This window comes from Uloborus diversus, chromosome 2, assembly GCF_026930045.1.
Source record: "Uloborus diversus isolate 005 chromosome 2, Udiv.v.3.1, whole genome shotgun sequence".
In the NCBI taxonomy this organism is placed as follows: domain Eukaryota; kingdom Metazoa; phylum Arthropoda; class Arachnida; order Araneae; family Uloboridae; genus Uloborus; species Uloborus diversus.
In genome coordinates this window covers 17,648,567-17,761,201 of record NC_072732.1, presented here as the reverse complement: position 1 = coordinate 17,761,201, position 112,635 = coordinate 17,648,567, and the positions used below count along the sequence as shown (strand labels likewise).

Genomic DNA, 112,635 nt, shown 5'->3' with positions numbered 1-112,635 from the left:
ATAACCGCAATATAACTTTCTCATATAACCGCAATATAACTTTGTCATTGGTGTTTGGCTAATCCGCTGTTTTTATCTTTTAAGCTGCATGCTTATCTGCTCTTGGCTTTTGTCGGATGTCTTTTCATCCATAAGCTCAATATTTTTTGCATTGAAAAAGGCGTTCCCTGTAACGCCAAAACACGTGTCTGCTGTAATTTGCAAATTTGTGCTTCTTCTAACGTTGTTTTGTCTTACTTTACTGTTCAGCACAAAGGTATTTATTTATCTTAAGCACTTTCATGTTGAATGGGTAAAGCATAATTTTCACCTTTTTTGTAGATTCTGATCCCTTTGCTTGGAAGGATTCAATGTAATTCCCAAACGTTTTTGGTTCGCGGCATCTTTCAAAGAAATAGACTTTTCTCAAGGCTCCCTACCCCCTATTTCCGTAATATTGATAGTCCTCTGTTGAAATTATAGTTAGATTTTTAAAAATGAAGAAGAATTTTTTTTTAAATCTTATTCTTCAGTATAACAGACATGACAAAATTGCAAGAAAGTTCAACATTGAAATATTTTTTGAATGAGATTTCTTTTAAAAGTGTGTAATTCTCACAACCTTGCGCTTTGTCGGGAACATTTTTGTGGGGGAACTTGGAGCAAAGTGGAAAACAAGGATGGATACAAGGGAAGGTCAATGGGGGCAATCACCCCATCCTTGAGCCGAAGTACAAGAACTCTCCCTTGGCATATTTTTCATACTGAAGTTCGAAAAACGTAACTTCAATAATGTTAGGCAAAAGAGGGCTCTCCCTCGGATTTTTTTTTTTTTTCAGAATTGTAGGCTTGAAAATGCAATTGTAGCATATCTCTTAACACATCAGAACTTTGTACATGAAGTTTTTCGCAGTTTCAAAAATTCAATTTTTTTTATCTTAGATGATATTAGATTAGATTTGGGGGCTCTCCCTGAAAAGGTTTTTACATTGATTGAAGACCGAAAAATGAGCAATAACAGGGTTGCCGACTGCTCCGCAAAAATGGCGAAACTCCGCAGCTCAGCAAAGAAGTTCTTTTGCTCTCATTTCCCGGCCGAAAGCTTTCAAGCTTAAATTTTGCTTTCTTATCATAACAAACATATAAATGTGGGAAATTAAAGATGCTTATACTCAAAGATTGAAATAGTGTTTAAAGCTGTTTTATTAATTTAAGAGTATTTATTTCTGGACTTGTGTTTTTAATGATTATTAAAGCTCTAAAATAATTTTAGATAAGTGGTTTTAGTTATTTTCATTTATATTTATACAAAATTTCGAACTGCTTCGCAAAATTTTGAATTGCTCCTCAAAATTAGCACAGATGCTCTTCAAATTGTTTCTCCAAAGTTGGCAACCCTGGCAATAATATGACACATTTGATGACTTAAAACTAAAAAATGGGGTTCCATACACTCCTCTGGAATTTTTTGGAAGGAGGAGTTCCAAAAAAAAAAAAAATCTCATTTGAGACGATCTTTCATGATGTTTGGAGGGGGAGATTTGGAAATTTATAAAAGGGTATATATCTGAGAAATCGATCGCTCCCTCCTTGAATACTTTCTGGATCCGCCCTTGGTGGAAAAAAGCCAAAAAAAAATTTTCAAAGTTAACAATTGGGTTCTTCATTTCAGTTTTCATTTCTTTTGAACTTCTTTTTATCCTTCTAGCACAGTTATTTGAGTTGATCAGAAAATAAAGGCTACTTTAAATAATTTTTAGCCAAATTTTAAAGCCTCTCAAAGATTATCTGGCAATGAATTTTTAGAATGTCAGCTAAAACGGAAAGTAGCCAATCGACTAGATTTCACTGAATCATGCAACACCGTGTGCATTAAGAAGCACTATTGTAAATAGATTATCTCCCTCCATACAAGCTGATAAGTTAAAAAACGCATTTCAGGAAAATTCTTTTTTTTTTTTTTTTTTTGGCTGCATTTTTAGGCATAAAATGAACTCAAAACTTTCGTAAAGATCAAATACCGCATCTAAAAATATCAGTGTTTTGGTTTTGTGATTCAAGTTGAATTTCTAAGCTTAGTTCCTCATACATAAATTTGTAGTTAAGCTAGCAAAAATAAACTCATTCTAACAATTATTTGAATCAAGGTTCTGAAAAATTCAGTGTTTTTATAGTTTTCCTCTATAAATTCTAAATCTAATTTTTCTTTTTATATTGTAGTGTTGGGTCTCAACGTTCATGGTCTATTTCCAACCCATCAAAATGAATTTTTTTGTCAAGTCTTCAGTTGTTTCGTTCAAATTGATAAATTGTGTGTCTCGTTTTTTACAAAATACATTTGTTCTTTCATCCTGTTTATAACTTCCTATCTTACGGTACAACTGTGTTTGTGAATATTACTAGATTTCTAATTTATACATCAACTCCTTAAAAATCTCACTGTACAGTTCCCAAGCAGTTTAGATTTTGTTAGCGCTCTATAAATTCAACTGTCGGGATCATGAGGCAATCATTTTTTCGACATTGCAAATATTACTTATAAAATCCGTCCCAACTATAGATGTATCTATGTCTGCCTAAAGGTCGCTTCTGATTGGCTGTTGAATGAATCTCAGATGTCACTTGACCTTGATGGTTTCATGACCGTATTGATGCACAAGTTTCGAAAAGTTATCAAACTTAATTATTATTCACCAAATTTGGTTTCAAAAATGATGCGAACTTGGTGATATATCTCTTCCATTTTTCTCCTAGCCCATAGACTCCCAGCAGTTATGACTGCATCACTACTTGAGATGCCGAATCTTGCTGCCATATTGAATTGTATGCAAAATATGTTTGCTTTTTTTCTTTTGATTAATCAATGTATGTTTCCATCTACACATTATATAAGGGAGAGCAGGGCACATTGAGACTTGGGGGGTATAGTGAAACAATGCTATGATTTGAATTTTTTAATTAAAATCGGTAAATGATTCTAGGTACCTATGAATCTGCAGCAATTAGACGGGTGGATTCTTTGACATGAAGTTGTTGCTTACGTTTGCCATTGAATGATCGTTATTTTTTTGATTTAAGGTTACGCAAGCAATGTAGTTTTTTTTGACTTGCATGCATCGATTGATAACATTTTCTTTTATGAATAAAAATTAGCCATTTGATCACTTTCATTGTTCTACTGATGTAGCTATTATCATTCAAAACATTATAGGCTTTAAATAGACTCCTTAACCCTAGAGAAGTCGCTCTTCGGTCGATTCCCCGTCCATTGTCAGATATTTCGCTCTATCCCACTACCCCTTATTCTAATAATGGAGCCCATCTGTGTAACTGAAGGTCAGACTCTCCCCAGCCCACACACTTAGTTGTGAGAATTTTCTTCGGTATTTCAAGGTTGCATACCTTTTGGAAATGTATGTTGGTCATTTAGACCAATAGCGCGCCATCCTAGTCAGGTGTCATTTTCTTCTTTTCTTCTGCTTTCGTCTCACAGATCGCTACGGCGGGGAAAAGACCGAAGAGCGAGCACTAGCATAACAAAAGGAAACGCGACTTCTCTACGGTTAAAATGTTGAATTAGAAGAAAAAGGTGGAGTGGGGGTACAGTGGGACAGTTGTAGTTGGGTCAGGATGAGACTGTCCCACTGTGCCCCATCTTGAATTTTGATTTGAGAGAGATGTTTTTTAAATTTATCTTGTGATCCAAGAGTTTTCAACTTGCTGTTACTTTGCAGGTATTTTTGCCTTGCCAAAATGTGAATTAAAGCATGTAAGGCGAAAATAGGGACATTTTCTAACGATTCCATGAGAAATTCATTTATAGTTAACCTTCAGATTCTAAGGGACATTTCAATAAAGTAGATCATAATACTCTGTATATTATAGAAAAAACTGATACAAAAGAGCCTTTTTGCTCTAGTGTTTCAGTGAGCGTTTTCTTAGGTTCTTAGAATATTAGAGGATATCCAAAGATCGAATAGAGAAAAGGTTGAGTAATGAAGAAAGAGCATAAAAAGGATAAAAGTATCATTGCTAAATATAGAAGAAGAAAACGCAAAAACTGAAGAATTAAAAAGAAACGTCTAAAATATAGAAAAAATGTTTTAATAATTTGACACATTTGTTGAGAATGAAGAAATTAAATGAGGGCTCTCTGATATTTTATCAGACCATCATACATGTGGGAGAATCTACCTTCTGGGTTTGTAGAGTTAGATCATGACTTACTTAAAAAAGACTGTTCTCACAGAATTTGGCACCAAGCAAAATATTTTTATGTTGTAAATGCTCTAAAGGCAGCTAAAAAAGATGGAGACTTGTACATTAGTTTTTTGCTCAAAAGCAATCCCATTTTGATTATTTTTGTTTGACCATCTGCACCAGATGTTGCATCTGTTCCGAATAAACTCATTAAATTGTTAACAGCTCCTACGAAAAGAAATGTTGCAAAGCTGAGTCAATCTTTTTTGTCATTTGAAAATTTAATGAACGATGAAACTTGAATCTTTTTTTTTTCATTATGATTTAGTTTTGATTTTAAACATTGAACATACAGTAGAATACCTTTATAATGCCGACCTGCATAACGCAATTCTCTATAAACCACACAACTTTTCAGAAGTAAACAATAAGTTTTGAAGTTTAAAAAATCCCTCTGTTTTGCCTTGCTAACATAAAAATTGTTAGGAAAATTAAATTTTGAATCAGTTTTTCATCTTTTCATCTTAATTCAAAGATGCTAATTTAAATGAAAATTAGCATTCACAGTGAAATGAAAATACCAGATGGTTCTTGAAGACACATCTGTTATGCAAACCATGAAGCCAGCAGAAGTGCAGGATATTTCACTTTCTTGCAATAAAAAACATATTTATTTTTGAATGATTCATTGTATAATTAGTGCTTTAATACTCACTACAGATAAAACTCATTCTTAAGTGTTAATATATAGATATATTTTGAATATTAGTTTAAAAATTTGTGAAATGACCTATATAACGCCAAAACCTGTATAACGCAAAAACTCTGGTCCTTAGGTGTGCGTTATAATGGTCTTCTACTGTATTATGCCTCACTGTGCCCCGCATGTTGTCTCACTATGAGACAAAATGGTTTCCTTTTTTATATTACAGTAGACCCTCGTTATACACGGGGGTTACATTCCATGGAAATGCCGCATAAATCGTAACCGTGTAAATTGGAACCCAATACTAGTGTTAAAATAGCGGTTTGGTTCCGCAGATAACAAAATACTTCATTCTAGTGATGACAAATTGTATAATTAGTTTAATGTGTACTTATATCGACTTTTATGCACAACATGCATAAAGAATACTAATTTCGTGTTCTGTTTATAAAGAGGAGCTGACTATGATTGTCTTTTAGCAGTCATTAAGAATTTTTTTTCTGTAATTCTTTTCAGAGCATAAACGCATCCATGATCACTTACGTCATTTCCATGATAGAATCTTCCTTCACTAACAAATCAGGAAAATAATTTCTATTGTCTAACAGGGGTGATTGTGTTCCGGTATTTTACCGAATTTCCGGTCTTTTCGGACGTATTTCCAGTATTTTTATGTCCGAAAATACCGCAATTATGTTTCTTTTCTCGTTATGCTTTTATCTCCCTACCTCCGCAATTTTTTTTTAAATATATATTATACTCATCAAATACACCTGCAAGAGCCTTAAGATGGACAAATGTCAAGATAATTTGTATAACACCAGCTCATAAGTACTTTTGTAACCCATTAAAAATTTAACTAAATGTCCACACAATATTTTGACTCAGAACTATTTAATACTATGGCAAAGGTGCACTTAAGTAATAGGGGCCAAAGATTACACCCCCTCCCCCCGTTTTCGCTTTGAAACTTTCAGGTATTTTTTGATGAACTCCCCTGGTCTAAGAATGGCTCAAAATTTTCAATGTGAACGTTTTTGGTTGTGCGTTACTGACATCGGTATCCTCCTTGATTTTGGCCTCCTTTGTCACTCCTAAAAGCTCTTCTTCCAGTGAGTTCTGAACTGTGTGAGTTTAATAATTTTACTTCTGGAAAGAGCTCTGAAAACAATCGCACAAAATGTATCCAGTGGCCCAAGCTCGATTATTAGCACGCCAAAATGCAGTTGATTACGCGTAATCTGCAATCTTTAGGAGTTTGGATTTTGAAAGAGGGGAGAATTTTATCTGTTTGCATTGCCGCATCCCCGTAAAACTGAAACTCATTCGCGTAAAATAAAATAAAGGTGTCAAATCTTAAACCACATATAATCAAAACCGCATAAAATAAACCCGCGTAAAATAAGAGTCTACTGTATTTCAAAAACTTTAAATAATAATGAAAATTTTTGTGTCTCAAATGATTGTATACTTAAGCTGCATTACTAATCCGCCTTAAAAAATTTCTAAAAGAATTGAAGTTTCAAAATTTCTTGAATTTTTTTTTTTTTTTTCTGTCTCTCTGTGCCCCCTCCCCTGTTTGAGTTGATAGCTAATCTGTATGCTATAAATATAGCCTTTCACTCAAAAGCTATTGAAGAAAATGGGAAACGTTTTAGTTACATTAAATTTTTTCACATTCACAGAGATGCTTAGAATTACAAGCATATACTCATTAAAAAAATACTTTACATGTGCATTGAGTACTCAATGCACAATGAAATATTTTATTCAATTTTTTTTATTTATAAAAAAAGTCTTCTACAAAATATTTTGCTTGTGTCTCAGGCTATGTTCGGAAATATCTCCCCGGTTGGTCAGGTTGCGGTTATGACGTCACTGGAATCTGGTGAGCCCGGTAGAACTGAGGTGTTTCCGAACAATAAGGAAGTTTTCGATTTTTCAATTTTATTTTTATATGATAGAGTAACATGTATGAACATCATAGGTGAAAAAATTTTTGCGATACGATAAGTAGTTTTTTTTTAAATTAATTTTTAAAGTTCAAGCGCCTGTGACGTCAGATGGCATAGGAAGTGACGTCCGATAGGAGAGAAACGCTAGCGAACCGGTTCCCATGTCATGGGAGAAATCGAAGTACGTGCATTCGACTTCGAAGATGAAACGTAAAAGGCTTATCTCCTCGCGTTTCTGGAACATTAAACCTCTCATCCTCTCGGAAATATTCGAATATCACCATTAATATTATTTGAGGAAGATTATTTAGATTGTGCTTTAACGAATCCGGCCTCCATAGTGTGTTCAAAAGGATTATTGAATTTCTAAAAAATAAAAATATCTATGCGCTCAAAATGTCCCTAGCGAAAACAAGGGATCTTCGGCGGAAGGCTGCCCATTCGCGCCCTGTGACGTAGGCTCGGGACGTTTCAGAAGAGCGCACTTTTGCGCGTGGATTTTTAAAAATTCATTAAAAATCAACCACGGTGTTTTAAAATTCGGCGATGGTGAATTTTTTAGTTTTGAGAGTCAATTAACAATATGCAATAGCCAAAATATGAACATTTAATAGGTTGCAACTTCCCTATTGTGGTTCTACCACGGTAGTTCTAGTTCAGCAGCAGACGACACTCCAACCACAGAGTGTAAAACTTGAAACACGATCGTATTGGCCAAAAAATACCACGTGATCTGGTTAACCACGTCTAGTCTGCAGTGGGAGCGGTTGCAACCGGGTCGGCCACTAGAGAGAAACCGTACGCATTTCCAAACTCTGGTTGGTAGCACCAAAAATCGGCTGATTGCGACGCTTGCGGTGGCACCGGTGCAACCACGGCTTGTTTCCGAATGTAGCCTTAAAGATGAATTTTCTTTTTCTCTCTTTTTAAGCCCTTGGATTTTTGCAGTTTAGCCTGAGTCTTTAAAACATCAAATCGTGTTGTTTAGATAAAGTAAAACAAAAGGCATTTTACAAAACAAAAGGTACATTTTATTGCAGCACATTATTAGTCACAACTTACAAAAAATATTCACTCATTTTAGGAACCTTCATCGTAACATATGTACAGAGGCCGTGGATAAAAGTCTGCAAAAACTTGGAATGCACGACGATGTGTTTATTATGTTAACGTGCATGAGGAGTTTTGCATCAATAACTACCTAAACTATTATCACTGCAATAACATCGATGATTGGATGAAATACGCTCCAGATTCTATCACGTGAACAATGTATCATCGATTTTGATTGGTCTTGGGTTCACCATTTCTATAATTCGAATGTTTTCTGTGGTGTTAAAGTTCCTGGACTAAAAAAAATGCCTGCGACTAAAATTTAGCTAAATTAGATTGATCACAGCATCAGCTACATGTTTGTTTGATGATCTTATTTCAGTATTTAGGATACCTGACAAGATACATCTGCAAAAATTTTTACTTTTACTAGCAAAAAAGTGCATGCTTTCGATAAAATATCAAGAGAAAAATGAAGTGTAGTAGTGTAAAAGCACATTTTGGTTTTATGTCCCCAATAAATAATTCAATTGAGAAACGACTGCTGTCTAGTAATGTTTTTGTACTAAAAGTAATGTGTAAAATGAATGTTTTTGTACAAAACGTAAGTTTTTCAGTATTTAAATTACATTCAATAAATAATTTTGAAGTTTATATGCTTGAACGTAATAACTACAAAAAGTTAGTAATCATTAAATGAATTGTTTATGTATGTATAAAACTGCTAATGAGAAATGTTTTATGGTACAAATAATTTACCAATGAAATAGTTATGCAAAGGGTATAACCATTTACTTACAAAATAATTTTTGGCTATATCTTGCTTGAGATCTTGTTTGCGGTATTATATTAAGCATACCTTACACACTCTGATAAATTATTCATTGAGAATATATTTTCTCTTCCTAGTGCATTTTATGTTCAATTTAAAGAATTTGAAAAAAATGTAAATGAAGAAATATTGCTTTGAGTGCGCGCATTTAAATCATTGACGCTTTAAATTTTTTGGTTATTAAAATAAATTTATATTGAAGTGTACCAATTTAAAAATTATTCAGAAAGCTCAAAAAAAAATTTAAGTTGTGATTGTTTTTAATTTGTCTTTGGAAGAATCATTTTTAGAATTCAGTGAGTAACGTTTGAAGAGCCATCGGTTTTTGAATCTCAAGAATCACTTGTGTCCATTTTATGGTGGAGCCGCCATTCTTAAAGTGAACCACGGTTCTTTGCATTGAACTTACAAAGTTGGAGCGAACATATCGTCATACTAACAATAATGTCAACACATATTTTCATCTGATTATCACGTGAAAATATATCTTAACTTATTGCGTTTGTGTATTTGATTAGTCTTTTTTTTTAAATCTATTTTCAGTCAAGTATTTTTTTTTAAGCTGCATTTTAGGAACAAATAATTAAGGTTTCATTTACGGCCTTATTCATCAGCCGATTCAACCCTTCTTCAGACACTCCCCCGAACCGATGATTGAAGTCTTCTACCAACAACGATCCTATTCACCAGCAAAGTTAAATCGTCGATGAAAGCCTTTTTCATCCAATCAAAAGACCTCGAACGATTGAGCGTATGACTGAAGTTCAACTCGGCTGGTAAATGAGGGTATAAGAAGCTGAATTTGGCGGTTCAGGTGGCTAATGGAGGCTTGATTTGACTGGTCAATACGACCGTTTCTCAGTCATTAACAGATTGCATGACTATAGTGAAGAATTATCTAAATCAGATCTTATTTAAGAATTATCTAAATCAGGCTTTCAGCAGTGAAATCCCGTTACAACGAACTTCAAGGGACCGCAAATTTTGTTCGTTGTAACGGGAATTTCGTTATAATGGAATTCAAACAACGTACTGGGATTTAAATCGGGACTGAAATTTTATTTCGTTGAAACGGAAATTTCGTTGTATTGGTATTCGTTGTAACGGGATTTCACTGTATTTGCTCAAAATGATTTGTTCTGTGTATGTTCGTCTGCCAAGAGTGGACGCAACTTCTGGTTTGAGAGTGGAGGGAGTGTCATTATTGGAAAGAGAAGGGCAAAGACAATTTTTGAGCACAAATAGGTGGTCTGGGACGAATTGGTTAGAATAAAATATCCAAAATTCAGCTCTAGACTATATCTGATTGGTTAAGAAAGAGGGAGTCGTGTCCCCTATGTCACTCCCTTCTCTATTCGCCCTCGTCGTCAGCATAAATATATCATCGAAAACTAAATGGCCTATTTATGGCCATTTAGTTTTCGATGACTTTTTTTTTTTTTTTTGTTATTGAAGCATGGATTTATTATCAGGTGAAAATTACGTGGTTTAACTTTGCATGTTCTTGACATGGGGGGCTAAGTCTTCAGGAATGGTGACGCAATGCTCGCTCCAGTTTGTGTTCGAACGTCATGATTCGACATCACACCACCTTACTTCTTCTTAAAGGCGTAGAAATCTCCTGTGGGGTCTTCGATCCATGGATAGTTTTGGGGGCATTCTATGCAGGTATGGAGTCGAATGGTTTCTCCTGGAAGCTCTCTGGTGGTGAGAGGACAAGCATTTGGCAGGGAACAGAAGGGTTGTCCCTTGACATCGCACTTTTCTTTCCAGGGAGCGAAGTCCCGGATAGATGACAGCTCAGTGGGGGGACTGCATCCACTGCAACACTTGCGTCATGGTGACGAAGTATACGTCATTCTTACCCAGTACTTCGTCCATCCACTGTACCAGGGCTGCCAAGTAGTCGGGGTTGAGTCTAAGCCATCCAGCGTGGAAGTATAGACCTGAAATGAAATTAGTTTATCTTTTAAGCAGGTGTCAATTTAGACAATACAATTTCAATGTTAGATATATCAGAGGTTCCCAAACTTCAGACCTCCGCGGACCCCCTCCGAAAAAATTACGAACTTCGCGGACCTCCCCTCCCCCTCCGGCGCGCGAGATTTTTTTTTTTTTAACACAGTTATTTTTTTTTCCTAATATTTTTAACGCTGTTTTTTTCCTTTAAATTTATTTATTCATTATTCTGTAATCTTTCTGTATTCTTTTCAGAGCTCTTGTCTGGTTTCTCATTTCTTACATTACTATTGTGAGTTATGGAAGTGAAATTCGATTTGAAATTTAAAAATAAAAATGTTATCATCAAATTTCGACAAGTTTACTAATAAAAATGAACTTTTTAAGTTAGTGAACAAAACACTGTTAGCCTAGTTTAAGTGTGTTAAGTCATGCACACAAAATGAATTAATGTGTAGTGCGTTGAGTTCCGGGGGGGGGGGGCTGCTGCGTCCTGCATGTATTTAAGCAGGAAGTTTTTTATTCCTCATAAATGTGCCTTCGTTTTGAATTAAAATATCATTACTCGTCCTTCAATCTCAATTATATTTAACGCTTTAGCTGGATATCACGCGGACCCCCGGGGTCCGTGGACCACAGTTTGGGAAACTCTGAGATATATGATACAAAAATGAATTCTTTTCCGTGAACCTTGAAGCCTGTATTATTCATTTATTGGGGCAGTTGTATTTGTGAGGTTTGATAAAATTATTTATGTAAGATGGATAGAATTGTTTCTTGAGGGTCGATAGAATTGTTTCTTAATGGATACAGAAGTGTTTCTTGATAGATAATAAAACTTTCTTGAGGGCCAATAAAATCGTTTCTTGAGGGTTGATATAATTAGTCCTTTAAAGATGCAGTGTAAGAATTTGACAACGGAGTAGTAATTCCTAATAAGTGGCAGATGGCGATAAATCATCCAGCAAAATAATTATGAAATGTTCTTTAAATGGATTAACTATGTATTTGAATTCATCCTCAAACAACTGATGCAATATTTAAAAAATACTAAAAATATTCGTGAAAGTTATGACAGAAATCCTGCTGTTTGTGACACAGTCAAAGGTTAGATGAACCTTAAGAACGATATCGTATTTGGACTTAACGTTCATTGATGATTCATCCAGAAAAAGTTACATAATGTCATGGGGCACACCACCTTCGCAATTGAGGAATGGTAAATCCTCCACTGACGTCAACAAACGTTAACATTTTTTTTTTTTTTTTGAGCAATCACGATTGCTTATTGTTCTCACTTGACTGTTTTTGGCGTTCCTATGATTTTATTTTCCCACCGCCACCCTCCACACCATCACCGTCGACCGGCTCCTCACGATGCTGCACCTCTAGCGAAAACTGTCTCCAGGTTTCGTCAATATCCTACACTTACACGCATACATACACGCACCTACACACATATACATATATACACCTACACACACATACATACACCTACACACATACACAAAAACATACACACACAAACACACACACACCTACACACTCACATACACACAACTACCCACACACTCATGCCTGCACACAGACACAAACACACATGCCTACACACATACACAAACACATAAACACACACACACCTACACACATTCATACAAGCAACTAGCCACACACTTATGTCAGCACACAGACACAAACACACATGCCTACACACATACACATACCCCCACACACAAACATACACGTCTACATACACACACACACACACTCGTGATTGCGAAAAACATAATTTGAATTCAAGATGACAAAATTCAAATTAATTTTTTTTGTCCGATTTTGGAGGCGTATAAAACAAGGCCACAAGTTAAATAATGTTCTACGCCTTACCAAGAGGAGCACGATTAGTCTTGTAGTGTCTGTCGAAGTTGTGGTTGAGGAAGTTGTAGAATTGCTCTCCAGAGATGATGTTGGAGCAACTGTCCACCATGGCGCATCCTGCAAGCTCCTCGTCGAAGTTAGGATCGTCTCTCCTGTCCAACTCGTTCATCACCATTTCCCATACAGCGTGTGACCTTCAAGAAATTAAATTAAGAGAGTTAGGTGGTTAACCAGGTGCTGCTGGAACATTGGGCTACTTCATTTTTTTTAGCTACTCATTCAATCGTTTAAACAAAAAAATGTTCAAATCAATCGTGGTTTTCCTAAAAATAAAGGAAGATTTCAATTGAAAGGGGGGAAAAAAGTCTTTAAAAACTTGATATGGTTATCCAGATACTGTCCAACCACGGATTGTATGGAATTTTCAAACGTCCAGATGAGACGAACCTATCTGCATGAGAGGGAAAAATAAAAATTTGAGGAGTGTATTCCGCTCATTTGGATGAGACTCTGCTTCTGCAAAAGCTGACATCGCTAAAAGTAATACATTTGTCCATTTCCGGCTGTAAAACGGATGTTTGTCTTTCCATACAATCCGTGGTCAGACAGTAGTGTGAAAATATTGGACCACATTTCACTTTTTTAACTTTAATTCATTCACATTTAATCTTTTGAGTAAACGTTTCGTTAAAATCAATCGTGGTTTGCTTCAAAATAAAGAGAGATTTCAGTTGAAAGAAAAAAGTCTTTTTAAAGTTTATAAAAACTTAGATTTGGGAATTTAAAAATTGTTACAGGACATGCATCTCACCTAGTGGGACAGTTCTGTCCATTTCCATGGCACTTGTGTGGCATTCTGAAGTAGAGGGTGTATGGCCACAGTGGGGGGTTGGAGAGTGGTGCAGTGAGGGTGGAGTCGTACAGGAAGGCCTGTTCTTCCATCATGGAGAACTGCGCATTGCCACCGACCCTTAAGTATGGTGACCTTACGCCTACGATGGAGTTGTCAGTGATGTTTCCAAAGCGTTCCAGGATCAGTCTTACTCCGGCCATCTCTTTGGCCCAAGTGTCCAGGCTGGCATCTGTCCAATATTTCTCGATGTTTCGATGCCTGTAATGATAAAAAAACAGTCCGTTAATGAACAAATCTTCATTACACGCCTTCTGACTTAAAAAAAACCCCAGCAAAATAGTAATTTAGGTTTATCTGCGCCTGACATTCAGGCACAGGCATATTTTCTTATCTATCATAATTTTTGCTAGATAGTCCAGTCAATGAAGGCCAAAAATTACCTATTGTCGGAACAAATAGAGACAAGCTGAATTTTTGCCAGTTGCTAGTACCTAATGAAGGGAGTATTTTCCTAAAAGTTCCCGTCCCTCCCCCTTGAGCTTTCCCCCTATAGCCTCCCTTAAGTATAAAATTATAAGTTATCGAATAAAAGCTTGTGTATTCGTTAAATTTTATTCAAATCTTGTAAACATGACTATTTTATATCCTTATAATATAATACACGATAATTAACTTTTACATTTTTTATAAATTCACTAATATTTTTGTAATTTGATCAATTACATCATTTTACTTAATTTTTGCGTTTTTAATGATGTAATCTTGTACTCTTCTCATATCTGAATTCATTATTCGAAAAAAAAAGCAATGTAATTTTTAGAGCAATTTCTAAATTTTCCAAAGATATACACTTAAACGCAAAATGACTATAATGCGAGTTTTTCATGAGAAATGAATTTTAGAGCTTACGCGAATTCCTCGCCCGCGAATTTACGAAAAAGAAAATTTTCGCAAAGGAGTCGCAAGGCTTAAGTATCGCCTTCGTTATTAGCTATTAAATATTAGTTTCGTAAATGGACTTTCCCATTTGCATCACTGAAAATGAAAGTTCCACCCACCGTACTAATCTAAAGTTCGCTTTATTAGTGTTAATAAATAACCACTCCACATCGTTCATTTATATTTTTAAATTCTAAAAATGAAGTTAATGAAATATAATTTCACCAAAACACGCTCTTTATCAAAAGTATGAAAATGGAAAGAAAAAGAGAAAGTTTCAGACAAGTAAAGAAAAGAAAAATTTTTTCGATATGCTTGAACAACTAAAGAGTGCGTCGAATATAATTACTGTATCTACTGTACAGCACTATTACAGTGCTGCATTTTATTATTGCATGCTATACGTACGGTACTGTTTCATTTTATGCCTCTCTCTCCCATTCATTTTGTTTATCGTAATAGTTTGCAACATCGTAACAAGTTTGCAACATTTGCTTGCAATAGTTCAGTGTGATTCAGGGTTGCCCATCCCCCCCCCCCAAGTTCAATGGCGCAAATCCCCCCCCCCCCCCAATGTTTCTCAACCGTCTTTCCTTTTTTTATTTTTTATCCCTCTTTTTTTTAAATTTATTATTTTTTTTAAATATTTTTTTATTTATTTTTTAAAAATATGTTTTATATATTTATTTGTTTTTAATTATTATTATTTTATTAGAAAGGTTCGGTGCTTCGCCAATGACATACGCACACACACGCACGCACAAACTAAAATGAATGAAATAAAATATAAACAAAATAAAAAAATAACTAATTTAAATTAAAAATAAATTAATAAATGCATTTAAAAAAAATTAAAAAATCCCCCCCCCCCAAAAAAAAATTTTTTTTGATGGCGCAACTTGCGCCATAATCCCCCCCTGTGGACACCCCTGGTGTGATTCATGATAAAAATGAGATTCTTTGACGATCTCTCTCGATTCGTCGTCTATCCAAGAGTTATTCAAATTCGTCGCATTAGATCGCTGATAACTTTCTGAATTTTTGAGATATTGAACTGGAATTTTGTTATGAGTTGGGGATCCCAGTTGGGTTTTAAATTATGAAAGTTATAAATTGCTATCTTTCGCGCATGTGCAGTAGGGTGGTCCAAAATTTCGAAGGTGAAAATTTTTTGAGTCCTACCCTCCCATTTTGTTCCAATGTATTAAAAAATAAATCAGACAAAATTTGAAAACATTTCGATAATATTTAGAGGTAGCTCAATGCAGATAAAGTTTTCATCATTGCTGAATAGATCGAATACGACACACGACCATTGACCTCACTAAGGTAAAATACAATTGCTATTTTTATTAACAAGAAAACAATTGCTTTATAAAATCGCTATTTTATATAGAGACTTAACAATAGCCATTATGAAAATAGTTTTGTAAACACAAGTAAATACATAAAATCTATTCCTTTAACAGTCGTGATCGAATAAATTTTCAACTTGTCGTTGCTTACGTATGTATTCTTAATTGTTTTGGTTTCACCACTGTTGGAATGGCAGTTTGCAGTTATTTCTGAAATGTATATGTCTCTTTACTTTAAAATAACTGAGCATGGCAAATACATCAATTAGATCAAAATCAGAGGTTTATCTTCTTAGTTCAACCATAAGTTAGCTGATAGGTAGTAAACTAGCTTCAATTTGAATGGCATTGGGTATGTTTCTTCATAACCATATTGAATTAAAGAAAACCGTAAGAGAATCTTCAAGAAATACAATACAAGAAATAACAACATTTTGGCAGAAAGCCAGAATACCCGTACAAAGACCCCAAAACTGTCAGCCCAAGTTAGAAAAACTTTATTAACAATGGAAGTTATTGAAAAAAAAAAAAAAAAAACAGAAGTACAATGACACAAAAAAAATAAAGAAGGTAAGCTTTGCAGGACTGGGGCCTAACTGACAAAGTTTCTGCAATATGCCTTGACACAATGAGTGTCAATACCGGGGAAAGCAAGGATACCCGTGTTTTACTAGATCAAAAACTAAAGAAAAGGTTACTATATTTTCAATGTCGACATCACATTATGGAATTAATTATTGTTGCGGTGTTTAATAAATGTTTGGGTTTTTCTTCCGCACCAGACACACCTCTTTTTAAACGATTCCAGGCCTACTGGGAATTCATAGACAAAGACAAATGCATCATAGGCATCAACAATAAGGACATTTCAGCACAAGTGACAGATGTAAAGGATGATACAATAGTGTTTGCTGATAGATTATTACATGACATGCAAGCGAGAGATGATTATCAAGAATGTCTTGAACAAAGAGTTAAATATTTCTTGGTAAAGCTCCTCCACATGGTATCAAATTTGTAGCACCTGGGGCTATGCATCATGCTGGATGGATGTCCAAAATTTTGTATTGTTTCAAAATATGGATGTTTAGCTGTCAATTTACCATCACGTCAATAGAAGAAAAGAGATTAGAAAAAATATGCATATTTGTTGTACATGTGTATTTAAAGGCTTGGATGACTGCTTCTATGCCTCAAAATGCACCGTATAGCGATTTTGATGAAATCTTTATTGAAGTATAAAAAGATTGATGAAGACATAAGCAAAACTGCAACACAGAAATTTGCCAATCACCTGTGGTATTTGTCAGAAGAGCTCGTGGCATTACCCCCCTTTTGCCAATAAAGTGCCACACAGCATTAAAAGACAGATGGTGAATGCAATGAATGAAGTAAATGAGAAAAATAATGTGGTGGAGTGCCCTAAGATTTTGCTAAAACATTTTATGGATATGAAATTTGAAGAACTTGTGACAAAGGGATCAATTTCATTTTTCCAAAGCATGGGTTTACCTGATACCTTCATTCACGTAGATCCAGAAATCTGGGAGCTTCAGGAGGATTTTAAAAAAGCAAGAAGGATTATTCAAAGAATTTCAGTGGTTAATGATAATGCTGAAAGGGGTATAGCCTTATAAAAGAGTTTAATGGAAAAATGACACACAATGAAGAACAATTCCAATTTTTGTTGCAAGTTGTCACAGAACATTGACGAGCTTATCCTGGATGTAAAAAGCAGAGTTTGTAATGTGTACTAAAGAAAGTCATATACATAACTATTGAAATATTATTATGTAACTATTTTTAACTTACAAAATGCTGGCAATTTTAATTAAATAAATTATATACTTTTCCTAGCATCAATTTTATTTCAATCTGCATTTATAGCATAAAATGGTAAAACGCGAAACTTTGAGGCTGTTGAGCTACCTCTAAATATTAAAATTATGAGCTCAAACTTCACAATAATTATTTTTTACTCGGATGGAACCAAATGAGGGGGTAGGACCAATAAAAATCAAAAATTTTTTAAAAAGGGCCTTTTTTGGACCACCCTAATGTGCAGTGAAGAATTAATTCAGTAAATTACCGCCCATTAGCAAGGGCTAAAGCAGAAATACGTAAAATACACCGCCAGCTCAGTCATTTCCAGCCGAGGACTGCAGTTTCGTGCTTATTAGCACTCCTCAGCCCGGCATAGGAAAGTGACTGAGCTGGAGATGGAAAACCTCTTAAGGAAGCCAAGAGTGCGAAACAAACTGGTAGCTAATATAGAATTAGCAGACCAGACGAGTGACCGAAGCAATGGTTCGGTCCAACTCGAAGATTGAACGCGAGGCAAGGTATATTCAGTAAATTACCGCCCATTAGCCAGGGCTAAAGCAGAAATACGTGAAATACACCGTCAGCTCAGTCATTTCCAGCCGAGGACTGCCGTTTCGTGCTTATTAGCACTCATCAGCCCGGCATAGGAACTCCAGCTCAGTCACTTTCCTATGCCGGGCTGATGAGTGCTAATAAGCACGAAACTGCAGTCCTCGGCTGGAAATGACTGAGCTGGCGGTGTATTTCAAGAATTAATTGCTTTAAACGTTCATATTTCATCAAATTTGCAACAGTTTAAAGTACAGTCAAATTTTAGTATTAAACTTCTCTTGTATGCTGTCAAATTTTCATTAAGTTTGGTAAATTTTGATGGAAAACTTTGCGTGTTACGAGCCAAAAACCTTCAAATAAAATTCTTAGTTTTGAAAGAAATGCTTATATTTTCATGAAAATCAATGATACTTTTCCGAAAGTACGTTAAATAGTTGGAAATAGTCAGCTAATGAATGTCTGAAATTTACGCTTATTCTCAGCTATTGACTACGAACGATGATCAAAAAACATTTTTATTTTCCTCAATTTGTTGCTGATCCCCTAAATGCATCGGCGATATAACTTCTATTGGAAAATGACAGCTGAAGCATGCCTACTATGTGACAAAAGTTACAAAGCAATTGGTATCTTATCTCTCGAGAAATCCTTAAAAATGTGAATTTTTGAGTGTCCCAATACTTTTGGTGATATAGAAGCCTTTGAGCGCTAACTACTCTGATTTAAGGTCACTATATAAAGGGGCTTATCCGACATTTTGGTTCCAAAATTGCTGGGGCACAAAATTTGTTTTTATAAGGAAGTCTCGTTTGCAGAAAACTGGTGCCCAAGCTTTAGCTGAGTTGCTTGATTAATGATTGATTATTTTTTTCTGTAAATAAAAAAGATTTAATTAATACAAGTTAGAAAATAAATTAAGTGTGGAAATACACTCAACGATAAACATTTCCCAAAACATTTTTGTTGAATATGTGAGTTAAATTAACTTTTTAGATTCACCTTAAGGGGTCTAAGTACCCTTAACCTTCAAAATGTTATGGCTAATTTCATTCTGAACAATTTGATACCTTATTTATTACCATACGCAAAAAACTTTTCAAGTTATCGAAAAAATGCGTATACTTTCCCCATAGAGATTTATGTTAATAGCAGCTGTTTAAGCTTCTTTTTCTCGGGTTGCGTTTTCTCAGGTTTCTCGTTTTGCGCGCGTGATATCTCAAAAAGTTTCTTATATATTTCTGTAAAACTTTTTGTGCATGCTTGTCTGGTTTAGTTTTATGATCTGAAGCTAAATTTGTTTTTCTTTTTAAAATTATTTAATTTATTTTCGAAATTTTATAAGTTATCATCAAAAATTTCCAAAATTTTGGGGGGAAATATTTTTTTATTTTAATATTAACTTTTATTTTTAGTTAAAATTTAGGTTCAGATCATAAAAATAAACCAGGCAAACAGCCATGAAAAGATTTGCGGAAATACATAAAAAACTTTCTAAGATATCATGCGCGCAAAACGAGAAACCGGCATTTGAGAAAAAGAGGCTTAAACTGATCCTGTTAACATGAATCTCTATGGGGAAAGTTTCGCATTTTCACGATAACTTGAAAAGTTTTTTACGTATGGTAATAAATGAGGTATCGAATTGTTCAGAATTAAATTATGCATAACATATATTTTTTCCAGAAAATTGAAAATTTTGAAGGTTAAGGGACCCCTTTTAAGTGACATTTTACTCATTTGAACATCAATTGTTTTACGATATAGCAACCAGCAAATGTTATAACGTATTTATAAATACTGGAAACATGGTTGGATACAAAGCTGTTTTGGAACCAAAATGCCGGATAAGTGGACCTGCCCTCTTATAGGGGTTTTACTCTGAGTGGAAGCGCTTCGCGTGACCGGTGTGCTTCCGGCAGCAGACTGAACACTTTTTCGTGCAACACATTATATCATCCAGCGCACAATGCAATTACTATTACTTTGTCATTACGTAACGAGTTAAAAGATTTTTGAGCAATCACGAATTGCTTATTAAGCTCGCTTGACCGAAGTTGATGTCGCTCTGAGTTTTCAGATTACCATGACGACGAGAATGAGTCAAGCTCGTTGTTTTAATATTTACTGAAATGACACATTTTCGTCGCCATGGTTACAGGTAGTTTGCGTTCATTCAAGGCTTAACTTATGCAGATTTTACTTGAAAAAAAAGGGAAGGTGTAAAACTACGTTTTTTTCAGGAAAAACATCAACATAAAAGAACTTAAAAAGCAAAACTTCATCTGAGTTCAAAACTTCCAGATCACTAATCCCTATCATTTAAGATTGATAGGAAATGAAAAATATTATAAAGGTAGACACTGTAAATTTAATCTTTATGATAAGCATACGTGTGCAAATTTGCCATAATAACCAGATCTTTATTATCGCATCCTAATGATATCGTCGCCTCAGAACAACAGTAAAATATCCTACTCTTGCTTTGAGGCGACGATAGATTTTTCGAACTCAGGCATATATCATGGGATTACAGGTCCTTTTATCTTGTCTCATTTAGGTTAGCCAGGTTGAATGCATTGCATGTAGCGTATGAACCAAGAAAGTTGTATACATCGTCGCCTCAGAGCAATAGTAAGACCCATCTAAACCTGCTAACAACAGTAAGATATCCTATTGTTGCTTTGAAGCGACGATATATTCTTCGGACTTAGGCATATATCATGGGATACAGGTCTTGTCTGATTTAGGTTAGCCAGTTTGAATGCATTGCATGTAGCGTATGAACCAAGAAACTTGTATATATCGTCGTCTCAGAACAACTGTAAAGGTATCTTGCTGTTACTCTGAGCCGACGATATATTCTTCAAATTTGGGCAAGTATCGTGGGATTACAGATCCTTTTATCTTAGTCTCATTTAAGTTAGCCAGTTTGTGAATTGTAAAAACTTAACAAAGTTAATCATCAGGTCACAAAGTTAGGCTTGTGCCATCTAGAAAATTTATTTGTCATAAATTTCGAATTAATTGTTTTCATTTTTTTAACTAAATTTTACATCAATCCAATGTTTAACCATAAAATCGAGCTACGTCTGCATTCGCGCATGTGATTTGGTTAGAGCCGCTATATAGATAGGCCGACGCATCAGCTTAAATTTAGCTATTTTGGATCGGATTTTTCATTGTTGCACTGCTTAGGTTACCACAGCAAAGTTTCGGATTTCGCCAAATTTGCAGGAAATAATATTTTACTAGCTGCGTGCCCGGCGTTGCACGGGCTACCTAAAAAATGTAAGAGCAGTCCAGTTGATGCTTTTGTAGTACACTGACACTAGTTTCTAACGCGTTAAGGAATAAATAAATGCGCGTAAAGCAAGGTTTGCAAAACACCAGTAAAACATATTTTTGCCAAAACACCTCATCAACGTTAATAATCGTTATCAATGATACAAGTTATGAGTACATTTTCAGTCAGCACAAAAGGGGAAAATATATGCATTATCAACTATAATCTTTACTCACGTTAAACTGAATTACATCTGATAGACTATATCGGAAATATTTATGCACAATAACAATCCGCTTTTTACATAAAATAGTCTACTACCCGGCGTTGCCCGGGTGTTTATTAATGCAACATACCACTCAGATAAATATTTGGATGGATTCTATCCACATGGTCGTACAAGAATTACATCAATCCGTTTTCCAGGTACAAACCCTCAAAGAACTCAAATAACTTGTAAATCACTCATTTACTTTACGACGTGCACGGTCCACCTCGAAAATAAAAGTTATGTCAAGTGACGCGAGTTCAACACTCAGGCTTGAACCAAAAAAAAAAAAAAGTCAGTGAAATTTTGTGGCAGATTGCGGAAAACCCCCATAAAGTAAACATTTTAAATCCCCTGATTACAGGAAAAGCCTCAAAACAAAAACAAGAATTTTACCTGTTCATATTCGAGAAAAAGAAATGGCAACAGATCTTTCATCTCAATGATTTTCTTCACGCTGTAAATTTTAATAAAAGCGTTCATCCGGAAAGTTGAGTTGAAGCACTGAATAATAATTTGAATGGAGGAAAGCCTTCGAAAAATAGGGATTTGATTTTGAAATCTAAGAGTCATAATTAATAGTTTTTAATTGATATATCCGCTAATTATTATCAGAGGATTATGTTAAATAGCCAAACATGAAGACGGGAAGATTACGAATCCATCGATACCTGGTTCGATGGTCAGTTCACTGTCGTTCGGGAGAAGAAGCTTGGACATAGATAGATAGATAGATAGATAGATAGATACTCAGATTTTATATGTATAAGATTTTATAAACAATTCACGTGCCACTAATAATTGCTTACAGTGAACAATCACCAACGCGATAACTCGCCAGAAAAGACAACCACTCAAACATGCGCTCCGATCCAAAAAGGCTGATCTTAAGCTGATGCGTCGGCTCGTATATAAAGGGTGTCCCAAAATTAACGCAAGATTTGAATTTGCCACAATTTTTGCTGTGAATTGTTGGCAGCCACGAAAAAAGAACAATTTGACAGCTGGGAGTTTAGGCTTAGTAAAAATGGAGTGTTATGCTATTATACAGCCAGCGAAACAATTCAATCACTGCATAAGGAATTTCCTGTTCGTGTACTCTCTCGTTTCGGTGATATGAATTGTACCCTAGATCGTGTGATTTTACATCATTAGACTTCTCCCTATGGGGTTATTTGAAGTCAAACGTCTATGTCAGCAATCCCACAACCACCTGCGCATTACCTAATTGCGATATCGAGCGCCAATAACAGTAAATTGCTTGACCCGCCCAAACTTTCATTATTTTTCAAATAATTGTTCGATAATGAAAACGCATTATAGAATCGAAAACGCTCCATTTGTAATAACCCTAGACCCTCAGCTTCCAAATTGTTCTTTTTTCAAGATTGCCCACAATTTATTGCAAAAATGGCGGCAAATTCAAATCTTGCGTTAATTTTGGGACACCCTTTATATAGGGGCCTTAGATGTGGAGGATGATACTCACGTGATAGAGTGTGCTGCTATCTCGTGACCCTTCCTGTGAAGTTCCTGCACGGCCGAGTAGTTTGTGTATTTGTGAGAAACGAAGAAGGTTCCCTTTGCCGAACAGCCGTTGGGGTTGTTCCTTCCATCTCGGAACATCTTCTCGTACACGATGATGTTGTTGTTGTTGACGGCGTCGTCGAAGGTGATCGTGATCATCTGGGGCACCGTGTTCGGCTCCAGTCGTCCCGGGATCTGGGTGCCATCAGGGGAGCAATAGCAATCCGGGAGCACGCACTGCGTCTGGTCGCACGGGGGAGCTCTGTTGGGGTCGCGATCCACAGCTAGGAGGGAAAATGCATCAATCAGTTTGCAATACAGGAAGCCTACGAACTAGTTGGTCAAAAAGGATAATCCGTGGAAAGAAATTTACGGGGGGAAAATGGAAATAGGGTCAGTTGGGGTGGGGTAAAAACTCTATATCCACTCGTGTAGTCAGGGCCGGATTTAGGGGAGGGCAGGCGGGGCCACTGCCCCGGGGCCTCCACAACAAAGGGGCCCCCACAATAAAATTTTTACAAAATATCCTAACTTTCACGGGTCAGCAAATTTTACGTTTTTTCTCCTAGTCTTTTTTTTTTTTTTTTTTTGTATTTCTACAAAGAATGTTTGCACAAAAATAATATTATTATCGATATACTATCAGAAAGCCCTGATTGCAAATATCCATTTACTATCAATTTTTTATTTGATCGAGCATTTCAATGGCTTTTTTTTTTAAATTCATTTAATTTGTAATTTGCACCTATGAGTTAAAGAGAAATAAAGTAAGTAAAAAAAAATCCGAAAAATGGTTAACTTTGCAGGTCATTCTTACAACTTCTCGCTTCTTGAGCTCAAAAATTTAAAAATTATTTGACGAAATGGCTTGAATGGAAATTTTTTAAATCGAAAATATTGGATATATACATATATATCAAAATATTCGGATATATATCAAAGTATCGGATATTTTCGAAAATATGATGATCTTTTCGAACCCTGATTAGGGGCCTCCACTCCTTCGTTGCCCCGGGGCCTCCACACTTCCAAATCCGGCCCTGCGTGTAGTAATTTTTGAAACTAAACTATTAGTGAGTGAAGACTGGGCAACATGAAGAAGACATTCTGAGAGCTCCGCTTCTTTCCAAACAATTGTCTAGACATCATCATTGTTGAAAGATGACGCTGCGAAAAGAGTTCTTGTTTTATCCTTAGTGATCTTACATTTTTCTATTGTGGTGGTTGTAATCGGGACTGCGGAGTCGGACTGATTTTGGGGAAAAGGAGTCGGAGTCGGGAGTCGAAGGTTCAAAATTCCAAGAGTGGGAGTGAGTCATTTTCCCTCAAAGACCGTAACTCTACCAGTGCTTGTGGAGTCGGAGTCAAATGCTCTAAAACTTCCGGAGTTGGCAGTTTTCCCTCCGACTCTGCAGTCCTGGTTGTAATTGATTACAGAATACTGTACTCCGTTCAAGCACTGTTTATTGCACAAAACTAAAGGGTGTCCCAAAATTAACGCAAGATTTGAATTTGCCACCATTTTTTCCATAAATTGTTGGCAGCCATGAAAAAAGAACAATTTGACAGTTGAGAGTTTAGGGTTAGTAAAATGGGGTGTTATTGTACCATACAGCTAGAGAGAGTGAAACATTTCAATGACTGCATAAGGCATTTCCTAGTCGCGTACTCTCTCATTTCGGTCATCAGAATGGGCACCCTAGATCGTGTGATTTAACATTTTTAAATTTCTTCTTGTGGGGTTATTTGAATTCAAAGGTCTATGTCGACAAGCCCACAACCACCCGTGCATTACCGTGTTGCGATACCAATAACAGTAACTGCTTGACCAGCCTCAACTTTCATTATTTTTGAAACAGTTGTTCAATAATGAAAGCGCGTTATTGTATCGTATAACGCTCCATTTTTGATTACCCTAAACTCTCAGCTGTCAAATCGTTCTTTTTTCAGGGTTGCCAACCATTTATTACAAAAATGGCGGCAAATTCAAATCTTGTGTTAATTTTGGGACACCCTTTACATCCTCACTGTTCGAGTGACAAACACGCTCAGCCAATGCAGACTTTCACACTCCACCTCGGGGGTGTGTACATGATTCCACAATTGAGACAGTGAGAAGCAAAGGGATGCAAGTGGACTATTTTAAATTTCGAGAAAAACGCGTTTAAAGATCAGATCCTAGATAGGCTTTCATTGATTTTTTTCCCTAAATCATGCTATACAGCAGCGTCTACCAGGGCTACTAGTACAATCTCTTGCCCCAAAACAGAGGAGAGGTTCACCTACCATCTATACTGGTTATCTCCAAATTTGTAATTTTGCCACTTGCATCCCTTTGCTTTTTACTACCTCAATTGGGATCTCCACAATTGCATGGGGATTCCACAGTAGCAAAATTGCTCGAATATTTGGGGGGTTCCCCCACACTTCAGAAGGTCTGCAATTGTAAACTAACTGGCTTCAACTAGTTTTACTTGTCATGTGAAGGTTACTAGCAACATTTGTTCATGAATTTCACCTTCCTAGCTGTTTTGATGTGCCAATTAGGTGTTTCAATTTACCCCATAAATCCTGCACTCTGGGGTAAATGGAAACAACGATTTTATTTTATTATTATTATTATTTTTTTTTTTTTTTTTTTTTTGAGGATTGAATTCTTGTGTAAATAATACCTTTGTATGTATTTTACATAAATTCAGCTCATAATCTTGGGCATCATTTTGCAAACTTATATTAAGAAATCGCCTTCTTAAATGTAGAAAGCATTTCTTGCATATAGTTTAGGTGGAAACTTCTGATGTATTCATATTTAGCACTTCTAATTGTCATAGTACGAAATGGAAAATTGGGAATGGAAAGTGAATTTTTTGGGTTTAAATTGCATTAGAAGAACATTGAGCAATTAAATATTAATGTAAATTTTAAAGCCTGTTAGAGCTGAGAAGAAGTAGAAAAACGAATGAAGCAAAAGAAAATATTACGCTAACATTTTCACTTAACATATACAGGATGTCCTGAAAAAGACTGACTGTTTTTAAAAATTTGTAACAGGAAAACGGTAAATGATAAAAAAAATAATTCTTGCAGAAAATTCATGTGGTGGATCGTAAAAATTTTCCCCCGAGTTCCGAATTTTAATTGAAAATTTTTCCAGTAGATGGCGCTGCAGGTAGTAAGCCCGTAAATCAGAAAAAAATAGAAAATTACAGCATAATTTTTCGAAAATAATGAACAAAAGAACAAAACAATATTTTCAAACAATCGTCGGCTGTTATCCCATGTCGCAATCGGAGGAAAAATCGGTGAATTTCAATTCTCTTTTTTGACTTACCGGCTTACTATGTGCAGCGCCATTTATTAAAAAAATTTTGAACTAAAATTTGGAACTCTGAGGGGAAAATTTAGGGTCCACCACAAGAATTTTCTACAAGAATTTGTTTTTTATCATTAACCGTTCTCCTGTTATAAATTTTTGAAAACAGTGAGTCTTTTTCAGGACAACCTGTATGTTTACAGTAATTGTTTACAACATAACAGTGCTGGATCTGGGGGGGGGGAGGAGCCGGGGTCCTTGCCCTAGGCGGCAACTTCTGAGGGGTGGCAATTCACTCTATTTCTGTGTTCTGTCGTTGAAACTCAATATAAAAACTCGAAAGATGATGCGTAGGGGCGGCAATTTCAAGATTTGCCCAGGCTTGAAAAATCGTAATCCGATACACTGCATCATAAACATCCAGGATAAATTATTGCGCTCAAGTATTTCAGCTATTGAAATGATTGGAAAACATTTGTAAAAATCTCTCATGACTCATTTTGTGAAAATTTGTATTGTCTTCAAAGATGGTATTATACAACGTCCATTGATAGCGAATGGGTTTTGTTTGTTTGTTGGCAATTTAAGTAAATATTGCGTCGAGTTTGATCAATTTATGACACTTCACAGTTTTCGCACTATTAATTAAATTAATTATAATGAACATAGCAAGTACTACTAAAGGGTGTCCCAAAATTAACGCAAGATTTGAATTTGCCACAATTTTTGCTGTGAATTGTTGGCAGCCACGGAAAAAGAACAATTTGACAGCTGGGAGTTTAGGGTTAGTAAAAATGGAGTGTTATGCTATTATACAGCCAGCGAAACAATTCAATCACTGCATAAGGAATTTCCTGTTCGTGTACTCTCTCGTTTCGGTGATATGAATTGTACCCTAGATCGTGTGATTTTACATCATTAGACTTCTCCCTATGGGGTTATTTGAAGTGAAACGTCTATGTCAGCAATCCCACAACCACCTGCGCATTACCTAATTGCGATATCGAGCGCCAATAACAGTAAACTGCTTGACCCGCCCAAACTTTCATTATTTTTCAAATAATTGTTCGATAATGAAAACGCATTATAGAATCGAAAACGCTCCATTTGTAATAATCCTAGACCCTCAGCTGCCAAATTGTTCTTTTTTCAAGATTGCCCACAATTTATTGCAAAAATGTCGGCAAATTCAAATCTTGCGTTAATTTTGGGACACCCTTTATATACAAAATCAGCAATGCTAAAACTTACTGCAAGCATTTTCATCTGAACCATCACTGCAGTCGGGCAGTCCGTTGCAGAACAATTCCTTTTCAATACAATCGCCGTTCCCACAGGCCAGCTTGCCAGTGTCGCATAAAGGTTCGTCTGTCGCCAACAGTGGTGTTGCCAGACGAGGCTCTGTAAACGAAACAACCATCAATACCTTTTTGCATTTATATAATATTCTTTAACTAAATTAAGAGACTCAGATTCACAGGTAAATCATTGTACCGTCATGTTGCAAGAAGTTATAATAACGTCTAACAGGATTGAATTAACGGGCTCAAAATTTCTATGTATGATTACTGTCTATATTCTCCCTGAAGTTGTTCATTATGTAACGAAATTGGTTTCGTTTTATATTACTGGATGTTTTTCTCATAAAAATTACTATCCTGAAGCTGCTCAATGTGTGACAAAATTGGATTCGTTTCATATTACAGGATGTTTTTCATATAAAAATTACTATCTCGAAGCTGCTCATTGTGTGACGAAATTGGTTTCGTTTCATATTACTGGATGTTTTCTTATAAAAAAATACTATCCCGAAGCTGCTCAATGTGTGACGATATTAGTTTCGTTTTATATTACTGGATATTTTGTTATAACAATTACTATTTCGAAGCTGCTCAATGTGTGACGATATTGGTTTCGTTTCATATAAAAAGATTTATATATTTTTTAATATGAAGCTTCTCAATGTTTACGGTATTGGTTTCGTTTCACACGCGCGACAGGATGTTTTCTTTTTAAAAAAAATCCATTCAAATTTTACGGGATTCTATGAATCAGAAAGGAATGGGCCCCGACTGTTGATCCTTCTATTCTGCTTTTGAATTTATGATTAGTCTTATCTGTGTACGGTTATAAAACTATTTCAACGGTATAGTTATTCAGTAGTACTTAATAACATTCTAAACTACTGGGCTTATACATTTTTCTTTTTAGTTTTTTTTTTTTTGGTTTTTACGCAGTCGGGTTTTTTGTTTTTATTTAATAATTTTTTATTTTAAACTTTTTAGTTATTTTTCATTGACTTAGTTATTATGATTATAAGACGGTACGTTTCGCAACCTTGTCATTTCACTGAGAGAGTTTGTTTGTATCGTGAGGTTTATTAAGTAACTTGCGGTGGTCTAAACTACTGTTAATTAGTCCCTCTAGGGACCTAACTCGACTTAAAGCTACATGTGCTTGACCTTTGGCAAAAATGCGCGAACTTAAGTCAACTACAGCACAGCTATATTGAACAGCATGTATAACTCATGATGACGCGAAATCGGAAACGTCGTCAGTCAAATCTTTCTCTCAAAACTAAAAAAGTCTCTCAAGAAATTACACGTCGCAAAACTCAGTCCCTTGAATCAAGGCAAAAACAAATGCAACATGTTAGAGATAAAAATCGAATTAGTAGACTTTCTTTCTTTTGGTGAATTTTGCACAGGTTTATTTTGATGAGGACTACAATCTGAGTCTTGCCTTCGTTACGCATGATATATTTTTATGACGTACAGAATACATATAAAGAACACATAAAAGAATTTACATCAGAAAGAGGGGAAAGTACATCCGGAGCGAGGGTATCTTGACGCACCGCCTCAAGTGGGAGAAGCAATCGCTTAGACCACTCGGCCATTGAGACCCCAATTAGTAGACAGTAAACAAAAAAATTCAGGCAGCGAAAACTACCTGCATTTGTCGCACGCAGGTAGCGTGCGACACAATGTGCTACACCCAGCATGCGCCGATCCCAAACTGACAAAATGGAAACTGGTTTTTGAAATGATACTTTTGATTACTGTCATGTGTTTAGTGACACTCCCAAGGTTAAGACAAATCGATTGACGTAAGAATTACCAAAATTGGCCAAGGCGTTTAGCCTGTAGAACGCCACATAGGAACAGACATACATACATACATAGACTGATAAACACATTACCCTTCTTTGCGTCGCGCACGCGCAGTCGGGTAAAAAATAAGGAAATGCTTTCGTTACATTTTACACATTGTTGATGGAACATCATTTAAAAATGAAGATCAGTAAAATGAAAAAGCACAATAAATCAGTTTGATTAACTGAATCATGTATACTTATTTATTTCAATAAACAAAGTCAGATGATTTGATTAAATAAAAAAGAGTTAAACATACTTAATTGTACTGTTTAACTATTTTCTATTATCGTTTTGAATAGATTAAGTCAGAAAAAGAGTCAAAGATACATAAGATACATCCTGAACATTACTTCAACATTTTTAAAATGTAGTGCAAAAATGCTAGAAATGATTCATTATCAAAATTTAAAATAATCGTTAAAAAATATATCTATCTTTGCAATGTATTTGTTAATGATGATGACAGGCATTATTTTATAAAAATTGAACTTGTTCATCCAGACACAGGCATAAATTGTCCAAACTTTCAGTGTCGTTGAGATTTTATGAATTAATTTAAATTTATTTGGAACATTCTACCTACATTGAAAGTCTTTTTTCCACCCCATTTGAAAATTAAATTTTGGGCAAAAACTTTTAACAGTTATATTTAAAGCAGTAATTATGGTTCGCTTTACAGGAGAATAGTTTTTGGCTCTGCCTTCGGCACGTGGTATCCGACGATTCTATTTCGCTGTTTTCGGAAGAAAGATTATGATCATAGCATTTTGTCGTAGAGGACACTAAGACTGTTTTGCACATTTAAGGGGTCCGGGACACAAAAATCGTCAAATTTTGCAATTTTTTTTTAACCATTTAAAAATTAGTCCGTTTCTTCTGCTTAAAAGGACGTTTGAATCGCGTTTCTATCTTTATTAGAACAAATGATATAATTCGTTTTGTTGCCCGCACCTAACTAATGTGTATTGAACTTTAAAACTTTAAACGCGTTTTTCTCCATGATGCAATTTTTCCCGATTTCTTGCATTCAAACTCTTATAAGTCAGGAACCAATGAAGATAAAGTAAGGAAACTTGGAGCATGTCTTTTTCAAACAGTTTACTTTAATTTTTATTCGGCGATTTTGAAAAAAACGTTTACTGCAAAAAATATGATTTTTTTAAAAAAAAAGTATCTTCGAATTTTTCGAAATTTTTCTTCAAATATTTTAAATTTTTTTATTGAATCAATATTTTTAAAATCGCCGAATAAAAATTAAAGCTTAGATATTTGTGCATACTTTTTTAAAAAAAAAAATTGAAATTTGACCAACAATATTTTGAGTTATAGCAATTTAAAGCAACCCCATTTTTTTAAAAAAAACAAATTACATTTAAATATAAAAAAAATTTTTTTTCCTATTTATGTTGTGATTTTGCTTATTAATTAAATGGTGAATCAGTGTAAAAAAATTCAAAACTCTAAAGTATATAATAAAAAAAATTTTCAAAATGTGTCCCTGACCCCCTTAAATGCGCGCCAAAGTTAAGGTTATCTCATTTAAAAGCATCAGAATCTGTTAATCGATAATCCCCGCGCTGAACTAAACTCTGCGTTCAAGAAAGCGGGGCGAAGTGCCATTTCGTTGTGAACGGACATACCTAACAGGTGGCCTGATTAGGTAATCAAGAACATGAAAAATTGTAATTGAACATAAAACAAATTATTGTAATTTATCGCACTTGTCGTGCATAAAGCCCTGGATCCTTCTCTTAAGTAGCGACACACTTTGATCCATGCACTCCACGCCGCTTTCGATTGCGATTGGAGGCGGGCAGTCACGTGGGCTCAGTCCGCCATTTTGTGTCGTTGCCTGTGTGATTTCACTGTGCGGAATACTAGATATTTTCTCTTTGCTATTCGTATTTTTTATTAAACGCTATCTTTAATGTGAAGATGCCTTGGTGTAGTGCATTAAGATGTTCTAACAGTTCAAAATTACTATATCGAAATACATTGAAAGATTATTTATGTATTTTAAATGTTTTCATCAATACTGCTGTGCAATTTCAGATACTTTTTGAAACTCTTGTTGAAATTGTAATATTTTTTACTTTTCATGAAACTGTCTGATGGTTTGTTAATTTTCATGGGATAATAAGGACATTCACTAAAATCATCATAAATAGTTCCTTCAAATATTGTAAAGCTCAACTATGTAACGAGGGCTTTAGTCGCGCAATGTGGTTAAATTACATCTTTCAATATGTATTTTGTGCATTCTATTCAAGTTGGCTATCAGCATACGTTTCATGCCTTTAAAAGTGGGTGCAGGTTTTGTGCACCGTCAAAATGCAAATTAAGAGTGGATGGTGGATGTCGATGACTTGTGAGTATAATAGCTTTTGAAGAAGACGAATTGGAAAAACCAGTTCTCCTTTCACTGCTTCAGGATATTTTCCCAACCTACGGAATGTATGAATATTCAAATAGCTTCGTATGCGCATTTTGTGATTGCTTTCTTCAATGGGCTTGGTGCTCGGAGCCATTGGTTTCAAGAGAAGTAATTCTGTGTTATTATTTTATTTTGTCGAAATATGATCCGGTTTTTACAAATGGTTCAAAAGCCCTTAGACTAACTTTAAAGACAGAACGGGCACGAAAAATCTATTCATTTAAACAGCCTAGGCTTGAGGTTGCAAATGCCAGTAACGACGCCCGAGGGAGATTTTCGAATTCCTATTCAAGCGATTTAACAGAAAGATAAGGAAAAAAGAAGGCTGCAACTCACGGGATCAATGAAACGAAAGCACGAAAAAACTTCGCAGCACATATATTTGAATATTGAATAGACAGATAAGTATTATAGAAGTGTGCTCATATAGAGCAACAACGTTTTAATAACCAGTTTCACACAGGGTTGGCTTTCTGCCGGCAGAAACTAGTTTTTGCTGTGCCAGTGGCAGAAACTGGTTATAGCCGGTAAAAACCGACAGAAACTGTCAAAAACTAAAAAGCATCTTTAATTACTTAAGTGATTGCTAAATGATATTCGTTTAAGTAAACTAAAATATTAAACTTCATTTCATCATTTAAAAAAAATAAAATCCTATGCTAATGCCCTTGATTTTGTTCGAGAAGGGAACTTTTCAATTGCAGATGCTCGTAATGTTTGGATTAATCTAACAAAGGACGAAAAATCATATAGGTGCTCAGGAAAGAGGAGCGACATACAAAATTAAAAGGCATCTCTGATTTTAATTTGCTCACTTATATGCTTCATCTAAATTGTTTGTGATTGAAATTATCACGTGCTTCAAGAAGAAAGTGCCAGAATTTTACTTGCCAATATTAACATAGATTTTGTACCTAATGCCACATCTTTGCAAAGCAAATTGGCCCTATTTCTCGAAACTTATTTTTCCAGTTGAATTTCTCCCACTGCCTCAGTTACTACATGGTGGACCAGTTAAAAAAAAATACAATAGATGAAAGTTTCACGAACATTGCTTGTCCCTTCATGCATTGCCTGCTAGCTCTTCTGTTGCAGGAACATTCTAAAGTTTCTCATTTGTACATATTAGATTGAGAAACTGTTTAGATTTTAGAAACCACCTTTTCTAAGAAGCAAATGCAGGGTCCAAACAATGTAACATTTGATTTTAAATTGTGGTAATATCGTAATTAAATTGTGCTTTGGTTAATAATTATTTTTTCCATGCACTTCCTATTGCATGTCAATAATTTAATTTTTTTTCATTTTGTGAGTTTTTGCCAGTTTCTGCCACAAATGTGGCAGAAAGTGGTTTTTGCCATGCCGGTTTGAACCGGTTTCTACCAGTGGTTTTAACCGCCTCGGCAGAAACTTGCCAACCCTGGTTTCACATAATGTCACTTATATTTAGCAAACGACAAACCAGTTTATATAAAGATGGCAACGTCGCAATGGCATGTAGTAGGTAACACACAATTGCACACGGAAATATATCCACAGAAAAGCAACTTAATAAGCTTTTTACCGGACAGCGTTACAACGACGTGTAGTACATGTTATTGAAGTTTTTGTAGCAACAAAATACGTTTGTAATATGACGTAACCAGAATGTTCAATAGTTTTTACCCCCGGAGAGAAGGTGGATGAACTATAGCGAAAACAAATCACTTCATTTTGTAATAGGTAGGATAAGCAAGAACGCGCAAGCAGTAGCAGTAAAGGTTTTTCGTGCTCGCGTGTTTTTGCTGATTGTAACTACTACAAATTGAAGTGTTTTGTTTCCGCTTCCAGTTTATCTGCTACTAGCTGCGTTGCCCGGCTTTGCCCGGTCTATTTTGAAAACAAAAATTGTGTCAAGTGACGTATATTCAACAATCAGGCATAAATAAAAGAAAAAAAATCATCATGCAAAATTTCAACTCCAAACAATGACGACAGATATTAAAATACTTTTAAGAAATTAAAATAAAATGAGAAAGATGGATTTAAAAGGCGTAACTATGGAAACACAAAATAAAATAAGTTTCAGAATTGAAAATGAGAAAGATAGAAACAATTTATTCAAAAAGCGTTACCGTGGAAACGCAAAATAAAATGGTTAAAAACTTGAATAGAGAACAGATTTTTGAACTTCATTTCATTCGCTTGTAACTTTTTTTCTAATGGAGATAGAGAATTAAACTTCCGACCATAGGTCGAGTTAGATCTGGAGTAAAAAAGGTAGCTCTTTTCAATGGTGTCAAAACGAAAATTGTAGGACAATTCATTCACTTTTTATTGATAAATTTAATAAGGAAAGTAGTGCCTAAATTTCAACTAAGCCTAAACAAATTCGAGCTAAAAACGTAAATAACTCCCGCCGCAATTAAGTTAGAGCGTTGGAACAAATTGCGTAGAACGCGGAAAATTCTTCCCTTTCCAACGATATATAATATTACTAATTGCGAGTAATTTTTAACCCCCATATTCGGGAATTCATGTGAAAATTGGGCCTAAATTGGAATAAAAAAAGAACTATTCATCGAATTTTTTTCGAACTGGTCTGCAAACCTTCTCAGGACTTAAAGGAACAAATTTTGAAAATTTCAGCGAAATCGGCCGGGTAGTTCTCGAGTATTGCGAGTTTAAACAAACAGACGCTTTTTGGACACTTCATTTTATACTATGTAGAGATCTCTCCGTGACACAACTATACCGATTTGTGAAGAAAAATAAAACGATGTAGTTTTCAATATATTTACAATGTTTGCTGTAAGATAGCATTTAAATTGTTGCTTAAGACTTCTTGACAGTAATTTATAAGTTCCATTTTTTAAGAACGCCTTGTCTGGGGAGACGAAGATTTCAAGTAGTGCTGTTTTGACATCTTCATCTCATTATTGTGTGTGTGTGTGTGTGAGAGTTTTACCACCAAAGAAATTTGCAAAGAGAAGAATAAACTAAAATTAGAGGACACAAGGTCTGGTGGATACAGTGGATGCGAATGAATTTCCCAGCCTAGCTCTGGGATTTTCTGACGGTATGTATGTGGTTTTTCATTGCAGTGTGATTTGCATCCTTTCGTTGGCCACCAAGAATACTCTCCTTTGCACCCCTTAATTTTTAATTATTCCTCTCTTTTCCAAATAATGTTGCTGGGGTGGTTAAAAATTCAGAAATGAAGAAAATGGCAAAGCAGCACTACTTGAGTTCTTGGGTTTCAATGACAAGCAAGGCGCTTTTCAAGAATTGGATGTTCAAATGGTCATCCCGATGGCAACGGTAAGAATTATATCGTGCTGTAAATATTGTCTACTGTATTAAAAAGTGCATCATTTCCTTGCTCCTGATAAATGAACAAATATTTTTGGTAGAACTAATTAGTTTTATGTGAATGATCGATTTTTAATGGTTTATTATGTGTTTCAATTCTGGTTTCGTAGTATATCAGGACCTTGTGACATGGTATTGTCCCGTCTTTGAACCAAAGTGAAATAGCCGAAATTCATCTGTCACTAGTTTAGCCGTCTTACGGTTATTTAATCCTGATGATCTCCAACAAAGGTAGAATTGTAATCTCGTTCTGTGTTTACTTGTTGCTAGGGAGTTTCTGAAGAAAAGAATGTTATTAATGTGGTAAACTTACTTTCTAGCTGTTCGCAGTTCTTGACGTTGTTCTTCCAGTCGCAGGTCTGCTTTTCGATATCGAATGCCAGACCAGAGGGGCACCTCAGAGCGAGCAGCCCCTGTACCGAACACCTGACCACATCTCTGCAGTCGTCGTCTGATGTCAAACGAAAATACTCCGTCGGAGATCGATTCTTGCACAGTTCAGCATCATTCTGACCATCAACTTGCCGTTTCACAATCGATACAGACAATACTGCAGGAAAAGAAAGATCATTATTTAAATGATTGCCACGGATGCCAAAAGGTTTTTGAGAAATAAATAACGTCATGGTCGAATGAAATCAAAGTATACTCAATAGCAAAAATAGTCTGGTGCTAGAATTGACAATCGTAGATTAACAAGAGAGTAACAAATGTGGTCGTTAACAATCTATATCTGTTCCATTGAAGTAAAGGGCACAATGTCTTTTTTTTTTTTTTTTCAAAATCAGGATTAAATGCAATTTTACTTAACTTTCTCTTCTGTGGTAAAATATTTCAGAGGAAAGCACTAACTAAGCTTTTGATATACGAACTTTCGTTCAACGACATTTCAGCAATACCCAATCACAGAAAAGAAAAACTCTAACTCATTTCAATGGGGTAGTTTCCAAAAATTTAAAAGTATTTTTTTCTGAAAGAGCATGTTTAAAAAGTAGGATCTGTAGGATCTGACCATTTTTTAAATAAATTGCTTAAATTTAAGTGTTTTTTAAAAAATACTTAAATCTGTGCGCTTTGATTGTTTATATTTCTGCCGATGACATTACAAATGATGAAATGCCATTCAGTGTGGCCATTCACAGAGCAAAATATTTATTTCGCATCTTTACTCACGTGTATTGGCAACGATATGGTTGATAGCAAGCTTAGAGCGCAATGTATAATTCGCTTCTTGATTATCATAACGTGGAAACGCTGTAGAAAGATACGCCAAAGAGCATCATTTGTGACGTCATCAAGACCACGCCTTGTTTAAAAAATCGGACATTTAAAAAAATTTATTAAAAAATAACTGTTGGGAAAATGAAAGTATTTTCTGGGCCCATGTTATTATTTTTGTTTATTCTATCAATTTCAGTGACTAAAAGAAGCACTTTTGACTGAAGGAAACAACCCATTCCCGCTTGGCGAAGTTTGAATTACGGTTGTAGAAGCTATAAAAAAGAAATGTCACGTGATCTATGACGCTATCTCTTTGGCGTCAATAGAGAAAAAGTAATTAAAGATACAATAACGTTGATTGCAGAAATTTACACATTTTAGAAATACACAAAAGTAGTAGATATTCCGATTCGAATTTTTTTCCCTAGTTATTTATAAACCTGGTAAGATTTGTGTGAAAGATTCATTCTTCAAATATTAGTGTTTGTTGAAATATCTCATTTAAGAATTCGAAACTCCAGAGCTCGAATACGCTACCTTGCGGTGATTAACAATACAAAAGAAAAAGGTAAAACATTCCATTCCACGTGTTTTCTTTGGGGTAAATTACAGGCTTCAGACAATTTATGATGTAATGTAATTTCAGAAGAATAGAATGGAAAGCTTTCCACAAACACTATGAAAAATTACTGTCATTCACTAAGCGTCAGAGCAAGTTATAAGTTACAGCATTTGTTTGTTTTACCTTTTTCATCCGCCATTAGACAGTGGCTGCAGCGCCCCCTATAGTTTATTGGAGTTGCGAATAAAATATTAGTTGAAGAAGTGAATTGCAATCACACAATCAAAAATTGATTCTAACTTTTTTTTTTAATGCTTGAAAATAGTTCAAGAACTTTAGGCGATAAATGAAGCGCATTTTTAACAAATCGCCAAATCCTACACCCTGTCCCCCCAAAAAATCAGAATCGTTCAATTTAAATATAAAAATTAGAAAATCTAACACCATTTTGGAAAATTGAAACAAAAAAAAAAAGTTGATGTTGACGCATATCTGTAGGTTGGTAGCAAAAATTTATGAAGTTAAAAAATTTCCAAAAGCTAGTTTTACAAAGAAACATATTCCAGCTCCATCGTTGAAATGATCCTAAAAATATCAATCCTTCAGTATGTTTAATTTTGACGGTTGTTTTACATAAAAAGTGATTACTAGGGCCAGAAAGGAGTGTTATATGTCAATCTATTAATGTATTAAATCTGTCCTAATTGGTAATAACCAGTACTACCGTAAAATAAAATAAGAACTAACAACGTAAAAAAGCACAAATTGGCTTGTTCAATGCAAAAGAAATGAACTTATGGATGAAAATACATCCGACAAAAGCTTTTGTCGGAAGTCTTTTCCTCTATAAGCTTTCTTTTCATTGGAAAAGGCATTCCTTGTTACACCAAAACACGTGTCTGCAGCAATCTGCAATTTGTGCTTTTTGACGTTGTTATGTCTTATTTTACTTTGCAGCACAAAAGTATTTACAGTTGGCTCTCTGTTTAACGACTTTCAAGGGACCACAAAAAATTGTCCTTAAATAGAAAGCGTCCTTAAATAGAATGCTTTTAACACTATAGTTGACCATCTGGGACCGTGAAAAACCATCTTTAAATAGAGAAAGTCGTTAAATAGAGCGTCGTTAAACAGAGAGCCTACTGTATTTAACTCAGACCTACCATTTTTTCCCATCAGTTTTAATAAAACGTTGTCCGAAAACGAAAGAAATAGTTGCAGAATTTCTTATCTCGTGATAATTTTTATCTAAATTTGTTAAACTTTTCAGCAAAAGCAGAAAAAACTTTCCTCCTTCCATCAATATATATCAGATTTATACAACCACCTGCGAAGATTATCCGGCAGATAGCGTTAATTCCCAAAAGCACGTGACCTTCTCTAAGTATAGCATCGACAGAACATTTCCTGGTAGAAAGCGAAATATTATTTATGATCCCCAAAATGGAACACGGGGAAAAAGTGAAAAAAAGATTAAAAAAAAAAAAAAAAAAAACCGACACGATGAAAACAATAAAAATTCGGAAGACTTTCCTTAAATGATTTTAGAGGTTACAAATCCGCCTTTACGCTTCTGGCAAAGTCTTTTATTGAAAAAAAAAAAAGTGGATTAAATGATTGTCTGACGTCTGACACCAATCGGTCCGATCCCGGATCTTGGAAGTCGAGTTCTGATCAAAGTGTCTTGATCCTTCGAACCTTCCTCGTTCGAAATGTCAGCGAAGAAAACCTGTTGTTCATTTTCGCCCGTCACAGCAACAACTTGAACTGGATTACAAAACCACTTTTCGTTTTACCATGTAATAACATTTCCGCGCTCGGCACCTCTGCGCGGTTTTTAATAACAAGACTAATATTTAAACAGTTCCTGAAAATTGTAATGATTGAATTGGACAAAAAATTCTCACGGTGTTTTACCCTCGAAGCAAGCTCATGCGAATGTTTTTAGTGGATGTTCAAAAATTATTTTTATGATGCGTTTTTTGTGAATGTTTAGTTGTTTTTGGGAAAAGGAAATTTGTTTTCTTTAATAATGGGGTGGTTTCCTTCAGTCAAAAGTATTACTTTCAGTCATTGAAATGGATAGAATGAGCAAAAAAAAAAAAAAAATACATGAACCCAGAAAATGCTTTCATTTTCCCAACAGTTTTTTTTTAAATTAATTTTTTAAAATATCCGATTTTTCAAACAAGGCGTGGTCTTTATACGTCACAAATGATGCACTTTGCCGCATCTTTATACTACGTTTCCACGTTATGATAATCAAGCAGCGAATTGAAATTGCGCTCTATGCTTGCTACCAACCATATCGTTGCCAATACACGTGAGTAAAGATGCGAATTAAATATTTTGGACCGTGAATGGCAACACTGAATGGCATTTCATCATTTGTGATGTCATCGGCAGAAGCGTTAACTGATAACAGAGCACCGATTTAAGTAATTTTTTTTTAAATATTATACTTAAAGAAATTATTTAAAAAATGGTCAGGTTCTATATTTTTAAGCATGCTCGTTCCGAAAAAAATACTTTTAAAATTTTGGAAACGACCCCATTGGGGCAGTGAGATGCAAAAGGATGTGAGTGGACATTTTCAAGTTTTGAGTAAAATACGTTTAAGCGTAACGTCATATTTAGGATTTCATTGAATTTTGTTTCTAAATCGTGCTGTACAGCAGCACCTACTAGGGCTACTAGAACAATCCCTTGCCACAAGACAAAGGAGACGTTCCCTTATTATTTGTACTAGTTTTCTCCAAATTTTTAATTTTTCCACTTACATCCCGTTGTTTCTTACTGCCTCAACTGTGCAACTGTGTTTTTCTTTTTTAATTTCTATTTCTCTTCTGTTTCTTTCTTGCTTTATTCTTCTGCGAGAAACCATAAAAATGAATAAATACACATCCAAGCATAAACTGAAACCAACCACTGATATAATACGGATAGCATCCAATTGAACGAGACCACCAAAAAACAAAAACGACACTAGAAACACTCCCGTTAAAATTTTAATCTCCCCTTTGTGTAAAATGACCTTCATAATATGTTATTAGTATATTTAATGACTTTTATCGTTGCTTTTGCGTCAATAATTTTGAAAAAGGTTCGTTCTGTATACAGTTCTATATTATCGTAACTGTGAAAGGCTTGTTTTGCAATGAGGTCGTTTCCGAAATTTTAAAAGTATTTTTTTCTGAAAGAGCCTGCTTAAAAACATAGGATCTGATCATCTTTTAAATAATTTGACAAAGTTTATTATTTTTTAAACATTATTTTAATCGAAGTGCAGATTAAAGTTCATTTTTTACGCTTCTGCACCTGTCATCACAAGTGATGAAACGCCATTCACAGATACCATTAGCGCAGAGCGCAATATTTAATTCGTATCTTTACTCACATGTGTTGGCAACGATATGGTTGATAGCAAGTGTTGAGCGCAATATTTAATTCGCTTCTGAATAATCATAACCTGGAAACGCGGTAGAGAGCAAGCGTAGGCATTCAGTGCGCCAGTGGATATGCACCAAAGTTCATAACTTGTGACGTCATAAAGACCACGCCTTGTTTGAAAAATCAGATATTTTAAAAAGCCAATTAAAAATTAAACGTTATGAGAACAAAAGATTTTTCTCGCTAAATGTTTTTTTTTTTTGGCTCATTCTATCAGCTTTAGTGACAATTTTTTTTTCAAATAAAAGTAGTACTTTTGGCTGATGGAAACAAAAATTTACCGACGCTTCCATTTTTGTATTTTTCAAGAAAAAAAATTTATCATTACTTGCGACTACATCAATCTGGGTCTATTTGTAATCTTTTTATGAGTTTTTAACTGTTGTGCTTTGGACCGTTGCCACTTCTCTGTAGTAAAGTTATTGACTGATAGCTTTCTGTTGCTACAATAGACAAAAAAGGACAGACCTTTATCTATTAGTGGATTTCTAGTCTCTAAACTGAGTGTTTATGGCTTAATAAATTACTACTTTTCTACCTACATTTTCCGTTCCAGGAAGGAAATTACAGCCTCGATTAACCACTTTAGTCCATAAGGTAAATGAAGACACGCTGGCGACGTAAGAAAACGACTTCATACGGAAATATAGTCACCAAATTAAATTTTTCTTACACAGTTCTTCTTAGGGAGTTAGACTCGGATGCAATGTACAAACTTTTATTTATAAGTTTATTACAGAGGTAAGAAATGATCGGGCTTATTTTGCTTGGAAGCTCACACGCATATTAGCTCAGCTGCAGTACTTCTTTTCAATTTTATAACATTATCTTTATCTTCTTTACTAATAATAAAGCTGAAAGTCTCTCTGTCCGGAGGATGTCTGGATGTCTGGATGTCTGTAGGATGTCTGTAGGATGTCTGTGACGCGCATAGCGCCTAAACCGTTCGGCCGATTTTCATGAAATTTGGCACAAAGTTAGTATGTAGCATGGGGGTGTGCACCTCGAAGCGATTTTTCGAAAATTCGATGTGGTTCTTTTTCTATTCCAATTTTAAGAACAAAAACTATCATAAATTACGAAATTATCATAACGTGGAACCGTAACATGGGCACAAGCCAATTGGCGAGATACGAAATTATCATAACGTGGAACTGTAACGTCGGTACAAGCCAATTGGCGAGAAAATTCACCATACATTATGTGTAAATATACAAGCGAGCCAAAAGACCTTTAATTTTTCTATTACGGGCGAAGCCGTGCGGGTGCCACTAGTTACTAATACACTACTGGCCATTAAAATTGCTACACCGAGAAGAAATTGCCAGAAGGAAGCTAAATTTTGCACACGTGATAGCAAAATTGACATTAGAAAGTGATTACAAAATGAAAGCAAATTGATCATTTAACGTTGGAAAAATCTCAAATGAATGGAGGTTTAAGTTCCCTGTTAAGCCACCTCTAGAATGAATGTACGATGTACGAAACGATACAATCGAGCATTGAGGCATAGCAGTCTCCTACGATATACTACATCATCTCGTACCACAGTTGCTGTAAACGTGCCACTCATTCGATCAAACTCATACGCATGTGTTGGCACTCACGACGGGGCTCCCAGGAGCCATTTTTTAACATGACAATGCTCGGTCACACACAGTAAGGGTGTCAAGGGACTTCCTCTTCCACATTATCACTTTCTCTGTTCTGCGCAATGCACTGATTTGTCACAAATCGAACATATCTGGAATCACTTGAGAAGGTAAATTGGACAGCCTGTAAGTTTGATAGAATTAGTGGCGCGTTAACACCAACTGTGGTACGAGAGGACGTAGGACATCGTACGAAACTGCTGTGCCTCAATGCTCGACTATATCGACTCTTACATTCACGCTAGAAGTGGCGAAACGGGGTACTTAAACCTCCATTCATGTGGGATTTTTCCAGAAGTAAATGATTATTTTGCTTTCATTTCGTAATCGTTTTCTAGTGTCAATGTTGGCATCACGTGAGCAAAATTTTGTTTCATTCTGACAACTCCTTCTTGGTGTAGCAATTTTAATGGCCAGTAGTGTAATAAAGCTAAAAGTCTCTCTGTCCGGAGGATGTCTGTAGGATGTCTGGATCTCTGTGACGCGCATAGCGCCTAGACCGTTCTGCCGATTTTCATGAAATTTGGCACAAAGTTAGTTTGTAGCATGGGGGTGTGCACCTCGAAGCGATTTTTCAAAAATTCGATGTGGTTCTTTTTCTATTCCAATTTTAAGAACAAAAATATCATAAGATGGACGAGTAAATTACGAAATTATCATAACGTGGAACCGTAACATGGGCACAAGCCAATTGGCGAGATAGAAATTATCATAACGTGGAACCGTAACATGGGTACAAGCTATTTGGCGAGAAAATTCACCATACATTATTTGTAAATATACAGGCGAACCAAAAGACCTTTTAATTTTTCTATTACGGGCAAAGCCGTGTGGGTACCACTAGTTTGCATATAAAGCGGAATTTGGGCGTTTAAGACTTTAAAAATTAGTTCTAATAGGGCATCTTCTGTTTGAAATTAAGCACTGGGAACGGACCTAAAGACGGATACAATCGAGGAGGGGCGATCACCCCTCCCTTGAGGGATCTTGCATCGGCAATTTTTCTGCGTTGTATTTCTAAAACGCAAGTGTAGGTCATTTTTGATGAAGTTAAGGAAAGGAGTGGAGTTAAAACTTTCCTCCCAGACTCCCAGACTCTTATCGAAGTTGAAGTTTCAAAAAGGCAATATTAAACTATGTTTGGCGATTTCGGGATGAGGTGTTTGTAGGCCTTTCTCCGTGTATTTCTCAAAATGTAAGTTAAAGACACGATCGTAGATATTTTAGATACACTTAGGGGAAAGAATGGGTTCAATAACTTTTCTACCTCCAGTTTCAAAAAAAAAAAAAAAAAAAAGCAATTTTAGACGATTTTCGATGATGTTGGAGTTTCGAAAAATCCCCCCGGAATTGTTACAAAATTGAAGTTATAAAATGCAATTTTAGAAAACCTCTGTCAACGGAAAAGAAAAGGAATTGGCTTAGGGACCTGCTTGGCTAAATCTCTATAATTTAGTTGCTTTAAAGAAGAATGTTTGTGGATACCCCCCCCCCCCCAGCACGTGTAATCAGATACGTAGCAAAAGGTAAAATTAAACGAGCTGATGTGTGCATCACATGACTTCCTTTTACTCCTATTCAATGTCATTTCCCTATTATTGTCATTTTTAATGTGATTCAATTGTTTACTCTCTAAATATCACCAACAGTGGCCAAACTAAAACCAAATTAAAAAAAAAAAAAATTAAAAGAAATCTCCAAATTTGTCGCCAAGTTGGCGACAAAACTTGGCAACCAAAAGACTTTCGATATATCGCAAAGTGTACGACAAATTATAACACAACTTGAGTTTATATCGAAATTAACAATGATTTCCCCCCAAAAAGGGGCAAAAAAAACCCCTTAGGAACATCCGAATGCAACCAAAATTAAAGGTGCACAACTAGACCCCACTAGGAGTCGACGTACCAAATTTCAACTTTCCAGGACATACCGTTTTTGAGTTATGCGAGATACATACACACATGCGCACATACGCACATACATACGTACATACGGACGTCACGAGAAAGTTCGTTGTAATTAACTCGGGGGTCGTCAAAATGGATATTTCGGGTGTCTGTTTGTTCCTAGGCACATATCCACGTGTGGTCGGGTCGAAAAAAAAACTCAACATTCATTCGGGGGTGCGAAAAGTGGAAACTAAGGTCGATTTTTGAGTGAAATTTTTTTCGCAAATACAATACTTCCTTTTTTGTAAAAGGAAGTAGAAATCAACCGCCCCTTCCTTGAAACGTTTCTAGATCCGCTCTTGAACGGACCTAAAGTAAAACCTGACTTTTCTTTATCTTTACTAATAATAAAGCTGAAAGTCTCTCTGTCTGGATGTCTGGATCTCTGTGACGCGCATAGCGCCTAGACGGTTCGGCCGATTTTCATGAAATTTGGCACAAAGTTAGTTTGTAGCATGGGAGTGTGCACCTCGAAGCGATTTTATGAAAATTCGATGTGGTTCTTTTTCTATTCCAATTTTAAGAACAAAAATATCATGAGATGAATTATTATAACGTGGTTATAATAATCCGAACCTTACGAAATTATCATAACGTGGAACCGTAACATGGCCACAAGCCAATTGGCGAGATACGAAATTGTCATAACGTGGACCTTAACACGCGTACAAACCAATTGGCGAGAAAATATACCATACATTATTTGTAAATATACAGGCGAACCAAAAGACCTTTTAATTTCTCTATTACGGGCAAAGCCGTGCGGGTACTACTAGTATTCGATAAAGTAAGTGTTGATAAATATTCATGGGCTTACACGGAAGCCACTTCCTCCAAATATCTAAACTGATTCATCTCCGGTGAATAGCGGCTGGATTAAAATTTGAATGTCCTGTCAGCCTCAAAATCCAAATACATTCCATGTGACTGGGCACTCCCGCATGTAGCTTAATAAATTACTATTCTAGGAACATCACGTGTCAGCATCACAAATAAAACTTCCCGGTAGTGTTTACCAGCTTGTTCATACTTAATAAAATCGCGTTCCGGTATTCAGAGTCCCCGTGCCCAAGCCAGGGGGAAATCAACAAATAATCGGGTCATTGGACCGTGTTCTTTTTTCCTTGCCTTCCGCATAACTGGACTCCGATTAGGTCATTTTTAATTGAAAATTCTCATTTTCATGTAAATGGCTAAAAAAAATTAATTTGAATTTTTACATCCTGATTTCAAATTATGTTTTTCGCAATCACGAGTGTGTGTATGTAGGCGTGTGTGTTTGTGTGTGGGGGTTTGTGTGTTTGTGTGTAGGGGGTATGTGTGTGTAGGCATGTGTGTTTGTGTCTGTGTGCTGGCATAAGTGTGTGGGTAGTTGTGTGTATGAATAGCGTGGGGGGGGGGTATGTGCATGTGTGTAGGCATATGTCTTTGTGTCTGTGTGCAGGCATGGATGTGTGAGTAGTTGTGTGTATGTTTTTGTGTGTGTGTATGTGTAGGTGTCTCTATGTATGTGTGTATGTGTTTGTGTGTGTATGTGTTTGTGTATGTGTGTGTGTATGTATGCGTGTGTGTGCGTAGTTGTGTATGTATGCGTGTGTGTGTGTAGTTGTGTATGTATGAGTGTGTGTGTGTAGTTGTGTATGTATGCGCGTGTGTGTAGAACATGGATGCAACCTGGAGACGGCTTTCGCTATAGGATCAGCATCGTGAGGACCCGGTCGACGGTGATGCTGCAGAGGGTGGCGGTGAGAAAATAAAATGATAGGACGCCAAAAACAGTCAAATGAAAGCAATAAGCAATCGTGATTGCTCAAAAAAATAAAATACGACAGATATTAATTATCATCAGAACACGACTGAAAGCATTATATATATATATTGAACTCTCTCAACACAAAAGCTAAAACGAGCACTTTTTACCTTAAATTTGATTTTTTATTTAATTGCATAAAAAATGTCTTGCATAGTCTTTATCTTTACTAATAATAAAGCTGAAAGTCTCTCTGTCCGGAGGATGTCTGGATGTCTGCAGGATGTGTGGATGTTTGGATCTCTGTGACGCGCATAGCGCCTAGACCGTTCGGCCGATTTTCATGAAATTTGGCACAAAGTTAGTTTGCAGCATGGAGGTGTGCACCTCGAAGCGATTTTTCGAAAATTCGATGTGGTTCTTTTTCTATTACAATTGAAAGAACAAAAATATTATGGACGAGTAATTTACGAAATTATCATAACGTGGAACCCATAACATGGGCACAAACCAATTGGTGAGATACGAAAATATTATAACGTGGAACCGTAACATGGGTACAAGCCAATTGGCGAGAAAATTCACCATACATTTGTAAATATACAGGCGAAACAAAAGACCTTTTAATTTTTCTATTACGGGCAAAGCCGTATGGGTACCACTAGTTACTAATAATAAAGCTGAAAGGCTCTCTGTCCGGAGGATGTCTGGATGTTTGGATCTCTGTGACGCGCATAGCGCCTAGACCGTTCGGCCGATTTTCATGAAATTTGGCACAAAGTTAGTTTGCAGCATGGGAGTGTGCACCTCGAAGCGATTTTTCGAAAATTCGATGTGGTTCTTCTTCGATTCCAATTTTAAGAACAAAAATATCATAAGATGGACGAGTCAATTACCAAATTATCATAACGTGGAACCGTAACATGGGCACAAGCCAATTGGCGAGGTACGAAATTATCATAACGTGGAAATGTAACATGGGTACAAGCCAATTGGCGAGAAAATTCACCATACATTATTTGTAAATATACAGGCGAACCAAAAGACTTTTTAATTTTTCTATTACGGGCAAAGCCGTGCGGGTACCACTAGTAATATAATATTTCAATGCTCTAGTAAAATCGTTAAAAATATCTCTGACTGTACATCGTCACAGTTAAATACTTTTAAGAGTTTTAACTTCTTAACGAGTCGGTTGACCTACGAATAAAGTATTGTCTGTTCCTCGCGAAAAGCAAATGGGTTTCAGGAAATAAAACTTGTCAGATTTGAGGTCCATATTAAGTTACGACGCTTTGCTACAAAATACTGACCATGGTCCTTCAGCTATGACTCCAGCCTTCGTCTGCTGTTTGGCAATAGCCAGAAGGGAACAAGGTTGAAGTACTACGATCGAATTGTTCTAACAGGTTGTATTTCAGGTTCCGAGTGACAGCTCTTAAGCAAAAGAGACAAAGAAGAATCTCTCGATAAGTGAGGAAGTCATTAAAGGATAAAAAGGGGTGTCGTAATGTGGACATTTTGTAAAATGTATATTTCTTCCTTGTCTGTAATGGGACATCGCTCTTAGGCTACATAAAAGAAAATTATAAAAAGAATTAATTTGAATTTTGACATCTTGAATTCAAATTATGTTTCTCGCAACCACGAGTGTGTATGTGTGTGTGTGTATGTATGTGTGTTTAGGCGTGTGTGTAGGCTTGTGTGTATGTATGTGTGTAGGCGTGTTTGTGTCTGGTGTGCAGGTATGAGTGTGTTGGTATGTGTGTGTGTGTTTGTGTGACTATGAATGCGTGCATATGTGTGTGTGTTTGTGGGGGTATGTTTGTGTGCATATGAGTGCGTAGGTATGTGTGTGTGCATATGTGTGTATGTATGTGTAGGCGTGTGTTTGTATGTGTGTGTGGGTATGTGTGTGTGCATATGTGTGTATGTATGTGTGTGTGCATATGTGTGTATGTATGTTTGTGTAGGCGTGTGTATATGTATATGTCTGTAGGCATGTGTGTTTGTGCCTGTGTGCAGGCATGAGTGTGTTGGTATGTGTGTGTGTAAAAATGTATGTATATATGCGTGTGTGTGTAGGTGTGTATGTATATATGCGTGTGTGTGTAGGTGTGTATGTATATATGCGTGTGTATGTAGGTGTGTATGTATGCGTGTGTATTCAGGATATGGAAGCAACCTGGAGACGGGTTTCGCTAGAGGAGCAGCATCGGGACGGGCCGGTCGACGGTGCAGAGGGAGAAGGGGGGAAATAAAATCATAGGAACGTCAAAAACAGTCAAGTGAGAACAATAAACAATGTAATTGCTCAAAAACATGCAAAGGGAAAAAAAAATTTCCATTTCAGACCAAAGCTTTCCGGACTTTTTTTCACGGACCACCTGCCTATTTCTTCTGGTTTTTGTAGACTCCTTCCCAGTTATCGCTCGATAAGAAACCAGGTTATGTCAGATTTTCTAGAATAGGGGTCCACGGACTCCTGGGAAACCGTGAACTCATATCGGCTTGTTCGCAGTGTTAAATTGCTAAAAAGGGGCAAAAAGGTAGAAATATTTGCAATCAATCGAGTCTATCACAACGTGTAACTGTAGAAATTGAATCCCGTCGATATATAACTACAATGAATACGGGTTGCTTGCCCGGACTTGCTGATGAAAAAATTGGTTCATGGATACATCATGTGACTGGTGGGAGGCTTGGCGAAAACTTTGGCAGCATGGTTGCTAGATGGCAACATTATCTATAGTTTGGCACTCGACATGTATTTTAAGACGTAATGTGTTTTCATTATAATTTTTTTCCAGGTGCAGAGATTGAATTGTTTTTCTTTTAGTTATGCATCATTTTGACATTAGTACTTAGTTTTTGCTCACAGTTTTCAGTAACTTTTATTTCATTTGGAACTGCTACGTCAGCGTTGGCGTGAACGCAATGGCGTAAACGTTTTGCGTTAACGCCAAAATGTATTAATCGGTATCTTAAATTGAAATTGTAGGTAAAAATCTTACCGTTTACCGATTCTTTTTGGGCGCTTGCATCTTTAATTGCTTAGAGAGTTAATGAAATTGACTAAAGAAAATGCACAATACTATCTAAACGAAAAACTCACTATATTAACAAAATATTTACAACTTAGAATAATAAATTTTTACAAATCGGACTCCATAAAAGATATTCTTCCGTGTTCCATCAATTCTATTTATTTTATTTCTCGCCGGCGTTGATCGTCTGCTACTATCAACGCCCGCTGTTGCTAGGATATCCACTAGTCACATGGTTAGGTTTGTGAGCAGCAAAAGGGTTGCCATAGCTCGGTCTATTCTTATTATTAGTCTATGTGCTAACCTTCAGGAAGTAGTTTTTAAATTTATTTTAAAGTTTCCTCGAGTGAGCAGTATCAAGCACGCAGTGATGTAGGGGAAGGTTGCCGTCAATGAACCGGTTCCATGACTAGAACGCGAAGATAGTGCGCGTACCAAAGTTTGTGTGTTGTCTGTTGTCCTCATTTGATTGACTTTAATAGAGGGAATGGTATTAAGTGATGTAGGATTCCCCTTTAAGTGCTGTATAGAATATCTGCAATTTTGGGGGGTCTGGAGATTCCCCCGGAGGAAATTTTTAAAAGTGAATACGAAATTCTGAATTTTGAAGCCTTATTAGGAAAAATTGGAATTGCAAAAATGTTAGGAAAAGAATAGGCAATCATTTTTTTAAAAAAAGTTAAATACTTTTTTGCGAATTAAGATGATACAGAGTAAAAATAGTTTTGGGGTCAACAACTCATTGACAGCAGTCGACAGAGAGAAAGAGCGAGGGAGGAGAAAAGATAGTGCGTTGTTACATGCTCACATCGGCTTTCGGTACAATGAATTGTTGATCACCCCCTCCAGCCCACCGACAAATGCAACAATGAAATAAATTTTAAATGATCAAAAGTAAAAAATACTTCAAAAGAAATGATGTGCAAATTTAAAAAATAGGTAAACAGAGAATAATAAGCTGCCCATTTGGACGATTCATAATTTTATACACTTGATCTTTATTACTAATAATAAAGCTGAAAGTCTCTCTGTCCGGAGGATGTCTGGATGTCTGTAGGATGTCTGGATCTCTGTGACGCGCATAGCGCCTAGACCGTTCGGCCGATTTTCATGAAATTTGGCACAAAGTTAGTTTGTAGCATGGGGGTGTGCACCTCGAAGCGATTTTTCGAGAATTCGACGTGGTTCTTTTTCTATTCCAATTTTAAGAACAAAACTATCATAAGATGGACGAGTAAATTACGAAATTATCATAACGTGGAACCGTAACATGGGCACAAGCCAACTGGCGAGATACGAAATTATCATAACGTGGAACCGTAACATGGGTACAAGCCAATTGGCGGGAAAATTCACCATTCATTATTTGTAAATATACAGGCGAACCAAAATACCTTTTAATTTTTCTATTACGGGCAAAGCCGTGAGGGTACCACTAGTAAGAAATAAAGTTGAAACACTTCGCTTAGGAGTTTTAATGTCTTATCTAATTATTTTTAAAAACTCTAGAAGAATAAAAAATTATTTAAGGCACTTCATTTACACTTTCCAGTGTCTGGCATTTTAGTACTTGAATGCATAGTTTTACAGTATTGTTCAAACTTTCTAAGAAACAACTGTTGTAAGTTTAGAAGAAAAAATGAACTATAGATTTCTCATAAAACAACTCTTTTTTCAATTACAAGTAGTGCAGAAAACGAAAAAGAATAGTATTTTTTTTTTGTGCTAAACAGATTGACAATATGCAGTAGAAGTAAGATAAAAGCAAGCAGTACAAAAGAATGTCCAAAATACTGCATTCGGGACTAAATAACTAGTAGCATATGAAATGTGTGAGTCACAAAATTTTACCTCAAACAATGTTACCGAAACATGAGAAAGATGATTTTTAAAATTTTGTTGCAGGATGTAGCAAGGAACTGAATAAGACAGATTTTGTCATTCTTTCCCCTCTTCCCTCCCATTTGTTATACATTTTAAGATTCATGGATTGTAGCTACACTTTTCCCAAATTTTCAATGTTTTCAGGCATTTGAAAATGAAATTAATTTCGACTAAATGATAAACAAAATGGCGATTAAAAAATCATGTCAATTGCCATCTCCAAAATAAATTACTTTCCTCATTAAATAAATTACTTTTCGTATTTAGAAATTGGTAAAATCGTTAATACTAAAATCTTGATACAGCCCTTAAGATATGAACCAATTTGTTAAACACATATTGGTCGCTAGGTTGGTTCGAAAAAAAAAACGATTTCTCCAAAGTTTTAATTTGGTATCCTCAATTGGGGAAAAATAACAAAAATATTCTAAGTTGACATCATCAGCTCTCGCATAAGGCTGAAAGTTTAAAAAGATATGTTAAAAATTGAAATTTTCAGAAAATAATAAAACGAGTTTTTTTTTTTTGGAATTTTTTCATTATGCAACAGCCACAAATTGTCATTATATAGCGTAGTTTGAGCCTAAAAAAATATTTTATAGCTTTTGCATAAGATCTTTAGTTTGCGCATGCGCCTGAGATTGGGCAGGAGATTTTAACCCAATTTAAAGCGTTTGGCAAACGAAAGATCTTATGTAAAAGCTGTAAAATGTTTTTTTTTTTAGGTTCAAACTACACTATATACTGACAATTTATGGCTGTTGCGTTATAAAAATATAAAAAAACTAATAAAGAAATCATTTTTTTTCAAACCACCCTATTGCTCACATGAGTTTTTTCATTAATTCCAACAATTTAAAAATATCCTTTAGCACTTCGAGTAAAAAAAGTGATCTCTATTCCCAAAAGTGACTACTAATGAAATTGTTACTACCAGCCACCGGCGAGGCGACTTAAATGGTTTCCACAGTTCCTGTCCTTCAATGGGGTCGTTTCCAAAATTTTAAAAGTATTTTTTTCTGAAAGAACATGCTTAAAAACATAGAATCTAACTATTTTTTAAATAATTTGTTCAAGTTTAATATTTTTAAAAAATTACTTAAATCGATGCGCTTTCATTGCTTACTTATCTTGCCGATGACATCACAAATGATGAAATATCGTTCTGTGTTGCCATTCACAGAACAAAATATTTAATTCGCATTTTTACTCACGTGTATTGGCAACGATATGGTTGATAGCAAGCGTAGAGCGCAATTTTAATTCGCTTCTTGATTATCATAACGTGGAAACGCGGTACAGAGATGCGCCAAAGAGCATCATTTGTGACGTCATCAAGACCCCGCCTTGTTTGAAAAAATGGACAATTTAAAAAAATTGATTAAGAAATAACTGTTGGAATAATGAAAGAATTTTCTGGGTCCATGTTTTTTTTTTTTTTTTTTTGCTTATTCTATCAATTTCAGTGACGGAAAGTACTTTTTTTGACTGAAGGAAGCAATCCCATTGTGACGTCACTTGTGGCGATATTTTGCGTTTGGACGTCTCGTCTATCCCTATGCCCCATTGATAATTCAATCGATTATTTGTAAGAGCTCAAATAGTTTTGTTTTTAGTTTAAAACTTTACTTTTTTTTTACGCTCAATAGATTTTTTTTTTTTTTGCTTTGTAGTCTTTTATTGTTATTTTAAAAGTTATGTTACAGGTCATTCCAAATATTTGATCAGCATCCTACTTATACTTCAAAACGTAAATAAAAGTCTAAAATCTCGTATTTACAACCTCGTATTTACAGTTTGTTACTAAAAAACTGGAATGAAATGATTGAAATAAATGGAAGAAAAATTTTCTAACGCTAGAATCGAGAGGGATTGAAGAAACAAAATAGGAAAGTTATCAAGAACAAAAACGATCTTTTTTCGAACAATGGCTAAATTTATCAATCTTCAATTAACCTTGAAATTTGAAATGCTCTTGACCTGATTATACAAATTAAACCCATTTAGATCTTCCATAATCTAACTAAGTAAATATTCAAAAGAAAGGAAAAGAAAATGGAACACACGGTTTAAAACATAAGCCTGTTTTCATAGGTTCCTTTCAGCACAAATTAGATCTCGCTTTCACGAAAAAAATAACTTATTTAATATTCAATCTTTTCGATTAATACCTTTATTGATCGTTTTCTGTTGATGCTTAAAAACAGAAAACAACCGGTCAATAACTTGCGGACAAAGAACTGGCAACGGTCCAAAGCAGCAGAGTTGAAAATTGACCGAATGAATTCGAAAAGAGATACGGATACGGTTACAGTCCAAAGAACAAACGGATCACTGGTGCATCCGAGAAGACGGATTATTTAACGGGCGGATGGACCTTTATTATGTGAAGATGTCTAACGAAGAGGCAAAAACGTTAAGTCACACTTGAGTTGCTCAAAAACACGATTAATACCTCTGTTCAGTTTTTTTATGTTCTTAGGTTAACAACTTAGTCCATTAAAACTAAGAAGCTAGACTTAAGGAGTTTGTTGGTTTTATTTAGCGTACTTAAATGAGATTTTCGTTTTTTATTTCACAAAACATGTGCTGAGGTTGAGAATTTGGTTCAATCTTTCTCACCAAGTTTTCCACGTAGGTACGTAGGATACAGATTTGTATTGAAGAATTCAAAAGTAGATTAGTGATAGGGGGTGACGCCACAAATTGCACTCGGGTGTCACTTTTGCTAGGTACGCCACTCGATTAGTGACTACATAATTGAATAATATTGACGCAAAACAAATAGACAACGGTTGCACAGATACCAAAAATATTGAAAATAAGCTCTTAATATTAATTGGATACGTAGATGCAAACCCGGTAGCAGAAACAGCGTGACGTGGTGACGTGCATCGCAGATTCTTGAGAAAATCAGCAGACTATTTCATAGTTGCGTCAGAAAAAAAAAAATTTGAATTTTAACGTCGTGAATTCAAATTATGTTTTTCGCAATCACGAGTGTGTGTATGTTGGCGTGTGTGTTTGTGTGTGGGAGGTATGTGTGTTTGTGTGAAGGGGGTATGTGTATGTTTGTGTAGGCATGTGTGTTTGTGTCTGTGTGCTGGCATAAGTGTGTGGGTAGTTGTGTATGTGAATGTGTGTGTGTGGGGGGGGGGGTATGTGTATGTGTGCGTAGGCATATGTGTTTGTGTCTGTGTGCAGGCATGAATGTGTGAGTAGTTGTGTGTATGTGTTTGTGCATGTGTGTGTAGGTGTATGTGTGTGTGTGTGTGTTTGTGTGCGTGTGTGTGCGTGCGTGTATTTGTGTATGTATGCGCGTGTGTGTAGGACATGGATGCAACCTGGAGACGACTTTCGCTATAGGAGCAGCATCGTGAGGACCCGTTCGACGGTGATGGTGCGGAGGGTGGCGGTGGGAAAATAAAATCAAAGGACATCAAAACAGTCAAGTGAGAACAATAACCAATCGTGATTGCTCAAAAAAAAAAAAAAAAAAAAAAAGCTAAAATTTTCAAAGAAAAAAATTCTTGTTTTTCAGCGAACGAAAATTTGTACCGTAGTATTTCTCAGAGTCGAAACAGGTTTTACAATTAATCTAATGTCGAATTAACCTGCAAACTATTTTTAGACTTTTAATCTTGCAACACAGGTTTCTGAAGAAAATTCTGCTGACGGAGATGCAGATGGAAATGAAAAGGTTGTAGATCGGAATGCTCATATTAATAGACATGTTTTTGATTTTATATTTATGACATAATTGAAGCTGTTGTACAAGTTAAGGCCATTATAAGGCCGACAAAAAATCTAAAATCTTGTGAAAGAAGGGAAAGTTTAGGAACCAGACAGTTTATTTCTCAGAGTTTATATAGGAAAATTCAGTGTAACATGGCTTCTAAAGGATTCTTGTTATGGAAGATCCATTCGCAGATTTTAGTCACCAGAGTGATCTTGACATTTGCTGGACCCTGATTATAGAAATCAAATACACTATCGAGATCAAGGTTCCTTCTGCATTATTTTCGGCAGGACCTGCCTTTTTCATCAGTAAAAGCCATTATTTTCTGCAGTATATGACTCTTTCAACAGTAATAGTCGACGTCGGTACAGCCAAACATGGCCAAATTACACTATTTTAGAACTCGATTTTCGTTTTTTAAAAAATCAGTGTTGCTTTGAAAGAAGATAAAGAGGAATTTAACCAAGCAAAATGGAATGATAACTTGATACATTGTAAAAATAACTAAACATTGTAAAAATGACGAACGATTTCAGAATTAATTATAGTCGGTGTTGATAACATATTTTTGTTGCTTGTTGGAAAAGTTTTTCTGAAGCTGCGAATATGAATTCTCGGTTTAAAACGATGCAGAGCTAAGCAAACGAACTTTAAAAGGGGAATAATAAAATGAACAACTGAAAAACGTTTATTTTAGGTATTCATTAAAAAAAATATTGAATTTTCCCAAATGATATTAAACGCTTGTTTTTAAAAGGGAATATTTAAATCAGGGAATGATCAGATTCGTATCCATTTCTATGGTAGTATGACCCCAAATTTTCGAACTCCATTTGAATTTTTTTTTTAAAGTATCGGTCTTTTAAAGAATGTAAAATGACAAAGTAAAGAAAACTATATAAATAAAGCATCTACATGTATATTTTTGGACATTTTTCAAGCTGATAAAACATTAACAAACCGGCATTTTGTAAAATTAAAAATCAAGTTAATTTTGAAATGATTCATATTAATTGCAACAAACATAAAATATGTACCAGTAACACTATTAATTTCTTCCATAAAAAAAAAGGAAATAGACGTATTCTCGAATGTTTCTCACTGCTACCGGCAGATAAAACGCCGGAAACTTCATGGCCATGTGCTACGATCTATATGTTTTTCTTCAAATCAAAATTCAAATCATGGAAGAAATACGTTTTGAAAAATAAGAAAATAAAAACAAACATGTCTTTCGTTTTTATCTCTCTGATATGCCGAGTAATTAAACCGAAATTTATTGAAAATCCAAGAAGTTCATCCGGCAGCATTCTTTTCGTGACCAGAATTACGTTTTCAAGGAATGGCAACTTCCTTGACCCGAATCGAAGCGCGGAAGACTGCATTAACCGAATGAAACGTTTGTCTGGTGAGGTATCTAAAGGTAAAGGAAAACGTAAGTGCCCAAGTCGTGCAATATGAAATCATTCTCTTGGCATTCTTTGCAATGAGGTTGGAGATGATATTCTTGTTTTGCACATAACATGTTTAACCGATTTTGTCTCGTTGTGTTGTTTACCTTGCAGCACAACAAAGGTTTGCCGCCTTTGGGTGAAAAAACAAGAAGGAATGTTCTGAAAAAATACCGGATATTTTTACGAATTCTACACCATTAATGACACAAACAGTTATAGATTTGAGTTCGAGATTTAAAAAAATGATCAACAAGCTATTTTATAAAAACATCAAACAAAGCATCGTTTTTAGATATATCATCATTTTATGTTAGAAGAACCTGTCCACTCTTTACTACCTAACTGCAATTTAATACAAATGCATAACGATATTTTTTTTCGACATGTTTGTATATACTCCACGTAAATCATTAATATTATATAGTTAAAAACTGAGCGTATGTATCTATGTATGTACCTATGTATCTATGTCTAAGTTTCTCCTCCCAAACAACAGGGAACTGACCATCGAACGAACCAGGTATCAATGGATTCGTAATCTTCCCGTCTTTATGTTTGGCTATTTAACATAATCCTCCGATAATAATTAGCGGAAATATCAATTACAAACTATTAATTATGACGCTTAGATTTCGACATGAAATCCCTATTTTTCGAAGGCTTTCCTCCATTCAAATTATTATTAAGTGCTTCATCTCAACTTTCCACAAGAATTTTTTTTACTAAAATGTGTAACGTGAAGAAAATCATTGAGACGAAAGATCTGTTGCCATTTTTTGTTTCGAATATGAGCAAAAAAAAAAAAGTGTTTTGTTTTAAAGGCTTCTTTTGAAATCGGGGGATTTAAAATGTTCACTTTTTGGTTATTTTTCCGAAATCTGCCGCAAAATTTTACTGTTTTTTTTTTTTTGTTTAAGCCTGATTGTTGAACACGCGTCACTTGACATAACTAATTTTCGAGGTGGACTGTGCAAAGCCGGGCGACGTAGCTATTTATATAAATAAATGTTAGAAAAATATTCGAAATCATCATGCAAAGTGTGTGAAAAGCTACTTTGTCTGTAGCGCATAATTTGACAGGGAGTCGTTGTCCCGATGTGTGATTTCACTGTTGTCCTCATTTTTTTTTTTTTTTTTTTTTTTTTGTAAATGATACATTTTGCTCTTGTGCCTGGCCAATCAGAAGATGAACAACGAAAGTGTTGATGCAATATCAGTTTGATAACACGTGTTGACTATGTTGGCGGATCTTGTAATTAGTAACTAGAAGGTCACGGGTTTGATGCCAAACGGTCGAAGATTTTCTGTCTTCGCAAACAGTAACTGGTGCACGTTAAATCTATCCTAGACACTGAGTAATCCAAGTTAATATTTCAAATCAATACCTCTATGTGTGCTATATCAGTATTTGCCCGACTCCTGGTCTGGATCAAAAATTCGAACTGTCTTCAGGGCCCCATCCAACCGGTTAAACCTCGTGGGGTGTTTGGAACGGATGATTCCGGCCCAAATTTGTCAGAAAAGTTTGCCGAATACGGAAAGTTTTGCAAGGTCACACTAAACTCCAGTGACTTTCCATCAGGGCACTTCTGTCTAAAGTTTGAATATTCTTAAGCCACGTGCCATTTTGTAATGATTCTACCACCAATATACCAGAACGGTCAGTTTGTTTTCTTATGAATTCGTGATTCATTAGGAAGATTGATTTATGTGATTACTGATGGAAGAATCCTTAAAAAATAGAGGTGGGCTTAACAAAATGTCACTCCTGGAGTTTTTAAATTGATTTCGCACTGATTTATGTAGGGAAAACTGGATTGGCAAATGCTGTTGAACGAGAGCAAAATACCCTAAAATCTCTGGAAAAATGTTTTTAAAAACAATATTAAGCTCGTCAGTTTCAATAGTTAATGTGAAAGTATTCAAATGCAGCAAATAACTTGAGACAAAATTTTCGACCTAAATGTAGACACTGGTTTGGGAGAGTATTTTCAAGGAAATCACTGCATTCACAACTGTGTACCATATTTTTGTTTATATTTTTTCCGGAAAGAGGGGAGGATGGGGGGGGGAGGAGTCATTTTCACGGAGTTAGATCTATGACTGAAAACTGGTTACCCTATACATGACCATCATACATGCTGCATATCACTTGGACATACATTTGACAAGGACTGAGTAGTCTGAGGGAAAACTACTGACCTCCGACTTCAAATGTTTTTCAGAACCTTCGACTCCGACTTTTTTATCCCAAAAACAGTGCGATTATGACTCAGATTCAGCAGCCCTGGCAGAGTTGTTGAATCGGAAGAAAAATGTCCGACTCCGATTCTTAAAATTTTAAGGACTTCGCGTTTCGACTTTAAACTCCAACTTCTTTAGCCCAAAATTAGTCCGACTCTGATTCCGCATTCTTGTTTATGCGGAAGGATGCATTTGTTTATTTATTTACCCGAGTTTTCGTCAAAAATGCCCCGTTCGACCAAGATTCTTACCGCCAAAATACAGATACGAAAGTAACAACCAGCAACAAGCTCTGGGTCCAGCTAGGTTGGTCCTAGTCAGTATATCAATCCCCGTTAACCTAAAGCTTACAGCTAAGTGGTGGGGTGTGTGCGGAGAAAAGTATATCAATCCCCGATGAAGATTAAGAATCCTCTTAAAACTTCATTGCAAGTACCAGCTTCTTCTGATAAACTACTCCAAATGCCTACAACCTTGTTGAAGTATTAATTTTTCCGGAATTCGAGATCAAACTAGATCTGGTGTTCGAAAGAACTTATCGGGACAAGTCTGAAGCAGCCCCCATTTTAGGGGGCCCTAAAGAGAATGCCGCCTGAAGCCCAAGAGGACCCCATTCCGCGTATCACTGACATCTTTCCTTGGGCAAGCTCTTGATTGTCGGATGCCTTCTTTCTCCGGAGAAGTAGGTCTCGCTGCCGAAAGCGAGAGAAAGCGAAAGTTCCCGCCCTAGGGCGTCGAATCATCAGGTGGCGTCATCCCCATTTCAAACACGATTCTGGCTCCCGCCCAGATTCTTCCCCACTTTTACCCTCGCATAAATCGACGACGCCCTTGGGAAAAAAATGTCATGCGTCGGAAATTACTAAGTAAGCGATTGCAAGGAATTTTGGAAGAATATATTGCTGTTTCTAAGACACAGTGGCGGATCACCGCATAGGCGCATGAGGCGCGTGCTGGGGCCTCCAGCAAAGCAGGGGGCCTCGGAGCCGCGAAATTTCACATCCTCGAACCAAAATTTTTTGTTTTGAGGATTTGCCATGGAGAGTCATAATTTTGAGTGGAAAATGCTCAAAACTCATGGAAATTGACAGATAGTCATGGATTTTAGGCACGGTCTTATTGCTCCTAATGCAATTCCCTGCGTCTAAAAAGTTGCACCATTGGTGCTTTCGTTTGGATTTTTCCAAGAGAAAAAATTGGGATATTAAAAAAAAATGTGTTTTTTTTTTTGTGTGTGTGTACGAGGTTCAAAGTTTCAAAATATATTTGTTTTTTTCCTTCGGAATGCTTTATCAAAACAAGCAGCACATTTCGTGCTCTATAATCAAGCGAGAAGAGTCTTTTCTTTAACTTATTGTAACGTAACTGCTGCTGCTGATGTCAAATGCAGGGTCAGCGCAACGGGCGGGCAAGGTGGATTGCACGGAGCGTCAAATCAGGGGGGGGGGGGGGTCCAAAAGAAAGTCGGATTCTAAGTTTCCTAAATTATGTATTACTTTTTTCCCGTTCCCTTAATGTTTTCTGTTTGGAAAATATTCAGAAAAATTTAGTTATTTTACTTTTTAAATTATATATTCCGATTTGAACTTCTTTGATGAATTCAGTTCTCAGTTGTCTGGATAAAAGAAAAGTGTCTGTAATAAATCGAGAGAGAAAAGTCAGTGGGGCAACGCAAATTAATCTTTGACCTTCAGCGAATTCAGCTCCTTCTGGGACACTTGCAATTTAGGCCCTGCACTAGCAGGGTTTTATTATTGCGGGAGGGGTAGATCCGAGAACTCCCATTTCTTTGTTCAAACAAGTCCCGAGGAAAGTGGGGTGTTAAGATAAGACGTAACAAAGGTCTCAAGGCTGTAAACTAATGGGGAAGCAGAAGCATTAGTATTGCTCAAGTTTCAGATCAGTATTCTAATATATGACAAAACCAGGGGGTTTTGACCTTGGGAAAATGACCGCGACAGCCGTTTTCCTCTCTTTATACTCGTACATTTCAATCCAATTCAGTTTAGAGTTATCTTGTTGTCTTGTCACAATGTTTAGCCTCTTTCTAGTTTGATGGAAAAAGCAGCCTTTTTCCTTATAAAAGAACACTGAAATTTAGGTGAGCAATCAAACTTTTTTTTTTTTTTTTGTAGTGCCTTAGTTAGCAGTTTAGTTATAAGTTTTAAAACAGAATCGTTTTGAAAGAGCCGAAGCGTATTTCTTTTTGATGCACTGCTCCTACGCATCATTTTTTACGATGCGGGAATTTTTCCTGCTATCGATATAAACTATTCGCCCTATGTAAGCAAGGAAACCCGTTTTTTTTCTTAGCGAGTTATCCATAAAAAATAGTGAAGTAAATTTTTATTATTTGCTTTCATCTGTTCTGTACAGTGGTTGGAAGTAGCGCGCTACAAGTAGCGACGCTACTGTAGTAGCTACATTTTTTAGTAGTTTGTAGTGTAGCGCACTACTTTTCAAAAAAAGTAGTGTAGCGAGTAGTTCGATACAATTAAAAGTAGTTTGTAGCGATTTCTGGAAACTACTTTTAAATGAAATTTCAAAAAAAAAAAAAAAAAAGAAGAAGAAGAAAGAAACGAGGTTTCAAACGAATCTGACTGGTGCAAGTCTTACGCGAGTAAAACTTGTACTAATCAGGTCCGGAAGACTCTAAAAAATACGAGTTGACGTCAGATTGACACCATACGTTCTATCTGTTTGACGCCATTAACTTGTTCAGCATCGACATTTTCACATTTCCCCAATATTCACATCGAATGGCATAGAAAGAATAAGCGATAACTGTTAATGTAGTACCGCGTTTCATGGGCACCCATATATGGGGCAAGTGGGGGCTCAAGCCCCACCCCCCAACCTTTTAGAAATTAGAACTTCCTTGCTTTTAGTACTTTTTTTCTTCACAAAAATGTAAAAACATTTCTTCTCCAGCCATTATTAAATAAGTTATTAAAAATGTCAAATTTTAATAATTCTAATCTGTACTGAAATCAGTTTCCATGTGAACTTCTCCTGCTAAACAATGGGGAAAATATCTGCCCCCCTCCCCTAAAACTATGCAAAATGGCGCCTATGCTGCGTTTCTGTTTTCTGGCAGCTGAGAATGTGCCGTGGATGAACATTTTAGACGTCAATGAAATTATTGTGTCAGTATCCACCTAGTATGGAAGCTACAGTAAATGTTATGGAAGAGGATGATATTGAACTGGCTTGGCCGGCTAACAACAAATATTACAGTGTTATAGAAATGTATGATCACGAAAATGTTTCCGTTTCTTGCAAATATGCTCTTTGAGAAAAAGCTCTCGGTATCCATGTCAGATGTCATCTACATATACGGTGGAATCTCAACTTACGCGAGGGATGCGTTCCTAGACTCCCAGCGTAGGTTGAAATTTCGCGTTGTGGAAAAGGCGGAAAAATGCGATTTTTTATGAGCATACCAATAATTTTGAAGCATTTGAAAACATCCCTCAAATGATTTTTACCCATTTCTTAACCTTCTATTACCAAATTTAAACATAGAGAACTGAAGCTTTACTGTATTTTTAAAAAAGCTATGTTATTGAATAAAAATACTGTTAGGTTGCACAAAAATCAAAAGGGAGATAATGGCATAAAATGAAACACTGCGGTACGTATAGTATGTAGCAATAAAAAAAGTGAAACACTACAATAATACTATACAGTAGATATTGTAATTATATTCGATACACATTTTAGTTGTTCAAGCATATCGAAAATCTTTACATTTCTTTAGTTATCAGAGATTTCTATTTTTCCTTCCATTTTTAAACTTTAGATGAACAGCAGCTTATGTGAAATTATGTTTCATCAACTTCATATTTAGAATGAAAAAGATGCGAGTGGTGATTTGTAAATTAACAAAGCGATGTTTCGGTTGGGGAACTTCCGCTTTCAGTGAATCGGAAGCGAAAATTTATTCACAAAACTAATATTTAGTAGGCAGTAAAGAAGGTGATACTTAAGCCCCGTGATTCCCACTCGAAAGTTTTCGTGTAACGAGGTGAGGAATTCGCGTTAGCTCCAAAATTCAGCACTCGAGAAAAGCTCGCAAAATATCCATTTCGTTTAAATAGAATCGCGCTGTCGCGCGAGTCCATTGTAGTTTAAAATTTCACATTGAAGTAAAGTATGCATTCTTAGTTATGTTTCATGTTTCAGATGTCATCATATATATACTAGCGAATGATCGAGTAACGCTCTTGACGTTATCAACTATTAAACACACGCCACGACATGATAATTTGAAAATATTCTTTGGTAATGTTTGACATGCAGGGAAATGCTGTATTTCGACAAAGAGTAATTTCAGGAGAATGAAGAAACCAAAAAGTGGTCAACAAAATTAACGCTATCTACTGGAGTTTAGAGTTAATCCACTGGAGTTACGGTTACAATTTCAACTATCAAAATATCACCAAACAGGCAATGGCTTTGTTCAAAAGTAGAAGCAACTTTTGTTTTGATTGGGTGTTGGATATATTAACATGATAAAAGTCAATTATTAAATAATGTAAGTTTTTGAGGTTATTCGGTGAAATTGAAAAAATGCTTTTATTTCATTTTATGAGTGGCGTCAGAAAGAAAATAGTGTTCTGGTCCGGACCTCTAGCTAGAAGCTCAAAAGGAATTCATTAGTTCCAGCAAAAAAAAAAAAAAAAAAGTTTCTATAAATTAACTGATATAATGAAAATTAAAGTTTTTCTCTTTTGTTTAAAAGATGTTTTTCCTCATCTAAATCAATTTTATGTACATGTATGTCTATATAAAATTTAAAACAAATTATGACTGCATCTATTTACATTTTCAAGTAGCCGAGTTGCACTTCTTGAATGAAATATTCACTGTTAGGAAAGGATTAAACATTTTAAGGTTGAATTCCTTCCATGTTTAAATCCTTTCTTGCAGCGAATATGCGTAAAAGTCGTTACAAATATTTGAATGACAAATTAGCTCAGCAAGCGAAGGAAAGAATAAATAATACTTGGTAATAAACCATGTTCAAATGGATTCAGTTTACTAACCTAAATCATTTTATGAATTTTTTCGTTCAATCCTCAAACGGTGTATAAGTGAATGCTTTTTATTGATTAACTTTTTTAAAAAATAACTAAAAAGTAGCGAAGTAGCGACTACTTTTTAAAAGTAGTTTGTAGTTGCTACATTTTGAAAAAAGTAGTTGTAGTTGTAGTAAACTACATTTATAGTAAAGTAGTTGTAGTTGTAGTTCGCTACAAAAAAAATGTAGTTTTTCCGACCACTGGTTCTGTAGCGTAGGGCGTTTGTATATCATATTAACAAAGATACAGTGTTAATTGATTTGATTAGAAGACATGAATTTACGTAACAGAAGTTGCTTATATTCGTAACTATTTTTTTCCCCGTTTTTGAGCTGACGTAATGGTGTTGCTTTGGTCAAACTGATACCGAGTTAAACTTAGATTCACAAATTTTAAGTGTTTTTTCATTTTCGAGAAATGTTCAGAAATGAGCAAAAAAAAAAATCTTAAATGAAGGAAATTACTCCGGAAATATTTAAAGAGCGTTTTTCTGAGAAGAGAGCCGGGTCATTCCATGTCAAGTGTGATCAGGGTTGCCAGATTAAAGAACAATAAATACGGGACAGGCTTCTAAGAGTGAAAAGTGGGGGGGGGGGGGGGGTATTTTTGAGATTGAGTGCAATTACTGGTTATGGTGTATTTTTAAGGAGCGATAAACAACAATGGTTTTATAGCTTTCCTAAGATTCCTTTCAGTATGTTTTTGGGTGAGCACAATTTTGGAGGAGCTATATCTCAGTGAATAAAGCAAGCAATAGAACGATGTTCCGTGTACGGATCGACGTTGATAGGAACAGGTGCTAATTAGTTTTTTACTTGCGTTTGCTTTAAGCGAAACAGTGCAATCGAAAACATTTTTTGTTTAATGTGACTACTTTATCAAAAATAGTAATGGAAGGAATCGTGGGGAGGAAAGATCGTAGAAATTTGAATGAGTAAAGAGTAAGCCTCATGGGATGCCGCAAAAGCAAAATTGAACGAACCAAATAAAAACGATAACAATTTTCGCATTTGCTACCAAATTATTTTCTTTTCGCTCTTTTTTTCACATGTTTTATTATTTTTTTCCCTTAAAAAAAAGACTCGTTTTTAAAAATACTGTTATTAGCCACAATACGGGACTTTAACCGTACCGTGTGGAAGTTCCCCGGGACCAGGGACAATTTTTCAAAATACGGGACTGTCCCTTGAAATCCGTCACGTCTGGCAACCCTGAGTGTGATCCAAAATTTGAGAAATTTTTCTCTCACATTTTTGTATTTCTTTGAAATTTGGCTTATCGATTGTATTCTTCGAGGTAATCAAAAGTTCAAATTTTAGATTTTTATCTCTTTTATTACTTCCTTTTACAACAAAAGAAGTTTTGTATTCGCGAAAAAATTTTCCTCGAAAATTGGCCTTAATTTCCATTTTGCTCACCCTCGAATGAATGTTGAGTCTTTTTTTCGACCTGACCACACGTACATATTTATTTACCTAAGAGCGTATAGGCGCCCGAAATATCCATTTTGACGTTTCCCGAGTTAATAACAACGAGTTTTCTCGTGACGTATGTATGTGTGTATGTCACATAACTTAAGAACGGTATGTCCTAGAAAGTGGTACATAGACTCCTAGTGGGGTCTAGTTGTACACCTCCCTTTTGGTTGCATTCGGATGTTTCTAAAAGGGTCTTTTTCACCTTTTTGGGGGGAATTCATTGTTAGTTTCGATGCAAACTCAAGTGGTGTTATAATTTGGAGGACACTTGGCAATATATTGCCAGTCTTTTGGTCGCCAAGTTTTGTCGCCAACTTGGCGATAAATTTGGCGATTTTTTTTAAAGTCTGGTTTGAATGTAGCGATTGTTGGTGATATTTAGAGAGTTAACTGTTGAATCACATTAAAACTGCCACTAATGAGAAAATGACATTAAATTGGTGTAAAAGGAAGTCATGTGATGCACACATCAGCTCGTTTTTTTTGTTTTTGTTTATGAGACTGATTTTTAGAAAAACCCTCTTTTTTTCATGAATTCTTGAACATAAAATGGACGTTGCTGTTTAATATGATATGCAACGATTAATTTTATAAAAAAAATCATTTTTAAAAAGTGAAATTTAAATTTCTCAGAAAACATAGTTTTTTTTTTTTTTAATCTCAAAATATTTGTGTATTTTATCTTCGTTTGTGCAAAATTTCAAGTTGGATCTCAATAAGATCATATTTTTATGAATTTTTGAATAAAATTTGACTTAAGAAATAATGATATTTTTCATATTCTATTTAGTTAAATATGAGGTTCTCTTACTAGTGATGGTCTAGTGAGTAGTAATTAAACATGACTATGCTTGAAATGAGCTGGAATGAACCTGTAGATTAGTACGAACTCCTCCTCGCCGCACCACCATTTTAAAAACTGTTTTCAATATGTAAAAATAAAATAAAATAAAATAAAACAAAAAGAATAGTAAACTTATTAAAAATTGCTAAATGTTCTTCTTTAAAACAAGACGAAGTCACTAACATGATTATTTTCGTGAAAATTACCACTCGCTAAAATTAATGCTTTTACAGTATTACAAATTTATACTTGAAACTATTATTTTGGAAATCCCTGCACATTTTTGACCCCTGACATCAGCAAAGAAAGTCTTAAAATGCGTTTTGAAAACTACATGTTTCAAAATTTTTCTGGGGGAGAACCCCCAGCCCCCCCCCCCCTTCATTTCCTTTCAAATCAAAAGTTTTTTATTTACGTTTTTTTGTCCAGGTGCATCCCCCCCCCCCTGAAATTTTTTTTTCTAGTAGCGTCACTGAATTACACTTGCATTGAAAATCAGCGTAAGAAAGCTGGGATTTTGCTAGATGCCGGAGATTGGAGCTTTGATCTCAACCTCTGCACTGGTTACATTACGTAAAAATATAGAACGGCAAAATTTTTCACTAATGTTTTGGGGTTTTTTTTTTTTTTTTTTGGTCAGAAATGTCGTTTTTTCCCTTTCAAATAAAAATGTAACTACCTCCTTCGCCCTCAAATCTTGTTGATTCAAAGAACAAAAAAAAAAAAAAAAAAAAACTTATGATTTTCTGCATTGTTTATATTAGTAAACTATGTAATTTTTGTTTTGTCAAGGGCCTCCGGATTAGGTTGCTCCTGGGGCCTCACAATCCCATGATCCGCCACTGCTAAGACACTTGTAGATAGACGCTGAAGATAAGAATAGAGGATGCCAAAAGGATACAGAGGAAAGAGAATGTTTTATAGTTTTCCATGAAGGCCAATTAAAAATAAACTGATGGGCGATTCTTGAAAAAATGTCCCATGTGTAACACTAGGATTTTTTTCTTTTTTCCAGCTAACCAAAACCTTCAAAAAATAACGCTATTGGGGAATAATACATGCTTTAATATACAGTCGAACCTCCATATATCAAACTTCCACATATCGAAATTTTCTACACATCGAAATCCTAGCAAATTTCTATGTTCATTATATAGAAAAATTGTTTCTATGTATCGAAAAAATCTCTATATATCGAAAGTTTTTCCGAGACATTCGTAGATTTTTTTTTTCCTCTTTAGACTGTTTGTCTCATGAAAAATGAAGGTTAAAGGAGAAAATTATGTTCACTAAAGGTTGCTACGGAACTCATAAGGAATCTGGGGTTGAAGGGTGTGTAGTTAAGTCGTGTAGTTCCCTTCTGAAGTTCTTAAATTCCCTCAAGTTTATTTCAAATCTTAGTTGTAACCAGTAACACTGTAAAATCAGTTACAAGTTATCTCTTTTGTCTGTTGATTATCATTCCTAGTCTTCTTAGTTTCAGTAAAAATCATTCACGTTAAGTAGATTGATTTTTTACTTTTCTTTCGATCACATTCTTAAAACGAAAATCCCCTAACGTTTCGATTACGTTGAATTGCCGAAGAATATGAAAATATATGTTGACGTAAAAATATAATTTCTGTTGATTTTCAAATCATTAACTTTCATTTCATCCGATGCTCGTATAAATTATAAATTGGGTTTCATACACGAAAATTAGCTTTTATTTTAATGTTTTAGGATACTTTTATGATAAAATGAGATCGTTTCCATATATCGAAATTTTTATATATCAAATTTTTTCCCGGCAATTTGCTACTTCGATATACAGAGGTCCAACTGTACTATCAAACATCAAATATTTAATTAATAGTCACTTGAACAAACAAAAAAACTTAGCTTTATGCACGGGACATTTTTTTTTTTTTTGAGAAGTGCCCTGATGAGGAATATATGGTGGAGATACGATAAATCTGTTATCTTATTATTATTTTTAATTCAAGCGTTCTACTGGTTTGTTTCAATTTCGAACCGATATAACCTTTACATTTCTTGGTTTCCTTCAAAATATCTATGTACAAATTCATATTAAAATATAATAAATTGATGAATCTGCTTCAAAATCAGAAATTAAATCAGCAAATATGGAAAACCCTCAGCAGATATGGACTCACTCCTGGTAAATGGGCAAGCTCTAGGTGGGGTCCTTCCAATCAGGCTGTGTTTTCTGCAAGGACAGATTGGACACTTAAGAGGATCCCTACTGATTTGGATGTCCCCGAATCCTGCTATTAAAATCTGTTCTTATGCTATGTTTGTTGACTATTCTACCATTTGGTACGATCTTGTTTCCAACTATGTAAACTCTATACAACGTCTCATGCTGCTATTTATCAATGAAGTTCAAAATATTCCAATAAATTTTTGAGAATACATTTGCAACTTTACATTACACAATTTGGACCATAATATATATTTTGCTCAGGGCCTCCGAAGTCGAAATCGGACCCTGCTTACCATCAAAGCCGATCAAGTTGTTCAAGCTACCGTAAATAGGCTTGCAAGTGACCACATTTAGTGCATATCTTTTGATAAGGGGCAAAATTCCAAAGGCAAAAAGTGTTTCGAATGCAGCTTAGTGCAGGCCTCTTCTTAGCACCTAATGAACTGTGCGGTTCTTGACAGGGATGAGGTGAACACCTGTCCACACTCCTCACTTTGATTTCGATTTTTTGAAGACTTTTAGAATTGTGTACTTGGTCTAGCTTGATACTAGATAATGCGGAGTAAGTCAACAATACTAACAAAGGCTTCAAGTAGGGAGAAAGGCAAAATATATTTTTCTTTTCAAGGTTCACATGGTCTACCTTAGGGCCGTTTCCATGGACACTTTCCATCCCAGAAAAAACCTGCTTTTCACCGCATTCCGGTTATTGGCGGGGTTTATGTGGAATCTTTCTACTCCTGCTAGCTTCTTGAGTGAAAGCGGTGTTTTTACCCAGAATGCATTACGTGAAACAAGTTCGTCTACTAGCCGCTAAGGATGCTGGGTAAAAACCGCTTTCTCTAATACAATGGAAAAACCTCTTTTTACATGGAAACGAGGAATTTTTCAATCGGTTTTTTGTGGAGGCAGAGTGGGGATTTACCGGGTCGAAAAGTAAGTTGTGAACGCGGCTCTTGAGACTAAATCATGCGGAGTAAGGCAACAGCAATAACAATGGATGCAATGTTGAAGAAGGCAAAATACTTTTCTCTAGACTCACATGATCTAATATGAGACTAGATAGTGTGCAGTGAGTCAACAACAATAGCAATGGATGCAATTAGGGCAGGAAATCAGAATACTTTTTTCTTCTCTAAACTCACAAGATATTGCTTGAGAATAGATCATTGGGAGTAAGTCAACAACAATGTCAATGAAATCAATCGTATAGAAAGAAAAAAGTACATTTTAAAGCCTATTAACACTCCATGTAGATAGCTACTGTTTGACCGCGGATTGTATGTAATTTGGCAATGTGCCAAGTAAAGATTATTCCATCTGAATGAATCTAGCAGGGGAGAAGGGAAAATAACGATGGGATTTAGATGCACGTGTTTTATAATGTCACTAGTGTGCCTTATTCATTCATTGCATTCTCTAAATTAAAATAAAGAAAACCAAAAATAGTTACCATGGAAACAACAAAAAGAAAAGAAAATATTTTTATTTCGTTCAGGAACGTAAAAAGTAAAAGGGTAAGCTCAAAATTTTGTTGTGAATAAATAAATCAATTAATTTTTGCCATGAGAATATAGATCGAATATACTTTAGATTAAAAACATGTTGCTGAGAGCAAATTTTCATTTTTACAAAACTAAGGCCAAATGATAGAGAGGCAAAAGTGCACATCTGTAAACAAACCAACTAACACCCCTATAAAACTAATAGATACGTCCATTTCCGCCTATGAACCGGATATTGGCTTTTCCATGTAATCGATGGTCAGACAGTACTCTCGTGAGAAAATTTCGGTGCTCTATACTTCGGTGACTTTTAAAGATCTAAAGTGCATAGGATGAGGAAGGTTCCTGTCAGTTATAATGAGTATAATGTGAGAAAGGATGAGAAGCGTGGATAGATACTGGTACAAATAGTCGAAAAATGCAATCCACACATGAGCCAGATCACGTTTTGTAATAATTATGAAACACGTGATAGCTGGTGTTATGACGCTGCAGCAACATGTGTTAAACTTTACTAAATGGAACAATCTGTATAAAAATATTGGACATGCAATGATTTATTGTGGACTAGCTGCGTTTCCCGGCTTTGCCCGGTCTATTTTGAAAACAAAAATTGTGTCAAGTTCAACAATCAGGCATAAATAAAAGAAAAAAAAATCATCATGCAAAATTTCCCCTCCAAACAATGACGACTGATATTAAAATACTTTTAAGAAATTAAAATAAAATGAGAAAGATGGATTTAAAAAGCGTAACCATGGAAACACAAAATAAAATAAGTTTCAAAATTGAAAATGAGAAAGATGGAAATAATGGATTCAAAAAGCGTTACCGTGGAAACGCAAAATAAAATGGTTAAAAACTTGAATAGAGAACAGATATTTGAACTTCATTTAATTCGCTTGTAACTTTTTTTCTAATGGAGATAGAGGGTTAAACTTTCGACCTTAGGTCGAGTTTGGATCTGGAGTAAAACAGGTAGCTCTTTTCAATGGTGTCAAAAAGAAAACTGTAGGACAATTCCTTCACTTTTTATTGATAAATTTAATGAAGAAAGTAGTGCCTAAATTTCAGCTAAGCCTAAACAAATTCGAGCTAAAAACGTAAATAACTCCCGCCGCAATTAAGTTAGAGCGTTGGAACAAATTGCGTAGAACGCGAAAAATTCTTCCCTTTCCAACGATATATAATATTACTAATTGCGAATAATTTTTCACCCCCCATATTCGGGAATTTATGTGAAAATTGGGCCTAAATTGGAATAAAAAAAGAACTATTCATCGAATTGTTTTCGAACTGGTCTGAAAACCATCTCAGGACTAAAAGGAACAAACTGTGAAAATTTCAGCAAAATCAGCCGGGTAGTTCTCGAGTTTTGCGAGTTCAAACAAACAGATGCTTTTTGGACACTTCATTTTATACTATGTAGAGATGACAACGACGATTGGGTAGTGACCAAATATATCCAAATTGTAAAAAGAAAATCAAACTCTTGAAAAAATCAGCAGTGAAAATTGATTTAACATTGATACGTTGCAAAATTTCTTTCTAGATCCACTGTGAAAAAGGGATTGATTTTTCGTAAAAGATTTTAATAATGTATCATAAATGTCTTTATCATGGCTTTTAAAGACCTAAGTTTTTCTATTTTCTAAAAATGTGCTACATGTCTACAGCTGGCAAAACTAGGAAGATGATATCGCATTTGGGCATCAACAGGAGTAACTTGCTACTATATAGGCCCGGATTAAAAAAAAAAAAAAAAAAAAAAAAAAAACAGAGCTGTTTTACAGGCCCAATCTAACCGGTTAAATCACCTTAGTGGTGTGTACAGAAGACTGGTTTGTCTTTACTAATAATAAAGCTGAAAGTCTCTCTGTCTGGATGTCCGGAGGATGTCTGGATGTCTGTAGGATGTTTGGATCTCTGTGACGCGCATAGCGCCTAGACCGTTCGGCCGATTTTCATGAAATTTGGCACAAAGTTAGTTTGTAGCATGGGGTGTGCACGTCGAAGCGATTTTTCGAAAATTCGACGTGGTTCTTTTTCTATTCCAATTTTAAGAACAAAATTATCACAAGATGGACGAGTAAATTACGAAATTAATAACGTGGAACCATAACATGAGCACAGGCCGATTGGCGAGATACGAAATTATCATAACGTGGAACCGTAACACGGGTACAAGCCAATTGGCGAGAAAATTCACCATACATTATTTGTAAATATACAGGCGAACCAAAAGACCTTTTAATTTTTCTATTACGGGCAAAGCCGTGCGGGTACCACTAGTAATATAATAAAGGGATTTATTAGTAGGAAGGCTTGAAGCTATATATGCAGTTAGTGCAATTCGAGGATGGAAGGACTTCATATGGACTTGTCTAGTTGTTACCATCGGCTTTTGCTTTTGGGAGGAATTTGGTAGGTTTCATTCCGGTTGCATGGAGTACCTGAAAGAGTACTAGGGTCCGCGGTAGCCCAAGTCCAGCTACACTGAGAGTCAGAAATTTAGCTGATGTTTGAAAATTAATATTGGTAAAAGGGAAAGTTGCCTCGTCTAATTTTGAATGACCTCTTTGTTTGCATTACGTTACATGCACAATTGAAAGATTATTTAATTAAAACACATTAGCTCATGTTGGAACTGATTTTTCTTCGCTAAAATTCAGGCAAAGATTGAACCAGTTCATAGATACAAAATGGTGCTTATAGTACCGCTGGCAAAATATATTATCTTGATACAGTCGAACTCGCATATAGCAAGCCCTGTTTTAACGGCAACTCGGATTTAGAGAGGAAATCAAAAAGATTGGTTGATGCAGTGTTAAGTCTATGGGAACAAACTCGCTTTCAATAAGCAAACCCCGCTTAAAGCGAGCAATATTTTTGTAATTCATAAAATGTATGTTGATTTCCTCCTCAGAAAAGATTGTTATATTTTTGTAAAAATGTTCGTAACATTTTTAATTTAATCGAAAGTTAGAGATAGGACATAAATCATGAGAACAAGTAATGACACGGCCCTTTTTTTTTTTTGAAATTAGTGTAGTAGAAGAGCATTTTAAAGTTGTATATTTCTGTTGTTGTTGTTGTCGTTTCTAATCCTCTGGATGTCTGACGGAGTCAGACAAGATCCAATAAATCATTGACCCTTAAAAAATCAAGGACAAGAAGAGGGGAGTCATTTAAGTCTTCTTTAGTAAGACCCAAGCAGTCCAGGATGTGCTCGGCAGAGGCCTGCTGAGCCCTGCACTTGGAGCAAACCCGCAAAAGTTTATCTGCCCTCAAAGAACGAGAGACTCATCGTATGTCAGCTATTTCTTGAAGGATGTTATCATTTCCGAGATATATTTCAGAGGATATTGTAGCTGATGAACAGAAAGAGAGAGAGAGAGAGAGAGGAAAAAAAAGAAAGCGACCACCACAGTGACAAATATGAAGAATTTGATGCCAAATAGCCCTCGACATACTTGGCTTCTAAAAAGCAGAAAAACTTCAAAGTATTTTGAAACCACGGATGCAAATGATCAAAAACAATAACAAGAAAGATACAATAAGACAGTTCAAACCAAATAACTAACGTCTTTGGTACTGTGCAGAAATTTTTGAATAACAAAGCAAGCATGTACTGTCCAACCACGGATTGCATGGAATTTCCAAACGTCCAGATAAGATGAATATATGTGAATAAGGGGGAAAAGCAAAAATTCAATGCGCGTATTCCGCTCATTTGAATGAGATTCTGCTTCTGCAAAAGCTGACATCGGTAAAAAATAGTAGATTTGTCCATTTCCGGCTGTAAAACGGATGTTTGTCTTTCCATACAATCCGTGGTCAGACAGTATAAATATTTTATATATGCTTGATACGAACCCGCTTTTTACGAGCACTCGGTTTATCGAGCAAATGTCGCAGTCCCTTCTTGCTCGTTATAAGCAAATTCGACTGTAATACATTTTCAACCGCCACAAATAATAAAAGAAGGGGCAAAGCAAAGTAATAAACGAGAGAATACTCCAACATTTCCTGACATTTTAATTGTTTTTTGAGCAATCACGATTGCTTATTGCTTTCATTTGAATGTTTGTGGCGTCCTATCATTTTTTCACACCGCCACCCTCCGCACCATCACCGTCGACCGGCTCCCTACGATGCTGCTCCTATAGCGAAAACCGTCTCCAGATTGCATCAATGTACTTCCTACGCACACGCGCATACATACACAACTACACACACACGCACACACACACATACACACAACTACCCACACATTCATGCCTGCATACAGACACAAAACACATATGCCTACACACACATACACATACCCCCCCCCACATACATACCCCCTACACACAAACACACACATACCCCCACACACAAACACACACGCCTACATACATACACTCGTGATTGCCGAAAAACATAATTTGAATTCAAGATGTCAAAATTCAAATTGATTTTTTTTTAAAAATATGTTTTTGAAACTAATTGCTTTGGCAATTGCTATCTAGCTTACTTTGTTCAAGCTTTAAATGCTCACTTCCATTTTTGCGCTGTGGGATAAAAATCGCGTGTAGGTAAAGTACAGTGAACTAAGGAAAAAAAAGAGGGAGATTTTTTTGGAGGAAAAGCCGTAAATGGTGGAGATTGGTGGAAGAGGATGTTAGACTTATGAACGAGCGATAGCTGCGCTTGGATGAATCTATGAAACTTTCTATTTTCTGCACTGATGAGTCTTCTTCGATAAGTGATTTAGAAACGACAAATGGGATTCTATTAGTGCTCATTCTTGTGGCTCACAAGCTCTTAAACTGTCTGTGATAATGCTCATGGGTAGTCTTTTTTTATTGCTGCTATTTTTTAGAAGTAATGGACTAAGTCGTTGGAAAAATTTATGTCGTTAAAAAGAAACGAAGCCGTAGTCTTTTAGAATATTAATAGTTAAGATTGGGAGTTACTTCTGACTATTGGTGGCGAGTAAAAATATTCTTGTTTTTCTCCACCTCTAGTTCCTGTTCGCCACATTTTTGTAACCCTTCCTCTCCTCCCCCCCCCCAAAAAAAAGAAAAAATGAACTAGAAAAAATGAAAGAAAATATATTAAAAAACATATTTTAAATTGCGAGAAAAGGTATAAAATATCAGTTTAACTACAGCTTTATTTTACTAATTAATATTATTAGTGTTGGTTGAATCGTCAAAGTGTTAAATTATGATACATGATGGATATTATTTAATTTTTAGGAGGAATATCGTTTAGCAACTTAAATTCGTTGTTAATACAGGTGGTGTTAGGAAGAGTGGCTATTGGGTGCTTAATGATGCTAGAATTTTTGGTTGTCACTTTTTTTACTTCCTTTTACAAAAAAGGAAGTATTGTATTCTCGAAAACAATTTCACTCAAAAATCGGCCTTAATTTTCATTTTGCTTATCCCCAAATGAATTTTGAGTTTTTTTTTTCGACCCGACCACACGAACATATGTACCTAAGAGCGTATAGACGCCCGAAATATCCATTTGGAAGTTTCCCGAGTTAATTACAACGAGTTTTCTCGTGACGTCTGTATGTACGTATGTATGTGCGTATCTGTGTATGTGTGTATGTATGTCGCATAACTCAAGAACAGTATGTCCTAGAAAGTTGAAATTTGATACGTAAACTCCTAGTGGGGCCTAGTTGTGCACCTTCCCTTTCGGTTGCATTCGGGTGTTTCTAAAGGGCTCTTTTGCACCTTTTTGGGGAGAATTCATTGTTAATTTCGATGCAAACTCAAGCGGTGTTATAATTTGGCGAACACTTGGCGATATATCGCCAGTCTTTTGGTCGCCAAGTTTTGTCGCCAACGTGGCGATAGATTTGGCGATTTAATTATTTTTTCTTTTTTAAATCTGGTTTCAATGTGGCCATTGTTGGTGATATTTAGGGAGTTATAGAGATAATCACATTAAAATTGCAACAATAGGGAAATAGTAACAGTAAATTGGTGTAAAAGGAAGTCATGTGATGCACACATCAGCTCGTTTTATTTAAGTGTTCCGTGTGGAGAGCGACCACCTATTTTCATTTTTACGAGCTGCGTGCCCGGCGTTGCACGGGCTACTTATAAAATGAAAGAGATGTCCAATTGATGTTTTTGTATTACTCTGACATCAGTTTCTAAAGCTCTAATTAGTAAATAAATACGCGTAATGCAAGGTTTGCAAAACACCAGTAGAGCATATTTTTGGCAAAAATCTCTTTAACGTTAATCATAGTTATCAATGATACACGTCATGAGTATTTTCAATTAGCACAGAAGATGAAAATATATGCATCATCAACTATAATCTGTGCTCACGTTAAAATGAATTCCATCTGATAGACTATATCTGAAGTATTTATGTACAATTATAATCAGCTTTTTACATAAAATGACACACACTTTTTGGTTGATTACGTGAAACTAAAGGACCAAGACTACATAAATATCAATAAGCATTCATTTAATACCTAGTGATCAGATTCCAAATTAGCTTTAGTTAAAATCCTTAAAAACAATCTTTTTTGTTCAACTCTGTTTCACTTAAAGAAATTCAAACAATCTTAATTTAACGTGTTTTTTTAACGATACAAACTGTATCTCAAAAATAGAAACAGGAAGGAAAAAGAGAGTTATTACAATTCGAAAACTCACCCATGTGACGGGAAAAAGTCCAACAAAATAAACATAATTAGTCGCACATCCTAAATGTACCAAAATAGGAGGCCGGTGAATGATAAACTTACACTACAATCAATAAACATAGCTAAAGAAACAACTTTAATATGCTTAAAAGAGTTAAGAACGTTGAATGTAAAAAATAAAAAAAAAAAGACAGACGATAAAATTAAGGCTATCCGAATAGAACAACCAATTTTAAACTAATTCAAAATGAAATTCTAGATGGAAACGTTGTTTTAAGATTTGGAAAGCAGCCAAAAAAATTTCTTTTAAAACAATTATTAGAATTTTACTTGCTCACCCATATGCAAAATGGCAACAGGAAATAAATAAAAATTCCTGAATAACGTTATGTTAATTAACGTTTTAATTAATATCTCCGCTAATTAAAGTCATACAATTACGAGATTTGTCCTATTGTTTTCTTTGGAAAATTTCGAATTGATCGGTATCTCGTTTGACCCTCGATTCGCAGCGGTTCTCGAGAAGATCGATCTTCAGACAGACAGACAGACAGACAGACGCGAACAGATTTTAATATTTTAGTGGATGGATGGATAGGACATGATAGAAAATCTATCCAGAAATAGATGAAAAATTTTACGATCTTATGCAAGTTAATCTTTTTGCATCAATCCTGCATATAACGAAAACCCGGTTTTATTAATGAATAAAGATCCAATCAGTTTAGTATAAAACTTGCAGTAGCATAAGTTTCTTATTGCGAGCAAAATCCTGACGTGTTAGGAGAAAAAATATTCCAATTGCATAATTTCATAAACTGAATACTTCAATTTGTTAGTAATAAATGTAATGGGGTGGTTTCCTTCAGTCAAAAGTACTACTTTTAGTCACTGAAATTGATAGATTGAGTTAAAAAAAAAAAACATGGACCCTAAAAATACTTTCATTTTCCCAACAGTTATTTCTTAATAAATTTTTTAAAATGTCCGATTTTGAAAACAAGGCGTGGTCTTTATGACGTCACAAATGATGCATTTTGGCGTATCTTTCTACCACGGTTCCACGTTATAATAATCAACAAGTTGCCAATACACGTGAGTAAAGATGCAAATTAAATATTTTGCTCTGTGATTGACAACACAGAATGGCATTTCATCATTTGTGATGTCACACGACAGAAGCATAAACAATGAAAGCGCACAGATTTCAAGTAATTTTTTAAAAATATTAAACATAAACAAATTATTTAAAAAATAGTCAGATCCTATGTTTTTTAGCATGTTCTTTCAGAAAAAAAAAACTTTTAAAATTTTGGAAACGAAACCATTGTGGCTCTATCGTTCGTATATGCATGTTTTGAATCAAAGGAAGCTTTAAGTATGTTTATAATAGGCAACGAGAGAATATTTAGATAGAAAATAAATGAAATTAAAACGAGCTGATGTGTGCATCACATGACTTCCTTTTACTCCAATTTAATGTCATTTCCCCATTATTCGCTATTTTAATGTGATTCAATATTTATTCTCTAAATATCACCAACAATGGCCAAATTGAAACCAAAAAAAAAAAAAAAAAAACGCCAAATTTGTCGCCAAGTTGGCGACAAAACTTGGCGACCAAAAGACTGGCGATATATCGCCAAGTGTACGACAAATTATAACGCCACTTGAGTTTACATCGAAATTAACAATGATTTCCCCCCAAAAACTTGCAAAAGACCCCCTTAGGAACATCCGAAAGCAACCAAAAGGGGAGGTGCACAACTAGACCCCACTACGAGTCTATGTACCAAATTTCAACTTTCTAGGACATACCATTTTTGAGTTATGCGAGATACATACGCACATACGCACATACACACATACGCACATACATACAGACGTCACGAGAAAAGTCGTTGTAATTACCTCGGTGATGGTCAAAATGGATATTTCGCGTGTCTATACATTCTTAGGCACTTTTCCGCATGTGGTCGAATCGAAAAAAAAACTCAACATTCATTTGGGGGTGAGCAAAATGGAAATTAAGGGCGATTTTTGAGTGAAAATTTTTTCGCGAATACAAAACTTCCTTTTTTGTAAAAGGAAGTAAAAATGAAAATGTACAGATTCAACTAATGACAAAAATAAAATAGCAAGCATACTTTCCATATTTTGAAAAAAATTTAGAGGAGCAAAAGTATGGTTCACTTCTGCTGTAACTTTTTGGGGGCAAAAATTTAATTGTTGTTCAATTTTTAAAATGTAAAAAAATAAATTATAACTTTTTCCTCACCAAAAAAATCACTCAAAAAAATGTAAAATTCGTTTTTCTAACGAGACTCAAGGGCGTAGCAAAGGAGCAGCGTTGACTGCTACCCCCCCCCCCCTACCACAGCCCTTGGCTTCAACAATCCCAATATATTAATTTAAGTACAAGTGAGAACTTTTGGCCGATCCCCTCCCCCCTGTAGCTGAATTCTGGCTGCGCTAGTGACGGTAGTTAAAAAAGAAAGCGGAAAACAATACTGAAACAAATAGCTTTGGTTTTATTCTTAGGGTAAAATTTCCTTATGAAGCATTGTTTTCTGTATTGGGGAGCATACAATTGCATGTATTCCGCTCTTTTGTAGGCACTTTTCCGCGTGTGGTCGAGTCGAAATATAAACTTAACATTCATTCGGGGGTCAGCAAAATAGAAATTAAGGTCGATTTTTGAGTGAAATTTTTTTCGCGAATACAATACTTCCTTTTTTGTAAAAGGAAGTAAAAAATTGTCTAGGATTGCAAGCTCTTTTTTTTTCTTTTTTATTTTGATCCTTATGCTATCAAGTTTTTTTTCTCATTGATACAATGTTAGCTAATGTGGTGTAGATGGCGCTAAAATCGAAAACTGATCATGGCGTCAGTAAAAAAAAAAAAAAAAAAAAAACTCGGTGCATTCTTCTGTGGGGTTTTGTCAATGAAAAAAGTCCCCGATATTGAGACATTAAAGCAAATAATAATGAATTCGATATCATGTTACAACCAGCGCTGTATGTGGGGGCGAACGTCGGGGAACGTTCTCCCCCCCCCCGAAATATTCAATTTTTTTTTGTAAAAATAATGCAAATTGGTTTCAAATCACCTTTTTTTTGCTCAGTCTCCCCGAACTCCTAGATAAGTTCCCCAAATATTTTTTTCTCAACTACGATGTTATTTAAAACAGAGATATGTTAGCTAATGCCTGGCGCCCAAATAAGAACTTCTATGACTAAGCCTCACCTCCTAGAACGAAAATTCCGGCTGCGCTGGTGGTTAGTACGAAGTTAAAAATCGTCTAAATCAGTGGTTCCCAACCTTTTTGGGTTCATCGCCCTCGTTTGGAGGTTGCCTGACACCTATCCCCCCCCCTCCTTCTTCCTCGAAAAACCGTATTACTGAAAATATAAATGATTTTAAGTCGCAGTAAAATGAAAATAGTAAAGCAATTTTATTCAATCACTTTTAAACTGGTAAATAAATAAATTACTTATTAAAAGTACCTTTTTATTTAATTTTTTTCATTTCGAAAATGAACTGATAGGTATTTGAAGACAAATACTCAATCAAGATCATTGACGTACTTTTCAAAAACATAAGTATTATTCATGAAATATTTAAAAAAGAATGTTTCATAAATAATTTACTTCTTGGACTTCTTGAAATTTGGGGGAATAACCCAGACTCCTTAAGATTGAAAAAAAAAAAAAAAAAAAAAAAAAAAATATTAATCCGTAGACTTGAGGATAAATGATGAAATAATTCCTTACGGTTCAAAGTGTATGGAGGAAGCTGTTGAACTTCAAACTTGTGATTCATTGTTCAAACACTTAACAATCGGATAAATAAATACCTCTGTGCTGAACAGTAAAGTAAGACAAATCAACGTTAGAAGAAGCACAAATTTGCAAATTACAGCAGACACGTGTTTCGGCGTTACAGGGAACGCTTTTTTCAATGAAAAAAACAATGAGCTTATGGATGAAAAGACACCCGACAAAAGCCAATAAACAAAGGAAGATAGATAAAAATGAATGGGGAAAAAAGGGGGGGGGATGGGGGAAAGGACAGTATTAAAGATATGGGAACCAAATGTTGGAAAAATATGGAACTGCACTAAGATCGTTAACTAAATTAGAACTGTTCCTTAAAATATGAAAGGATTCCCAAAAGTCAAGATCTGATGAATTGGGGCATTTTTGGATAATCTGATAAGAGTTAAAATCAAAAGAGTGATTCGAATCCCAACACTGTTGAGCAATACTAGACTTATTTAATTGTTGTTTTTTTCACATAATTTTGATGCTCTTTCAAGCGAATTTTTGAAGCACGCCGAGTCTGTCCAATATAGGCAAGTTTACAACAACAATTAATTCTATAAATTCCACAACAATTAAGAGAGTGAATAGGATCTTAAGGCGTTCCCTGTAACGCCGAAACACGTGTCTGCTGTTATTTGCAAATTTGTACTTCTTCTAACGTTGATTTGTCTTACTTTACTTAACAATTGGTTCTGTAGACATTTTCAATTTCAATATTCGCTGCCTTTTTATCATTATTATTTTGTCTTAAATACTCATCCACTCCCTATCGTCCCCCCACGAATTTATCACCCACCCCTGAGGAGCCGGATCACTCCTTATGGGGGCATTCGTCTCCGGGTTAAGATACACTGGTCTAAATCATCTCATAACTGCTAAAGGTGCAGACGTAGAAGTTTATTAAAGTTGTGAAAACTTTTTGAGATAAGGATTGAAAAAAAAAAAAAAAAAAGCATGCTTAAGCCTAACACATTTTTAAACGAGCTGATGTGTGCATCACATGACTTCCTTTTACGCCAAATTAATGATAATAGTGCCTTGGAGTAAGCAAGGAAAACATTAAGTATTTTCACCCCTAGTTTGTTGCGAACCGAAGCATAAAAACATTTTACACAGAACTATTTCCCCATTATTGGCAATTTCAATGTGATTCAATGGTTAACTCTCTAAATATCACCAACAGTGGCCAAACTGAAACCAAATTTAAAAAAAAAAAATTAAAAAAAAATCTCCAAATTTGTCGCCAAGTTGGCGACAAAAGTTTGCGACCAAAAGCTTGGCGATATATCGCCAAGTGTCCGCCAAATTATAACACCACTTGAGTTTGCATCGAAATCAACAATGATTTCCCCCCAAAAAGGTATAAAAGACCCCTTTTGAAACATTCGAATGCATCCAAAAGAAAAGGTGCACAACTAGATCCCACTAGGAGTCTACGCACCAAATTTCAACTTTCTACGACATACCGTTTTTGAGCTATGCGAGATACATACGCACATACATACGTACATACAGACGTCACGAGAAAACTCTTTGTAATTAACTCAGGAATCGTCAAATGAATATTTCGGGCGTCTATACTTTCTTAGGTATATGTGCACGTGTGGTCGGGTCGAAAAAAAAAAAAAAAACATTCATTCAGGGGTGAGCAAATTGGAAATTAAGGTCGATTTTTGAGTGAATTTTTTTTCTGCGAATACAATACTTCCTTTTTTGTAAAAGGAAGTAAAAATTTCCTTCTTTAGAGAAAGATTTTATCGACACTCTGTACTATGAGAAGCTCCTTTTCCCTCAACTCCCAAAAGACTGTAAGGCGTTTCTCTTACCTCAAGTCCCAATGCACTATAAAGATCGTCATCGGAAGGTCAGAGCATTAAGATTGAAAAGACGCGTATTCAAGATTTTGAAATGAAGGAGTTACAAGACACAGCGTCCTCAGCGTCTGTAGCTATGCCGCGCATTTAGAATAACTGATAGATTTCATGTAGTTTTATGTTCATACTAGGTCATCATAGTTGTCTTGTATTTCCTCATTTAATTAGAATTGCTTTTGATTTTAAAATCCTCATTATTATAGGGGGACCCACTTACCCCTTACAGCAAAAACTTACGGGGTAAGTAGAACTGCTCCTCTTAAACACTTATTAATAACTAGTGGCACCCGCACGGCTTTGCCCGTGATAGAAAAATTAAAAGGTATTTTGGTTCGCCTGTATATTTACAAATAATGGATGGTGAATTTTCTCGCCAATTGGCTTGTACCCGCGTTACAGTTCCACGTTATGATAAGTTCGTATCTCGCCAATTGGCATGTGCCCATGTTACGGTTCCACGTTACGATAATTTCGTAATTTATGATAGTTTTTTTCTTAAAATTGGAATAGAAAAAGAACCGCATCGAATATTCGAAAAATCACTTCGAGATGCACACCCTCATGCTACAAACTAACTTTGTGCCAAATTTCATGAAAATCGGCCGAACGGTCTATTCGCTATGCGCGTCACAGACATCCAACGGGCATCCTACAGACATCCTCCGGACAGAGAGACTTTCAGCTTTATTATTAGTAAAGAAAAGATTGGAAGGAATAGATATGAATTTGCAGCACTGAAACATAAAGAAAAAAATAAGACTCCTCATATACGCACTTTTATTTGTGCTGCTGGTTTTGTGATATAAATTTCTCCGCTAGATAGATTTTAACAGGGATACGCACAGAATTGTAGAGTATTCTGAGTGATAATTGTCCTACTGGGTGAAACCTCATTGGCTACCTTTCCAGCAGATTCCAGGGTAACATCCCAGAAAGCATCTGCAGTCAAGCAATTCGGCAAAACAAGCAATTTCATTGGAGCAATTTAAATAAAAATCATAGAATTTCAGGATTTAGTCAAGGGAAAGTGTTTTATTTATTAGTAGAATGATGATGATAATGCGATATTAAATGGTATAGTAAAGAACAACACTTTAAAAGGAATTAAAAAATAATAATAATGAAACTGTAATGGGGTTACTAGTTTTATATTTCATATAGTATACGTAATGCATGTATTGTATACACACATAAATATGTATTACCTGTGTTTTTTTTTAAATCAGCGCAAGCATACGTGTGCAGTGCAATATACAATACACGCATGATGTACACAAGCATTTTTAATAACTATACATTAATGTATAAGTATGTTCCTCACCAGTGCTAAATAGAAAATAAATCAGTTTAAACCTGAATATATGAATGTTCTTCTTTTTTTGAGTAAAAAAATACTTTAATTATTTTTATATGACATATTTATGTACTGTTTTTGAAGTTCACAGAAAACAAGGGTATACTATTAATGTGACAATTCCATTAAAGTGGTCATTCCCCAAAACGACCAGATTGCGCAAGATATTTTTGTGTGTATATTGCAGATACTTCTCTCTACCGTTGTTCGAATGCAACAAATCGAGATCGAAAAATGAGGAAACCTACCTTCAGACACCAGTATCCCGACGAACCCAACCGCAATCCACGACGTCTTCAGCATCTCGATAGAAAGGGATTAGAAACTGGATCTGCCGGCTCTGTGCCCTTTATACGAAGGGGCCGAGTGACGTCACGCCGCACGTCACTGACCTACCTGAGAAAGTCAGGCGGTTTGTGGAACGACACTGCAGGGAAGTGAACAATACGCTTGGACAGATTCCTCTCTCAAAAATAAAATGCATCCGATACGGCCTTTGAGTTTTGTTGGTGGTTAAACAACTGGGTGTTGTGATACAAAACATTAGCTTAACCCTTTGAGAACCATAAGCTTAACGGAGATATTTAACCTTTTACAATTTAGGGAACTCTTTGAACTTATCGTTTTCCTGAAGGAACCGCTACCTTCCAAGGTGTTCCTTCCTGAAAGAACACCGTGGGAGCCAGGGGTTCCCAACACGGGCAGATTTACAATCTATTTAAGGGGGGCGGTTGAAAACTGTAAAAGCCATTCCTCCCCCTAAACCCATTACGCAAGGGGGGGGGGGCAGGAAGTCAATTGTCCCCCCTCTTTATCCTATCTTTTAAATACTAATAGCCCCTCACGAACTTATCGCCCCTTTGAAGTGTCAAATCTTCCCTTTGGGGGCTTGCCCAAGAAATACGAAAACTATCAAAGTTCAAAAAAAAAAAAAAAAAAAAAAGGGGGTGGGAGACGAGCTAAGGTTCAAATTAAAAAGTGGGTAACGCTGTTCATCCGCGAATACACTATCTGTCTAATCTTAATTTAAAGCAAACTTGTGGAATGTACTATATTGAAATTAATAGTGATTGTTAGTAATTCTTTCAATTCCAGATTATTGGTTTTAGAAAATGCCGGTCATGGAGAGGGCGGCCGCCCCCACCGCCCCCTAGTTAATCCGCCACTGGTTCCCAAATTGGGTGCCGCAGGAAGAGATGAGGAGTGCCGCGAATCCACAGACGAAGTATCCATGGTAACAAGTGCAGCCGAAGTGCCCATCATCATCGTCAAGAATTACGCGTATAGCCTGTTCCGGCTTCTTGGTCGCCCCACCGTTTCCTTGGCCTACCACGGTCTCGTTTGCCCCTTGGTCTGTAATAAAAGGCAGCACTTAGAAGTTCCCCTCGTGTCATACGTCGAACATGTCTTCTCCAATCCTTACGATATTCAGTCATTTTTTCATTGAAGCTGAATATCTGTAATTCTCTTCGAATAGATTCATTCCTTATTTTGTCTCGGATAGTGCAGTGAGTTTTTCAGTGGCGTAGCCAGGATTCTTTTTCGGTAGGGGCCCAAATACTTGCATTACAGAGACGGTCACTTTAACTATTTTTCATTGAATATGTTGGAAAATTACATGAAAATTATAACTTTTACGATTTTTTGAAACTAATTTTATTGGAATGATTTTACAAATTATTTCATACATTATACTTTACTCACAAAATTTATATGAGTCAAGGGCATTTTTTTTTCAGTTGAAATATTGTCACTTTTGTTGTAATTGATGGAATTAAACTTTTTTGTGATTCCGTCACAACACATTAACTTTAATTATTTTAATTCAACACGTGAAATATTATTGAGATTAACAGTTTCTTATTGTTATTTCTGCATCTTAATAGTGCTCTTCCTCGGAAAATTTTCAAAACTGAAGGTCTAAAAATGAGCTTTTATAACTATGTTTGGTGACATTAGTTTAAAAGTTTAAGATGTAAAAAGAGAAGAAAAAATTAGTTTTTGAACAGATATAAAAACAAAAATGTTAAACATAAATTCCACATGAATAAGCATTACAACATCAGTAACGAACATTTCGGGAGGGACCTGGGCCCGGTGGGCTCCCCTTTGGCTACGCTACTGGAGTTTTTCCTTTGAAGCTTACGAGTGTTTAGCTTTTTTTTTTACATGAGTAGGCTACCGGCTTACTGCATAACCCCCAACCTGGAGGACCAGGGTGTTCCTTTTCGTCTGGCACCTACCCTTTGACCTGTCTAGCTTGGGTGACCCTGCCAGTAGCAACGCTACTGCCGACATAGATCGCGAGAGTGCACGCAAGTCTAAACCGCCCCGGCAAGGCAGAAACACCATCGGAAAGTATCGAAATATCCATGATAAGAATAATATGTACAAATAGAGCAAGGGGGGCCATGAGAAAATTCTTTTCCTCAATGGGTGCTGGGAATCGTAAAAGTTTGGGAAACCCTGACTTTTTCAAGAGCGAAAAATAGGATATCCCTACCATCATCCTTCTCAAATTTATAAAATTAATTTTATCGTGATCTGGAAGCAGCGAGAGGATTGGTTACGATTATTCTGGACTGATGAGTCCTTAAGGACGAAAAACGGCAGTCTGTGGATGTCGTAACCGGGCAGTTGAGTTGGTATGTGCTTGTAGTTCTGGCTCGAGGGCGTTAACTTACAGCTTATCAAGTAAATATTCTATGAGTTATAAAAGCGTTGATCATGTTGATGAAATAAGATAAATATGACCAACATTTATGAAGGTAACAAAGACTTAGAAAAACATATAAAATGAGACGAGCTAATATGTAATTTTTAAAAATCTATGATTTAAGGCACAAAACCGAATGCAAGTTCTAATATCGCTGCATATTTCACTGGGGAGTGAAGTTGAGAAGACTAACAAATATTTTAAATAATTTACTTAGTAGTAATTTTACAGTTCCTGCCAGATAATAATACTAATAATTATAAAAAAGATTCTGTATCACGGTTCTGTATTAACAAAAAAAAAAAAAAACTATATTGATTAGACAAAAAAAAAAAAAAAAAAAAGCTATATTGATTAGGCAAAAAAAAAAAGTGTTACATTTTCTGTTTTTTCCCTAGGGCTTTCTTGTAGAATTTTTTTACTTATTTTTTGGCATAAAACCAGAGTAAAGGACTCACTCCTATGAACTCAACGTACGAAAAACATTTTACGTTGTAAAAGAATAATAAAAACATTTGAAGCATCGCCTTTTGCATAAGCAAGTGTCGAATCGCTGATCTTCAGTTGTGAACCTTCCCGTATTATTCAACTTACATTCCGAGACATAATCGGGTAGTTTCCAAAATTTTAAAGGTATTTTTTTTTTCTGAAAGAGCATGTTTAAAAACATAGGATCCGACTATTTTTTAAATACTTTGTTTAAGTTTAATATTTTTAAAAAATTACTTAAATCGGTGCGCTTTCATTATTTACGCTTCTGTCCGATGACATCACAAATGATGGAATGCCATTCAGTGTTGCCATTCAAAGAGCAAAATATTTAATTCGCATCTTTACTCACGTGTATTGGCAACGTGAGTAAAGATAGCAAGCGTAGAACGCAATTTTAATTCCCTTCTTGATTATCATAACGTGGAAATGTGGTAGAAAGATGCGCCAAAGAGCATCATTTGTGAGGTCATAAAGACCACGCCTTGTTTGAAGAATCGGACATTTTTAAAAATTAATTAAAAAATAACTGTTGGGAAAATAAAAGTATTTTCTGGGTCCATGTTATTTATTTATTTATTTGTGCTTATTCTATCAATTTCAGTGACAAAAAGTACTACTTTTGATTGAAGGAAACAACCCTATTATGATTAAAAACGAACTTAAATATGCCTATAATAGAGATGCTCCGAATACTCTGCTGGTATTCGGAACACTGCATACACCACCTGGGAGCCACCTGAGCTCATAGGAGTAAGCTTTATGCTATGGTTTTATGCTGAAAAATAAAAGGAAAATTGAAAAACAAACCCTCAGGAAAAGAAACCATTGGTTTTGATGATTTAAAAAATATTTTAAGGGGAAATAACCTCATGAGTCACCCCACGTGCTCTAAATGATCATGCCTTTGAACGTTGAACCTCTCTTGCCCCTCAGAAAAGTGTTAATGACTTTTTTCGCTCCCTTCCCCTTCAAATAAAAATAATGTTTAAGAAACTGTCGCAAACTTGAAAAAAATAGGGGGGTGGGTGCCATTTCTAAAAAGTGGGACATGTAGGGGAAAACGGTGGTCATATTTGGGTTCAGAGAGTCATTTTGCATAAGAATCAGCAAGAATTATCTTAAAAGTATTTTGAAGGGTTTTTTTTTGCGCACATTGTAATCGGTAATCTTCATTAAAAAAAAAAGTTTAGCGACACATCTCCGAAATCTGCCCACACAGTTAACGACAATCCAACTTGCTGTTTTCTGTAAAAAAAGACATCGTCTTCCTTCCTCAAATGATGTCGAAAAGATTTCTCCTTCCTTCCTTAAATTACGTCAAAAGAAAGCAAAGTGTCTAAATTCAGTTTTTTCTCACTTGAGACCAGGGGCATCGACTTTCAAAGTATCACGGGGGGGGGGGGATAACAGAACAGTAGATTTTTCATTTTAATGGATCAATTGAGATTATTGCCGACGGTAAATCAGTTTGTTTTTTCATAATTAAGTGAGTTTTATAATTATTTTGTAGTCCGTCTTACAGCTTTAACTACAGTTACTTTGCTAGAGACCATGTAAAAATTCGGAGACTGCTACCACTTTAAATTTTCTAGTATGTTTGACTTTTGCTGAAAAAAAAAAGATTGTTTTTTTATGATTTAAAAGCCCTCTGCTGCACTCTCCCAACATTGATTATGAAATAAGTTTTCTGCTTTTCATTTTACAGAACAAATTTTATTTTGCACAGTTCATTGCATCGTTCAATCATTCTGAAGTGACTGTTTGAAAGCTATTTTTGAAGTTGTTAAAAGTGCTTCCCTACATTGTGCTAGTGTATGCAATATTGTTATAAATTTTGTAAATAATAATTATTTTTATGTTTTTATGTGCTTAGTTTATTGCAATTTAGCTAAATTTGGCGTTTATTCTATTCATTTTCGTTAAAAATTGCTTGAATTCTGATTGCGTTAATTCTGGAAACATGTTGACTTTGCTTGCTATTCACCATTTAACATTGTGCTTACGAGATTGGCGAGAAATTTAAAAAATATCGCCAAGTTGGCCTTACTTTTGAAAATTTATTTTCGGCACCAAATTTGGCGAGAAATCACCTAATGTCACCAAGCTTGGTGACATTTCGATCATTTACATGTAAATAGCATTTCAATGCTAATAATGAATGGATAACCCCTGTAATCTTCAGAAAATTCTAGAATATTCCTGAATGGAAAAATGCTGGAATGTTCCATTCCATATTAAATCGATCAAAAAAGTACGATTTTCAAACTGACCCCTTTCGATTTTTCTAAAATTTTACACACAGATAGTATTTGGTAATAAAAGTAAAAATCCATGTTTTTAGATTCTTAACACAAATATTTTTTGATTGGGATTCATTACGAAAAATCGAATTTTGGTAGACGGAGTAGCTTTTGAACGCACGTAACTTCTTTTCTAATTGCCCTACATGCAAAAACTTGATACCACTTTAAAGATCTTAAAACAAGCTTTAAGATGATGTATTATACATGATAAAAAAAAAAAAACAATTTTAAATTTTGAAGGTCATTCAAAATGATTTTGAATATTATAACATACTGTTATGTTCTTTATTTGTGCCAAGTTTCATGTTGGAGTAACTAGGGGATCAGCCATTATTCAATGTTTCAGGCAATGAATGATTGACGACAAGACGAAAACAAGTAAGCAAAGTTTGGCAGACAATAAGTTAGAAATGTATAAAAATGTAAGTTTATATTTGTTCTTTTTTAAATACCGTCTTCAGATTGACTTGTAGATGATGTTTTCCCCAACACATATAAGGCTTTCTTCACATGAGGCACCTAAGTTGAATCAATTTTAGGTTATCAGGAAGTGTAGCAGGCAGAAAAGTGAAGGAATCTCCCGGCATCCCTCGCATGTCAGTAAACTCGTCAGGCATGCCAGTCATATGTGCGCAGCCAAAGCCATCCTCACCTTGATGGGTTGAATCAACTTTTTAGTTGATTCAACTCACCGGGGCATTGCCAAGGGTTCGCTCTACGCACAAGTAAACTTGTTGAGTCAGCTTTAACAGTGTTGTGGGGCTTATTAGAAGAAAAATTGATTCAACTAAGTTGCCTCGGGTGAAGACAATGGAAATCCCCAGTCAACGAGTTGACAGGCAAGTTTTTCAAAAAGATGATTCAACTAAGTTGCCTCGTGTGAAGACAATGAAAATCCCTAGTCAACGAGTTGACTGGCAAGTTTTTTCGAAAAGATGATTCAACTAAGTTGCCTCGTGTGAAGACAATGAAAATCCCTAGTCAACGAGTTGACAGGCAAGTCTTTCGAAAAGTTGATTCAACTAAGTTGCCTCGTGTGAAGACAATAAAAATCGCCTGTCAACGAGTTGACAGGCAAGTTTTTCAAAAAGATGATTCAACTAAGTTGCTTCGTGTAAAGACAATGAAAATCCCCAGTCAACTAGTTGACAGGCAAGTTTTTCAAAAAGATGATTCAACTAAGTTGCTTCGTGTGAAGACAATGAAAATCCCCAGTCAACTAGTTGACAGGCAAGTCTTTCGAAAAGTTGATTCAACAAACCGCCTCGTGAAGGAGGTCTTAACAGAATGCTGCAAGTAATCTAGTGCTTTTAGAGTTGTCTTTGCCTAAACATGCGATTGCATTACAATTTTAGTCTGTTGTAATCCGGAGCGCTCCGAGCTTAAATTTTTGGGAGGGCTGAAGCTCTCAGTTTGCTTAATGGAACTTTGAATTTTGCCGAAGGATGATAATTTCGCTGAATGGGACTCAAATGATGCCCGAAGTCGGAGTCGGCATGTTTTCGAACGACTCCGACTCCTTTACCTCTAAATCAGCCCGACTCCGACTCCACAGCCCTGCTTGTAATAAAATCGCATTTTCTTTTTTTGAAATACATTCATCTTCAAATTTTTAACTCATTAATCAATCTCAAATTTCCTTCACTAACAAATCAGAAAGATCATTTCTATTGTCAAGGAATGGCTCAAAATTTTCAATGTGAACGTTTTTGGTTGTGCGTCACCGACGTCGGTATCCTCGTTTTTTTTTTTGGCCTCCTTTGTCACTCCTAAAAGCTCTATTCCCAATGAGTTCTGAACTGTGTGAGTTTAATAATTTTACTTTTGGAAAGAGCTCTGGAAACAATCGCATAAAATGCATCCAGTGGCCCAAGCTCGATTATTAGCACGCCAAAATGCAATTGATTACGCTTAATCTGCAATCTTTAAGAGATTGGATTTTAAAAGAGGGGAAAGTTTTATCTGTTTGCATTGCCGCATCCGTATAAAACCGAAACTTATCCGCGTAAAATAAAATAAAGGTGTCAAATCTTAAACCCAGAGTAAAACGAGGGTTTACTGTACATTGCCCACCTCTACTCCAAATGTTCGACATGTGAACCTTTCGTAATGCGGCTTGTAAAATAGCACGATCACTGGGTGTTCATTTTCCAGCAAGATTGGACACTCCTTATTTTCTGACAGAGTTCCCTATTGACTCAATAACAATACTCCTTTTAAAGCAAGATTGGACACTCCTTATTTTCTGACAGAGCTCCCTATTGACTCAATAACGATACTCCTTTTAAAGCAAGATTGGACACTCCTTATTTTCTGACAGAGCTCCCTATTGACTCAATAACGATACTCCTTTTAAAGCAAGATTGGACACTCCTTATTTTCTGACAGAGCTCCCTATTGACTCAATAACGATACTCCTTTTAAAGCAAGATTGGACACTCCTTATTTTCTGACAGAGCTCCCTATTGACTCAATAACGATACTCCTTTTAAAGCAAGATTGGACACTCCTTATTTTCTGACTGAGTTCCCTATTGACTCAATACCGATACTCCTTTTAAAGCAAGATTGGACACTCCTTATTTTCTGACAGAGTTCCCTATTGACTCAATACCGATACTCCTTTTAAAGCAAGATTGGACACTCCTTATTTTCTGACAGAGCTCTCTATTGACTCAATAACGATACTCCTTTTAATTGGATTTGGCGAGGTTTTGATGACGACAATCACCTTCCTCCGTGGCCACCGTGCTCTCCAGATCTAACTCCAAGCGATTTTTTTATGTAGGTGTTGCATCCCAGATCTTGAATTTGTGCCTCATGAACCACGTGATTTTTAAAATTCAAACCAAAAGATCATAGCCTCATTTTCTAAGATTGATCGTGATCTGTTACAGCGAGTGAGACAAGGATTAGACTTTAGACTTGATATCTGCCGCAATACGCAAGATCCATGCATCGAACAACGGGGTCGTTTCCAAAATTTTAAAAGTATTTTTTTTTGAAAGAGCATGCTTAAAAATATAGGACCTGACTATTTTTTAAATAATTTGTTCACGTTTAATATTTTTAAAAAATTACTTAAATCGATGCGCTTTCATTGTTTACGTTTCTGTCGTGTGACATCACAAATGATGAAATGCCGTTCAGTGTTGCCATTCACGGAGAAAAATAATTAATTCGCATCTTTACTCACGTGCATTGGCAACGATATAGTTGATGGCAAGAGTAGAGCGCAATTTTAATTCGCTGCTTGATTATCATTACGTGGAAACGCGAAAGAAAGGTGCGCCAAATTGCATCATTTGTGACGTCATAAAGACCACGCCTTGTTTTCAAAATCGGACGTTATAAAAAAATTAATTAAAAATAATCGTTGGTAAAATGAAAGCATTTTCTGGGTCCATGTTATATTTTTTACTCATTCTATCCATTTCAGTGACTAAAAGTAGTACTTTTGACTGAAGGAAACAACCCCATTCGGAAACAAAACTTGTACAGTTTCATTCTCCAGGTAAAGTCAGCGTTGCTGCTTCACTGGTTATGTAACTTTTTCAATAAGACTTTCAAATCCCGGAGGGAATTTCGATTGTACATAATAGATACAGACAAGGGTGGCGTAAAAAATTCTAATTTCTTAAAGGGTGGCGCGAGTCACAAAAGTTTGAGAACCTCTGATTTAGTAAATGGTAACGTACCTGCAAAACATTGTTATAATCCGTGAGCATTCCTTTTTACTTCCTTTAACAAAAAAAGGAGGTACTGTATTCGCGAAAAAATTTTCACTCAAAATTCTACCTTAATTTCCATTTTGCTTACCCCCGAATTAAAATTGAGTTTTTTTTTCAACCCGACCACACGCGGATAAGTGCCTAAGAACCAGGGCTGCGGAGTCGGAAGGAAAATGTCCGACTCCGACTCCTGGATTTTGAAGCGCCCGACTCCGACTCCAACTCCGACTCCGACTCCGGATGTTTTTGATTTTTTTAATTGTATTTTTTCAACTCCCTCTCTCCCTTCAGGGGAAGGGGGAAAACCTCTAAACAGAGATTGAAATATTGATTCCTTTTCATGAAAATTTCGCATTTTGTTTATTGTAAACCCAAGACGCATACAACGTTAGAAATTCAATTTAAAAATCAAATTTTCCAGCAGTTACGAGTTAAGAAGTGAGATGACTTAAAAATCCCTTTTAAAAAATTTGAAAAGGATTATCTGCAATTTGCCCCCCTTTAATGTTTAACAAATAGATATTGATCAAATCGTGTGCTTTCAATTTTTGAAAGCTGTAACTTGAGAGAAAAAAAGCTTTTTTTTTTCTAAATCCAAGTTCTTGAGAGGGGGTGGTTTTCCCTGGGTGACACCCATCAGGTAGATGACACCCAAAGTTAATTTCAGAGTTTATAAATACTTTAATTATGAAAATTTTCGCGAATATATTTTAAATTATATTTCATCAATCAAATTTCAACGAAAATAGGGCACATATACATCAGGAGCTAATTTTACACAAAATGCGGCCGGTATACAAATTTATACGAATAGCTTTTACTATACCTATATTTCTTCTTCGCTAAATTTTTAATTTAAATTTTATTGTCTGCTTTAGAATTAACCTTAATATTAAGATTTTAAGATTAGCTGCAATCATTGAGTGTTGCAATCAAGAAATCATTTACACTTATTTTGTTCTATACTTTTTAGTGAGAACCAAGCTTATAGAAATAGTCTTAATAAAGAAAAAAACATTAGATTATTTTTCATCGGATCTTTTGGATTCGTGCTTTCGCGCCAGAACGTTTTTGAATTTGTCGATCACCCTTAAACGTTTCAACCTTAGCTACGAGCCTCGACTTATTAATTTGTTACGTTTCTTTCGCTATTTTACAACTGAGATCGAACAAAACACTATATTTCTATTTTTATTTGAAAGTGATTACTTGAAAATGTTAGGCAACAAAACCGTTTGCTGACAGTCGCTATTAGTTAAGTTAAAAAGCAAGCAAACTAGAGGACGGCTACAGTAAGTTCGGTAAGCATTCAGGCTAGCTGATTGCCATAATGGCAGTTATTTTCTCATTAGTATCTTTTTATACATGTAATTGAACCAATTGGTAGTCAGTTTTTAAAAAATGCAAGGAGAGTCAGTGAAAAGGAAAGAAAAAAAGAAACCCGGAGTCGGAGTCGGAGTCGGCAAGTTTTCTAACAACTCCGACTCCGACTCCTTTACCCCAAAATCAGCCCGACTCCGACTCTTCGACTCCGACTCCGACTCCACAGCCCTGCTAAGAACGTGTAAACACCCGAAATATCCAAGTTGACATTACGCGAGTTAATTACAACGACTTTTCTCGTGACGTCCGTCTGTATGGATGTGCGTATATGCGGATACTATAAGTTTAATATTTTTAAAAAATTATTTAAATCAGTGATCTTTCATTGTTTACATTTCTTGCCGATGACACCACAAATGATGAAAAGTCATTCTGTGTTGCCATTCTCAGAGCAAAATATTTAATTCGCATCTTTTCTCACGTGTATTGGCAACGATAGGGTTGATAGCAAGCGTAGTGCGCAATTTTAATTCGCTTCTTGATTATCATAACGTGGAAACGCGGTACAAAGATGCACCAAAAAGCATCGTTTGTAACGTCATCTAGACCACTTCTTGTTTGAAAAATCGGACATTTAAAAAAATTAATTAAAAAATAACTGTTGGGAAAATGAAAGAATTTTCTGGGTCCATGTTATTATTTTTGCTTATTCTATCAATTTCAGTGAATAAAAGTACTACTTTTGACTGAAGGAAACAACCCCTTTAAAGATAATTAAGGACGGTAGAATTTGGTTTCTTAATGCTTAGATGCAGTGCATTTATAAAGAAGAATAAGTTATAAAAGATGTTATATCTTGGAGATGAGTTTCAAATAAATTGCAATAAATGTGAGTGGGCCAGGTAAAAACATAGAAATTATTAAAGTTGCGCTAAATGACGGTCTACAGAGAAATTTAGTTCAATACACAGAGCTGTCAACTTTTGAAAATCTAAGTTAGTAGCTGAGTTTTGCGCGGGAAAAAATGGCGCCATTTAATGAGAAACGTAACAGGCGCAGAAAACATTTACGCTTTCATTCAGAAAAGGGCAAATAACAGTTTATTTTAGACTAGTGATACCCGCACGGCTTTGCCCGTAATGGAAAAAATCAAAAGGTCTTTTGGTTCCCCTGTATATTTACAAATAATGTATGGTGAATTTTCTCGCCAGTTGGCTTGTACCCATCTTACGGTTCCACGTTATGATATTTTCGTATCTCGCCAATTGGCTTGTGCCCATGTTACGGTTCCACGTTATGATAATTTCGTAATTTACTTGTCCATCTTATGATATTTTTTTTCTTAAAATTGGAATAGAAAAGGAACCACATCGAATTTTTAAAAAATCGCTTCGAGGTGCACACCCCCATGCTACATACTAACTTTGTGCCAAATTTCATGAAAATCGGTCGAACGGTTTAGGCGCTATGCTCGTCACAGACATCCAAACATCCTACAGATATCCAGACATCCAGACAGAGAGACTTTCAACTTTATTATTAGTAATAAAGAAGAATATTAAATTACTATATTTATTTATTCATTTTTTAAATTTTGTTTATATTGAAGTAAACATTTGGAACACTGCTAACAACGAAAGCAATATTATCTAACTGGTTAATAGTATGGATGTTGTGTCTCATGATTGATATGTTTCTTGGGATTACAAAAAAAAAAAAAAAAAAAAAGAAAGAAAAAAAAAAGAAAGACGTAAGTTTTGGACACATTTTAGCAATTTTGTAGTTGAAGGCTGTAATTTGTTGAAACTATGATTTTTTCGTAGAAGTTGGCAGTTCCGTCAATACATATCCCATTAGAAACGATTCAAATCACATTCAGAGTCGGAGGGGGGGGGGGGTAAATTTCCGAGGTAGCCCGCCAATTCTTGCACTGGTCTATTTCGATTTATCATATCAACTTAAAATAAATAAATAAACAGAACAAGACATTTTCATTCAGTACTAGCTGTACCCGACGCGCGTTGCTACGCCAACAAAAAAATACATCATTATACTGATTTTCATGACAATCGGTTGAACGGGGCAGAAGTTGCTACTCTGCAGTGCCACCTGGTGGCGAGTAGCTTCAATGAGCATATTATGCACCTTCTCCGTGGAAAAATACATATATATAGCAATTTTCATAATAATCGGTCCAGGTATCAAGTGAAGCCGTGACTATACTCAAACTTTGTACTCACGCAGTTTGCGAGATCAATCAATCGCTAAAAGTATCAAATAGAAAAAGTTTTAAATCCCCCCGTTGCATGAAAAGCCATAAAACAATAAAGAAAGAATTTATTTGTTCAAACTCAAGAAAAATGGCAACAGCTAACTTCTTATCAATGAGATCTTTCACGCGAATTAATTTCTGCAGCCGATCATTTTATTCGTATTTATCCAATGGATTGTAACTTAAATTGGAATAAAAAAGGAACTATCGATCGGATTTTTTTCGAACTGGTCTAACAACATTCCCAGTACCAAAAATAACAAACGGTGAAAGTTTCAGCCAAATCTGCCGGGTAGTTTTTGAGTTCATGGATGACATACAGACAAACATTCATTTTTATATATATAGATGATGTATTCTGTAAAAGTTCTTTATGTTCTTCACTTGTATTCGGACGAGTCGATGGCTTTTGAAAACCACGAAAGAAATAAAATTGATTCGATCGTGCAACAGGTTAAAGTATGCAGGAGAAAAGGTCCGCAGTCATTGAAATCTGCACGATGTCGTTGTGTCACGCCTTCCATCACAGTTGAAATGATTACACAAAACTGTGGTTGCTCTACTTTTTGGTTTCGGAGAATTGGTGAAGATGCTTGGAGGAAAGCTAGATGGCTCGGGAGAAAAAAAAAATCGTTTAGAATTCAAAATTTGTTACTAATAATAAAGCTGGACGTTTGGATCTCTGTGACGCGCATAGCTCCCAAACCATTCTGCCGATTTTCATGAAATTTGGCACAAAATTAGTTTGTTTTCGAAAACTCAATTTTGTTCATTTTCTATTCCAATTTTGAGCCACCATTGGTGGATTTAATTCTTCTGCAGCAATATCCAGCGAATTACCATAACGTGGAAGAGTAAATTACCATAACATGAACGAGCTAATTATCATAACATGGACGAGTTAATTATCATAACATGGACGAGCAAATTAATATTGCATTTGGCGGAAATTCATCATCCATTTTTTGTGAATATACAGGCGAATCAAATGACCTTTTAATTTTCTACTACGGGCAAAGCCGTGCTGGTAATTCTGAGGAAATAAGTGGTAATACTGGACTTGTTTTCTTTTCAAAAGCTTCCTCAGTGTCTGACTCCAGCTTACTCAAATACAGTCGCAAATCAAAATCAACAGTTATTTTCTATATTTGCTCATCAGGTCAGTTTAAATCGAAAGTCTTTTTCTCGCGGAAGTAAGTAGCCGTCAGCCCCAGATGGTAAATCACAACAGTGTCTGCTGCTTTTTTTGAGCAATCACGATTGCTTATTGTTCTCACTTGACTGTTTTGAATTCCTATCATATTATTTTCCCGCCAGCACCCTCTGCCAGCACCACCGTCGCGTCGGCCGGCCTCACGATGCTGCTCCTCTTGCGAAAACCGTCTCCAGGTTGCGTCCATATCCTACACACACACGCATACACACACACGCCTACACACACATACACACACTCATGCCTGCGCACAGACACAAACACACGCTCCTACACACACACATACACACACTCATGCCTCCACACAGACACAAACACATATGCCTACATATACACACACACACACACCACCGCCTACACACACGCGCGCGCGCGCACGCACACACGCAAACACACACATGCCTACACACATATACACACTCATGCCTGAGCACAGACAAACACACGCTCCTACACACACACACACACATACACACACTCATGCCTCCACACAGACACAAACACATATGCCTACATACACACACACACTCATGCCTGCGCGCAGACACAAACACACGCTCCTACACACACACACACACATACACACACTCATGCATCCACACAGACACAAACACATATGCCTACATACACACACACACTCATGCCTGCGCGCAGACACAAACACACGCTCCTACACACACACACACACATACACACACTCATGCATCCACACAGACACAAACACATATGCCTACATACACACACACACAAACACATATGCCTACATACACACACACTCATGCCTGCGCGCAGACACAAACACACGCTCCTACACACACACACACACATACACACACTCATGCCTCCACACAGACACAAACACATATGCCTACATACACACACACACGTGTGTACACACACAGCACTGCATACACAACACGCACACACATGCATACATAGACACACACACGTACCCACACACATGCGCCTACACAAACACACACGCGCATTCATACACACACACGCTGGTGATTGCGAAAAACATAATTTAAATTCAAGATGCCAAAAATTCAAATTAATATATTTTTTTTTCTCTGTGCTCTTTTTTCCAACAATAGACCAAATGTTAATTAACCCCCAGAACTTGCGCCAAATTGACAGATCTTGGTTAGAACTCGTACGTGTGAGAATTTTTCCTCACGCCTCTTATTCCCCCTCAAAGTAATGTGTTTAAAATGCTTTTTAGTTTAAAATATTTTATATAGGGTCTGGTGGGGGAAAGTGGTCAATGGGGTAAAGTGGTCATACGTCAAATAAATGGCTATAGCTTGGAAATAAATGTTCGAATGAATGTGAAAATTTTATTTTAGAGTAAGGCAGTTAGAAACTACATTTTGAATACAAAATTTTACAACTGGCAAAATTTTACTCGGTAAAAAAAAATATTTTGCGTGAATATGAAAAATTTTAAAATCTAAACACCTATTTTAACATCCTTGGGAAATTTTGTTTGTTAAAAATATTTTGAAAAAAAAAATAGAACCGACTTCAAAATTGCTCTAAAAAGTGAAAAATAATTTTATTCTTTAAACACCATCGATAATACTTTTAAACATAATTTTTGAAGTTGGCGCAAAAACGATCGATAAAATCATTCACAGCCATAACTCAACTACAAGTATAAATTTAACCACGTCCAGTTTCTTCACTACCACATGCATTACGCATTGATGACAGCATATTTGAGTAACGATATAAATGTTTCGTTCCTAAGTTTGGATGATTTTTTGATAAAAATATGAACGAAGCATGGTTACAATGGATTTTACTTTTTGTTTTTGCGCCAACTTCAAAAATTATGTTTAAAAGTATTATCGATGGTGTTTAAAGAATAAAATTATTTTTCACTTTTTAGAGCAATTTTGAAGTCGGTTCTATTTTTTTTTTCAAAATATTTTTATTTCATTCTTTTTAGTGTAAATGTAGATATTTCATTAAAAGTAAGAAGTAACCTAGTAAGAAGTGCGGCTCTATATCACTGTATTACTTTAGAAAAGCCTTCATTCAAAATTATCATTACAATTACTATTAATGTTACTGTTATATGGCACCAAACTTTTATAACAATGAGTTTCATATTGTCGCGTAGATGAAGATAGCGAAGGCAATGTGAAAGCCAAATGAAGCGAATACTCGTTAGCCTCAACTCGAGATCTTTATTCAGAACCACGAATGAACGTTACATCTCCTTATATACAACTTGAAAAAGTGCTGGAACTTTCCAGACTTGAAAAGATACAGAAATTAATAGAACATTCGAGAAAATTCGAGAAACAGTAGAAACGAAATTTTAGTAAAATTCACGTTGTCCTAGTCGGGATTTGAACCCGGGTTGCTCGTGTGGGAAACGAGAATTCTACCACTGAGCCACCGTTATCCACGGATGAAGCGTGCGAACTTCGCTACAATATCATTTTAATCATTTAATAGGGAAATTTACTGGTTTTTTGCCCATAACTTTTTTTCTAAAGAACAAATATGGTCAAACAAAGTAATGGGACCTAAGTTGAGCCATCCTCTATCCATTAAAAAAAGAATCACCAAAATCGGTTCATTAGGTGAGACGCTATGAGTGGACAAACAAAAAAAAAAAAAACATACATACGGTATGAACTGATAACCGCCTCCTTTTTGAAGTCGGTTAAAAATTAGGAACAGATTGACTGTACAGGAAGCTTCCTACATGTCTCAAGAACTCTTACTCATTGCCAGTTAGCTGAATCTATTTTAGATAATTTTTTAGAACAATTTTAGTAAGATGGGGTAAAGTGGTCATAATATTAGGCTTAACGAATATTGTTCTTCTAATGTCACTTAATCTTTAGGTATAAGGCAGATACAAATTAAATATTAATTTTACTTAATATGTATTGTTTTTACAGTAAACGGAATTAAATATACCAGTATATGCGTATATATACGCATATATACTCGTGTAGACATGTACATAGACGTATTCACATAAATGCGCCAATAAATACGTATATGGGTATCTGCAAGTATTTTTTATCCATACAGCTATACATTCTACTATACACGTATATGCTCGCTTATACTCGTATATATAAGAACACTTATATACTCAGGTAGACACGTACATACGCGTACGTACTCGAAAGGACACTTACATACAAGCATATGATATAAAAGTACACAGGGTGAGTTTGCATTCTTCAGCAAATTATTAAAAGGTGTTAGAGGAGAGGATAAGAAGTAAGAATCAATGAGGAACATATGGTCACAAACACAATGCTGACGCGCTACATGCACGCAAAGTGAGAAATTGATGGATGCAAAACAAATCACAAATATATATATATATATATATATATATATATATATATATATATATATATATATATATATATATATATATATATATATATATTACACAAATGCAATTTTACAAAGCATTTTAGGACTTAAGAAAGTTTTAAAGCGATTGATGAAATTTGCGGTCTTCAACTGTAATACATGCGCCGCTTCACAGATCACTCTCTGTTGCAATAACGAGACTTTTGAAAAACTTTCATCAACCGTTGCGCCTTTGTTGCGATGCGTGCATTAGAGCTACAACAGACTGTAACTTTCAACAACTGCTCTAAATATTTCTTAAAAACTAAAATGTTAGGTAAAATCATCTTTGTGCAACAAATTTGTGCCCTGCTTTGCATCCATCAGTTTCTGGCTTTGTGTGCATGTAGCGCGTCAGTGATGATAACTTCCTTATGATTCTTTGCTTCTTATCCTCCCCTCTCACACCCCTTTGATTTTTGCCCAAGAGCTTAGATTCACTTTGTAGGCCGACATGTATATAAGCGTCTATTCTCGTGTATACATACATTTTCTGGTCGGGTGTATACACGTAAATGTACGTATATACGTCTATAAAGGTACATAATCGTGTTCATGTATACATGCGTATATACTCGTGCTTCCATATTATATATACGTGAGTAGACATGTACAAAGACGCACTGGATGTATCCACGAATTAACTCGTGTATATCCGTATATGTATGTATGTACACTTATATATGCGTATATACGTCTACTATACACATATATACTCAAATATGCACGTATTTTCTCGAGATATAAGTGCATACGCGCATATGATATTCGTTTATACGCGTATATACTCGTATATACACGTGACATGTACATATACGTGACATGTATATACATGTGACACGCATGTACTCATGTAGACACCTATACACTCCTGTAGGTAATCACATATACATGCTTATGTACTCGTATATACTTCAGTAGGCACGTGCATGCATGTATCTGATGTATACATGTATCTACTCATATAGGAACGTGTTTAGTCGTGTATAACACGACACGTATATATTTGTGTATACACGCATGTACTCGTGAATATACTTGTAACTATAAAAACGACTGAAATATACAAGTATTAGGGTTCTTTATAATGGTTTTGCATCTATTTTTAACTATGACCACTTTACTCCATGCTATGACCACTTTCCCCCACCCCATGGGGTAAAGTGGTCATAAAAACATAGGGAAAAGAAAGTTCTATAAAACTACTAAAATCAATATTTTTCTTCCTAAAATTCAATGTACCGTGTTCTTTAATAATGCAATGTAAAATAACAACAAAAAAAGTTGAAGTGTTTAAAGAATTTTTTGCATTTATTATGCACCTAAGTTGAAAACCTACGATTTTATGACCACTTTACCCCACCAGACCCTACTATTTATTCTGAAACCATATGCTACGTGAGTATTTTGCTCACGGCCCGAGTTCTGGAGGGTTTAAAAATATTGTAATATTTTTGTTTGAACGTAGGATCATACGATATTGTTCAAATTTTTGTTACAATTCAGTTCTAGCATTTCCAACATAATTTTGAAAACACTATGGTATCTAGTCGCGTACCCTTTACATAGTTTTGCGAACCATCCTTGGGCCGTCGTTGACCGTGTCAAGCAACTGCTTAACAATGATGGGAATAAATCTTTTTTTGCTATTTGCTAACGAAGACTTCGAGAAACAACAATAATTTTTTCGAAGTTCATTTTGGTCATACTTATCAGGGCGTTCCGAATATTAAATTATGTGAAAGCTTTTAAAGTGTTAAACGCTTCAATAAAGTAGAGAATGATCAGTCTGCCCACGGGGAATATATGGAATTGGCAAACGTTCAACGATGACGAGTCTATTTGAATGAGAGGAAAAATTAAAATTTGATGCGGGTGTTCCGTTCATTTGAATGTGACTCGTTGCTTAAATTAGAAGCTAACATACATAAAGTATGACATGCTGACAAAAACTGACATCCTGCAAAAGCTGACATCCCTGAAAACTAGTAGATTTGTCCATTTCCGCCTGTTAACCGGATGTTTGTCTTTCCGTATAGTCGGTGGTAAGACTGTATTTGCTTCTTGCTCAAAAATATATTAGAAGCCAGCATAGTTTATCTTACTGTTTTCTATACTGTTAAAAGTAAATTTCAAAGTTTCACCAAAAAGTAGGTTAAGTCTAGCAAAGTTTAGCTGCCACCATCTTAGTGGTGTTACGTTTTACCAATGTAATGGCGCTTTTAATGGTCACCAGTTTGGATAAAGCAATGGTTGGACCCACCAACCATTGCTTTGGTGAAACTTCAAAGTTATCACCAATAATTTGGTTGCAGATAATTGTTTCTAAATTAAACCAATTTTTGGTGAAACATTGAATTTTATTTTTAGCCCCCCGTCGTAACAAAGAAGCGGGTTATAATGAGTTTGACGTTTCTGTGTGTCTGTCAGTAGCACCGTAGGCCTTTAACCGATGAGCCGATTTTGATAATTATTTTTTTTGAGCAATCACGATTGCTTATTGTTCTCACTTGACTGTTTTGATGTGCTATCATTTTATTTTCCCGCCAGCACCCTCTGTAGCATCACCGTCGACCGGCTCCTCACGATGCTGCTCCTCTAGCGAAAGCCGTCTCCAGGTTGCATCCATATCCTACACACACGTGAATACATACACAACTACACACACACACAAATACACGCACACACAAATACATACACCTACACACACATACACAAACACATACACACATACTCAAACACATACATACACACACTCATACATACAAAAACCTACGCATACATACAGAAACCTACACATACACACACCTACACACAACTACCCACACACTCATCACACTCATGCCTGCACACAGACACAAACACATATGCCTACACACATTTACATTCCTCACCACACACAAACACTCATACACACAACTACCCACAAACTCATACCTGCACACAGACACAAACACACATACCTACACACACATACACATACCCCCTACACACAAACACACATACCCCACCCACACACACATAAGCACACCTGCCTACATACACACACGCACACACACTCGTGATTGCAAAAAACATAATTTAAATTCAAGAGGTCAAAATTCAAATTTTTTTTTCTTTTTGTTCGAGAGAAGACTTGATCAAGAATATTTTTAGCTAAGTCTCGTCTTGTTTTAAAATCCTCTAAATTTAGAGTTCTTTCGTGATTTGCTGGTAAAAATATACTTGCTGATTTAAAATATTAGTAGAAAATGAAAGAGCGATTTTTTTTTCTGCTTCCGATACAGTTTGTTTGGAACTTCCCAGTTATATAGAACTGGAATTATATAAAATTTTAAACTGATTGTAAATACACTTTTAGCCTCTTTTCACGCGATTGGTAAACGATGTCATTTCTTTCTTTCGTTCTTTTGGTGCTTTTCGCACAGGTTTATTTTGATGAGGTCTACAATCTGAGTGTTTTGCCTCCCTTACGCATGATATATTTTTATTAGAGTACAAAATACATATAAACAACACATGAAAGAACATAGATCACAGAGAGGGGAAAATACATCCGGAGCGAGGGTGGGAGTCGAACCCACCGCCTCAAGTGTGTAAGCAATCGCTTAGACCACTCGGCCACTGAAGCCCACTTAACGTTAAATCCCGGTTATCACAAATTTGCCATTTCAACTGCCCTTGCGCGCGGACTTGGCTTTTTGGGATTTCTGTTTTAAGATTTCGTGTTGCTTGTTTATATTTAGGCTGAGCGAGAGTCCCATCAAATTAATGAATGCGATTAGAATATTTCACAGCGACTTCGTGATATATTATATGAAACTACGGATATGAATAACTGATAATCTTAAGAGAAAAATGACACTTCAATATTTTTTAGTTTGGAAATATTTATTTAACATAAATGTAGAACACGTTGTGTACTTCAAAAATGATTGGAATATTAGTACAGAAATCCGTCTTTTGCGGATATTTTACGTTAGGAATAAACAACTTAGTATTATACATTTTTATTTAGTTTGAGGGTTCGGCTTTGTATTAGAAGTGATGCTGAAATTCTAGTACGCTCTTCTGAGGTTAAAAATTTGGTCCTGAAAAAGGACAGACGATTCAGACACCGAATCCATTAATAATTAAGACGCAAAATTCAATCTTTACCGAGGACTAAAAACTAAATCAGAAAAAACTTTGTGATTTCTAATTTTTATATTTTGCCATCTTATATTTATTACCAAATTTAAAATGTTTGTAATTAATTTAGCAAGAGTTTTGAAATCAGCTAAGTCCGCGCGCAAGCGCAGTTGAAATGGCAAATTTGTGATAACCGGGATTTAACGTTGAGTCTGAAGCCCCCGGTGTAATTTTCGGTCGAATAGGAAGAAAAGCTCGTTTTATCTGTTGCCAGTTTCAATATATTTTGAATTAAAATACTTGTTTGTAATTGATTTTAGTGAGCAAGGCTTTTTTAAAATGATTTTTACCTTCTTCACTCCATTCTGCTTTTACTGCTAGCAAATTCTACTAGTTCTGATCATCTTTCGTTTTCTGTGTTTCCCATGTTATCTAGAAAATGTATTTAAACTTTATATGTTCTGACCCGCAAAGTTTATCTGTGATGTCGGAAATCAGGGTAAAGATCTTCTCAAATTTTTAATTTAATATTAATTCCTGCTAACAGAGTCATAGACAATTTTCAGCAATTGTTAATAGCAGAAACAACAAAAAACTGCTTTGCCTGGAGCAGTTTTCACAAATTCTTGCAATCTTCCCAGAACACTCATTCTAGTCATACCTGCCATTACGTAATGAATAATAAATTATTCGAATTTCTCATTCTCCACCGTAAAAGATTCCAATCCACAGACGATAATTCACCTGCCTTTTGAATATGATAAGGAGCTTCGAATGGGCAGAGTTCAAGAACATGCCCTATTTTAAGATGCAAAACTTGTTCCGTTCCAACCCTCTCCCGAAACTCGTCTTCCAGCTCATTTTCGTTTAGAATCCGCTGTTCTTTTTATTCCCAGGGCCCCCATTTCGAACTTAATAAAAGTAAAGAGAAGGGATGAACTCGTTCACCAAGCATGGAAACCTGTTGTCAAGTTGAATAGTCTACCGATTGTTAAATTCCTGGAGTTATTTTTAAAAAAAGTACTAGTTTTTCGAGATCCGTTGTTGAGTGGTTAAAAGTTGGTTTTACTTTCGTTCGATGTTTTGCTGTTCGAAAGGAACGCTCACCTGAAGGCAATATTTCCCGGCCTATTTAATTTTGGAATATCATAGGCGCGTTCAGAACACCCCAACTTTCTGTTGATGAAAATTGTTCTAGCAAGGAATATATTGCTTCCTGAAGGCCTATGAAAACACTAAAAGGAGTGGAAGGGTTATTGACTAGTAATCACAACTACTATCACTAAGCCATTAGAGCACAATTTCATTTCCAGAAATTCCTACTATCATTAAAAACGGTAGGATTTGGTACATGGTATTAAAAACACGTTTGTTGAAATGTGTAATTTTTTAAATGGGAGAACTCTGCTATGATTCAGTTTCAGTTTTTTTTTGGGGGGGGGGAGGGAGCAGTGGAAGAACATAATTTTATATAGCCATTTCTTTTTTGGTGTTGTAAATCAGAAAGCTATATTTGCCAATTGTTTTATGAAAGAAAAAAAAAGTAAGATATTTTTATCTTTTTAAGTTACTAATTGTTCATTAGAAAATTTTCTGATAAGCTATAAGGTCGCTGACTGAGAGTGACCCCGGTCTCTCAAATATAATTTTTGAAGTTAAGAAGATTGAAGAAAAATCGGTGCCTTAGAAAAGTGGCCGTTCACGAAGATAACCGCTCATATAAGTTTCACTGCTATCACAGTACTGGTGTTAATGTTGATGAACTGTGTTGTCATCAACATTTAAGAATAAATTCTGCAAATTTTATTGATAGCTGTACTATTTTATGCTGACAGGCATAAGAATTCTATAGTTTTAGGGCTGGATAAATGTCGCAAATGTTTTCTTGACATTATTGGATACATATATAGATTGATAAATATGAAGAGATAGAGATTCATAGATAAAAATAGAGGTATTTGGATCCAGGGATATAAACTGAGCGGAAAGTAAGTCCCTAATTTAAATTGTGAATAGCTCCCTTATAATTAGCCAGGTTTGTTTTGAACTGTGGTATAGTAGCAATGATTTGCCGTGAAACTGAAAACTTCACATATGCACCAATACTTTACACAAACGTTTTGTAACCTCTTGGGTATAGCTGTGATTTTGTCGTGTAGGTACTGCTGTGAAACATTGGTGATGTCAATGGCGGAGGCAATCCTCTCCATGTTTGGTTTCGCAATTAATCCCACAAGGAAGAAGCAGTTTCCAGTTTTTCCTCTGTCCTGGATGGTGAGGACGACCACTCCCAGGATTATCAAGTATCTTGTATTTGCAAGTTTGATCTGACCACGGCCCGACAAATCACGGATGACTAAAAGAATACTTTGATGACTAGTATTTTCAGAGCAATAATCTTTCAGAAACCGTTGGTCTCTGGTCATGAAAATTCTTTTCGGTTATTGTGATTGATAGATAAAAATAGAGGTACATGGATCCAGAGATATAGATTGAGCGGAAAGTAAGTCCCGAATTTAAATTGTTAATAGCTCCCTTAATAATTAGCCAGGGTTTGTTTTGAAGTGTGGTATAGTAGAAATGCTTTGCCGTGAAACTGAAAATTTCACATATGCACCAATACTTTACACAAGCGTTTTGTAACCACTTGGGTATAGCTGTGATTGTGTCGTGTAGGTACTGCTGTGACACATTGGTGAGATCAACGGCGGAGGCAATCCTCTCAATGTTTGCTTTTGCAAAACTCATCTTACCCTTAATCCCACAAGAAGAAGCAGTTTCCAGTTTTTAATCCGTCCTGGATGGTGAGGACGACGACTCCCAGGATTATCAAGGATGGATCCTGTATTTGCAAGTTTGATCTGACCACGGCCCGACAAATCACGGATGACTAAAAGAGTACTTTGATGACTAGTTCTTTCAGAGCAAGATTCTTTCAGAAACCGTTGGTCTCTGGTCATGAAAATTCTTTTCGGTCTTCGTATTCAAGGTAGCTCTGGTGGATTGCATTCACAATGGTCTTCGCTAATGTACTTCAGCTGTACATGCACAACTTTGTCCCCCTTTGACTGCTACAAATAATCGTGCAAAGTTCTGGTGCAGATGTGGAGCTCTGAGTTTCATTCCGCAGTAATTTTTCCATTCCACACTTCATCACAAATCTTGTTTGAAAACAAGAGGCTAATTATCAAATGAATACTTGAAGGTTTAAAATAGGAACTTTCCTTCCGCATACCAGTTACATAGTTCGGTATTTATAGGGATATATACATATATACAATCAGTTCTGCAGTTGGGGGGGGGGGGACGTCGTTTCCTGAAATATTTGTTTTAGCATTGCAAAAATGATTCATGTTTATTTTGCTGTCTTTTGAGTCAAAGTGATATGAGTAATTTTTCTGCCTAATGAAATGTAAGTCATGAAATTAACCCCATATAAGGTGTCTTCCGTCATATTTTTCCAACTACAGCACTGTGATTAGATAGCTTTGCAAAGATAACAATACAAATTAAAAGAATGTTTTTTACTACTGCAGGTTTTTTTTTTTTTTTTTTGAGCAATTACGATTGCTTATTGCTTTTATTTGACTGTTTTGATGTGCTATCATTTTATTTTCCCGCCAGCACCTTCTGCAGAATTACCGTCGACCGGCTCCTCACGATGCTGCTCCTCTAGCGAAAACCGTCTCTAGGTTGCATCCATATCCTACACACACGCGCATACATACACACACACACACACAAACACATACACACACATACACCTACACACATACACAAACACATACACACACGCATACATACAGACACCTACACATACACACACACAAACACACACACACACGCATTCATACAGACACCTACACATACACACACAACTACCCACACATTCATGCCTGCACACAGACACAAACACATATGCCTACACACACATACACATACCCTGCCCCCACGCACACAAACACTCATACACACAACTAGCCACAGACTCATGCCTGTACACAGACACAAACACACATGCCTACACACACATACACATACCCCTACACACAAACACACATACCCCACACACACTCATGATTGCGAAGAACATAATTTGAATTCAAGACGTCAAAATTCAAATTAATTTTTTGTTTTTTTTGCGGCTACCTAAAGAAAGATGAATAGCATGAAAAGGGAACTGCTCAAAAAATGAACTATTTAACCGCATTAGCGCTAATCAGTAATTTAAAAAAAAAAAAAAACTCTCCTTTGTTACTTTACTACGAAACAACACATGAGTACTTTATCGTAAAAATTACTGATGTTCAGATTTGGTTACGTTGAATATCAAAGACCACATTTAAAAAAGTCGAAATTAGTCTATTTATGAAGGCCAACATTGACAATTTCACATGAAGCGGAGGCAAACCAGTAAGTATAGTAACAAACAAAAAAATAAAAGAATTGAAAGTCAGACACAAATCCATCCCCTTGTAGAGTACAGTTGGCCTTGGCGCAAATACACTCCTAAAACCAGTCCATTTAACTTCTTGTAGAATTTGAGCACGTTCTGAGTAAGAATACTTGTCTTTCGTAGATATGAACCATTGAATATTCAAGAGCTTTTTTTTTCCCTGAGCAATATTTAATCGAACACTTAATTAAGGCCGTCTCGAAAGAATGTGTCGCATGGCCTTGGAATATCTGAACTGATTGCTGATATTCCCAAGAAACCTCCTCGTGCGGCCATTTGCGATTGAAGTTCCGAATGTTATTCTTTCTTTATGGACACTTTCGGTTCGAAATAAATGTTCGTGCTTAAACGCTTTTAGTAGCTGTTGTCATTGAAGATATTTGAATCGATTATTGCAGAAAGGGCATAAGTCCCGGACTTATGCCCTTTCTGCACTAAACGTGAAGGAAGAAATAGTAAGACGAAATGGCAAGGTCATAGAAGAACTAGATTTTTCTAGATCACGGAATCCAAATGAAATTTGCTAATTTCTTAGGGGTTTTATTAAAATCACTCTAGGAACTGCGAAAAAATTGTATGTTTTCAGTGATATGTACGCTGGTCAAAATAAAAACAACACTGCAGGAGACTTTTCTAGAAATAAATCGGAAATTATAGTGAAGTTTATCCGAGGTGTACCAGAATCGGGTGAACTATTTTAATTCGTTTGAAACAGGAGTTTTCAAGTCATGATCTGTGGTTTTCCTTTCACTTTTTTTTTTTTTTTTTTTGTAATTAGCAATGCGCGTAGGATTCTTTGGTTGTTCTTTGAGATCTTCAACGTGACTTAGTCATTCGTTTAGCCATGAGCCTCAAGCGAAGAATTGGGTGGTGCTCGAGTCGGCGCAAATCTTTGGCAAAAGAAAGATCTGCAACGTTAAGTGAAAAATGAAGATCGAAGGACGAAAAGATGCTCCGGGTAGGTAGATAGGATAAATAGGTTGCTATTCGTATCGACGACACCTCGAACAAGGAGTTAGAACTTCGTTAGGGTAAGAGGGCAGCAGATTGGCCTTCAGACCGGGACCAACAGCAACTGAATTCCGTCTTCCTTCAATTATTGCCTACTGTTCTCAATATTTCACGGTTATACGCCGTGAGCCGGCAAACCTTGAGTGAAGGATTTTTGTTCGAATAGCATAAATGTATGAAGGGATAACATTTCCGGGCTTATTGGCCGTGGTCTAAAGGAAAAAGAAAATCCAAACGTTTCGTCAAGCTCTGCGGCTGACATCATCAGTGGGTGAGTTCGGTGTGACTGATACTGATGGGCTGCTAGAGTCGCTCTGGTATTTACGAAAACCGTTGGTGGATGCCGGTTCCTGATTGGATGGCGTTCCCAAGTTCTAGCGGCCCATCAGTATCAGTCACACCGAACTCACCCACTGATGATGTCAGCCGCAGAACTTGACGAAACGTCTGGATTTTCGTTTTCTTTCAGACCAGTAGCTTGGGAACGTCATCCAAGCAGGAACCGGCACCCACCAGCGATTTACTTAAATACCAGAGCGCCTCTAGCAACCCATCAGTAAACAGTCGCACCGAACTCACCCACTGATGATGTCAGCCGCAGAGCTTGACGAAACGCCTGGATTTTCTTTTTCCTTTAGACCACGTCCCCCCCTTCCCCAATAAGCCCAGAAATGTTATCTTTTCATATTTACGCCGGCCGTGAAAGCCTTAAGCAACATAAATGTATATTCATCCCCATCCCCTCTCGTGTTCTGTGACTTTTGGATTGCGCGCTTAATAGCTCATTTTTAAGCCAAAAGTAAGAGCAGTAATTTTCTGAAAAGGTATTTACATCCGAGCGATATGAAATATAGAAATGTATCGAATGTGTGTAACTTTTGTCTTACGACGCCAACTTTATCAGTTCAAAAGTATACGTGGTTCGGTTTTCTGTTGTTACAAAAGCTATTCAATTAATTGGCGGCATCAAAATAGAAAGTTTATGTAGAATGATTTCCTTTGTGAAATTATAAAGGAAAAATTACCAAAATATTTTAGTGCCAAACGAATATCTTTGCGTAAAACAAACTTAACGTAGGAAAAAAAAGAAAAAAAAAACAGGCAACCTCAGAACTTTAATTTTTTCCCCAAAAAAGATAACATTTTAATGGAAAAGAACATAAAAACCGGAGTCATTGCCAAGCATCGCACATACATAAAAATATTTTGACATCTCTGTTAATACATAAAATATTGTGTTGGAGTTGGTACCTCATCGGAGCACAGTTGTTTTTTTTTTTCTATTACTTTTATAGAATCACACAGCGGACACGTACAGGTTCTTTTGCGATACGTGTACGATGCTCTTGTGTATGTGGACTATAATTCAATAAATTCATTTCAAGTAAAACAATACATTTATTTAAAGCGTGCAAAATTAAATCATACAATGAACTGAAAACGTCGCCCTAACTACTAACTGAAAATACAACTGAGCTTGCGTTCGACGAACCTCACCGGTCGACCGGTGAGCAAACGGTTGCTAACCGCAGCGTTCTTGAGAGCTACCGGTTAACTGATTGCTTCCGATGTCGTACTATGAGCCTCACCGGTTGATCTACCGGTCAACCGTAACTTAAGCTGGTTGATTGGTTGAGGGAACCACGTGACATTTTTGACCAATTATAAGTAATTTTCACCTGCGCCTTATTCGTCTGCGCAAGTAACCGGTTTTCAACCGAAAGCGTTCGATGAAGCATTGGTTCGTGAACAACCGCTTAGTAACCGCTGACGTCATTGCTGTCACGTGATTAACCAACGGTCGCTACCGGTCGTGCTGGCATGGGGGGTGTGCACCTCGAAGCAATTTTTCGAAAAATCAATGTGTTTCTTTTTCTATTCCAATTTTAAGAAAAAAATTATCAAAAGATGGACGAGCAAATTACGAAATTATCATCACGTGGAACCGTAACATGGGTACAAGCCAATTGGCGAGAAAATTCACCATACATTATTTGTAAACATACAGGCGAACCAAAAGACCTTTTAAATTTTCTATTATGGGCAAAGCCGTGAGGGTACTACTAGTAATCAATATTCTTCAATGCTACTTAATTCAATTTTCTTTGTTCTTGTTTCGAAACAAAATATTCAACATGATCTCTTAATTATTCACTCTCTCATCAAAACGCCTACGGTTTCTTCTTCTGTTTGCAATGACGTCACAGATGTTCACGTTGGGCGATGGTTTCTTGTGGCGGATGTGGTTTATAGAAGAAAAAAAAAAAAACTTTCTTAATATTCTTATTGCAATCCTCAAGGTTGGTGTGAAGTTTCTTCCCTTCAACGAAACAAACGAGGTCAATCAGACGATTGCCCTCATTTGAACGTTTAGTATTGGATTCG

General features: G+C 35.8%; 1 pseudogene; it reads right to left on the bottom strand.

Moving 5' to 3' along the window:
* Nucleotides 1–7,722: 7,722 nt before the first annotated feature.
* LOC129217758 (chitin deacetylase 1-like) lies at nucleotides 7,723–83,518 on the bottom strand (annotated as a pseudogene).
* Nucleotides 83,519–112,635: the final 29,117 nt, after the last annotated feature.